Source organism: Lissotriton vulgaris, chromosome 7 (genome assembly GCF_964263255.1).
Source record: "Lissotriton vulgaris chromosome 7, aLisVul1.2, whole genome shotgun sequence".
Taxonomy (NCBI): Eukaryota; Metazoa; Chordata; class Amphibia; order Caudata; family Salamandridae; genus Lissotriton; species Lissotriton vulgaris.
Genome location: NC_141695.1, coordinates 777697257 through 777841435, shown reverse-complemented (window position 1 = coordinate 777841435; position 144179 = coordinate 777697257). Strand labels below are relative to the sequence as shown.

At 43.7% G+C, this 144179-nt stretch overlaps 1 protein-coding gene across 1 annotated transcript; it reads right to left on the bottom strand.

Annotated features, from left to right (window-relative positions):
* Positions 1 to 42052: 42052 nt before the first annotated feature.
* Positions 42053 to 44225, bottom strand: LOC147702399 (uncharacterized). The gene is made up of 3 exons (XM_086929415.1): positions 44091 to 44225; positions 43456 to 43671; positions 42053 to 42337 (listed from the first exon to the last, which is right to left on the bottom strand). The coding sequence occupies exons 1-3, from the start codon at positions 44223 to 44225 to the stop codon at positions 42053 to 42055; spliced, it is 636 nt and encodes a 211-aa protein (XP_086785541.1).
* Positions 44226 to 144179: the final 99954 nt, after the last annotated feature.

Below are 144179 nucleotides of genomic sequence, written 5' to 3'. Positions count from 1 at the left end.
GAAAGATTGCTCGAGAGCGAAGTACAGAAGTGGTGGAAAGCCACTTCCCTTCAGAATTATGTGGAGATCAATCGGGTTCGCAGGGGGCTCTGCATTTATACCATCCCCGCATATGAGAACCCTGATCCCCACCTATTAGAAGAGTGGGCAGAATACAGCAGGCTCATGTAAAGGGATGTTGTTGATTTTGTTCAAATTCTCGTGGAGTGATCACGAGTAAGCACTGACGGCAATTGACAAATTGGAGAATGAAATCGCCAAAGATGGTGACAAGAAAAGGCAAGATGAGCTCAATACCCAAATAGGGAAAAGATTGAACGCCTATGAAGGAAAAATAAGACAGCGTAAGCAGGAAAAATTCGAACACAATGAACGCGATTACGCAATGGGAAGGGTGCTCACTTTTGGGAAAAGGTATGAAGCATCAAGGCCGGCTTTGTGGAATAAAGAAGGACTGACAACCATAAGTGATCAAGGGGATACAACATAGTTGGAAATGTCAGAAACGGAACAGTCCATAAGTGTCAAGGAAGGTGCATCGGGAGTGACATCAATGACAAAGCTCCCTTTTCACGAAGACTTCCGAAAAATCAGACAGTCATGGCAAAAGGGAGCAAGAGGCAAGCCCCCAAAGGCCAGCGAGGAGACCAACGCGGAGGGGAGGGGAGTGGCGCAAAAAGAAATTTCTCGCCGCCCGTAACAAGAAGTAAACAATACAACAGGAGACGATGACTCCCGTATTAGAAAATAATCTGACAATCATAAACTTGACCCCCAAAATTCTATCCAAAAATGAGGAATCAGTTCTAAAACTAGGACTATCGTTCTGTCCCCAAAGCAACTTGGAGTATACAAAGACTATAATCGATTTATTCAAGTTTTCCCTTAAATTGAAATTGCACAAATTTCACAAATTGAGACCAAAGAAACAAATGGGCAAAAGCAGGTCTACTGCGAGTACAGATGTTCTGATGGGACGAGATCTACCAGCATTGCAAGCATTGAAAGAACTGAGTATGGAAGGTGATAGTACACAAGATAGTGGGGACATCACAGCATTAACAGGAATTATGCAAATGAGCTGTGAAAGTCCTTTTAAGCCTATTTCGTCCTTCCTACCATAGAGGCCCAACAACACCATAGATGCATTTGTGGACACAGTTTCTAATGAATTAATTAAGCTGAGAACGAGACCCGCAAAGGGGAAATGGAATCTGACACAAGAACAACGACTGGCTCTTGGGAACATTAAAGGAGACATGAATATTTTTGTGAAACCTTTGGACAAGGAGGGGAATGTAGTGCTTCAGACATACGAGGCCTACAATGCAGAGGCATTGAGACAGCTGTCTGAACCCCTGTACTATTAGAAAACTGAAAAAAAGGTCTACCTGAATAGCATCAACAACTGTCATCAGCTATTGAAGAGATGGTTTGAGAAAGTGATGCAGGCTGATGAATACCTATACCTTAGGTGCTTGAATCCAATGACACCTAGCTTTTATCACCTGCCTAAGGTGCATAAGGACAGCATGCAGCCACCAGGTAGACAGATTGTCAGTTCTCAAGGGAGCCTGTTGGAACATATGTCTGTATATGTTGACTATTTTTTATCTGACTTTGTGAGATCTTTACATAGTTATATTAGAGATACTAAAGATTTCTTGGGACACATTGTACAAATTGATTGGCAGGATGGTGACTGTATGGTTGTATTGGATATAGCTAGCCTTTACACCAATACAACACATAATGATGGAATATGAGCTGTAAAATTGTTTTTGGACACACGGCCTGTGACATTTGTGGACCATAATCTTATGGTGTTGGAATTTGTAATGTTTTGTCTGCAGAATAACACCTCTCTGTACCAGGATCAGCATTACAAACAGCTAACGGGCACAACCACGAGCACCTGCTTCGTCCCCCAACTACGCGTATCTTTTTGTGGGCTGGTGGGAGGAGCAGGTGGCCTGGTCGTCTGCCACTGTAGAGTGGACAGAGAGAATACTGGCCTGGTACAGATACGTAGATGATCTCTTCCTGATATGGAGGGGATCAGTGGAAACGGCATCTATGTTTGTGCAGATCTTGAATGTAAAAGATAACTTACAGTTTACAGCATATATAAGTACGAAAAGTGTGAATTTTCTGGATTTGGAGATGTTTATTGAGAAGGGTAAAGTTTGCACTCAATTGTACCGTGAACCCAAGGCTGGGAATTCCATCTTGCATTCGGATAGCAACCCCCCCAATTGATCTTAAGTATCCCCTATGGGGAATTACTTAAGACCAAGAGAAATTGTACAAACGATGAAGATTTTCAGAAAAATGCAGAAGCGAGTATAAAGAGATTTAAAGCTAGAGGGTATGGTGAATAGTCACTTTCTAGAGTACAAGGGAAATCTAGACAGGACTTACTGAAACAGAAAAGTGCCCTGGTGAAAAAAGAACAGTTCAGAATGATTACGACCTTCTCTAGTGGGGTGGGGGATGTGAGAACCATACTGAGGAAAAACTGTTATCTATTAAGATCGGATCCAGTTATTGGTAAGGATATCCCTGCATGTCCAATACTTACCTTTAAAAGAGCAAGGGCATTGAGAGACTCGTTTACGAGGAATCACTTTGTACGAACAGTGCCCAAACCGTTTGGCGAGGCCCCACATGGGTTTTACCCCTGTGGGAGATGCAAAGCCTGCAGTAATAGTAAGAAGGTGCTATCATATAAAGCTAATGGAATTGAGAAACCACAGTGGATTAGGAAGTTTTTAACATGCAGTACCCCCTACACCGTGTATTGCTTGACATGCCCCTGCTTATTAAGATATATCGGCAGCACAATTCACCAAATAAAGGTGAGGATCTTAGAACACACACAGGCAATAAAAATTCGGGATATAACATATCCTGTAGCGAGGCATTACCAAGCACATCATAGCAGAAAAAGGGATCTACTCACCTTCTTTGCATTAGATCATGTCCCAGTGAACCCGCGAGGAGAGGACAGAGTAGCGAAGTTAAGGAGGTTAGAGTCAAGGTATATTATAGATCTAGGCACGAAGGTGCCTGGGGGACTGAACAGCAATGAGGAGCTTGTGGTACACTTAGGATAGAGGGCTCTCTTCCTAGGTATTGTTTTAATTTATGCTGCTGTTTGACCATTATGCGGGGTTTGCAATCTGAAAATTAAATTACCTGGCTTGATTCGAATTTTGAATTAAATTGGATGAATTAACTGATTAGAGTGATATGTGCTTGATATGCAATTCTGAGGAAGTAAATTAACTGCTTTGTTTGTGTAGGTTAAACTTATTATTTCCTTTTTCTTTTGTCACTATTTTGTGCCTTTGGGTAAATTTAGTAATATCACTGGGTGGGGGTTGTGGAATTGGCAAGGGGAGGGATCATGAAGGATTTTATAATGAATGAATTAATGATTTTTTTTTCTCCTGCAATCTAATGGAACCTGCCCATTCAGGGCTAGATGGTGTAGGTATTTGGCACATGGGTCTGCTCCATCAATTGTGACGGGGATATGTGAGCATATTGGACCATTCAGGGTGGGATTTTTGTGCATTTGCTCGAGACTGTTTATTATTTATCTTTTATATATGTATACAATTTAATGAACCTAGAGCAAGTTATTAGGAGATGGCTGTTATCCATATCATTTGAACATATTGTTGGTATGTAAATATGGCGCTTACAATGTGGGGAAAAGTTGGTCCCTCTTTTATGTTAATACATTGACACAGGAAGAGTGGGTTGTAAACAATGTATAATAAATGGCCGTTTCTGGTGCGCCCTCATACCATTGATTAAGGCGACTGCTGAAACGCGTCTGGTGCTTTGAAGAGTCTTAATAAAATCAAGGGACTCTCTCCGATGATTGCTGCGTCTTTTCTGGGAGTGAGAGGAGATGAGGAGCGATATTATTGGCGGATGCACCCTCCACCGGAGCAGCACCCGTTTGGAAGTGCATGAGCATGGTGCAGGAGGAGAGGTAATATATATATATTTATAGTAGCTTACCCGTCGCGCGTTGCTGCAATCTCAGAAGAAAGGAAATTCAAGGAAACTCGTTATGATAACATTCAATTTACATTGTGTCATTTTTATTGAAACGTATTCATTTTAATATGGAAAACATTTGAAAGTATGGCTTGAGCAGTGCGTACTCGATCGGCTAACAATCTTGATTCTCGTTGCTCTCCTGTTTCATGCGAGTGGGCTTGAGCAGTGCGTAATTGATCGGTTTCAAATCTTGATTCTCGTTGCTCTCCTGTTTCATTTGAGCGGGCTTGAGCAGTGCGTAATCGATCTGTTTCCAATCTTGATTTCTAGTTGCTCGTTCATTTGAGAAGAACGGGCTTGAGCAGTGCGTACTCGATCGGCTTCCAATCTTGTTTGTCATTGTTCGTTCGTTTGAGAAGAACGTGCTTGAGCAGTTTGTGTTCGAACAGCTTCTAATCTTGCTTCCCGTTGCTTAAATTTTTCTTTTTTTTTGCCAGAAACCTTCGCGGGAGTATACTCAACAACTTAACAAAAAAATGTTTTGCCAGAAACCTTCGCGGGAGTGTACTCAACAACTTCCCAAAGTTTCATGCTGATCGGATAAATGGTGTAATAATGCATAAAGGACAAACAGACATACTTTTCTTTTTATATATATAAATATAAATATCCAATGTTTGTTACGTGTAGAGGACTTGCAGCCAGACTGCCAGGGGTGCTCGTCGGATGCCCACGCCCGGACGTCTAAATGTACAAAACTGCTTCTGTAACAAATTAATTACAGAACAACTATTTAATCCGCATGGCAGAAAAACTTGTTAGAGCTTCAGATGAGTTTCGGCTACAAGAGCCTTTTTCACAACACCTGCACACGTTAGAGCTTCCTATTTATAAGAAAATTCAACACTGAAAACAGACCAACAGCTTAAGCAGGAATGGTGGCCATATTAGAATTTGCAAATACTGGTATGCATCTGTATCATTTAAACATTTACTGTGGCGGTTGTTCCTAGTTTGGCATAATTTCAAAACATTCCATAAACAAATATTCAAATGTCAATCGAGTATGACATAAATGTCAACTGAGCTCATAATGCTTTTTTATGCACTCCAACCCCATTGGGCAAGCCAATATGTGGCAAGTGCTTAATAAAGTTATGCTAAAACGATGAGCCCGCTCAATAATAAAAAAATTCATTCTTTTTCTCCATGTCAAAAGTCAAGCGCTGTAGGACTCAATAAGCAATTTATCATCAGCAATTAATCTAAGATTGAAATGCCTTCCGAGCTCACAACAAAATTATTGGACTTTACAGCCCAATTGGGCAGATTCATTGGCAAGTGCCGGAGTGAGTTGCACTTAAATGGTGAGCTCACTCACTAACCCAAGGCAAATGTATTCTCTATCATCATTACATAAATCAGGCCCCATAGGGTATATTCAAATTTGAATAAAACAAAACAAAATTCAAGATCTTACCTCTTCTGCATTCCTTACAGCTTCCCAACCGTTCAGTGTACATTTTTTCAAATTCGAACCTACAAAAGGAAAAAATATAATACAAAACAACAATTAGTGTCAATTGCTTTCAACGTGCGCAATTAAAGATTTTTAAAACGTTTCAGTAAAAACATGTAGGCTAAGATTGTATAGTTACACATTTAAAAACATGTACATTTCTTCATCAATGTTCAATCAAAGGGGTTCTTTAGTTCTATCCTCAAGATGTACCTGCTTTCTAATTGCCTCAGTTTGGCTTCTCTGTCACGTCCCCTCATGTACTGTGGTACTTGATCTAGTACACTGTAAGTCAGAAGATCAGAGTTGCCTCCGTGATGGACTCTGAAGTGCCTAGCAACTGATGTTTTGTGCTGCCTAATTAACGTTTTGGACAAGGGCACCCCAGTATGTATATGGCATATTCTGACTTACAATTGAATGCCTTTTGAATTGGTATTCTCCCACCAATTTCTGTTTTGTATTCCATTAAATTGATACCATGAGAACAGGCCTTGCATTTGCTGCTTTTTTTAGAACCCTTTTTGGGTTTCAGCCAGTTACTTTGGGTACTCAATGTATTTACTTCGTTTCTCACTAGAATGTCTTTAATGGAGTTAGATTTTTGATACGTGATGGGTGGTTTGAGGCTAATCTCCTGTCCAATCAATGGCTCCTGCCTTCGAATATGCCAGTGTCCTAGCAAAGATTGACACACTGAATTATGTGGTGTGTTGTACGAGGTACTAAAGCTACGTTCAGTTTCATTTTTAGAATCCCTCGATGGATTTTTGAATAGCAACTCAAATCTTGACTGTGTATTGACCCGGGTTCTTGCAATGTCTAAGATGTCTTTACTATAGCCTCTTTCCTTCAGTCTGTGGGACATGCTAGACTCAGTTTCATTAAGACTTGCTATTGAAGTGTTTGCTGTATAAATGATGTTGTATTGACGCTATTTTGCACGTCACTAGCAGAATGGAAACAGGCAATGCCGTGCACCTCCTCCTCCCTCACTTATACCCACCTACTAAATGTAAGTAAATACTTTTTTTGTTGTTACAGTTTTATATAGCTCAAACTCAACACAAAGTTATTGGAGTGCTTTACATGAGCACCAATTACACTACACAAGGACAAATTCATATTTTGTTGTTGATTTTTTTAGGCATGGGGAGATTAAATAATTTGCCCAGAATCACAGGATGTTGAGCCAAAGCGGAGACTCAATTCTGGGTTCCCAATGCCAAAGTCTGGCCATTACACCACATCCCCTTGATGTTGATCCAATTGCTTTGATCTTGACTCTATTGATCTGTTCGCAGTATAGTGATCGTGATAACTGGAGTACTGCTATTTTGTAAACATAACCACCATTGTCAAAGACTTGATATGAAGAAAGTCTGCTGAGTCCCCTTCTTGTCTGCTTGAGGAAGCAGTGATTCCATCAAGTAGCCATGGTCCCACACTGCACTTAATAATACAGAGAAACGTGTCAAATGTCTCCTTAGGAGAACAACCACCAAGTAAATGTAAATGTAAATGTAAATGTGGGATACTTGTATAGCGCACAGTTACTCTACCCGAGTGTCCCGGCGCTGTAGACCGCTGGGGAACCCGTCCTGGTTTTCCCTGTGAGATGGTCCCTTTTCTGGGTATCTCCAGGGTGAAACCAGGCATCCCTGGCGTCTGTGGGGGGCCGTTGTAGAGATGAGGCAAGCTAATGCCCAGAGTTGCCGAGTGTGCTCCCCGGTCGGAGTGGGCACCGATGCGAGAATTATCAGTCCGCTGATCCTGGTCCAAGACCCTGCCGCGTCGGGAATCGAACCCTGGTCCCGGGCCGTTCTCTGCACTCGGGTCTGCCGCCTCTAACCAGTGAGCCACACCTCCCTACAAGGGTAATAGGCTTAGCAATCTTGTAGCTCTTGATTGATGATGAAGATTAACACATAAGTTAATAACATGGCACCATGTCCCTGTGACATGAGAGAAAAGGAAAAAGACAAGCACCAATACCCAGAAGTAGATCCATTGGATGTTCCAACTGCAAGAAGCAAATATTTTGGAGAAAAAAAGTTGAGAGGCAGCAAAGGACGTGATGAACTGCATTGCAACGTTTCAATCACCTGCCAATGCCTCCTCATAAATGATTCTGACATCAAAGGAAAAGACTCTGCTTCCTCTTGGATTGGGAACATCAGATAGAATTCTCAGGAAAAATCACCATCTTAAAAAGATGGGTTTAAAATGGTTGTCAACATCCATTTCTTGGAACTCAAGGCACATGCAGAAGCCCCAGTTTCACATCTATTGCCCAGCACTAACTTCTGAATCTCTCTGAACAACCCTCCCAAGGCCATGAGCGCTAAAATGCCAGCGTGGTCTGGGTGGTGAGGAGGCTTAACCGCAAGCTAAGCGAAGTGTCCAGCAATATGTTCCCTGACAACACGAGGAGGACACCGTCATCACACACCATCTTTACCTGAATGCTTGCTATCTCTGCTAAGCTCTTGCCACAGACTGAACAATACAGCACAGAAGTAGATGAATACAGCACATACCTACATTTAGAAGGCAATAAATAGATATAGTTGGTGTGACACTGTATATAAAACACAAGACGTTAGAAAACGCCCACTATCTCACACACCATCTGTCTATCTATCTATCTATCTATCTATCTATCTATCTATCTATCTATCTATCTATCTATCTATCTATCTATCTATCTATCTATCTATCTATCTATCTATCTAAGTGTCGTGTCTTCCTCGTAATAATGACAGACTACTTCTTTATGTATCTAGGAGCTTTATTCAACATGTGCTCTCAGGTCCCGTCCCTACTCTAACAGACTAGCCCATCCCCTGGATCCTCCTCTTCCCTAGCCCACTATCTCCGCCCACCCAGCTACAAGAATGTTTACAATACCACATCTCCCCCTTTCTTGACAAAACGGAATAACGAGTTAATTCACAGTTCCTCAATTAGTCGTTTAGGCCGATGAACAGCTTTTCGGGGCAGTTGGGAGCCTCCTCCACCGGCAATCTCACTCTCAGACTGGGTGTTCGTATGAATAGGGTTAATGTTCAGAACAGAACTCTCACTGCATTCACCATTGGATGGCTCAACTGTTGTAGCGAGGGCGTCTCTCAGGACTGGGGCACACTTGAGTGCATGCAACATGCTGTTGGGGATTCTCTGACCGGCAGGTGCTGTGGTCACTAGGGTGCCCTTCTGACATGTGGTAGTCAAAGGATCGTCCCAGAATCGACAGTCTGCCTCCGCTGAATGTTCTTGCTTTATCACCACAGGGTAATCTGTTTCTGGTTGTTGCTCTTGCTTTATCACCACAGTTTCCCCTGCGGACCGGGAGGAGTGTCTCATCTTCCGGCGGTGATCGATATGCAATTTCATTTCTTCAGTCTTGGCCTTCTGAGCAGTGCTAACTTCGGAAACACAACCAGTCGTTGACACATGTCTCAGTGCGCCTTCCCTTGTGGGCATTCTTGTCGGGAGGGGTTGACTCAATATTAATGTTGCTGGGCACTTGCCCGTGGTGACATGGGGAGTTTTTCGGTAGACTCTCACTACTTCATCAAGGGTCACCTGAAAGTCCTTCCGGTTAAGAGCGGTTTGTTGAAACGTTTTCCGAAGGATAGCCATGAACTGATCACTAGTGCCATTACCTGGTGGCCACAGCGAGGTGATCTTTTGATGGTGAATGTTGAGCTGCTTTGTAAAATCCTCGAACTCTGGACTAGTGAATGGGGAACCATTTTCTGTTTTCAGCCCTTTGGGAGCACCCCATGCATCAAAGACTTCGTCAAGCATCGCTATAATGTTGAACACACTCGGGGAGGAGACAAACTGAGCAACTGGGAATCTGGAAAGTTCTTCCATCACCACGAGGACATACTGGCCCGAAGGTAGCGGGCCATGAAAGTCTATGACTAGTTCTTGCCACACCTCTTGAGGTAGTCCAGTCTTTGGCAGAGGCTGGTGTGGACCTCCAGCATTGACTACTTTACATTGATCGCAATCCTGCAGCGCTAATTCAACCATGTGATTGAGTGAGGGAAACCAGACCCATTCTCTCACAGTTCTCTTGGTGGCCCCCACACCACGATGACTGGTGTGCGCTAAATTGATGATTCTCTGATGTAATTTTCTGGGAATGATAATCCTTTGGTTCCTTAACAGAAGCCCGTCAGGGGTGACAGACAATTCCCTCCGAATGTTTTGGAACACTTGCAGTTCCTGCCGAAGTTGTGGATCATTCTCCCCTTCTTTGTTAATGTCTCTCTACCGGTTGTTTCGTAGACAGTATAAGATGTTTTTGAAAACAGCATCATCTCTGGTGGCTTGCCGAACATCCTCCAGGGGAACTGCCGGTGACTTGACTTGATCTGCCACACGATGATAGCATTCTACCGCTGCTGCTAAATCAGTGGCAGGAGATGAAAACAGAGCGTGGCACATGATCACCATTGCCGGCTGACTCCCGGGGATGAAGGGTAGTTGCATAAAAGTAATCGGCCATAACCACCTTGTCACTGGCCCCCTTTGTTGTAGCCTCCGACAGAATGTGCCCAGAGAACTTGAGGGTGGAACAATGAAACTCGCATTTCTCTTTGTTTAGCGTTAAGTTAGCTTCCACCAGAGCGAGGCATACTCTATCTAGTGCCTAGTCATGTTCTTGTGTGCTGGACCCATATACTAGTATGCTATCTTTGTGGTTCAGAGTATTGGGTATATGCTGAATGACTTTGCCAATCGCTTCCTGCAGTATCTTTGCTGCTGCAGGGATGTCTTCACTCAATCGTTTGTAACGGAATAGTCCCATGTGTGTGCCAAAAGTCGTGATGTATCGCGACTTGTCGTGTAGTGTTAGCTGGGAATACCGAAGGTTGAGGTCAAGTCTGGAAAACACTTTAGCATTATTTAGTGTCCATCTCATGTCACTCAGATGGGGCCCTACAGGGGGCTCCTCGCCAAGGGCCATGCCGGGCGCTCTCATATCCACACACAGGTGTACTCTTGTGGGCGTCCCTTTCCTGGGGACGATAAGAACTGGTGACACCCAGGGGACAGGACCACGTGCTCGCTCAATAATGTAATCTTTCAATAGTTCTTGTATCTCCTTTTCGACAGCTTGTTGGAGATGCCTTTCGGGGTTGTTGAGCCACAGGGCAGATTTGTTCATCTATGCGAAGTTTAATCTGAAACTGGTTTCATCTTCCCCAGATCCGAGAATAGCTTTGGAAATTGGTGCACTATGCCTGGGTCATCACCACCTCTATACAGAATTTCTACCAGCGGAAGGCGCTCGGCAGTAGGCAGGCTGAGGAGACAGTCCGCCTCTGGACCCTCGATAACATGGTATTGACATTGCTTTGTATTGAAGTGTCGTGGAAAACTTTCCAAGACAGGTAAACGGCTCTTTGGCCATCCACGTGTACACCCGGACGTAAGCGGGGCTTAACTGCAGTGATGCTTTAATTTTTTTGTATTCATTCACTGATATATAGTTTAATGACGCTCCACTATCTAACACAAATTTGGCGTCGTGACTCCCTACCCAGATGTAAAGGCGGGGATACTTCTTTAACTGATCTCGGTCGGTCACCATGCTCACGTATTCATCCGTGTATTCAGGTTCTCTGGATCCTGACCGGTACTCTCGTGACGACGATCTGTGGGTCCACTGAGATTGTCTCGACTCCCTGCTGGAGTTTGATGATCCGGACAAGGATTTGGTGCGATCTTGCACTGCTCGCGCATGCTAACGCCGAGCGCCCGGCAGGGGCGCTCGTGCAGCGTCACCTTCCTGTTCACGTCGGTGATCTCCACACATCACTTCAAAATGATTCTGGCGCCCACACTTCCGACACTGCTGGCCCATCGCCGGGCAGGCGTCTGTATGTTGAAAGTCATAGCCACATCTATAGCATTTCTTGGCACGATCCACCCTTTGGTTGTGCCAACTGATTTCATGACGCCAGCGTCTGGCTGGTTGGCGCCGCGAGGATGGCCTGGTTCTTCTGGGCCTTTCGCTGGAACGCCGGCGGGATCGGACATTCTGAACCCGGTTAGCCTGTTCTCTTTTTCCTACACGCCTTGACTCCATTTTCATGGCGTGCTCCTCTGCCTGATCGTGCATTCTTGTCATCACTTCGATTTCGTCAAGATTGTGACTTTTCTTTAGCAGCTTCTGTCTAAGTGCTTCAGACTGACACCCGTCAATGATTCGAAGCCGTATGGCATCTTCAGTAGAAAATGTGTCAAAGTCGCAGTATCGGGATAACCGACGAAGTCGTGTTATGTACGTGCTCATCAGCTCTTCTGGGTCCTGACGAGCCTGGTGAAACATATATCTCACGTAATCAACATTACGCTTGTGCAGGAAAATTTGTTTAGGGTCTCACGAACCTTGGCATATGTCCCGGTTTCAGCCGGGGGCAGTTCTTTTATCACTTTGCTAATGTCTTTTCCAACTAAATTATGCAATGCAATCAACTGATCTTCATCCACCGTCACCTTGGACCCTTTGATGTAGTCCTCGAAGTCTTCAACCCACTCCTGCCACCGTGGACCCATGCTTCCACCAGCTATCAGAGTCAATGGCTCTGGGGGCCTCAGGTGGGTCATGCCCACCAGGATTGGCTTGGCTTCTCTTTGTGGTGAGTTGTGCGTTGACATGATGAATGATTTATCTAATGTTCCTGTTTCCTGTGACACTCTATATCTCTTGACCACGTGTGGTCATTTGGATTGTTTGTGCTTGTTCAAGAACTCTGTCGCTGCCTCTGGGCAGTCGCGTAATTCACTGTTCACAGTTTCAAGTGATGCCCTTATTCACGCTGAGCAATCATCTCATGTTATTCATGTTTTCATCAGTTCATTACCGTGTGGCTTGGAATGTCTCGGGCTTGTCTTCATGCAACAGGGTCACCTCCTTCATGTGACTCGTCGTTACACTGTACTCGTGACACTTTATGTCTGCAATTCTGCGCAACACTACAAACACTCGTGTCCTTCTTTGTCTTGCCTCTCGGGGCGATGCGCTCTTGGTACAGTCCGTTATTCGATCATTACTGTGCTCCGATTTCTTTAACTGAATGGCGCGCAATGATGCCTGACTCCAAGATGGCCGCTTCACTATTGACCAGTGAGGTCCTTCCCGTCTTGCCTGACTTCAAAATGGCCGCTTGACTGACGGCTTTCACTCTGCGATGTCAGACGACATGCACTCTTCACTCGCACGATGCGTTGCAACTGGGATTCACCGGTCGCCACCACACTGCTGGCACAACGATCTCTCCAATCGTCTGCTTGTCTCTCGCCGGCCACTCCGCTTCACCAGGTACGCTTGGGCCGCAATTCAAACTTCGGCTTTTCGCGCGCATGCCACTTCGCACGCTTTTGGGGTGAGGGTCTCTCGTGGCGGGCTATCTCATCTGTTCAGTACTTTTCCACTCATTCATCATGATCTCACACTTCTTACGATTTCGTAGCACGGTGGTACTAGGTGACTTCAGAGCTTGCCAGTAGGCCTCATACCACGGCGGGCCTCTTAGCTTCTCACCGCTTCAGGCGCGTACCGGTGCCAAATTCAAAACTTCACCAATGCTCGACTGCGCTTCTTCGCTGGGGCTCTACGCGATCTCCCGATCACGGAACAGATACGAACTGCTGGCCTCTCTTCTCTGGGCGGCAATTCTTCTTGGGGCACCTGCGTCGCAACAGCGACTTCCTTCCCAATTTCTAGGAACGGGACCGAATGTCATTTGCGGGTTCAGGGACAGCAAGCTGTGCATCCCACCCTTGTCGCCAGTCGTCGTGTCTTCCTCGTAATAACGACAGACTACTTCTTTATGTATCTAGGAGCTTTATTCAACATGTGCTTTCAGGTCCCGTCCCTACTCTAACTGACTAGCCCATCCCCTGGATCCTCCTCTTCCCCCAGCCCACTAACTCCACCCACCCAGCTACTACAACGTTTACAATACCACACTAAGCGTCTATATTCACTGAAAAAATCAAAGGTTAAAGAGACATATGTTGAAATGAGATTAAAAAAGTAATGTTTAGAAAATGAAAGACCATGGACATTTACCAGTTATAGTTTAGAACGTACTCCCCCATCATGCACAGCTTATGACCTCACAAATTAGATCACTCATGACATGTTATATGAAATAATTAATTGATGAGAACACTGATGACATCTTATTGATGGCCCAAAGCACAAAAGGTATGGTGGCTATGTAGTCCTTTTTACGTCAATGTTATATGTACAAATCACTAATACTTAAATTACCAAGATTCTGGTGTGTAGGGGGTAAACACAAGAGAAGAAAGACCAATATTTTTGGAAGAGGAAACCTCACTCACATAATGTGCCACCGCAGCTGGGTGAGGATGGATGATAGGTATTTTGGCACGACTACATAGGACATAGTCCCTCTCCAAACTGGGTGGCGGATATCCTATTAGCCCACCCCAGGCTGAAATATAAAACAATGAGGTTGGGAGCCAGGTGGTCCCCTTACCTGAGCTTGGAGAGGTCCCAGGGTTCTCCTCCCCGGGGCCAAAATGTAAGAAAATGGGGAGGAGGGCTGTGCGCCCCCCAGCCCAAGTCTGAAAAGGCCCTGGGGAGCCCACCCCTGAGGCCGATTCCTATAAGGTGAGGGTGGACCACACAGCCCCTTTCACAGAGCCATTAATGGCCCCCGGGACCCCATTCCTCTGCACTGGCTCACAAGCTATGTCCCGTGGAGCCCACCCCAGGACATATCGGTTTCCCTGTCCACAGCGGCCACAGGGATGGGGTCCCTGTGCCGAAAGTGGCCTGGGGGGCCACATGCTTCCTGCACAAACATGCATGCTGGGCCCAAAATTGGCCTGGGCAGTGCTGCAAGCCATACACCACACAAAAAAAACCTTGGGGTCTTGAAGAGACGATATTAGGGAACGTCTTACTACTAGTACTGATGCCTAAACTAGTGCACGTGAGATTCTAACAATGGGCCACCTGTGATTGTAGATGAAACTCATTAAGGATTCCCATCAAAGTCTTGCAATGATCAATATTATCACTTGGTCATCCTTTAAGGGTCGTGTGTCTCTAGATCATTGAGACGTTGATCGTACCATCTGTTGGAATAGGGTTCCGACCCACAATCACTCTAAGACCATATGAGTCTGATCTGATGGGATCAAGTACAGTGCAAAGAATAAACAAGTGGTGGATTTAAAATAGGATAGAGGACCAGAGAGGACATTTTTTTATTATTAGAAATGGACCTCTTCCTGTTAAAAACAAGAACAGTGCAAAAAATATGTATAGAGCTTGCAGTTTAAACAAATAACTGCATGGGGCCAACATGTTTCAGCCGTATGGGAAAGGGACCCTAGGCTTTATTCAGGGCCTCTGTTCTAGGCTTTAATGCTACTGCATGTGATTCTAATACAAAATGTGCAAAATAATTAAAATAAAGTGAATATTTATAAGGTAATCACAAAAGGATATAGTTTTCCGACATCCATTCCTATTCCTCCGTGTCAGTTGGTGTATCAAAACATCCTGTATGACCCGGGACCAGACCTCACCTCTCCTGGACCTGGCTCAGGAACTATGAGACTCCGCTCTGTCCCTAGTTGCCTCTGGCCGGTACTGAGCAAGTCCCCTCCCCCTGCTAATAAAGCCAGGCCTGGGGGGTGGGATCTCCGCCACTGAAACCGGCCTGAGGAGGGGACCGCAAAACCCTCTCCCCTGTAATTTGTGCTGAGCCTTGGTGGAGGGGGTCCCGGGCCCAAAATCAACCAAGAGTAGGGGCACGTGCCACCCTCCTCAGAAAAATCATGCTGGGACCCAGTGGGATGGGATACCTGAGACCAAAATCGGTACAGGGAGGAGCCAAGCGTGCCCTCTCCCTTTTACTTAAAAGAGTCACCCTGATCAATAACTCAGCCCTTAATGAATGCTTCGGGTAGGAGGTCGGCTGGTTTTCACTAACAGAGCCACACCATGAATTTAACGACTGGCTGTGCTTAGTAATTAGCTTTTACTCCTTGGGTTGCATCGATCAAGCATCACTGAATGGCATCTGGAATGCATTTCCGTTTGAATACTTCTTCATTAAGGGCTGAGTTATTGATCAGTTGTCCATATTGGAACATTGGAGCACATCATTAATTAGTGGCCAACCTCATTGCTGGAGCGCTGTCTTACTACAATCTAGGTTCCCACCCTCTGTCCGTCCTGAGGAAGACCCGCAGCTGAGGTGTTGACCCTCCCTCCACAGCGCAAGGGTCGAAACGTCGACGATCTCCCCCATTTGTGAATTCTTTACCCCTGCTCCCCCCTCAAAACGGCAAGCGAATCATATGACTAAATATGTGGGTCAGGCTCGTACTAAGGGAATAGAACCTTAGCTCCTGTTGAAATTATTGGATCTTCTTTTATTCATTTTTTCTCTCCTTCACTTGAGTACGTACTTTTGCACTTTCTACTGCACATGGCAGCATCCCCCTGATCTTTCTGTTTTTAGGTCTCGCGACCTATCAATGCGCGCAAGCGCATTGAGCGGAGCGAGAATTCATGTCCTCAAAATCCTCGTCAAACCAAGGGCTTCTTGCACTGCGGTTTTCTTTAAGTTCACGTGAATCACGTTACCAAACAAGCACGCGCATCAGCCTCCCTCACTCCTAATTGGATTTTTTTTAACGGCCGCACAGCACATCAAAGGGCTTCGCCCAGCGTGCACTCTGCGGCTTCTCCTCTCCTAATTATTCATGGCTCAGTTTCCCGGTGCACGCATTTGTTCACATTTCCTTCTCTCCCCCCTCTTTCCTTTCAGTCTACCCTAATTTCTCTTTCGTCATGTGCCTATCTTTCCTATTCCTCGGCCTTGACCCTCTCTCCATCCTGTCTCACTTCCTCTGCCTCTTTCTTAGTCACTCTCCGACGCCTCCGTTTCCCCCCTTCGAATTCTGCAGAGATGCCACATAACACATCCAAACCAGACTCTGCATAACAACACACCCACTCCAATGTCACATATCATTTGCCACCCAGACCCCAGATAACACATCGAAGCCAGACTCTGCATAATAACACACCCACTCCAATGCCGCATAACACAACCCACCCAGACTCCAGATAGAAGATCCAAACTGTACACTGCATAATAACACACCCACTTCGATGCCAAATAGTAACGCATCCCACCCAAATTACATATCCTGCTCACACTCCCAGTCACCCTCAACCTAATACCACATCTAAACTACACTTCACATGTTTGTACAACCCACCCAGAGTCCACATAAGACATCCAAACCAGACTGGATAATAGCACACCTCACTCAGATGCCACATTATTACACGTCCCGCCCAGGCTCCATATAGTAATGAATCCCACCTAGACACCAGTTACCACATCCTGACCCCACTCCCACCCACACTCAGCCTAATACCATGTTTCACCCCATTGCACATAAACAGAACATGCAACGCAGACTCCACACGCCCCACCAACTCTCAAAGTAATAACATATCTCACTCAGACCACATGTACTAAGGCTTCCCAAACTCCACATACCATCACGTCCCAATCACACTCCACGTAATGCCACATCCCACCCAGCCTCTACATAACACACCTCACCCAGACTCGAGGTAGTAACACGTCCCACAGCACTAGCTGGACCCACCCTCGCCCTTCGTACTGGCACTTACAGCCAGATTCACATAAGATGTCCCACGCAGAACACTCCCGGATGTCACAATACACCTCCGACCCCCTCTCTGTGTAACATCAGACCTCACTCAGACACATGTAATCACGTCTTACTCCACGCGCCAAGCCCCATCAAAACCCCAACAGACTCCATATGATAACACAAGCCACCCACACTATATGTAATAACATATCTGACCCCCCTCCTGTGCACTGGTGCTTATCCCACGGACGAGTGCCTCCGAGGCGGCGTGCACTAACATGCCCCAGACAGGCACGTGACACTGGGCACTAAAGTGCCCCACGGTGATTCCACGTGCTGGCGTGCCCCACTCGCAGCCTCTGCGCCAGCCCTGCCAGTGAAATATGTTCTTTTACACAAATTATTCCCTTCTATTTTTTTTAATTCTAATTGTTTTCAACCACGTTTTTAAAGTTACTTTTTAAAGCAAATTCTTTCATCATCTTGTTCAGCTTTAGAATTCACAAAGGTGACAGTTTTGTAATGGGTTGTGGCAATTTCGCTTCCTAAAACTTCAGAGAAACGCACTTTTGTTTTCCAGCTAAAAGTATTGTATTTCTAACCAATCTCCATGGGGAGGGGTGTGTATACTCGAGGGGGGAGGGAGTGACGTCAGCCTGCACAATTTGACACAGCGGACGGTGTGGCAGGTCGCAACCTAACTTTAAGAAGGAAAAAACCTCTAATGTAGTGGTAGATTGGCTTAAATTGAAAAACTTTTAAAGATAACAAGCACTGGCGTTGCCATTAGGTCTCGCAGTCGGAAAGTTGGAGCTATTGGTTTTGTAAATGACAAAGCCCTTTATGTTTTTAAAATGAAAAGAAAAATAAAAGGCATTGTTATTTGCAATTTTAATAGCTCCAACTTTCCTACTGCGAGACCTATTGGCAACGCCAGTGCTTGTTAATATATGTATATATAAATGTGAAATAAATTGAAACCCTATATTGCTTTACATAACTTTGTGCTCTAAATTATTTTGGATATCAATGACAAGACTCTAAACGCATTTGGCTTTCTGTATGTTTTTTCTTCCTTCTTTTATTTTTCAGGATTAAGTCCCGTGAAGTAATTCAGATTTAAAATATTTGTTTCATTTAAGTGTTTTTGACTAAAAGTATGTCCAGGGCCACGTTTTGCTGTATTATCTGATACCCAGGTCCTTTCACTTCTGCTGGGTTATACCCCATTTTCTTAATGGTATAAAAAAAGAATGGCATGTTTGTTTGCCATTGTTAAATGAAGTGTAGAGACAAGTTCTAATTTACAGTTTGGATATAAGTTGGTTTGCACAGCTTTTTTATATTAATCTGTTAAATGGAATCGATTTGCAATCAGGCATCATTGTCCATGATATTGTTGACTTGTGCTGGATTAGAGCGAAGTAGAGCATAATTTAGTGCCTCCAATTGTAATGATGTTGTTCTGACAAAGTATAATGTCCTCACAAGGTTTCTTACTGTTGAATGGTGAGTGGAGAGCATTTTGATATGTTGGAATGTGGTGTTACTCGTGATTTTTTTATACAACCTCAAGACTGTCCTTAGATGGTCAGAATGATCCAAAAATGGGCAGACATTTAAGTTTTGGAGCAGTTGATGACATTTTACATGTCATTAGAAATACCCTTAGCTTTAGAATTGACATGTCGCTGATATTACAAATAGAAGTGCATTTGTTTTGTTGCCCAACTACATTTCCATGTAAGACTTCATAAAATGGAACTTAATGTGTGCTGAAAGCACATAATTATGTGTGGATGGTAACTCTCTTCATGAAAGAATGGTTCAGTGCTTGAGGAATGTGTCCAGTTTCCCTAAAAAATGTTACAGAAGTTTAGTCTTGTTAGTTGATTCTTCCGTTTTTCATGTATTTTGTAGTTGGATATTAAAAGGTAAAGGGTTTTGACCTGATTTATTATGAATATTAAGAGTTTTCTTTTGACATGAAATGCTTTTTCTGCAACATGTTGTACATATTATTTCTTTATGAGTTTCTCCGTCTTTTCCTTATGAAAGGAAGTGTTTGAAGCAGAATTTTCAGGATATGTGTTTTATAATGCTTTGCAGTTATACTCCTAATGTTGCCTCCTCTTGTGAATGTGAATATTTTTTAAATAGCCAGCACTTCCTTTGCTGGAATAGCTTACTCTTAAAGGTGCTATTTTTCTCCATTGCTTGTTGTTAACCTTTTTATTTATAACATTAGGGTGTGTAGAAACATTAGAAAAGATTTTGGTAGTCCAACAATTACTGGTGTTTTTCTTTGGGAGTCCTACTTTTCTCTGCTCAATATTTTTTCTCCTCTCTCTCTCTAGTATAATTTTCTTTTTTGCTTCTAAAGATATTGGTTTTAAGGCATTGTGTTCAATTGAAATAGAGCACAATTACTTACCAACACTCCGCAACGTCTCAATGGTTGTTGATGGTATCAGCAGAGTAGCTGTGGTTGTTGGTGGTATTTAGTAGCACTGGGCTGTTCTTACAAACCACGTGGTGTTATTAACCAATCACATAATGCTGTGGTTTAAAAACCATCTATATTATTATGTCTATTTGTTTTTTTGTCATATATATATATTTTATTTTCATAAGTGCTGTGGTACTTTCTAGTTATGTTTGTGAGAATACTGCGGTACTCCGTAATTAAACAAAATATATATATTAATCAATAAACCTATTTTCCCCTACCTCTTGAGAGTTTTCTAATCTGACTCTTTTCCTCTTCTATGCTAAAACAGCAGTTATTAACTATATTTAACATTAAACCAGGCAAAGTGTGGTCTAAAGAAAATATGGCCGCCTTTTCAACAAGCATGATATTTCATTAACCAATCATAATGTTTTTGTCATCGCCATGTACCTCGGTATACAGAAAAGGTAGTGGTATAAGGTGGCCTAATGTATCACTAAGTTCTTGTCCCTCATTTCTTAAAAACTACGGAATCAACTTAGATATACTAACAAAAAAGGACCCTTTCCACACCATAATCTCTAATACTGCCAAATCTCATCAAAAGCACTTTTGCAGCTACATCTGTTTAGAAAGTCTCTGGACAATGCATTGGTGGAAAACTTGTTTTGGGACCCCCCCTTTTTTCTTTGCACCCCCTTAACCAATCAAGTTATAGTTACCTTAGGGTACAAGTTATAGTTTCTTGAGATAAGTATAACTATTACTGCTCAATTTCAATGGTTTTGTGTGTGTAAAATCTGAACCTAACTATAATATCTGTGTAACTTTTGTTTTGTTTTCTGTGAATCTCTAAGGCGTTTTTAATTCTATTGCCTAACTATAACGTTCCTGTAACCTTTGTTTTTTCTGGTGAATTTATTTATTTTTTAACATACAGTAATATTTAATTACCATACATTATTCCAAGGACTGCGGTCATGTCCTAAGGCCATAGGGCCTGGCCCGTGGTCAGCCCTCCCGCATGCAGCCAACCCTATGCTGCATGCAGTGGGGGGACTGGTCAAAAGCCCTGGCCTGTGGACTGGCCCTGTCACCAACACCCCAAACACAACCAACTCACGGAACCCCACCGGGCCACATGTGTGTGTGGGTGGGTCTGTAAGCAGCTCGGTGGGTCTGTGGGTCATGTCACTGCTTGTGTGGGTGTGTAAGTGGATGTGTGGGTCTGTGAGTGGTTGTGAGTGTGTGAATGGATGTGTGAGTGGCTGTGTGGGTCTGTGAGAGGGGCTGTGAGTGTGTGAATGGGTGAGTGAGGGAAGAATGAGTGGGTGGGTGTGTGGCTGTATGGTTCTGTGAGTGAGTATGTGAGTGGTTTTGTGGGTATGTGAGTGGCTGTATGGGTCTGAGTGAGTGTGTGAGGTGTTGTATTGGTCTATTAGTGGGTGTGCGAATGGTTTGTGGGTCTGGGAGTAGGTGTATGAGTGGTATATAGGTGTGTGAGTCAATGTGTGAGTGGCTGTATGGTTCTCTGAGTGGGTGTGTGAATGGTTTTGTGGGTGTGTGAGTGGCTACATGAGTCTATGAGTGGTTGTGTGAGCAATAATACGGAGGTGTGAGAGAGTGTGTGTGTGGGTCTAGGAGTGGGTGTATGTTTTCTCATCGACCTCTGAATCCGCAGATCTGTTATGAATTCACACAAAGGGCTGCGCTGAGTGCTGGAATAGATCCACACATCCTCACAAGTGGTAAAAAACGGATTAGGGGCAATTTCTTGGCCATCAGGGGTCACTCACAGATCCCTATGTTGTCAGGGTACCTCTACCCTGCCCCCTTCTATCAGTTTTCACTTTTATTTTCATACCCAGAAACGTGTTCCAATATAGAAAATGGCGGCCCTGGATATCTATAAATATTTTTCCTCAATAACTCCCAAAATACTAAACGGATTTACACCAAATTACAAAAAGAGACCTTTCTGGACCAAGATTCAGCTTTCTGCCAAATTTGGTGTAATTTCATTCAGCGGTTTGGGCTGTAGTCATGTTAAAAAAATGAAAAATCACACAGTGACGTCCCTGGGTCCAAAAAGCATTTCTTTCTGCAGTATCCAAGGATCCTGCCAATGTTTTTTTTAAACGAAGCACGGGCACCTGTGCTTTGATTCTAATCAGCCCCTGGGTAGGCCAGGTCCTGGGGGCATTGTAATAAAGGAGCGGGGCACCCCCCCACCTAGGGCTCTCTGCTGCCCCACCGACCATGAACTCCCATATGCCTCCCACGCAGCCCGGGGCCAGCCACCTCTCCAGGGCTTTAAGTTTCAAGAATGCAGGGGGCCGCGCAGACCCCCCACTGCCTCGGGACCGCTACTTCCCTGGGGCTTTAAGTTTCAAGAATGCAGGGGGTCACATGGACCCCTTCCCACAGCCCTGGGGACCGCCAACACTCCCTGGCAAATAATTTAAAGAAATGCGGAGGGCCCAAGTGGCCCACCCAGCAGACTAAGGGGCCAACACCTCCCAGGGGCAAATATCACAAAATAATAAAGGGGTCCATAGCAGACCCCGGGGACCACTACCTCCCTGTGGCTAGAGTAGGCATTGGAGTGGGGATTTATGGCACCCTTCCTGGAGCCATAAATGGCCCAGGAAACTGCCACCGCTGAGGGCCATGCCTGCAATGTTCTGAGGTGCCTACCCCTGGACATTCCAGTTTACTGTGGCCACAGGAAGCACTCCGCTCTCAGCAAACTAAAGCTCACAAATGCTCTCGCTTGCTGAAAGCTGAACATTGTTTTCCTGCCCACTCTCAAGTGAGCAGGGAAACAGACAAATTGCTAAACATGCAGCTCCCTGAATCTCAAAGCAATGCAGATTCCCGCAGTACTCATGGAGCTGGCAGGGACAGCAGGGGCCTTGTGGCTCTCCCGCGGTTCCCAATGGAGAGGCCAGGCCTGGGGGATGGATAAGATCCCCCCTCCCTTTTTTTTCAAAAAATGTAAATAAAGGCAGGGACCTGGGGGATGGGGTCACAGGGATGAAACCGGCCTGGGAGTGGGGTCACTCGGACCCAATCCTTTAAGATAAATCTTTTTTTTTTTAAAGGCCAAGGCCCTGGGGATACGGCCCTGGGGCCCAGTCAGCCCATAGAAGACCGATAACTTGTCGTGGCCCTGCCACCTTTCTCCACCACTCTGCAAACGTGCCTGCTGGTACACTGCTTGTTGGAGGATGAAGTCCCCTTGGCTCCAGAAGATACTTGGGGGACAACATGCCCTCTGTCACGTGGCTGATGGGGACATTGTTGTCTTCACTAAGTTTGCATCAGCTTTGCAGCCGTTATGCAACTTTGCGTACGTTACTAAGTGGCTTTATTTTTGCAAAGACTTAAAGGGGTCGATTAGGATGGCGGACGGAAGGACGACCGCTAGCCTGGAGTAGGCGGAAAATGCCTTTTTTCAGACCGCCAGCCGAGGCCAGTCCGTCCACCATATTCAGATGGGAAGCACTGTCAAATTTACGTACGCCGCGGAAGAACAAGCACCGCAGCGTAAATACACCCGACCCCGCGGCGGATGTAACCAACCAGAGACCCGCCGTACGGAATGACGTCTCCGACCGTCCACGTAATCACGATGGCGGATAAGACACAGCAAATCGCAGCGGAAAAACCACCAGCCTGAACACAGCGTATTCATCACAGCGGAGAGGCAAAATATTGCAGAGAGATACCCCTCACAGGCATTTCGCCGTCATGGACCCAGCTCTGCACGCATTTCCGATCCTCTTCGTGCTCCACCACCAGCAAGTCATGGACCATCGCCGACGACGATGCAGGTACGCAAACACACCAATCGCTGTCGGAAGGGGAGTACCTGCTGGGGCTGTGATGTGGGGAGGTGGAGTTGCACGTAGGGGAAACAGCATTTACGATAGCACCACTATATCAACAATGCAAGGAGACAACCAGGAATGACACTGAGAAACCACTACACACGAATAACTTGCTTTATTGCACATATTAGTAAATGACTCCTAGAGTGGGCAGGAGCATGGGCACTGGATACAACAGAAAAGGTACATCTGAGGTAGCACATGAGAGGGCACAATGCAGTATCATAACAGCAACAGGGCAGTGTTCCCAAACAGAGCAGGTACATCAGAGGCAGCACATGAGAGGGCACAATGCAGCATCCTAACAGCAACAGGGCAGTGTTCATAACAGAACAGGCTAAGTGCATCAACAGTCCATGGCAAGGCACAGAGCAGTGTAATGCTAAGCTTTGTATGCTATTCTCTCCATACTTTGTTCTCTTTAGAATATAGAACTTATAGAACTTACTCCCTGTGATGTTCTGTTGCTAGGTATGTCCTGCCGGGATTCCTGGCAGTTGAGCCTGTGCTTTCTGTGGATGAGGTTTAATAAATCATACCTCGTTAAACTTTAATATTTGTCTTAACTTATTTGAGTGGTAAACACCACATTTATTTGGCGACGATCAGAAGAGAACCCTTCCTACCTCAACACGAAGCCTGCTCAAGTATCGCCTCTTCACTCCTCCAGCGGCTGTATATTTAAACGGAAGTGTAGTCTTCCCAGTGGCAGTCGTTTGACTCTTTATTGTGAAGTATTACGGTGAGGAGTGTGGTGGGAGGCCTTAAAATGGGTTTAATTGGATTTTAACAAAAAATCGGGAGAAGCCGTTCCGAACACTGTTCAAACGCCTTGCGTTTCCGTGACGCTGCTTTCACTCGCGTCTGCGTTCCATTGAGAGCAAAGTGCGCTTCATTGGGAGCATTATTCAGCGTCTGCGTGTCGTGTCAATGACACATCACGTAAACAGCTTTCCCTCTACCAGCAGAAGCATTGTGACGTACGAAACTTGACTCTAGCAAAAAAGAAAAGAAATAATAAAAGACAACGTTCTGTTACCAACAATTGCCTGTTCTGTCTAAAGAAAGGAAATAAAATCAGCGCTCTTTTGCTTTGAGTTATCTTTACACTGTCTTCGTTTAAATGGTATATCCTAATGATAAACAGCTCAATGGTGATATTTTTTTCTCTCTCTACACGCATTCTGACTGGATTATAAGGATCTTCAAGAAATATAGAGACATAATTTAAAAAAGTAAAACAAAAAAAATATATAATTATTTAAATTAAAGGAGAGGTATTTAAAAGAAAAGAGGATAACATTTTGGCATAAATAAAAAAAAAAAGAAAATGCAAAATGTAACTCAGCCAGCATTTTTCTTAACTAGTCCAGGAGAACCTAACGTAAAATGGCAGAAATGGAAGAAAATATTTGCTAACTATGCGAGAGTGTGCGGAACTAATTTAAATGCAGAAAGGAAACATTCATTATTACTCCATTGCCTGGGAGGCGAAGATCAGGATGTATTAGAACATTTACCGGAACTAAGTGCATCTGAACAAAGGAACTTAAATGAATATGAAATAGCAATTGAACAATTGGATAGACATTATCTTCCCAGATTGAGTACCATTATGGAAAGATATCATTTTGGTTTGAGAGGTCAAAAAAAAGAATATTGTGGTATCTCCCTCTTTCTAAGCCCCCCCGGCGACCAGCATGTGATGGAGCTGCTCGCGGTGACATCACTTAGAATGTCACCGCGACCAGCATTCCAAGGCGAGCGCCGGGGACAGTGCGCGAAGAGGCTGTCCAACGTCAGGCTGTGGCTGAGGTCGCTGAGTTACATCTTGTGAATAAAGACACTTGGTTCATCTAACAGTGGTATTACTTGTCATTTCCACACTGGCGACGAGGGAAAGAACTATCAGCGACCTCAACACGCGCAAAAGAAGAATAAAATCTGGCTGGAAGTAGCAGAAGAGCAACTGAGCAGCAGACTGCTGACGAAAAACGCACGGAAAGGCAGAGGCGGACCGCGTTCACTAAGGAACCTCCTGTTATAGAAGCTACAGCGAGGTCATTCCTGAAGCGGAAAAACATGGAGGAAAAGGCGACTGCGAGAACGTGAGTGTTGCCAGACTGTGGTGTGAGAGAAAATCCACGGCTGACAGCGGGAGAGCAGAAACGGCTGTTGTGGTGGTGAATCGGTGAGGAAGGAGATTTGCCTCGCAGTTCGCGTGAGCAGTGTGAACGATCGCCTGAACAAGCCTTGGGACTGTGTGTGTCATGTGGTAAAGCACAGAAGGAAGTAGGCAAGGAAGTTTCCTCATGTGCCATGTTGGGCACAGGCGGTGTCCATCGGCTATTGTGCAGCGTTGTGGAGAAGAGGGACTAAGGTCTGAGGCGGCGCATAGGCACCCGGTGAGCAGCGAGGCAAAGGGGCGGCAGGTAGAGCTGGGCGGACACTCACCAGGTCGGGCACAGCGCTATCGTCACCAAACAGCCTTCGTGTGCCAGGTGTCTGGTCTCCAGTCAGGAGGGCCGCCATATGTGGGGACAGCTGCGGAAGGTTAGCGCGAACTGCAGCGGGTCCCTTCCGGTGGCGCTTAGTTTCCCCAACCCCTTCCTTCACATCGTTGGCTCCAGGGTGGTGTCGGCATATGAGAGTGGCAGGCTTTTGGCAGAACCTCACAGAGGACGACGTGAAGAAGAAGGTTGCAGAACTTTCTCCATCTCTGCTAATCCTAGCGACAATCCTTGCATTGATAGCGCCGCCCTGACAGAAGCCTCTCCCTCGAGGTCTTCCCGACCGGAAGTCCCCGCCAGCAGAGGAAGGGAAGCTCATCCCGATTGGTTCCCCTAACCAGGAACAGTAGCCATAGAAAGGGGACTATAAACAGTTTAATAGAACTGGGTGTAACGCAGACACTACCACTAGGCAATGTGAGCAGGGTCAGTAGGTGAAAGGAAAAAAGATATTTCTATCACAATTCCCCATTGACTGTGTGTTTTTCCCTAACGCGTCCTGGGGCAATTAAAGGGGGACTGCAGAGTCTTTCCTGGTAGGTGCTGGAAGTGTAATAAAGGATTGGTGTGCTGGGTGGGGAACTGGCAAAATAAGAATGTATGCTTCCTGAGGCTTGCGCTTATAGACCTGTTTTGCTAGTGCTACTGTGGTTCTGAGGGTCTGTGCATTCTTCTGGGGACAAGTACGGACTTTTAGCGTCCAACCATGCAAAGCGTGACCCCTCCACCTTTTTTCTTAACCACCCCAGGCGATCCCACAATTCAGTGGAAAAAGTGGAAGAAAGTGTTTTTAAATTACGCCACTGTGTGTGGGCCAAACCTTGGTCTAGAGAGGAAAGTTGCGTTGTTGGCCTATGATCTAGGTGCAGAAGGTGAGGAAGTCCTAGATCACCTCCCAGATTTAGGGGCGCAGGAAGCTAGGGGGCTGAACGAGTTCGAGATAAGTCTAAAGAAACTAGATGTACACTACCTCCCCAAGACTAGCACGATCATGGAGAGGTACAATTTTGGGAGAAGAACACAGAAGGAAGGGGAGTCTATAGAAGATTTCGTGTCTGATTTGAGGAAATTAGCTGCCACATGCAAGTTTGGTGGCGCAAGTGAGGAAAGAATTAGGGACCAGTTTGTTTTGGCTTGTAGGATGGAGCGAGTGCGTGAAGAGTTATGGCTCAAGGACGACCCACCGTTGAGAGAGGTTCTCATAATAGCTAAACAGGTAGAGCATATGCTGCAGTGCGTCAAGGAGTTAAAGCAGGACGCAGGGGAAAAGAAAAGCGAAGAAAAGACCAATGTCAGCGAAGTGGTGACGGAATGTGAGGCAGTGTCTGTGGTAAAAGGCCAGAAGTTAGTGGGAAGAGAACAGAAAGAGAGCAGAGTAGGGGGATCATTCAAGGGTGCCTGCTATAGGTGTGGCAAGTAAGGACACTTAGCTAACGACAAGGAGTGCCCCGCGCTCAGATTCACGTGTAATAAGTGTGGGAAGAAGGGGCATTTCAAGCAATACTGCAAGAGCGGGCAAGGAGTCAGTAGACAGGGTAGAGACAGGACGAATGTTGTGTGCGATGAGATAGTGGTGCAAGTGCAAGAGTTACAAGTCCATAGTCCCAGCGACTCTACGTGTGAGGAAATAGTGGTGCAGGTTGAGGGCGGTCAGGTCAGTAGCCCCAAGGACACCATTAGAGTAGGAGAAGTTGACCTAGAAGCATTGTTCGACTCCTGTTCTAGAATTACCATTATCAACGCAAAGGAGTTCTCACGAGTGTCTAATGGAAAGATAACGTTGAGGAGAATGGACTTGAGGCCTGGAGGGTATGCTGGTCGCCCCATCTCCATGAAAGGGTATTTTCTAGGGAGAATTGGATACAGCAACCGAGCAACGGTCTCCAAAGTGTATGTGTCCACTGTGGGAGACAACATTTTAGGTTGGCAGGCACAGAAAGAACTAGGGGTCTATTTGAATCCAAACAGTAATCCCCAGATCTTGATACAAGAGATACAAGAACGCAAGGCTGACGTTGTAACAGAGTTCAAGGAAGTGTTCAGAGAAGAACTAGGATGCCTAAAAAACTATTGCCACAAAATAAGATTGAAGTAGAACGCCAAGCCAGTGGTGGCTAAAGTTAGGAAACTCCCAATTGCCATCCAGGAGGAGGTGAAGTCCGAACTGGAGAAACTATGCAAAGCCGGAATCATTGAACCGGTGGAGGCGACAGAATGGCTGGCACCCATCGTGGCAGCAAAGAAAAAGGATGGGACAGTCCGGCTCTGCATCGACTTAAGGGCATTGAACAAAGAGGTCGTGGTCGACCGATACCCCTTACCGAACATCACCCAAATGATGAGCAGGCTAGAGGGGGCTAAGGTATTTTCCACTCTTGACCTCACCTCGGCCTATTTCCAAATAAGACTACACGAGGAGTCTCAGGAACTCACAGCATTTGTGACACCAATGGGCGCGTACAAGTTTAGAAGGATGCCCTTCGGGCTAGTCTCGGCGGCCGCCGTATTTCAGAGAATCATGGGCAACATCTTGAAAGGCATCCCAGGCGTCATGTGCTACCAGGATGATGTGCTCGTATTCGCAAAGAACCATGAGGAGCACGATGAAAGACTAAGATGCGTGCTTGGGAGGTTTCAGTCACAAGGCCTCACCGTCAAACAAGCACTGGCGTTGCCAATAGGTCTAGCAGTAGGAAAGTTGGAGCTATTGGTTTTGTAAATGACAAAGCCCTTTATTTTTTAAAAATGATAAAAAAATAAAAGGCATTGTTATTTGCAATTGTAATGGCTCCAACTTTCCTACTGCGATACCTATTGGCAACGTGAGTGGTGTTGCGTGTGTGAGTGGCGTTGCGTGTGTGAGTGGCGTTGCGTGTGTGAGTGGCGTTGCGTGTGTGAGTGGCATTGCCAGTGTGAGTGGCGTTGCGTGTGTGAGTGGTGTTGCATGTGTAAGTGGCGTTGCATGTGTGAGTGGCGTTGCATGTGTGAGTGGCGTTGCATTTTTTATTGGTGTTGCATGTGTGAGTTCCGTGTCATGTGTGAGTGGCGTTGCATGTGTGTGTTGCGTGCGTGTGCGAGTAGTGTTGGGTGGATGAGTGTTGTTGCGTGGATGAGTGGTGTTGCGTGGATGAGTGGCGTTTCGTGTGTGAGTGGGGTTGCGTGAGTGAGTTGCGTTGCTTTGAGTGAGTTGCGTTGCATGTGTGAGTGGCGTTGCATGTGTCAGTGGCGTATCATGTGTGAGTGGCGTTGCATGTGTGAGTGGTGTTGCATGTGTGAGTGGTGTTGCGTGGGTGCGTTGTGTTGCATGTGTGAGTGGCGTTGCATGTGTGAGTGGCGTTGCCTGTGTGAGTGGCGTTGCCTGTGTGAGTGGCGTTGCGTGTGTGAGTGGCGTTGCGTGTGTGAGTTGCGTTGTGTGTGTGCATGGCGTTGCGTGTGTGAGTGTAGTTGCGTGTGTGAGTGGCGTTTCTTGTGTGAGTGGTGTTGCTTGTGTGAGTGGTGTTGCGTGTGTGAGTGGCGTTGCGTGTGTGCATGGCGTTGCGTGTGTGAGTGGAGTTGCGTGTGTGAGTGGGCTTGCGTGTGTGAGTGGTGTTGCGTGTGTGAGTGGCGTTGCGTGTGTGAGTGGCGTTGTGTGTGTGAGTGGCGTAGCGTGTGTGAGTGGCGTTGCGTGTGTGACTTACGTAGTGTGTGTGAGTGGCGTAGCGTGTGTGACTTGCGTTGCGTGTGTGACTTACGTTGTGTGTGTGCGTGGCTTTGCGTGTGTGAGTGTCGTTGCGTGTGTGAGTGGCGTTGCGTGTGTGCATGGCATTGCGTGTGTGCGTGGCGTTGCGTGTGTGACTGGCGTTGCGTGTGTGAGTGGCGTTGCATGTGTGAGTGGTGTTGCATGTGTGAGTGTCGTTGCATGTGTGAGTGGCGTTGCATGTGTGAGTTGCGTTGCATGTGTGTGTGGCGTTGCATGTGTGTGTGGCGTTGCATGTAATGCAGGATTATTTGTGAGTGGTGCTGTCCTGTTGCAGAGATGTTGATGTGTTGGTGCTGAGTGTTGTTTGTGTTTTGCATAGTTGAGTAGTTGTGTTTTTGTGATGGTGTGTATTAATAGTTTTGTATATTTGTTTGTTATGTAGTGTATTATATGTTGTTGCGTTATGCTTTGTGTTTGTTGTTTTATAGCAATTGTAAGATGTGATGTGTGAGTGTTATTGTGTTGCATGTATGTATTTTATTCTAACATGTCTTTGTATGTATTTATTTTTAAGTAGGTGTTATGTGTTGTAATGTATTTTTTGTTAACGTTGTGTATGAAGTGTTATTGAAATAAAAATGGCGGGCGCTATGTGTTTCCTTTACGTGAATTACGTTAAGTGTTTAGCGTTCTAGTCTTTTTTGTGTATTCTGAATGTGTTTGATGTATGACGTAATCCTTAGCCAATCGCAGGGCTACGTTTGGTGACGTAGCGTTGCGTTTGACGTGCGTTAATTGGGAAATCCCCAGATGTTCGGGAACTTTCGTGGGGGAAAGGCGTGTTGTTGTTCCTGTCTTCTTCCTGCGTCGTTTGACAGGTAGGTTTTTTTTACAACTATTTAATGTATGATGTGAATGTATTATAGACTATGTAGAGATGTATTAGATTAATTTTATACAGTTTATTATTAATGTTATACTTTTGTGTATCGCAACATTGTTTACGTTATCGTATGTATATTATTAAATATGTATTGAACTTTCTAAATTGTGAATGTGAAATGTTGTAATGTAATTTTATGTAATGTATAGGAATGTATTGATTTTAAGGTATAGTCAAAGTGTGTATTTTATGCATTTATTGATTTTGTGTACTTTTTTGTTTTTGCAAGTAGTATTTCCCTTTTTTTCCGAGTTGTTAATTATTAATAATGTAATGTATTAAAGTATTGTCATGCTTCGATAGAATCGGTATATATTAAGTAGGTGTTGGGTTATTATTTCAGGTATCGTATGTACAGTATTGGTATTTTATTGTTAATAACATGAGTGTATTACTTTTGTCCCTTTTTCCAAGTGCATATTTTGGGTGTAAATTGATTTTGTTTATTGGCGTATCTACAGGAATGGTATTTTAATTGTAATTTACAAGAGTTTTTTTACGTGTTAGCAAGATCTTATTGTGTAGGTGTTTTTTTTGCCGTCTTATTTAGTCCATTATTCCATGAATACATTGTATTGTTTATTATTTATTGAAATGTGGTGTAATGCTATTATTGTATAGATGTTGTTGTTAATTAGTGATTTATATAGATAGTTAGATAGGTATATTGAGGGCGAGAGCTAACAACACATGCAGCATCACTTTCCAGCAGCCTAGCAACACTTACCAACACAGCCGCATTAATTTTTAAACATTAGTATCATTGTGGTGTTGTTGTTTTGTCCATGTGGTGATGGAGAGTGGTGTTGTGATGGTGCTGAGTACTGTTGTATTTTTTGGAGTGTTGGTGTGGTGCTGTGTAGTGTTAATGTGGTGTTTGGGAGTGATGATGTGGTCCTTGAGAGTGGTGTTGTGGTGTTATTTGGTGTTGTTCTGGTGTTGCTGAGCGATGTTGTAGTGTTGCAGTGTGACAATGTTAATGTGCTGAGTGTTGTTGTGTTGGTGCATTGTGGTAATGTGTTGTTGCGGAGTGATAATGTTGTGTTGAATCGTGGTGTTGGGGTGGTGGTTAGTAGTGTTGTTGTGTTGTTGAGTTGTGCTCTTTTGATGCTGTTTGATGCTGTTTTGGTGTAGGTTGTTCCTGTTGTTGTGCACTTAGCACCTCTAAAACACTTCGTGCAACAGCAGCATGAGTTAGAGCAACACCAGAGTTGCGTGCTTTTGTGATTGGGCACTTTGGTTGCGTTTTTGATTGTTGCTTGCAATGTTTAATGGTTTATTTTCCCTTAGTTTAGTAAGTGCTTTATGTTGTGAATTTGTTTCCTTTAGCTCGCTTTGTCCACTTTTAAATTGTTGTATTATTTTGTGTATTTATGCTCTTTGTGAAAGAAAAGTTTTATTTTACAATCCCTTTATTCATTTTTGTGTATTAATTGCTGCACTGTCCTTGCGTTGCATTAAGTTTACATTTTTGAATAGCTACAAGTGTGTAATCTGATTAGTACGTATTAAAATAAATGTTGCCTAACGTTATTTATGTGTGGAGTTTGAGGGTGGAGTTGTAGTTGGAGGGTAAAGTTGTAGGGTGGTATAGTAGTTATAGGGTGTAGTTGGAGGGTGGACTTGGACGGTGTGAGTGTGAGGGTGAGTGGATGTGAGTGTTTGGGTGTTTGAGGGTGTGTGACAGTGTGTGAGAGTGATTGAGCGTGACTGTTTTAGTATGAGTGAGGGTGTGAGTGTTGTGAGTGTGTGTGTGAGGATGAGGGGGTGAGGGTAAATGTTGCCTAACGCTATTTATGTGTTTTACGGTGTAGTTGGAGGGTGGACTTGGATGGTGTGAGTGTGAGTGTGAGTGGATGTGAGTGTCTGGGCGTTTGATGTTGTGAGTGAGGCTGAGCGTGTGTTGGTGAGTGATGGTGTGTGAGGGTATGAGTGTTATTGAGGGTGTGAGGTTGTGAGAGTGTGAGGGTGTGATGTAGGGTGAGGATGAGTGAGGGTGTGTTCGGCTGAGGGTGAGGGTGGGTGAGGGTGTGAGTCATTGTGATGATGCCTATAAGTGATCATTTTTTCTCCGTGAATATTGTACACTTCAAATGTATTCATGTTGTGAAGCGTTTTTTGAGAAAGCTAATCCTGCCCTATGTAATGTTGATTGATGCTGTTGTTAACGCTGAATCAAAAATGAAACACATCAGTAAAGTTTTTATATAATGCATGTTAAAAGTTAATTTTTTTTTGTAAGGTACACATCAATTTGCAGTGCAAAAGCTTGGCTTGCATTAACATAGATGCGCATTGATTTTGTCTGTGTTTGCTTATTCGAGACAATGTTTACCTCCTTATAAATTTCCGACTACAGATGTGCATTAATTGTGGCAAAGTATAAGTATGAAGCCACCTTTAAAAATTGTATTGTTGTTGTTGTTTAGTTTGAGTGAAATACTTTCTTGTACTTATTAGTGAATTGCAAGTAGGATGTGAGATTTAGTGCTCTTGTGATTACGCACTTTCTTTGTTTTGTGGATTCTTTCCACTATTGTTTAATGGTTTATTTATTTCCCCTTACTTTAGTGACTGCTTTATGTTGTGAATTTGTGTCCTTTACAGGTTTTTGTCCCCTTTTAAATTGGTGTATTACTCGCTGTGTATTCAGATGTTTCCCTTTTTTCTTTGGATTTATTTTTTTCTGTAAAAAATGTTATATTTAACAATCCTTTCCTGCGTTTGTATGTATTAATTTGTGCACTGTCCTTGCGATGCATTAAGTTTTCATTTTTGAATACCTACAAGTGTGTAATCTGATGTTTTGTTATTGAATTAAATGTTGCCTAATGCTATTTACTTTTGGAGTTGGAGGGTGGATTAGTAGTTGGAGGGTGCATTAGTAGTTGGAGGGTGGATTAGTAGTTGTAGGGTGGAGTTGTAGGGTGGTGTTGTAGGGTGGAGTCGGAGGGTGGACTTGTACGGTGTGAGTGTGAGGGTGAGTGGATGTGAGGGTCAGGGGGTGTGAGGGTGTGTGATGGTGTGTAAGGGCGAGTGAGGGTGACTGTGTGAGTATGAGTGAGTGTGTGAGGGTTGTGAGGGTGAGGGGGGTGAGGGTGTCTGAAGGTGAGGGGGTGAGGGTGTCTGAAGATGAGGGGGTGAGGGTAATGGGGTGTGAGTGTGTGTGATGCTAGGTGTGGGTGAGTGAGGGCGAGTGTTGTGAGGGTGTGAGTGTGTGAAGGTGAGTGAGGGTGTGCAAGTTTTAAGGTTGAGTGTGTGACTGTGGTTGAGGGTGGTTGAGGGTGTGTGAGGGGGTGTGAGGGTGAGGGGGTGATGTAGAGTGATGGTGTGTGAGGGTGAGTGGGGGAGGGTGAGTGAGGGTGTGTGAGGGTGAGGTTGTTGAGGGTGAGGGTGTGTTGTTGAGTGATGGTGTTTGACGTTGTGAGGGAGTTTGAGGATGAGTGATGGTGTGTGAGGCTGTGTGTGAGGGTGTGAGTGGGTGTGAGTGAGAGTTGTTGTGATGATGGCTATAAGTGTTTATATTTTCGCCTTGAATATTGTACACTTCAAATGTATTAATGTTGTTATGCGTTGTTTCTGAAGCTAAGAGACCTATGTAATGTTTATTGATGCTGTTGTTAGCGCTGAATCCAAACGCAAAGACATTAGTAATTTTTTTTATATTATACATGTAAAATTTTTGTTTTTTTTTGTTTGGTAAGGTACACATTAAGCCGCACTGCAAAAGCTTTGCTTGCATTAACATAGATGCGCAGTCATTTTGGAGGGTGGAGTTGTAGGGTGGTGTTGTAGGGTGGATTAGGAGGGTGGCCTTGGACGGTGTGAGTGTGAGTGTTATTGGATGTGAGGTTCAGGGGGTGTGAGGGTGTGTGATGGTGTGTGAGTGTGCGTGAGGGTGACTGTGTGAGCATGAGTGAGCGTTGTGAGGGTAGACTTGGAAGGTGTGAGGGTGATTGGATGTGATGTTCAGGGGTGTGAGGGTGTGTGATGGTGTGTGAGGGTGAGTGAGGGTGACGGTGTGAGTATGAGTGTGGGTGACGGGATGAGGGTGTGTGAAGATGAGGGGGTGAGGGTAATGGGATGTGAGAGTGTGTGATGATAGGTGTGGGAGAGTGAAGGTGAGAGTTTGAGGGTGAGTGAGGGTGAGTGTTGTGAGGGTGTGAAGGTGAGTGAGGGTGTGCGAGTTTGAATGTTGAGTGTGTGACTGTGGGTGAGGGTGTGTGAGGGTGAGTGTGTGTGAGGGTGAGGGTGAGTGAGGTGGTTTGTGGCTGAGAGTGTGTGATGTATAGTGAGTGTGAGAGTGTTGTGATGGGTGTGAGTAGATCGTGGGTGTGTGAGTGTAAGTTGTTTGAGGGTGAGGGGGTGTGTGAGTGGAGTTGTATGCATGAGTGGCGTTGCATGGCTGAGTGGCGTTGCATGTGTGTTTGGCGTTGCATGTGTGATTGGCGTTGCATGTGTGATTGGCGTTGCATGTGTGATTGGCGTTGCATGTGTGAGTGGAGTTGCATTTGTTATTGGCATCTGTGAGTGTCTTGCATGTGTTAATTTATATTTTTAATGTAATGTGTGTGTGTATTGGTGTATTTATATTGTGATTATAAGTGTTGAGTGATTTTTTTTAAACTGTGTTTTATTTTTAGTATGTAAAAATGACGTACGCTATGTTTTCCCTTTACGTTTGTTACGTAAGGGATTTTATCGTCCTAGTCTTTTTTTTATTTTGCTGTCATGTTTAGTGTGACGTAATTTCTAGCTAATTGCAGCGCTACGTTTTGTGACGTAGCGTTGCGTTTGACGTGCGTCAACGTGGAATGTTCTAGATTGGTGTGAACGTTTGTGCGGGAAAGGCGTGTTCTTCTTCCGTTCTTGTTGCTGCGTCGTTTGACAGGTAAGATTAAATTTTTATAACTTTTAGTACATGAAGCTGAATGTATTATTACTTGTGTTTATATATTTACTAAAGTAATTAATTAATATGATGTATTATTGATATTTTTGTATTGCGACTTGTGTATTTTCTACCGTCTGTACTTAGAATAGAGTGTTGTAGTGTTGTAAACAATAGATGTTATTTTAATTCTAATGTTTAAAAATGTTATATATAGCAATGTATATTTTTGTATGTGTTCTGTTTTTTAAATTTAGAACGTTGTTATATTTTTTGTATGTACTTGCTTATTATGTTTTGAAATACTAGAATTTCTTGAATGCCAAAGTTTTGATTATGTATTTTTGTAGAATATGGTTATGTTATGTCCTTTTATTCTGAATTTTTGTGATGTATTGTTATTCCTCCCTTAGCGTATGTGCGAGTTGGTGCAATATACTGTTATGATTTTCAAAAAAGCATTTTTTTAAAGATGTTCAATGTATTGTGTTTTACTTGGTATTTTCCTTTATATTAGTTATTTTAATTATTATAAATGTTGCATGAATGTTGATTTTATTTATTACTAAAAAGTGCTTATCCCAATAATTTTATTCGAATATTTGAATGTAATACGTTGTTTTTGTGGGACGTTTTTGACGTTAACGTCAGTTACGTATATCTTCCGTGTTTGTTGTGCAGGTAAGACCAATGATGTGTTTTGGACGTAATGTGTTACTTTATATTGTTCTATATATATATATATATATATATATATATATGTATTTATTTATTGTATCGAAAGTGTTGTTCCGCGTTTACTATGTAGCCAATAGCAGCGCTAAGTTTGGTGACGTAGCGTTGTGTTTTCCGTGCGTTCAATGAAATTTCCCGATCGGTGTGAATGTTTGTGCGTGAAAGGCGTTTGCTATTCCGTTTTAGTTGTTGCGTAGTGTGACAGGTAAGATAACATTTTTGTAACATTTAGTCCATGAAGCTGAATGTATTATTGCTTGTGTTTCTATTGTTATTAAATGTATAAATTATTAGGATGTATTATTGATGTTTTTGTATTGCGTTTTTGTTTTTTTCCGAGCGTATGTACTTTGAATCTTTTTTTCTACTGTTCTAAACTATAGATGTCGTAATACTTGTAATCGTTAGAAATGTAATATATAGCAATGTATACTTAAGTGATAGTTTGTTGTTGCTGAATGATGCTGTTGTGGTGGTGTAGAGTGATGCTGGTGTGTTGCCGAGTGATGTTAGTGTGGGGCTGAGTAATGCAGTTGTGATGATGAATGGTGCTGCGCTGTTGATGAGTGGTGCTGTGTTGGTGTTAACTTATTACCACCACAGCATAACTCAGCACCACAACAGTAGCACTTCTGACAACAACTGCATCAGTGAGCACCACCAATGCAACACGCAGCAACACCACATTATCACTCTGCACCCCCACGGTAGCATTGAGCAACAACACAGCATCACTGTGCACCACCACAGTTGTATTTAGCACACCAACAGTTTCATTCATACATACAGCAGTAGTGAACAGCAAAATAGCAGGCTTTTATACCTGTAATTGTGTCTGCTATGTTAGAATCTGTGTTGAAAGTGTGCACTTACGGCCGGTGCTGTGTATGCCTGTTGAAAGCGTGGACTGCTGTCTGTGTGTGTGTGTGTGTATGCCTGTTGAAAGCATGCAGTGATGACTGTTGGTGTGTGTGTACGCCTGATGAAAGCGTCCATTGATAGCTGTTGGTGTGGGTGCCTGTTGAAAGCGTGCATGTTCTGTTTGTGTGACGTTGTTTGCTCAGTAATGCTGTAGTGGTGATGAGTGGTGCTGTGGTGGTGATAGTGCTGCTGTGTCGTTGTAGTGTGATAGGGTGTTGTTGGTGAATGATGCTGTTGTGGTGTTGTAGAGTGATGCTGGTGTGTTGGTGAGTGTTGTTATTGTGGTGCTTAGTAATGCTGTTGTTGTGATGAGTGTTGCTGTGCTGGTGATGAGTGGTGCTGTGTTGGTGTTTAATGATTACCACCACAGCATAACTCTGCACCACAACAGTAGCACATCTGACAACAACTGCATCACTGAGCACCACCAATGCAACACGCAGCAACACCACATTATCACTCAGCACCCCCATGGTAGCATTGAGCAACAACACAGCATCACTCTGCACCACCACAGTTGTATTTAGCACACCAACAGTTTCATTCATACATACAGCAGTAGTGAACAGCAAAATAGCAGGCTTTTATACCTGTAATTGTGTCTGCTATGTTAGAATCTGTGTTGAAAGCGTGCACTTACGGCCGGTGGTGTGTATGCCTGTTGAAAGCGTGGACTGCTGTCTGTGTGTGTGTGTGTTTGCCTGTTGAAAGCATGCACTGATGACTGTTGGTGTGTGTGTACGCCTGGTGAAAGCGTCCATTGATAGCTGTTGGTGTGCGTGCCAGTTGAAAGCGTGCATGTTCTGTTTGTGTGACGTTTGTCTGCTGAGTAATGCTGTAGTGGTGATGAGTGGTGCTGTGGTGGTGATAGTGCTGCTCTGTGGTTGTAGTGTGATAGTGTGTTGTTGTTGAATGATGCTGTTGTGGTGGTGTTGAGTGATGCTGGTGTGTTGGTGAGTGTTGTTATTGTGGTGCTTAGTAATGCTGTTGTTGTGATGAGTTTTGCTGTGCTGGTGATGAGTGGTGCTGTGTTGGTGTTCAATGATTACCACCACAGCATAACTCTGCACCACAACAGTAGCACTTCTGACAACAACTGCATCACTGAGCACCACCAATGCAACACGCAGCAACACCACATTATCACTCAGCACCCCCATGGTAGCATTGAGCAACAACACAGCATCACTCTGCACCACCACAGTTGTATTTAGCACACCAACAGTTTCATTCATACATACAGCAGTAGTGAACATCAAAATAGCAGGCTTTTATACCTGTAATTGTGTCTGCTATGTTAGAATCTGTGTTGAAAGCGTGCACTTACGGCCGGTGGTGTGTATGCCTGTTGAAAGCGTGGACTGCTGTCTGTGTGTGTGTGTGTTTGCCTGTTGAAAGCATGCACTGATGACTGTTGGTGTGTGTGTACGCCTGGTGAAAGTGTCCATTGATAGCTGTTGGTGTGGGTGCCTGTTGAAAGCGTGCATGTTCTGTTTGTGTGACTTTTGTCTGCTGAGTGATGCTGTAGTGGTGATGAGTGGTGCTGTGGTGGTGATAGTGCTGCTGTGTCGTTGTAGTGTGATAGTGTGTTGTTGGTGAATGATGCTGTTGTGGTGGTGTAGAGTGATGCTGGTGTGTTGTTGAGTGTTGTTATTGTGGTGCTTAGTAATGCTGTTGTTGTGATGAGTGTTGCTGTGCTGGTGATGAGTGGTGCTGTGTTGGTGTTCAATGATTACCACCACAGCATAACTCTGCACCACAACAGTAGCACTTCTGACAACAACTGCATCACTGAGCACCACCAATGCAACACGCAGCAACACCACATTATCACTCAGCACCCCCATGGTAGCATTGAGCAACAACACAGCATCACTCTGCACCACCACAGTTGTATATAGCACACCAACAGTTTCATTCATACATACAGCAGTAGTGAACAGCAAAATAGCAGGCTTTTATACCTGTAATTGTGTCTGCTATGTTAGAATTTGTGTTGAAAGCGTGCACTTACGGCTGGTGGTGTGTATGCCTGTTGAAAGCGTGGACTGCTGTCTGTGTGTGTGTGTGTTTGCCTGTTGAAAGCATGCACTGATGACTGTTGGTGTGTGTGTACGCCTGGTGAAAGTGTCCATTGATAGCTGTTGGTGTGTGTGCCTGTTGAAAGCGTGCATGTTCTGTTTGTGTGACGTTTGTCTGCTGAGTAATGCTGTAGTGGTGATCAGTGGTGCTGTGGTGGTGATAGTGCTGCTGTATCGTTGTAGTGTGATAGTGTGTTGTTGGTGAATGATGCTGTTGTGGTGGTGTAGAGTGATGCTGGTGTGTTGGTGAGTGTTGTTATTGTGGTGCTTAGTAATGCTGTTGTTGTGATGAGTGTTGCTGTGCTGGTGATGAGTGGTGCTGTGTTGGTGTTCAATGATTACCACCACAGCATAACTCTGCACCACAACAGTAGCACTTCTGACAACAACTGCATCACTGAGCACAACCAATGCAACATGCAGCAACACCACATTATCACTCAGCACCCCCATGGTAGCATTGAGCAACAACACAGCATCACTCTGCACCACCACAGTTTTATTTAGCAGACCAACAGTTTCATTCATACATACAGCAGTAGTGAACAGCAAAATAGCAGGCTTTTATACCTGTAATTGTGTCTGCTATGTTAGAATGTGTGTTGAAAGCGTGCACTTACGGCCGGTGGTGTGTATGGCTGTTGAAAGCGTGGACTGCTGTCTGTGTGTGTGTGTGTTTGCCTGTTGAAAGCATGCACTGATGACTGTTGGTGTGTGTGTACGCCTGGTGAAAGCGTCCATTGATAGCTGTTGGTGTGGGTGCCAGTTGAAAGCGTGCATGTTCTGTTTGTGTGACGTTTGTCTGCTGAGTAATGCTGTAGTGGTGATGAGTGGTGCTGTGGTGGTGATAGTGCTGCTGTGTCGTTGTAGTGTGATAGTGTGTTGTTGGTAAATGATGCTGTTGTGGTGGTGTAGAGTGATGCTGGTGTGTTGGTGAGTGTTGTTATTGTGGTGCTTAGTAATGCTGTTGTTGTGATGAGTGTTGCTGTGCTGGTGATGAGGGGTGCTGTGTTGGTGTTCAATGATTACCACCACAGCATAACTCTGCACCACAACAGTAGCACTTCTGACAACAACTGCATCACTGAGCACCACCAATGCAACATGCAGCAACACCACATTATCACTCAGCACCCCCATGGTAGCATTGAGCAACAACACAGCATCACTCTGCACCACCACAGTTGTATTTAGCACACCAACAGTTTTATTCATACATACAGCAGCAGTGAACAGCAAAATAGCAGGCTTTTATACCTGTAATTGTGTCTGCTATGTTAGAATCTGTGTTGAAAGCGTGCACTTACGGCCGGTGGTGTGTATGCCTGTTGAAAGCGTGGACTGCTGTCTGTGTGTGTGTGTGTTTGCCTGTTGAAAGCATGCACTGATGACTGTTGGTGTGTGTGTACGCCTGGTGAAAGCGTCCATTGATAGCTGTTGGTGTGGGTGCCTGTTAAAAGCGTGCATGTTCTGTTTGTGTGTCGTTTGTCTGCTGAGTAATGCTATAGTGGTGATGAGTGGTGCTGTGGTGGTGATAGTGTTGCTGTGTCGTTGTAGTGTGATAGTGTGTTGTTGGTGAATGATGCTGTTGTGGTGGTGTAGAGTGATGCTGGTGTGTTGCTGAGTGTTGTTATTGTGGTGCTTAGTAATGCTGTTGTTGTGATGAGTGTTGCTGTGCTGGTGATGAGTGGTGCTGTGTTGGTGTTCAATGATTACCACCACAGCATAACTCAGCACCACAACAGTAGCACTTCTGACAACAACTGCATCACTGAGCACCACCAATGCAACACGCAGCAATACCACATTATCATTGTGCCCCCCCACAGTACCATTGAGCAACAACACAACATCACTCTGCACCACCACAGCCGTATTTTCCACACCAACAGTGTCATTCATACATAGTACTGCAGTACTCTACAGCACCAAAGCATTGTTTGATAGCTGTAATTGTGTGTGGTCCGTTAAAAAATGTGTAGAAAGCGTGCACTTACGGGCGGTGGTGTGTGTGACTGTTGAATGCGTGGACGTATGGCTGTTAGTGTGGGTGTATGCCTATTGAAAGCGTGCATTGATAGCTGTTGGTGTGTGTGCCTGGTGAAAGCGTACATGTTCTGTTTGTGTGACGTTTGTCTGCTGAATAATGGTGTTGTGGTTATGAGTGGTGCTGTGTTGTTGTAGAGTGATAGTTTGTTGTTGCTGAATGATGCTGTTGTGGTGGTGTAGAGTGATGCTGGTGTGTTGCTGAGTGATGTTAGTGTGGTGCTGAGTAATGCATTTGTGATGATGAGTGGTGCTGCGCTGTTGATGAGTGGTGCTGTGTTGGTGTTAACTTATTACCACCACAGCATAACTCAGCACCACAACAGTAGCACTTCTGACAACAACTGCATCACTGAGCACCACCAATGCAACACGCAGCAACACCACATTATCACTCTGCACCCCCACAGTACTATTGAGCAACCACACAGCATCACTCTTGTATAGTTATTGTCGTTTTTAAAAAGTAGCAGCAACAGCTATTGTTCTGTATGTTGTATTGGCACATTTAACATTGTTTGAAAAAAATATACCCACCCAGAACGAAAATGACCATGCTACTGGATATGTTCAAATTAGTATATTTATTTTCAGTAAACACAAAACATTAATTATTTATTGGACTTTGTACAAATTGTTATTGTGAGGATTGTTACTTAATCACTTAAATCTTCCTCCGACTTTTCTTTAACAATTTTAGTAATTTTGCCATTGCAAAATATAACCTCACATGTTTGAGGCAAATAATGAATTAGTGCTTCACCAATGTCATCCACCTCTTCGTCCAACATAAACCATTGTATAAGTGTTTGATTTTGTACATCCATCGATTGGTAAATATCTGTGTTGGTTATTTTTGTTGTTAAGGTGCTCCAATCTCCGTTTGTGCTTTCCACGCCATATATTTCGACGTCAATATTATCTTGTGGTGGTGTTGTTACCTGTTGTAGTAAATAAAAACATAGTTATTTTTTTTTCCACAAAAATGTTACAGTGTGTCTCAGAGAGAGTGTTGTACAGAGGCAGTTGTAGAGAGAGGCTGTTGTAGAGAGAGGCTGCTGTAGAGAGAGGCTGCTGTAGAGAGGCAGTTGTAGAGAGAGTCAGCTGTAGAGAGAGGCAGTTGTAGAGAGAGGCTGTTGTAGAGAGAGGCAGTTGTAGAGAGAGGCAGTTGTAGAGAGAGGCAGTTGTAGAGAGAGGCAGTTGTAGAGAGAGGCAGTTGTAGAGAGAGGCAGAGGCAGATGTAGAGAGAGGCAGATGTAGAGAGAGGCTGTTGTAGAGAGAGGCTGCTGTAGAGAGAAGCTGCTGTAGAGAGAGGCTGCTGTAGAGAGAGGCTGCTGTAGAGAGAGGCTGCTGTAGAGAGAGGCAGTTGTGGAGAGAGGCAGTTGTAGAGAGAGGCAGTTGTAGAGAGAGGCAGTTGTAGAGAGAGGCAGTTGTAGAGAGAGGCAGTTGTAGAGAGAGGCAGTTGTAGAGAGAGGGTGTTGTAGAGAGAGGGTGTTGTAGAGAGAGCGTGTTGTAGAGAGAGCGTGTTGTAGAGAGAGCGTGTTGTAGAGAGAGGGTGTTGTAGAGAGAGGGTGTTGTAGAGAGAGGGTGTTGTAGAGAGAGGGTGTTGTAGAGAGAGGGTGTTGTAGAGAGAGCGTGTTGTAGAGAGAGCGTGTTGTAGAGGGAGGGTGTTGTAGAGAGAGGGTGTTGTAGAGATAGGCTGTTTTTAGAGAGAGGCTGTTTTAGAGAGAGGCGGGAGAGGCTGTTTTAGAGAGAGAGTGGAGAGAGTGTTGTAGAGAGAGCGTGTTGTAGAGAGGCTGTAGAGAGAGCGTGTTGTAGAGAGGCTGTAGAGAGAGCGTGTTGTAGAGAGAGGCTGTAGAGAGAGCGTGTTGTAGAGAGAGGCTGTAGTAGAGAGAGGCTGTAGAGAGAGTGTGTTGTACATAGAGAGTCTTATATATAGATAGTGTGTGGTATAGAGATAGTGTGTTGGATCGTTAAAGAGTGTCTTTTTAAAGAGAGTGTGTGTGTGTGTGTTGAAGTGATAGAGTAAGGGGTGCGTGAGAGAGCGTGTGTTCCTTACTTTTAATTTGCTGTGCCTTGTCGTGTTCAATATTTTCTGTCCATTAAATTCATGTACTGTGACATGAGTTAACATCACATATTCCCCAATGTTTATTGAGAATAGAGTAGCCTCTCTCCATAATGTGACTTTTATGTCATCAGTGGCATCTTTTAACGTAATAGATTTTATTGCCGTATTTTGTCCATTGATGAGTACAAGTTTACTTTCCTCTTCCTAAAAAAAAATTATGTGTGTTAAAAATGTAAAAGCACTGAAGTAATAAGTAATAATTGTCCAAGCATTGAAGACATAATTATTAAGGGCTATCAACTTTACTTTTATAAATGCAGTGTAGCTTTAGCCCACCTATTTACACATTGTTAATTGTTCTTATTTGGCTGCTGTACAGATCATTTATGATGGATAGAACCCCTCATAAACATAACACCATATCTAATGTGTTACAGAGACCACACACAGAACTGCACCCACTCTAAATTAAAGAACATCTAAGCATCAAATAGTACACACACACACAAAGACACACACTCTGATAAAGGGAAAATAAATATTGTCAATGGCATAGCCAACACCACACACACAAATGGACAACTCAAGCAGCGAGACCAACAGTATAAATCACCACAACTTACTTCTGAAATGGTCCCACACACTGTCATAAGACTTCTCAAAGATGCCCGCTTTATTTCTTTTATTGGAGAAGCAGATGGTGCAGGAGGCTGCAAAATGTTTTCAGCTTCTTGAATTAGCGCTTGAGTTATAGTCATTGCTGGAAATTTGGTTACTTTTGTTTGCTTAGTAATCAGAATTGTGTTGTTTTTAATTATAAAATTGCGTATAAGTAGTCCACATGTTTTTTGTGTCTGCTGATATAAACTTTCCTGGTAGCACGTAGCTTTAATTGTTCCAGTTTTGTCTGCCAGAGCCAAATGAAAAAGAACTTTATTTTCTTGTTTTGCGTTTTTGTAATTTGTTTTACTTGAGCACTTGATCACATTAACTCTTATGGGTTTTTCATACGGTTTGTTGTCATTGGTGGTAATGTTAGCGATTTCTTCAATAGTCAACATCTGAAATAGAAATATAGGTTACAACAAATGTTAAATACAAATCCATAGTGTTTTATGATCACTGTAATAGCATTCTAATATACCATAACTTTGAAGTATGTAATTGGTATATATATGATCTAAGATTGATTGGTAGTCTGTTGTGTAAGTGTCTATAAGTTGTGTACATTGCAACTTACTCTCAAAGAACCCAATGAGTTTGTTAGTTTGTGAATTGCTTTGAGAGACATCCACATTGAAATCTCCCATAATGATGAATTTGTGTCCTGGGTAAAAATTAGTGATACTGGTAATAATTTCTAAAAGATCTGTAATAAGTTTATGTGGTGGTTTGTAGACTATAATAATAAGGTAATCTGTGGAATGAATCTGTAATGTAAAATGTAAAATGTCTATCCCTTGGTGTGTTTCATAAATAGGTAATATCCTAAGCGCTTTCTTGTAGTAGAGTATCATCCCATGGTTAGTGTTGTATGTATGAAATTTATCAAATATCATGTGATCATATTGTTCTACATTAAAATCATTTCCAGTTGAGTTCCTTGTTGTGTTGATCTCAGTTAAGCAAATAATGTCTGCTTGCATTATGTTACTATCAGCTATCATTGATGTGAAATGCTTCTGAAGTGATCGTATATTGTGTGTTATAATATTGAAATGTGTTTTGTATGTATCTAATTGTGGGATAGTGATTTCAAGTTGCATTTCGGTCCTTAATCTTTCCATTTCCTCATTAACTTTTGGGTGTATTAGAATTTTAGTTTCATCAAAATTCTGCACGTATATGTTCTGTATACATTTAGCTCTGCTTATAGCAACATAATGTAAATGATGAATTTTGCTGTTATTAAAGTGTATATAAAGTGGTTCTATAGTGTCCCCTTGTGTGCGATGTATAGTAAGTGCTGATGCTTGTCGTAAAGGAAATTGTTTGCGTATAACAGTAATAAATTTCTTAGTGTATTGAAAATGTCTAGCTATAGCATGTATTGGTGTCCATGACTTTTCTATTTGTGAATGATATAAATGCTTATATTCTCGCCTTGCTTTTTGCCCAACACTAATATTGTCAAATGATACCCAGACTAGAAATGGAGTATTGTTAATAATGTCAACAAATTGGACTATACCAGTTGCGCCATTTGTTAAACCATCATTTACATCCACATTGCAAGTTAAATCATAACGGAGCTGTAAAGCAATGTGTAATGTATGTGCAAGTCCCATAGTTTTCGTTGGATCCTTAGGCAATTGCTTTAGTATAGTTTTTTTGACATTTTCTGAAACATCTGAACTCACAGCATCGTTAGCTACTGTTATATACACTGGATAATCCTTGCTATGTTTATCCAAAACAATTCTGTTAATTTCATTAACTTCAACATTTGTAGACATAATGTATGGGATTGTTTCTAAGAGACTCTCATCAGGTGGCATTTGTCTTTGCTTAATTATTAGAATATCTTCTTTAGTATGCTTCCCTTCTCTTAATCTGTTTAGTAGTTCTGCAAATTGTAGATCTTCTTTTTGATGCATAATCTTCGTTAATTCAAATAGTTTAAAATGTTCTTTCCATAAGTTAATACTTAAAGGGCCATACAAATTATTAGAATCCTGAAAAATGTATCTGTCACAAACAGGTTTCAATTGGTAGAAGTCACCAATAGCTATAATTGAAATTCCTCCAAATGGTTCATTTGACGACTTTATTTCTTGTAGTCTGTTATGTATAAAATTAAACATTTTTTGACCCACCATCGAAATTTCATCTATAATCAGAACTTTAACATGCATCATTTGCATTTGAAGTGAAGTTCTATTTTCATGACTTAGTGGTTTATAATCAAAACTTTGTGAGACTGGAATTTTGAAAGTACTATGCAATGTTTGCCCTTGAATATTATGTGCTGCTTTGCCTGTTGGAGCAGTAAGTAAGACATGTATATTATCAGGATTTTCACCTGCCTTTGTATTATAGTAGCGTAGTAATGTTTGATGTAGTGCAGTTATTAGAAAGCTGTTACCAACACCAGCCCCTCCAGTGCAGAAAGTATAGCATGGAGTACTTTTCGTTTTTAACAAATTCAAGTGATGGTAAACAAAATTGAGTTGTTGAGCAGTTAAGTTGTGCATTATCTGTTGGTATTTATCATCAGGTAGAATGGAGTTAGTTAAGCTTGGTTCTTCAGTTATTGTTCTAATTCCTAAATCTAATGACAAATCATATAGATGTTGATTTTCTTTATTATTCCCTTCATCACATACATTTTCTGTTGGTATTAATTGAGGTGATAGAGGAGGGGATATAATATTTTCATTCCACTCTTCATTCGTAATGTTTCTAACTTCACCGTGATTATGGTTATATATTTTAACTTGTGAATCAACAACCTTTTTAACTTGTAGATACCTTTCAAAGTAAGTGTCCTTGTTAACGATAATTTTATGTTCTTCTCTCCATGGATAGTGCAACATTAATAGTTCTCTATAATATTCTTCTGGCTCTTTGTCTTTGTTAAATCTGCAAAAGCGTATAATTTTTCTCCGTTTGCGCTTACTTAAAGCATACTTGCTATTTATATTCTGCATACCTACATCCTCCTCAGTACATTCTATTTCAATTTCTTCCTCATCTGAGCTGTAAAAGTTTCTTTCAGCAAGTAAATCTTCCGAGTCATTTATTTCTCTGGTATATTTTTTTTTGCTGGAGGAATTAAAATTTGAAGCATAATCAGCTAAAGTACACATTTCTAATGTTTTGGGTCTCTTGCAGTACTTAGCAATAATATTTTCACATTGAATGTCAGTTGAATTTTCTGGCAATGAATTAATAGTTTCCATATCGCGCATTAAATACGTTCTTTTTTCTGGAGGGCTAGTATTAATAAATACAAATGCCCGTGAACTTTTCCGTAATGGTATCTGAAGAATGAGATATGCTGCTTCTTGAGCACTAATTTCTGTGCAGTTGAGGAATTTGTTCCCTATGTGTTTAAGTTGTTCTTTGACATTACTATTGTTTTTCACTTCTTTAGCAGCTTGTGCAATAAGTTTGCTAATTCCTCTTTGCGATTTGCTGATATATGAAATAATATAGACTGCACAAGCATAAGCATCTAGTACAAACTGCAAGTCTATGTTTGCTCGCCAAGCTTTTAAAATCGTACTATTGTAGTTATTAATGAAGCATTCATCTGGTGTTCTTTTTAAAAAAATTGTCGGCTTTTCTAAACTAGTTTGTATCGAAGTGATATATTCTTTATTATCCATCTTAATAACACCTTAAAAATCATCAAAAGAAAGTGTGCTAAAAGTTGCATTATTCATAGCTTCATGGATACGTTTTAGATTATCTTTCCATTGCCTATCTGTGCCTTCAAGTGTCAATGGCTCTAATATGAGAGTTTTTGACATAGGATATTTTGGGTATTGATATTTACATGTTCTTTTTAGTTTCCGGCGGCAATTTTTAGTGTGGCCATGCCTTTGTAAATTTATTAAAGGCTGTAAAACAGTGTCATGTGACTTATTACATTGAATATATTGCTCAATAAAAACATTGACATCTTCTAATGGCGACACACCATAGAGGGGTGCATTTTTTACCCATAGTAATGCATGTATATGTGGAGAACCTCTCTGTTGGAATTCGACTCTGTAAAAGTAGTCAACTATTTCCCCAATTGGATTTGTCCCGTTCATCAAAACACAATTAAACAATTTCCTCACTTGATAGTCAAACTGTCTAGCACATGTAATAGGATCTTCTTGTATTAATCGACATTTTGTTTCCCAAGACATGTTATTGAATTCCTCTTCTGTGCATTCATTTAAGTTTTTAACTCTCAATAATATATTTATTAAATGGTGCCATTTTGTTTCAGCAGCAGATAAAGTCAAGAAAAAAGTTGGTATTCCAAGTTGTCTTATCATAGCAAAAAGATCTCTTTTACAACTTTCCCAATAAGGAGGTGAACTGCGTATGGTTTTCAAAACTTTATAACCTTCATTAAACTGGAACAAATTTTCAATATTATATTTTATGTCTTTAGCAGTAATATTCTTACCATCTGTATATTTTTTCCGTATAGAAATATTAATTTTCCCTTGAATTTGCTTAATATGTAATTTTTTAAGTTTAAAGAAAACATTAGTCATACTTTTAGCTACTCTTCTATCATGACTTCTTAATTCCCATTGGCAAATAGTACTATAATGTACTGGTATATGTCTTTCCTTATTGTTTGGCCTTCGTTCCCCACAATAAATTGTAGGGAAAGCCAAAAATTCTGAATCTTTATCCTCATATAAACCTCTTGGTGTATTATATTCTGCTGGAGCTAAACTTAAAACATTTACCCTATTAGAGGTAATTGTTTCATTTGTTAACATAGTATCTAAATTCCCAGCTTCCATGTTGTCAGATGTATCTGAAGAATAGCTTGTGTCCGAATTATCATTTACATTGTTGATTTCTGGAGGTATATACTGCCATTCGGGGTTAATTGTCACACCATATTCATTAAACATGACACTATTGGTTGCTAGCCATGTAGCTGCCTTTTTAACTGTGTTTGGGCGAATATTTTCATAATGCGTGTGCGATTTATACATTAGTTTCCTTTTTAATTTTACAGGGATGGTCATGGCATCATTCATTTGCCTTGGTAAAATTGTAACTGTTGTCATTAATGTACATTAACAACAGCACCTGATAATGATTTTTGAAATCCGCGTGGTAAACTACGAATTTGTAAAAAAGGTATCCTAAACTAATCTTTCTTCTAAATCGTATAATTCTAATTCAATTGGTACATTTGGAAATGCCATGCCATTTAGAACTGAACATGGTGGAATTTTATCTTTTCTGATGTAAGCATAGCAAGTCATACAAATCAAATTTGTTTTCTTGCTACTAATGTTACACCTTTGAAACATTTCTGTTTCACAAACAGTGCGAGTATTTTTAATTGTTTGTTTATGCCACAACTGGTTGCAAATAGTACAAACATACTCTGGTCCATGCAATATTTCACGATGGAATTTATTAATAATTAAATGGATTTGTTTATTTGCTTTGCGTTTTTCTACCACCGTTAACATTACATTTGGTGTGTTTTCTTCAACACCTTTATTTCCAAGATTGTCAATGGCTCCTTGTGCAACAATTTTCTTTTTTCTTTTTTTCAGACTATGTTCTGAAAGGCTAAAGTAATCTAAGTTGATTTGAGAGTGTTTATTTGTCTCCAGAATAGAAGTACTTGTTCCTGGCAAATGAGTTTCCTTACTAGTATTGCTATTAGTCACCTTACTTTGAGTTGCTAAAGCGTCCATAGAAAGTAAACTCACTTTATTTGCTTTTCTTTTTCGTCCCAGAGGTAAACTTACAGTTGGTCTGTTTTCTTCAAGTACTTTATTTCCAACATTGTCAAGGGTTCCTAGTGCAACAGTAGTATTTTCACTTTTTTTTGCACTATGTTCAGAAAGTCTCAAGTTAGCTTTGTTTATTAGAGGCTGTTTGTTTGTCCCCATAATAGAAATACTTGTTCCTGCCAAATGAATTTTCTTACTCGTATTTCTAATACTGCAATTACTTAGAGTACCTAAAGCATCCGAATAAAGCAAACTCCCTTCAAAAATCGAATTGTCAATCACTTCAGTAGTATGTACAAAGATTTTAGTAACTGGAGTTAAATGACTATTTTTCTTGTGCACTCGAAGTGCTCTTTGGAATGTTTGCTTCAAAATTTCTTTTACATCTATTGGTGTTAATTCAAATGGTATGCAATCCTGCGAAGTATTTCTAAATTTTTTGGCTAGATTCATTACATATTCCAAAAGTGCTTCAAAATTTTTAATTTCTAGAGTTACACAAGTTCCATTTGAATGAGGCATGCCTTCATTGTCCCTGCTATGTGAATCAAATACATAGTATGTTTGCCTATTTCTAAAAATAGAAATGACATATACACTCATACAAAGTAGTACCCCGCAGTACTTAGAAATCCCTAAATGCAATGCACTGGTAATATCTGGATAGTTTTCATCAAAACGTTTAAGGACATTACCATAGAAAGGGTTGCGTAGGCTAAATGAATAAAACCTATTATTGTGCTCTATATATTTTGGCAAATCATCAGGATGCATAAGTGTTTCTTTGTTAAAAGAATGCATTTGTAGATATAAAGCATCTCCAAGGTCCATGATATAATGTAGATCGTTGGAGTTCCATGTATTAACTGGTTTGCATACATTGTGCAAAATAGCAAAAGTACTATTTGGTAAGCATTGCTTCCCTTTAGATGTACTATTAAATCTTGTATTACCTTGATGGTAACTGGCTTTTAAACATCTATGCATGTTTTTTTTTACTCCCTTTACTTTATTCCTCTAAAGTCCATTCACTTAAGTAAGTCAAATTACTTATGTAATAACTATTTATAGTTGTTTCCAACCAAGAATATTATTTACCTTGATTTGTGGGTGATTGTACCTCAATGGATGAATCTGAAATGAGAGTAATATGAATTGTCAGAATATTATTTACATGAAATGACACGTCAAATCCCAAACGAAAACAGGAAATGCAATAGTAGTTTGGAAATTTTGTATAATTTTGTGTCAGAGTGTGACAGAGGGCATGATAATAGATTGTGTGTGTGTGTGCCTGCTTTTAGTTTTATGAGCAACTTTGTAGTGTGACAGTGTGTGATGTGTAGAGTGTATGCTTGTTGCCCTGCATACTGAGTACAGTTTGTGAAGTAGAGAAAGAATGAATGAAGTGAAATCCACATTTTTATTTTTGGTATGAAATGAGTGTTGATAGAAAATTCTGAGAAGTAGGAAGCAAAAGATTTGAAGCATGAAAGTGAGTGAGCCAGTTAAAGTAATTGGTATTTTTTTTGTAATGTATTATTATAAACACATCATTCTGACAAAGGAAAGTTGTGAGATAGGATAGTAAGCGGCAAAGTGTGTGCACTTTGGCATGCGAGAGAAATGATGAATGTGAAAGTAAAATTGCTAACTCAGTTTCCCTATAAAATTGTCACTATGAGCATCCTCCACCCCCCAAAAGTAAAGAGTGACAGTATTTAACGTTGTTAGTCAGAATCCCTGAGTAGCATAATGCATGCTAAAAGTGGGAGTCAACTGTTGTAAGAAAGTAGAGCAAAGCATCTGGTATTTTAAATACCAATTAGCATGAGGCTTGTTATAGTTGGAAAATAGCACGAAAAAAACAGTAATGTTAATTTCATAAACGTTCCTGATAAGTAGCAAAGTGTTGTAAGCTTTGTGTGCCAAAGGATGGAGCAGTGGAGTAGCAACGAAATGTTGTGCAGGGAGGGGACAATTGTGTGTAAATTGCATTTGCAATATGTATAATTAGTGTGAGCTATGTATGCAGAGGGAGGAGCTGACTTTGATTGAGATTCTGTGCATTTATGGGACCTGTGCTGTGTTTGAGTAACATATGGTTCAAATGAGTGTCCCCTGTGTGTTACCATAAGGAGGGCTCATCAGAGTTGGAACGGTAGGCTGTGCAGGCATGGCCTTATTCTTTGTACAAAGCATTGGCACTTTAGTATTGAATTAGCAGGTCAAATAGTTCAAGAGATGTGGCAAAGTGGTGTAAGATGCCCGAACAAAATGCGTGAGCAGCAGAGTCGGATCACGAGTGTGCATGCATGTGACTGTGTGTTGATATGTAGTGTAAATTTGTAGTGATGTGTGGCAAATTTGTGTATGTAGTGTTTTTGTTAGTAATGTTCATGCAACTGTGCTTTATAGATGTGGCGAAGTAGTTCGATCTGTGTGTGCCTTAGGAGGGACCAGCGGAATAGGCTCAAGATGTTGTGAAAAAATTGTTGGAACGAAGGGTGTGCTAGATAATAATACGTATAGCTGTAGGAATTATAGTATGAAAAGGCATGTGTTCTAAAGAATTTTTTTAGCTGTAAAAATTCGTTATTTAAATGTTGTGAATTGGTGCAAACTGTATTTTTGACATAAAAAAAGGAGGGAATAGCGTAGTATGAAAGATGGGCTGGGCATGTAATGTACAAATGTGCTTTAAATCCCCGTTTGCCATGTTTGTTGTGTAAATTAGCACGACCCAACGTCAGAATGTCCAAATACCAATTGACATGCATATAATCGATTGCCTAAAAAAAGTGTATTTTTCCAAGAGAGTCTGTGGGCTGCTTGTGCGTGTTGACGTGCGTAAGTAAAAGTCGAAGGTGTGTTTGAAGAACGTGCCGATGAATGAGAGAAAAGCTATGGTGTGCGTGTTTCCGTGCGAGAGACTGTGAGTGTGGGGGGTGGGGGTGGGTTTGGGAGAGAGAATTTGTGTGTTGCTTGTGTTTTTGTGTTTTTTTACGCTAGTGAAACACATAAAAATGCAGATAAGTGAATGAGACAGAAGGTAAGGCAGGGTGGGTGGCTATGCTTGCAAGATGCACGTCTAAATGTTGTCAACGTGTGCGTGTTTCCGTGCGTGTATGGAAAAGAGAGAGAGTCTGTAAGCTGTTTGTGCATGTTACCGGGCGTGCGTGGAATAAGATAAGGAAGAGGCACTCACGTGTGCGTGTTGGCGTGCGTGTGAATTTGGGGGGGGGGGGTGTTGGGAGAGAGAATTTGTGGGTTTGTTGTGTTTTTGGGCGTATTTACGCAAGTGAAACGCAGAAACATGTGGATGAGTGAATGAGACAGAAGGTAAGGCAGGGTGGTTGGGTATGCTTGCAAGATGCACGTGTAAAAGTTGTGAAAGTGTGCGTGTTTCCGTGGATGAATGGAAAAGAGATAGAGTCTGAGGGCTGTGTGTTACTGTCGTGCGTGTGGACGTGCCTGATTGGGATAGGATAAGCAAGAGCCACGACCAGAAAGATGATTTTGGTGGACTGTTTGTGCATGTTGCCTTGCGTGCTGAATGGAACAGAGAGATGATTAGGTGTAATAGTTTCAGCAATTGAAAGACAGGGTGTTATGCTTAAAAGTATGAAAAAAGTGCACGTCTGAATATGAAAGGCAGAAAAGTGGAGATGAATGAATGACACACAAGGCAGGGGGTGTTTGCTTGGAAGAAGCACGTCTAAATGTGTTCAACGTGTGCGTGTTCCTGTGCCTGAATGCAAAAGAGAAAGTCTGTGGTCTGTTTGTGAGTGTTGGCGGTCGTGATTGGGATAGGATAACAAAGAGACACGAACAGAGATGTTTTTTTCGTGTATGTGTCCCAGCTAGTGAAAGACTGGAAATTTATTTGATTGTATGCATTCCTGATGCCGGTGTGAGTGCACCTGCTGCACGAACGGAAATCGTGTCTCTGAAAGAGTGTGTGCAAGGGAGAGGGGAGAGGCATGGTGAGCTGTGCTTGGTGTTTACTGAGAAGGACCCTGTAGGGCGTTGTAGGTGACAGCCCAAGTCACCACAATAAATATATTGAAAAGAAATGTGCGTCCGCCATTATTTACTGTTAAAACAAAGACAAACATGTGTCTGAAACGTGCTGGAGGGAGAGGTGGGGGTAGGAAGCGACAGTAGCAGGGGGGGTTTGCTTGCAAGATGCACGTCTAAATGTGGTCAACGTGTGCGTGTTTCCGTGCGTGAATGGAAAAGAGAGAAAGTCTGTGGGCTGTTTGTGCGTGTTGGCGTGCGTGATTGGGATATGATAACGAACAGACACAAAGATGGTCCAAATGTTGGAAAAATGCCAGTTAATATTAACCCCAAATTGTCATGCAAAACACCTTTAGAAGATATTGCGAAGTGGTGTGAGATAAGTGTCCTAAATGAGTGACCATCAGAGTAGTAAAAAAAGTGTGTGCAAGCGTGTGACGCGTAGGTGTTATGTCATGTTGAGCACACAGACAGCTATAGGGAGTCTATAGTGCCATTGTTAAATACCATTTGTTCACAAAGCGTTTACGGAAGACAGTTAATTCTATGACAACATTAACATCCACATGTACTTACCTAAATGAATATGTTTGTTCAAGATCACAAGTGGTACAGAATGAATTGAAAACAGTCTGTGTTGTATCTGTAAAAGAAAAAGTATAATTTACTAACATGTATTACCTCCGTCTTTGATGCTCAGTAGAGTACGATTGATCGATTTTGGGTGAAGTCAATAAAATAAATTTGTTGATTAACATTATTGTGGATCTGGCAATGTAGTTATAGGAACAATAAAAAGGAGGGTAACATAGAATACTATAGTATTCATGAGCTCGAGTGACAGAAGGAAGTCTGAAAATTAATGTTGAGTGTGCTGTTAAAGGGACCGAAAAGAGTGAACGATGACAAAAGATATGTTTAGAAAGTGGAGAGAGCTAAAAGGAACACTGAGACACAGCTTGCTTTTAATGAAATGGCGGGAAGAGAAGCAGCGCTGAGGCAGACTACGATCGTGGAGTCTTTCTTACCTGTGGCAGCAGCGGTAGCAAGTACTCAGCCAATAGCGCAGTTGACACTTTCAGTTCCAACATTAGCAGCACTGTGCAGGGCAAAACAGAACCCCCTGCACATGGAGAGCATTGAAGACAACGGAGCTGTGGGGAGCACAGGTAACACGGTGGAGCTCCCAGGTAAGAATGACGTTACAGAGCCCGGGGGAGAGACCGCCTCTTCTACAGTCCCTGCGGGGGGCGGAGCTAAGAGTTTAAAGGGCCAGGAGTCGGCTGAAGTTTTAAATGGCCACAATGAGAAAGACAAACATAAAGATGGGGAAAAAACGGTAGAGGTGTCTGTAGAAACATCTTTAGAGCCACATAAGAGTCCTGGTATTGTGACTAAGCTGAATAATGTCCACAATGAAAATAATGAAAATAATGCCAGTAAGAGTACAGACGAGCAGACACTTATAAAGGTGATGGACAAGGAGATAGCAACTACCTCGTCGCAGCAGTTGATAAATACCTCTACTCTTGAGAATAGAAAGGACATGAATCTAATGATTGTACAAAATATTCCTGAATCGATATTGGCATCACCAGGCGAGGAGATTTTCTTTACTGGAAATGACGAGGTGGATGATGAGGAGGATGACGGAAGTGAATTCACCAGCTCTGTCCGAGATTCCATATCGGATACAGAATCAGATCTGGGTAGTTCAGCGGACTCTGCAGCAGGCTCAGGCACAGAGACTAATATATCGAAATCAGATAGTGTCTCTGTAACCTCTGATAGCGACACAGAACCCATAGAGCAAGAGACAGCCCTGAAGGTTATAAAAACAAAATCAAAAAATGTCATAAAGGAAATGAGGGAAACTGTGACGGATAATATTCCTATGTATAAGGTTAAGTCTAAGAATAACAATCTCAGACGAAAGACTCAAGCCAGAGTTCCCCGCAGGAAACATGTGAGAACAGTTGCTAAACAACTTGTCTGGGACAATACAGTCGAAAGTGGAATACTTCAGTCTGGAGAGCCGGTCGGAGCAGAAGCAGAATTGTATGAGGCCAGCCCACGGGGGGCTGAGGGAGGTGCTGAAGGTGGTGCTGCGAACTTCGAAATACTACTTTCTACCCTAAAACAAATCCAGAATGAAGCTCGTGTGGAGAGTCAGAGAGCCAGTAGGAGGGCTAGACATGCAAATAAAAAAATACAATCTTCTCTTCACAAGGTGAACAGAATGTACGAAGAGATGGTCGAGAGAGTTTCTGAGGTAGAGGTCAGAACAGGAAGACTGGAAGATGATTTTGTCAAAATGCAAGATGCTAACAAGGATCACGATAAGACAACAGCGGATATGCTCTGGAAGCTGGAGGAATTTGAAAACAGACAAAGGCGGAACAATGTTAGATTAATTGGAATACAAGAGGGAAAAGAGGATGGGGACGTGCGTGGTTTCGTCATCAATTTGTTGAAAGGTGCATTCCCAGAGCTGACCTCGTGGGACTGGGATCATGAGGTTCAAAGAGCGCACCGTTTCCCGATGTTTCGAAAAGAATCACAGGGAAAGCCCCGTGCAATATTGTTATATATCGGGAATTTCCTCTTACGTGAAGAGATAATCAATAAGGCAAAACCACAGTCTAAACGTTCCTATAAGGAAATTGAATTCTTTGCCCGCCCAGATTTCTGCCATACCACAGTGGAAAGAAGGTGGCGGATGAGGCAACTTATCACCCCGTTCCAAAATATAGGGTGTGAGGCTTATTTAATGTTCCCTGCACGTCTAAAAGTTGGAGTAGACGGCAAATATAGAGTCTTCCACTCAGAAATTATGGCGCAAGAATATCTTGCTTTTTTGAGAGAAAATAGAGGTCATCAAAAGTCCCATAACAAGATTCTAGAGGTCCAAGAGTCACAAGATTTACAAGCTGGGGTTGTCAGAAATATACCTCGTAAAAAGTAAAGAGTAGAGGACAGAGTAATAATGCTATGGTATAACAGATTTTCAACTCATTAGTTAGAGATAGGTACTTTATAGGGTATATAAGGATAGATTACCTTTTTGTGCATGTGCATGTCAAATTTTTTTTTTTTTTTTTCTCGTATATTCACTCTGAAGATTTTGGGCAAGATGAATTTGTTTGAAATTATTGATGGGTTGTTATATTGCTGTTTAATCAGGTAGGAGGGGATTGGTCTGGTTAGATAGAGTTTAAAATGTTTTCTTTTACTTCTTAGTAGGTGAGCACTTCAAATGATATATAAGAATTATGGAAGTCAGGAGGGGGAGGAGGGTGAGACATCCTGGAGGCATGCGTCGGTCAAATATAGGTCTTACGGACCTATTTGCCCGTAGGGGGGGAGGGTTCCTGAGGGAGGGGTTCCTGAGGGAGGGGTTTCTGGGGGAGGGGAGGGAGAGCACAAGGGCAGGGCACAATGGTATTGAAATATATGGGTATCACGAAGGATGTATTCTGAATCAGGCGCATGAGCAGTATGGCGGTAAGGAAGAAGTGAGGATGGAAGAGATGGAAGAGAGTATCAAATCTCTGAATTATCCTTTTTTGGTATTAGCTGTAGCAGAGATCAAACCCATTAAAAAAAGAAATACAAGTGAACAAGCAGTCAATGGTCCCAGTAAACTTAAATATGACACTTAGATTTCTAACATGGAATGTTTGTGGCCTAAATGATGTCCAAAAAAGGCAAAAGGTTGGTATTCGTTTACGACAGCTGAATGTAGATTTCATATTTCTGCAAGAAACACATATAATGAATACGCAAGAGTACTGCCTCAATCAGCTGGGCTTCCACTTAATAGCAAGTTCTAAACAAGGTGCAAAAAATAGAGGGGTCGCTATCTTGTCAAGGAGTAAAAATTTGACAATTGGGAGAAAATTAGAGGATAAATGGGGAAGGTGGGCGATAGCGGAGATAATGATGGAAGGTGTGTGGACAACGTTGGTCGCAGTGTATGGATCTACGCAGGATGACCCGGAGGTATTACAGTTTTTAGACTCTGAACTGGCCATTTGGCCACCCCAGGTCATTATAGGGGGAGATCTGAACATTAATGGGGCAGAAGGTCTGGGAATAGGTCAGACTAGTTGTTATAAAGGACGGAAGCAAAGAGTCCATAAGGCCCTGGTCGATCTTTTGATCAATAATAATTTGATTGATGTCTGGGGTACAATCAGATCAGCACAAAAAGGATATACATAGTATTCTGCACCACATCAAGTTTGTGTTAGATTGGATTATTTTATGATGTCTAATAACTTAATGTCACGGGTTAAAATAGATAGGCTCCCAAGAATCCTCAGTGACCACAACCCAGTTTTGCTGACACTGAAGCTAGAAGGAGGGTTAAGAACTAATCGGGTATGGACATTCGAAAGAAGGCTCCTTTTAGAGGATGACTATATATCACATATGTCAAAATGGATCACAGAGTTTTTCGAAAACAACAGAGGAAGTGCCTCGGTTGGTGTTATTTGGGATGCTTTTAAGGCGGGCGTCCGTGGCGAAACATGTAGTTATAGTAGTTATAAACGTAAATTAGACGGGATTCGGCAAGGTGAATTAGAGAAAGCTGTGTTAAAGGCAGAAGAACAACTCAATAACTGTGTTAATAGAGGGGAACCAGTAGAGCAATCTATTTTAGATCTTATAAAAGTTAAAAGTGAAGCTGAAGATGACTTGGCGAAAAAAGCGGCAGCATATTATACAATTAGAAGGGAGAGGTGTTATGAATATAATGAAAAAGTCGGGCATGTACTCGCCATGCGCACTAGGCAGATAGCGGCAGAAGGAACAGTTAGAGAAATTAGGGATGAAAATGGTAATCTGCAAAAAGATCCGGAAGAAATCAGGGAAGTTTTTAGGAAATTCTGTCAGAATTTATATGATCATCAACACCCATGCGGGAGTGATGAGATTAGGGACTATCTTGAGTTTATCCCAGTGGAGAGGGTTCTGGACGAAGATGCAGATAGATTGGAAAAACAGTTAGATGCTGAAGAGATTAAAGATGCTATGTGTAACCTCCCTTCAGGAAAAGCTGCTGGCCCAGACCAGATACCTTTAGAATTTTACAAAACTTTCTGGGGAATGCTCGCCCAAGAGCTAACCAAAACGATTCAAGCAGCAGAGTCGGGCAAGTCTATTCCAAAGTCTTGGGGGGGTGCAGACATTGTGTTAATTTTAAAAAAAGGAAAACCGCCGACTGAACCTGGGTCATATCGCCCCATCACATTAATGAATAATGACACCAAAATATATTCAAAAGCTCTGGCAAGGAGATTTGCTGGGGTAATAAGCGGTCTAGTAAGTTATAGCCAGCACGGATTTATTCCTGGTAGAGGAACAACTCATCACACAAGGAAAGTTATAACGCTGTTCGATGCCGCTGAGGTCACAGGAGATCCGATGGCAGTAATGTTGCTAGATGCTGAGAAAGCATTCGATCGAGTCTCCTGGGACTATCTGTGGCACACTTTAGTTAGAGCTGGATTCAGGGGTGGTTTCATAAAAGCCTTACAGACCTTGTACAAAGAACCGATCGCTGCCCTTAGAGTTAATGGGGGAGTTACGGGTCAATTTATGATTAAAAGAGGAACACGGCAGGGATGTCCATGTTCCCCCTTACTGTTCGCCATGTATATGGATCCATTGATTCGTAAGCTAGATCTTTGCCCAGAGATAACACCATTACCAACATTAGTGGGACCATGTAAGATATTGGCCTATGCCGATGATGTAGCAGTGATAACACCAAATCCTACGGAGGCAACAGTCTTTATAGAAGAAGAGGCTCATAGATTTGGTCAGATTTCGGGATACGCTCTAAATGCCTCGAAGACACAGATCATTAAAAATTCAGCGACTGTGTGTGAAGATAATCGAGTTGTCCAGGCAGGGACTTATTTAGGAATAAATATCTCAGCCGACTTAAATAATTTAGTGGAAAATAACATTGTTCCAATAATAAATAAAACAAAGAAAGATCTGGATCGGTATGAAAATCTACACCTATCGTTAGTAGGCCGAGTGAATATCATCAAAATGATGGTGCTGCCAAAATTTTTGTATATCTTTAGGGCAGTTCCACTTCTATCTGACAATAAATGGTTCAAAATCTGCGAGCAGATGATTAACCGGTTTATATGGGCCAGAGGAAAGACACGCAGGGCCTTGAGATATATGTCACTCCCACGGGAGCGCGGGGGTTGGTCTTTACCAGATCTAAAATTGTATTACTGGGCTGCTGCACTCCAAAATATGTTGGGATTGGTTGGGGGGGCAGAGATGGACGGATGGGACAATATTGCTTCACTTGTTATTTTTGGTTTGGTTTTGGGTAAAAATGCGGAAAATATTTTTTTACGATTCACTGAGGAAAGTTATTATAAAAGAACACGGTTTAAGACCATTATGGCTGCTTATAATATATGGAAGGGAATATCGAAAAAGATAGGAATTGGAAAATATAATGCTTACACCAGATTCAAAAATAACCCCTCCCTGCCTCGCATGGTTTTTTCAGGTGCTGTATTCCAAGATTGGGAGAGGCGGGGGATAAGAAAGATTGGAGATATCCAGGGATCTCATGGTATACTACAATTTGTAGAATTACAGAATAGATATACTTTAGATTCAAAGCACTTTTTTAAATACCTCCAAATAAGAAGTTGCTTAATAAATAGAAGAGGAGGTCCTCTGGGCTTTGAAACAAATGTATTGATGGATCTTATAGAGGCAGGTACTGATTGTACCATTAAAAGATTTTACTTGGAGATGACATCTTTAAAGAATGATGATATGGATAAATGGGTTAATAAGTGGTCTGAAGATCTGGATACAACCAGTGACATTTTTTCGGAGTCGCTAGAGATGGGAATTAAATTGTTGTGTTCATCATCTCTACAAGCTCAACATTATAAGACTCTATATCATCTGTACTACACACCAGCGAAAATTGCCCAATGGGGGGCTCTTTCGGGAACCACCTGTTTTAGGTGTGGCAGCGCAGAAGCGGATACAATGCATATTTTTTCACTCTGTCCACAACTAGATAGTATAAAACAGGACATTGGAAATTTCTTCCAGAATGTATTGTCAACCACAATAGAATTAAACCCAGCTGTAATGCTACTAGGGGTCAACCCGGAGAGTCATGTGAATAATGAGAACTTTGTATTTGTTGTAATGGCCATTTTTAGACTTCTAGTGGCTTCGGCTTGGTTGGACCCTAATCCTCCCACGTATCATCAATGGTTGGGTAAGGTGTTATCAACTCAAAAATTAGAATCCGCCATATACGCTAGGAAGGGGAAAAAAGGTAAGAAACTTGGTTTACAAATATGGGAACCCCTAATACGATGGAAGCAAGGCCCTGATTCTTGATTATTGATTGTCGGGAGGGGGGGGGGGGGGAGTGAGATTTTGGTGTATAGCATTCTGTTTGTCTATTGTGTATATGGTCTATCTTGGTATAACCCTGTATGTTTTGGTATTGTATATGTATATTTTTATATTCCCATTGTATATATGAATGCGCGCTGTACCATTCTGAATTCAATTGTGCCCTGCTCATGTTTTTAAAAAAAATATATAAATAAAAGAAAGTGGAGAGATAGAGGGGAGAATGTGTAGAGGTAGCAAGCTTGAAGCCCGCAGACGTTTTGCTCTGGCCCCCACCCCACCTTACAGAGGTGAAAATAAAGAAGAAAATAAAAGTTGTCGTGCATGGATGTGAAAGAGTGTAGAGTGTTTGTTCTTTTACTGCGTATTTGCGCGAGTAAAAGCCTGAAAGGTGCAGATGAATGAATGAGACAGAAGTGAAGACAGGGGGCGATAAGGTAAGGCAGGGTGGGTATGCTTGCAAGATGCACGTCTAAATGTTGTCAACGTGTGCGTTTTTCCGTGGATGAATGGAAAAGAGATGTAGTCTGAGGGCTGTTAGTGACTGTCGTGCGTGTGGACGTGATTGATTGGCATAGGATAAGCAAGAGACACGAACATGGTCCAAATGATTTCAAAATAGCAGTTAATATGAACCATTAATTTTAATGCTAAACAGATTTTTAAGATATTGCGAAGTGGTGTGAGATACGTGTCCTAAATGAGTGACCAGCGGAGTAGTAAAAAAAGTGTGTGCAATCGTGTGACGCTTAGGTGGTATGTCATGTTGAGCATACAGACAGCTAGAGGGAGTCTATAGTGGCCTTGAAAAATACCATTAGTTCACGAAGCGTTTCCGGAAGACAGATAATTCTATGACAACAGTAACATGCACATGTACTCACCTAAATTATTGTTTGTTGAAGATCACAAGTGGTACAGAATGATTTTAAAACAGTCTGTGTTGTTTCTGTAAAATAAAAACTATAATTTAGTCACATGTATTACCTCCGTCTTTAATGCTCATTAGAGTACTATTGATCGATTTTGGGTGAGGTCAATGAAACAAATTTGTTGGTTAATATTATTGTGGATCTGGCAATGTAGTTATAGGAACCATAAGAAGGAGGGTAAGATCGAATAATAAAGTATTCATGAGCTGAAGTGAGCGAAGTAAAGCATAAAATTAATGTTAAGAGTGTGCTGTTAAAGGGACCGAAAAGAGTGAACGATGAAAAAATATATGTTTAGAAAGTGGAGAGATACAGGGGAGAATGTGTAGAGGTAGCAAGCTTGAAGATGAGAGGAGAAAGAGATAACGAAATGTAGAGACGAACAAGTAATTGAAAGATGTAAGGAAAAGTCAAGTGTAGTACGAAAAAAACTACAAATGCACTTACATTCCAAAGTTGTCGCGTAGTGTCTTTCAATCTGTAGTCTTCGTAGCAAATACAGCGTCGTTCCGTCGGTCACTGTTGTCTTTCTGGACACAAAAAAGGCTATGGCTCACAATGAGCCTTTCGTGATCTTAAATAGGCCGAAGTGGAGAAGTTTGCCGGTAAGGTGTTTGGAAGTGGACAAAGGATGAAAGGTACATCCCCTTCCCTTGGCCCCAGGAGATGTCTCCAGAGATAATGTGTGTAATTCCCAAGTGTGAAAATTTGAATGTGTATGTAGATGTAGGTTCGATTGTGGCGCCACTAGCGACTTTCGTGTCTCCTTGACGCAACACTTGTTAATGTACGTGTCTTCCCGCACGCAGCAAGGAAGAAGCCTTCTGAAATAAAGTAAATCCGACTAAAGCTTATATTTATCCATATCTTTTTAAAAAAAAACAATGTATAAAGCAATGAAGGGTGTAAAAAGTACGTGGGGATAAAGATAATGTAAAAATATCGCGCTGTTGGAGTCCTAAATGTGACGTTAAGAATTCGAGATCATTATTTCACAATAAATGCTAGTGAAGTAAAAGAGCCCTTGCAACACTAAGATGTGAAAGATATTGTAACTGTCTAATCTATCCATCAGTTGTGTGTGATACAAAAGGATGTATAGTGTTTGTGTGTCTGCATGTGCTAAGCATATACTGAGGGCTAGTGTTCTGTGTAGATTGTTAGTAACTGCACAAAAAGTTGCAGACTGAGGCCTGTGTGCACTGACAGTGAGGGCTGTGTGGACTGAATGATGGTTGTGTGCACTGTGAGTTATGTCTGTGTGCAGATAGTGTCTGCAGTACGAACGGATAGCGTACTGTATGCAGTGTATTTGAAGGATGTGTGCATTGTTAGTGAGGCCTGTGTGCAGTGTGAGTGACGCCTGTGTGCAGGTGGATTTATAGTCGAAAAAAGTAGCAGACTGAGGCCTGTGTGCACTGACAGTGAGGTCTGTGTGGACTGAGTGATGGTTGTGTGCACTGTACGTTATGTCTGTGTGCAGATAGTGTTTGCAGTACGCACTGATAGCATACTGTATGCAGTGTGTTTGAAGGATGTGTGCATTGTTAGTGAGGCCTGTCTGGAGTGTGAGTGACGCTTGTGTGCAGGTTGATTTACAGTTGTGTGCACTGAGTGAGTGCTGGGTGCACTGTAAGTTCTGTCTGTGTGCAGTAAGTGTGTGCAGTACGCACTGATAGCGTACTGTATGCAGTGTGTTTGAAGTCTGTGTAAAGTCTTAGTGAGGGCTGTGTGCAGTTTGAGTGAGGCCTGTGTGCAGTGTGAGTAAGTGCTGTGAGCAGTGACTGAGAGGTGCTTGCACTGAGTAACGCACTTGCTTACAGTTTTCTTTTGATGGAAATGCGTTAATGATATGTTTAGAATTAGTGTGCCCTGTGTGTTTGCAAAAGGAGTGAGCTGCGGAGTCCGAAAGCTAGTGTGTGCAGGCATGGCCTTATTATATGTACAAAGAATAGGCACTTTCATTTCGTATTTGCAGGTCAAATCCTTCAAGAGATGTGGCAAAGTGGTATGAGCTCCCTGTGCCTAATGAGTGAGTAGCCGAATAGGATCACGATTGTGTACATGCATGTCACTAATGTGTGTTGATAAGTAGTGTAAATTTAGTGTGATGTGTGGCCAAGTTGTGTATTGTTTGTCAAACATTGTCAATTCCGATGACACAGACTTTGATATATGTGTCGCAGTGTTGTGATCTGTGCGTGCATTAGGAGGGAGCAGCAGAATTGGCTCAATATACTGTGTGGATAAAAGGTAGTGACGAAGGGTGTGCTATTTAAGAACACGTACAGCTGTAGTTAGTATATAGTATTGAAGATGCATGTTATAAATAATTTGTTTGTCGTCAAATGCGTCACTTATTTAAAGTGTTGTGAGTTCTATGTAAAAATAAATGATGGAAGAGCGTAATAGGAAGGATGGCCTATGGAGTCATGGGACAAATGTGTCTAAAATCCCGTGTAATATTTTCTGTTAATTTTCACTCAAAATAATTTTCAAGATGTGGTGAAGTGGTGTGATCTGCCTGTGCAAACTGAGTGAGCAGCAGTGTTGGTTTTCGAGGGTGTGCATTTATGTGACGAATGTGTGTTGTGAATGAGACTGAAGTTAAGACAGGGTGGGATAAGGTAAGGAAGGGTGTGTATGCTTGCAAGATGCACGTGTAAATGTTGTGAACGTGTGCGTGTTTCCGTGGATGAATGGCAAAGAGATAGAGTCTGAGGGCTGTGTGTTACTGTCGTGCGTGTGGACGGGCCTGATTGGGATAGAATAAGCAAGAGCCACGACCAGAAAGCTGATTTTGGTGGACTGTTTGTGCATGTTGCCTTGCGTGCTGAATGGAAGTGAGAGATGATTTGGTGTAATTGTTTCAGCAATTGAAAGACAGGGTGTTATGCTTTAAAGGCCCAAAATAACTGCACGCCTGAATAGGAAATGGAGAAACGTGTAGATGAATGAATGAGACAGAAGGCAGGGGGGTTTGCTTGCAAGATGCACGTTTAAATGTGGTCAACGTGTACGTATTTCCGTGCGTCAATGGAAAAGAGAGAAAGTCTGTGAGCTGGTTGTTGTGCATGTTTGCGGGCGTGATTGGGATAGGATAACAAAGAGAGACGAACCGAGATGTTTTTCGTGTATGTGTTCCAGCAATTGAAAGACAGGCAAATTATTTGATTTTCTGGATTTATGAGGCCGGTTCCAATGCACCTGCTGCACGAAAGGAAAGCGTGTCTGTGATAGAGTGTGTGCAAGGGAGAGTGGAGACACATGGTGAGCAGTGCTTAGTGCGTTGTCGGTGACAGCACAAGTCACCACCAAAAACAGAAGTGTTTTTTGTAATCCTACAAAATTTTTGTAGGCTCATACTGAATGTTTTACTTTGTCCGCACACGTAAAATGTCGTCTCATGATCGTCGTTTTGTTGTGGGTGAATGGCCTAAGCAGGCCCTTAGGGATGTTGCTAAGCATGTTTTGCGTGTAACTTTGCACTATGAAACGTAACTATAAATGAACAACAATAAGACCATTGTACGTGCATGTAATCGAATGTGTAAAAGAACGTGCCGCTTGACACATTGTTTCTAAAGTTGCTTCCCTTGCTTTATGGTTTGCCGGAAAAAAAAAGGCGCCTTTCGGTCTCTTTACTTAATGTAACTTTGCACTATGAAACGTAACTATAAATGAACAACAATAAGACCATTGTACGTGCATGTAATCGAATGTGTAAAAGAACGTGCCGCTTGACACATTGTTTCTAAAGTTGCTTCCCTTGCTTTATGGTTTGGCGGAAAAAAAAGGCGCCTTTCGGTCTCTTTACTTAACATTTGCATTTCCCCGCGGATGGCCGACAACAGATTACAATCTTTACGACTGTGATGAAAGCAATTCAGTGTCCTGGGGTGGTTAGGCCCCAGACGTTTGACTCTGGCCCCCTCCCCACCTTACAGAGGAGAAAAGATAGAAGAAAAAAAAGTTGTCGTGCATGAAAGTGAAAGAGTCTAGACTGTTTGTTCTTTTAGTGCGTATTTGCGCGAGTAAAAGGCCGAAAGGTGCAGATGAATGAATAAGACTGAAGTTAAGACAGGGGGGGATAAGCTAAGGCAGGGTGGGTATGCTTGCAAGATGCACGTGTAAATGTTGTGAACGTGTGCATGTTTCCGTGGATGAATGGAAAAGAGATAGAGTGTGAGGGCTGTGTGTTACTGTCGTGCGTGTGGACGGGCCTGATTGGGATAGAATAAGCAAGAGCCACGACCAGAAAGCTGATTTTGGTGGACTGTTTGTGCATGTTGCCTTGCGTGCTGAATGGAACAGAGAGATGTTTTGGTGTAATTGTTTCAGCAATTGAAAGACAGGGTGTTATGCTTAAAATGAAAAAAAAAAGTGCACGTCTGAATAGGAAAGGCAGAAACGTGTAGATGAATGAATGAGACACAAGGAAGGGGGTGTTTGTTTGCAAGATGCACGTGTAAATGTGGTCAACGTGTACGTGTTTCTGTGCGTGAATGGAAAAGAGAAAGTCAGTTGTCTGTTTGTGCGTGTTGGCGGCCGTGATTGGGATAGGATAACAAAGAGACACGAACAGAGATGTTTTTTTCGTGTATGTGTCCCAGCCATTGAAATAGTGGAAAATTATTTGATAGTATGGATTGCTGAGGCCGGTGTCACTGCACCTGCTGCACGAACGGAAAGCGTGTCTCTGAAAGAGTGTGTGCAAGGGAGAAGGGAGAGGCATGGTGAGCTGTGCTTGGTGTTTAATCAGAAGGACCCTGTAGGGCGTTGTAGGTGACAGGCCAAGTCACCACCAGATATATATTGAAAAGAAATGCGCGTCCGCCATTATTTACTGTTAAAATAAAGACAAAGATGTGTCAGAAACGTGCTGGAGGTAGAGGTGGGGTTAGGAAGAGACAGTAGCAGGGGGATTTTGGTTACAAGATGCACGTGTAAATGTCGATGCTACAGAATTTTATATATGTGTCGGCGTGTTGTGATCTGTGCGTGCATTAGGAGGGAGCTGCAGAATTGGATCAATATACTGTGTAGATAAAAGGTAGTGACGAATGTTGTGCTATTTAAGAACACATACAGCTGTAGTTAGTATATAGTATTGAAGACGTGTGTCGGCGTGTTGTGATCTGTGCGTGCATTAGGAGGGAGCTGCAGAATTGGCTCAATATACTGTGTGGATAAAAGGTAGTGACGAAGGGTGTGCTATTTAAGAACACGTACAGCTGTAGTTAGTATATAGTATTGAAGATGCATGTTATAAATAATTTCTTTGTCATCAAATGCGTCACTTACATTTTTTAAAGTGTTGTGAGTTCTATGTAAAAAGAAAGAATGGAAGAGCGTAGTAGGAAGGATGGCCTATGGAGTCATGGGACAAATGTGTCTAAAATCCCGTGTAATATTTTCTGTTAATTTTCAATGAAAATAATTTTCAAGATGTGGCGAAGTGGTGTGATCTGCCTGTGCAAAGTGAGTGAGCAGCAGTGTTGGTTTTCGAGGGTGTGCATTTCTGTGACGAATGTGTGTTGTGAATGAGACTGAAGTTAAGACAGGGTGGGATAAGGTAAGGAAGGGTGGGTATGCTTGCAAGATGCACGTGTAAATGTTGTGAACGTGTGCGTGTTTCCGTGGATGAATGGCAAAGAGATAGAGTCTGAGGGCTGTGTGTTACTGTCGTGCGTGTGGACGTGCCTGATTGGGATAGAATAAGCAAGAGCCACGACCAGGAAGCTGATTTTGGTGGACTGTTTGTGCATGTTGGCTTGCGTGCTGAATGGAAGTGAGAGATGATTTGGTGTAATTGTTTCAGCAATTGAAAGACAGGGTGTTATGCTTAAAAGGACCAAAATAACTGCACGCCTGAATAGGAAATGGAGAAACGTGTAGATGAATGAATGAGACAGAAGGCAAGGGGGGTTTGCTTGCAAGATGCACGTTTAAATGTGGTCAACGTGTACGTATTTCCGTGTGTCAATGGAAAAGAGAGAAAGTCTGTGAGCTGGTTGTTGTGCATGTTTGCGAGCGTGATTGGGATAGGATAAGAAAGAGAGACGAACCGAGACGTTTTTCGTGTATGTGTTCCAGCAATTGAAAGACAGGCAAATTATTTGATTTTATGGATTTATGAGGCCGGTTCCAATGCACCTGCTGCACGAAAGTAAAGCGTGTCTGTGATAGAGTGTGTGCAAGGGAGAGTGGAGACACATGGTGAGCTGTGCTTAGTGCGTTGTCGGTGACAGCACAAGTCACCACCAAAAATGGAAGTGTTTTGTGTAATCCAACAAAATTTTTGTAGGCTCATAGTGAATGTTTTACTTTGTCCGCACACGTAAAATGTCGTCTCATGATCGTCGTTTTGTTGTGGGTGAATGGCCTAAGCAGGCCCTTAGGGATGTTGCTATGCATGTTTTGTGTGTAACTTTGCACTATGAAACGTCACTATAAATGAACAACAATAAGACCATTGTACGTGCATGTAATCGAATGTGTAAAAGAACGTGCCGCTTGACACATTGTTTCTAAAGTTGCTTCCCTTGCTTTATGGTTTGCCGGAAAAAAAAAGGCGCCTTTCGGTCTCTTTACTTAACATTTGCATTTCCCCGCGGATGGCCGACAACAGATTACAATCTTTACGACTGTGATGAAAGCAATTCAGTCTCCTGGGGTGGTTCGGCCCCAGACGTTTGACTCTGGCCCCCTCCCCACCTTACAGAGGGGAAACCAACGAAGAAAAAAAAGTTGTCGTGCATGAAAGTGAAAGAGTCTAGAGTGTTTGTTCTTTTAGTGCGTATTTGCGCGAGTAAAAGGCCAAAAGATGCAGATGAATGAATAAGACTGAAGTGAAGACAGGGGGGGATAAGCTAAGGCAGGGTGGGTATGCTTGCAAGATGCACGTGTAAATGTTGTGAACGTGTGCATGTTTCCGTGGATGAATGGAAAAGAGATAGAGTGTGAGGGCTGTGTGTTACTGTCGTGCGTGTGGACGGGCCTGATTGGGATAGAATAAGCAAGAGCCACGACCAGAAAGCTGATTTTGGTGGACTGTTTGTGCATGTTGCCTTGTGTGCTGAATGGAACAGAGAGATGTTTTGGTGTAATTGTTTCAGCAATTGAAAGACAGGGTGTTATGCTTTAAATGAAAAAAGAAATGCACGTCTGAATAGGAAGGCAGAAACGTGTAGATGAATGAATGAGACACAAGGAAGGGGGTGTTTGTTTGCAAGATGCACGTGTAAATGTGGTCAACGTGTACGTGTTTCGGTGCATGTCTGTTGTCTATTTGTGCGTATTGGCGGCCGTGATTGGGATAGGATAACAAAGAGACACGAACAGAGATGTTTTTTTCGTGTATGTGTCCCAGCCATTGAAATAGTGGGAAATTATTTGATAGTATGGATTGCTGAGGCCGGTGTCACTGCACCTGCTGCACGAACGGAAAGCGTGTCTCTGAAAGAGTGTGTGCAAGGGAGAGGGGAGAGGCATGGTGAGCTGTGCTTGGTGTTTACTCAGAAGGACCCTGTAGGGCGTTGTAGGTGACAGGCCAAGTCACCACAAGATATATATTCAAAAGAAATGCGCGTCCGCCATTATTTAATGTTAAAATAAAGACAAAGATGTGTCAGAAACGTGCTGGAGGTAGAGGTGGGGTTAGGAAGAGACAGTAGCAGGGGGATTTTGGTTACAAGATGCACGTGTAAATGTCGATGCTACAGACTTTTATATATTTGTCGGCGTGTTGTGATCTGTGCGTGCATTAGGAGGTAGCTGCAGAATTGGATCAATATACTGTGTAGATAAAAGCTAGTGACGAAGGGTGTGCTATTTAAGAACACATACAGCTGTAGTTAGTATATAGTATTGAAGACGCATGTTAGAAATATTTATTTATTGTCGGAAAATGCGTCACTTAAAAATTTGAAAGTGTTGTGAGTTCTATGTAAAAAGAAAGGATGGAAGAGCGTAGTAGGAAGGATAGGCTATGGAGTCTTTGGACAAATGTGTCTACAATCCCCTGTAATAATTTCTGTTAATTCCCACAATAAACAATTTTCAAGATGTGTCGAAGTGGTGTGATCTGCCTGTAGAAATTGAGTGAGCAGCAGTGTTGGTTTTCGAGTGTGTGCATTTATGTGTCGAATGTTGCACGTCCAAATGTGGTCAACGTGTGCGTATTTCCGTGCGTCAATGGAAAAGAGAGAAAGTGTGTGAGCTGGTTGTTGTGCATGTTTGCGGGCATGATTGGGATAGGATAACCAAGAGACACGAACAGAGACGTTTTTTTCGTGTATGTGTCCCAGCAATTGAAAGACAGGGAAATTATTCGATTTTATGTATTTCTGCGGACGGTTGTATGTGTCCCAGCAATTGAAAGACAGGGAAATTATTTGATTTTATGTATTTCTGCGGCCGGTTCCACTGCACGTGCTGCACGAACGGAAAGCGTGTCTCTGAAAGAGTGTGTGCAAGGGAGATTGGAGACGCATGGGGAGAGGGTACACCGAGCAGGAGGAAGGGAAGGCAAAGAAAGCAAGCTTGGTAAAGAAAGGGGGAGAAAAGAGCGCTGGGACGTGGAAAGGCAAGGAGTGGGGTATGGCAGAGATGTAAACAAACAAGATGCGCGGTCGCCATTATTTTTTTACTGGGAGGTGCTGGTGTGGCAGGAGTGCTGATACGGCAAGGCTGTGTTGGCGGGGAGAAAGAGGGGAGGTGCTGGTGTGGGAGAGGGCAGTCGCGGAGAGAGAGGGGAGGTGCTGTTGTGGGAGGGGGGAGTTGCCGGTGTGGGAGGAGTGCTGCTAGGGCAAGGCTGTGTTTGCGGGGAGAGAGAGGGGAGTTGCTGGTGTGGGAGGGGGGAGTTGCTGGTGTGGGAGGAGTGCTACTAGGGCAAGGCTGTGTTTGCGGGGAGAGAGAGGGGAGGTGCTGGTGTGGGCGGGGGGAGTTGCTGGTGTGGGAGGAGTGCTGCTAGGGGAGGAGAAGCCCTGGACGTGAATGCTCGTGCATGTTTGATCACGTGATTCACGTGAACTGCAAGAAAACCGCGGCTGAAAGCCCTTTGGTTTGAAGAGAAAATAGCCGACTTGAATTCTCCCCATTTCCCATTCCTGCGGAATGGTAAAGGCGAGACCTAAAAAGACAAGTGTGTGTTTGGCTGTGCGGAGTTGGACTTCCTGGGGCACAAGGTGACGACAGAAGGCATATGTCCCAAGGCTGAACTACAAAACACAATTGTGAATCTGACACCCCCCAAGGGCAAGGACGAGATCAAGTCGTTCATGGGGATGTTGGAGTTCTACGGGAAGTTCATAAGAAACCTGGCGGGAAGGACATATGCCATCAGACTACTGTTGATGAAGGAGAACGAATTCAAATGGAGTCAGGAGTGCCAGAGAGAGTTCGAGGATGTAAGAAGGGCACTTGCAGAGGCCCCAAGTTTGAAGTCATATATACCCAACCGGGCAACGGTAGTCACCACCGATGCAAGCGCCAAAGGGCTGGGAGCTGTCCTCACCCAAGTAGGAGAAGAAGGAGAGGAAACCATAGCTTTTGCCTCAAGGTCACTCCAGAAGTCTGAGAACAACTACTCGGTGATCGAAAAAGAGGCGTTGGCAGTGTCTTGGGCAGTAGGGAAGTTCAGGGACTTCCTGTGGGGGACCCAGTTCACCCTCCGAACCGACCACAAGCCGTTGGTGGAAGTATTCAGTAAGAAGGGTCTGGATGCCATCTCCAGCAGGATAAGGCGGTGGGTGGTCAGCCTTCAAGAATACACCTTCAATATCGAGTATGTCCCAGGAACACAGAACCTTGCGGCTGACTGTCTATCCAGACTCGTCAGTGATGAAGAAACGAGAGAGAGGCAAGAGAAGACGGATGAGGAAGAGGAGGGCCTACAGATGGAGGATGTCTGCACCATCCAGAAGGCGCTGGGAGAAGAAACATGGAGAAAGGCGTTGGGAGAGGACAAGATACTGGAAGAGATTTGCACAAGAGTAAAAGGCGGATGGAAGCATGGTGACAAACGTGATGAAAATCTGTGGCCGTTCCTGGCCATCAAGGATGAATTGTCCATAGTAGACGGATGCCTGTTCAGGGGAACGAGGCTTGTACCTCCTGCGACAGTGAGAGACAACCTGGTCGAGATAGCCCACGAAGGGCATTTGGGTATCACCAAAACCAAGCAAAGACTCAGAGAGAGCTATTGGTGGCCGAGCATGGACCTGGTCACCGAAAGGAGAATCAGAGAGTGCATTCCGTGCAGCAACAGTGACAAGGTCCTGAGACAACAGACACCTCCCATGGTGTGCAGGCCGCCCCCGTCAGGACCGTGGAAAGAGTTGGCATTAGACATCGTGGGCCCCATGTCTGGAGAACTGCGGACGCCTTACATTCTAGTGCTCGTGGATCTGTACTCCCGGTGGCCGGAGATAAAGTTCGTCAATGAGGTCACGACCAAAACAGTCATCGGATTCCTAGAGGAGGTGTTCATCCGGGAAGGTCTGCCCAGCAACATCCTCACTGATAATGGGGTACAACTATGCTCGAAGGAAATGGAAGACTTCCTTGAAGAAAGAGGCATCAGACACAAGCGTTGCGCTTTATACCACCCCGAAACCAATGGCATGGTCGAGCGTTTTAACAAGACCCTCAAGGAGAGCATCCAGTTGGCCAAGGCCAGTGGCATAAGCTGGAAAGAAGAGGCGTGGAAGCGGTTAGAAGCATACAGGTTCACGCCACATCAGACCACGGGCGTCACCCCGTTCGAGCTGCTCCGCGCCAGGATACCCAACACCAAGCTGACCCCAGGGTGGTGGAGTGGCACAAGGGGTGGTCAGACCGGACCAAGGAACCGGAGAGCGTGAAGAAGCAAGAGGAAGCCATGAGAAAGAGGAAAGAAGGATACGACCGGCGTAAGGCCACACGGGAGGTCGAATTCAAAGTAGGGGATAGTATCAAAATCAGGTCCCCCACAGGAAGGGCTAGTTGGTCAGGGTATAGCAGTCCCACTAAAATCACCAAACTATTCAAGAATGCAGTCAAGACACAGGAGGGGAAGATTTGGAACCTAGGGAGAGTTGTAAGATATCACTCGCCAGAGAAAGACACTGAGAGTGAAAGGGATGGCGAGAGTGACTCTATGCAGGGTCATGGTTCCACCACCAAGAGGCAGATGGCAGGCCCTCACCCAGGCAGTAGGCCCGACAGGAGAGTGACCAGACCCCCCAGGCACTTTGATCAATATGTTATGATGTAGCCTATGCCTGTCTACCCACCGTGTGTCGCCACCCGACCAGGTCTGGGTCAATGCTGTCATACCACCCTTTCTTGTTTCTTTTTCGCTTTCCTGTTTGCATTTCATTGTTCATATTTAATTCATTATTTTCCTTCCGCAGGGGAGGGGGATGCGTGGTATCTCCCTCTTTCTAAGCCCCCCCGGCGCCCAGCATGTGATGGAGCTGCTCGCGGTGACATCACTTAGAATGTCACCGCGACCAGCATTCCAAGGCGAGCGCCGGGGACAGTGCGTGAAGAGGCTGTCCAACGTCAGGCTGTGGCTGAGGTCGCTGAGTTACATCTTGTGAATAAAGACACTTGGTTCATCTAACAGTGGTATTACTTGTCATTTCCACAAATATGTTTCTGCGTTAAGGAAGTTGGCCTCCTCATGTAAATTTGGTCAAACATTGGAAGAAAGAATAAGAGACCAGTTTGTTTTAAAATGTGCACATGACAGTATCCGGAAAGAACTCTGGTTAAAGGATGAACCTCCTTTGGAAGAAGTTTTGGTAATTGCGAAACAAGTTGAACACATGACAAAATGTGTAGATGAATTGAAAGGAGAAAAAGAAAGGGCATCAGACACAGAGAAAAAAAGTGAATTAAAAGTTGAGGAATTAATTTTTCAAGTAAAAAAAGAAGACAAAGTAACTATAGACAAAAGTGATTCTCCGTTGATTAGCACTAATCCTAATGTCACGAATGTTAATAACAAGTTTTCCTGTTTTAGATGTGGAAATATAGGTAATTTGGCGAACTCTCCTATATGTCCTGCTTTGAAATCTATATGCAATACTTGTGGAAAGAGGGGGCATTTTTCAAAATGTTGTAGAACTAAAATGAACAAAAGAGAGAATATTAATAGAAGATGGTCTCAAACTCAGGTAAAGACTGTGACTTTTCAAATTAATGGAGGACATTTAGAACACCCTTCTCATTTGGTAAAAGTTGATGATGCATTAATTGAGTTCAAATTTGATTCTTGTTCGCAGATTACAATGATTGATGAGACATTATTACACAAAGGTTTTGGGAAAAATGTTAAACTCTTCAGAAGTGACATTTTACCATTGGGATATGGGAACAAACCTATCAAATTGTTGGGTTATTTTATGGCTACTATTGAATTGGGAAGTCGCATTATTCCTGGAAAGGTTTATGTAGCTAAACATGGAGATGCTCTGATTAGTTGGAGACATCAACGTGATCTAGGTGTTAAGCTTAATCCAAATGCTTCACCTCAAGTGCAGATACAAGAGGTGGAGGATTTGTCTTCAATGTTTGCAGAAAAATTTCCATGTGTATTCAATGAGAAATTAGGATGTTTAAAAGGTTACAAACATTGTATAAAATTAAAGAAAGATGCAATTCCTGTTGTAGCAAAAGTAAGGAGAATTCCTTTATGAGAACAAGAAAAGGTACAGAAAGAAATTGATAAACGTATTGAGAATCAAATTATTGAGCCCATGGAGGCCACAGAATGGTTGGCACCCATTGTTATAGCTAAGAAACCTACTGGCGAAATTCGCTTATGTATAGATTTACGGGCCTTGAACAAAGAAGTTATCGTTGACAGATTTCCGTTACCAAATATTGATGAAATCGTAGGAACATTGGAAGGTGCAAGGTACTTTACCACCTTAGATTTAGCTTCTGCCCATCACCAGGTAGAGTTAGATGTGTCATGTCAAGACTTGACTGCATTTATTACTCCTATGGGCACATTTAAATTTAAAAGGATGCCCTTTGGGATGATTACAGCTGCCTCAGTTTTTCAACGCATAATGGCACGTATTCTTAAAGGTCTGCGTGGCGTAAAGTGTTATCAAGATGATTTGTTGATTTATGGAGCTGACATGTCTGAGCACAATGATCGTGTGTGTGCAGTATTAGACAGATTGAGTAAAGCTGGGTTGTCACTTAAGAGAGAAAAGTGTAAGTTTGGATTGGAAGAGGTGAATTATCTTGCACATTGTATAAAGAGAGAAGGTGTTTTTCCTAAATCTGAGTTGGTTGGATCCATTGACGACATGGCTGAACCTGTAAATAAGGAGGAGCTACTTTCCTTTCTTGGTATTGTGGAATTTTATGGGAAATTCATTATACATTTTGCTGATAAAACTAAGAACATGAGAAGGCTTACTGCGAAGAGTGTGGTTTTTGAATGGTCAGTTGAATGTAAGAAAGAATTTGTTGAGATAAAAGAGGAATTAAAGAAAGCTCCTTGTCTTCATGCTTTTGTTCCAGGATTTCCAACCTATTTATTCACTGATGCTAGTGATAAAGGCCTTGGTGCGGTTTTAGTTCAAAGTAAAGAGGGTAATGATTCTCTAATTGCTTGTGCTTCAAGGTGTCTTAGAGGGCCTGAGTTAAATTACTCTGTTATAGAGAAAGAGTCTTTAGCGATTTTCTGGGCTTTGAGAAAGTTTAAAAATTTAATTTGGGGTACTAAGGTCTTTGTCATGTCTGATCACAAGCCTTTAAAAGAGTTTTTTTGTAAAACGGGTTTAGATTCTATCTCGTCTAGGATTAAGAGATGGATTATTTCTTTGCAAGAGTTTGACTTTGAGGTACCGTACATACCTGGTGTTTCTAATAAATCTGCAGATTGCTTCTCTAGATTGGTGAAAAGAGATAATGTGTTTGCTGAGAATGTGTTTGAGGAAGATGATGATGTTATCAATGTATGTGAAATTACAGAAGGTGTTGTTGAGGAAAATGAGTGGAAGAATGAACTGGGAAAGGATGAGGATCTAGTTAAGGTTATCAGTATGCTGAAAGAGAAAAAACGTTTAGAGACCCTTGGTCTCTTGTTTCTGATGAATTGTCTATTAATGATGGCATGTTGACACGTGGTGTGAGACTTATATCTCCTTCTGTCTTGCGAAAAAAGTTGTTGTTGCATGCACACTGTGGTCACTTGGGTATTGTGAAGACTAAGGAGATGTTACGAACACAGTTTTGGTGGCCGGGAATGGATTTGGAGATAGAGAGAATGGTTAGAGAATGTGTTGAGTGTTGCGCAAGTGATAAAATTCTTAAGACTAAGCAAATGCCCATGGTTTGTAGGAATTTACCCAATCATCCGTGGGCCATTGATATCCTAGGGCCGCTCTCTGGTGTGTCGGACACACCTTATTTGATCGTTGTAATTGATTTGTATTCTAGATGGATTGAGGTGTGTGCAGGTAATGATATTACGTCTCATTCTGTTATTAAGTTTCTCTAGGAAATCTTCAAAAGGGAAAGTTTTCCTGATAGTATATTGTCCGGCAGTGGTCCCCAATTTTGTTCTTCTGTTTTTAGCGATTACTTGAATCTTCGTGGTGTTATCCATAAGAAATCTTCATTGTGAAGTAAAATGTTCTCTAAAGTTGGTCAGTATAATTTCCCAACTGGGAACCATTGCGTGGCTGGTACCAGCCGGGGGCCATCCGGTCATAAGCTTGTCTACCTCCTTTTCAATTGCATCCTGGTTACTTTCTGACCATCGGAGTTTCCATATATTCTGCAGACTTGATGCTGACCCTATCGGATTTGTGTTTGGACGGTGTAGTGGGCGAAGCGCAATACTACATGTTAAAATAGCATGATCGCTATCAGGAGACGGTGTTACCTCAAAATGGCATACCAGATGGAAAGCCATAAGCGATATCCATATGTAGTCTAGAGTGGTCATTCGAGAAGGGGATACATGAGAATATGTGGCCGGTTGATCTGTGACGATCCTTCCATTAAGGATGCGCAAACCAAGATGATTCAACTTTGTTGCTAGTTTCATTCCGTTGACATCCTTTCGGTGGTACTGGGATTTTATCTCCGGGATTGTCCACATTACGTTAAGTGATGTTATTTGAGAGGATTGCGTGAGATCGGTTTCCATCAGATTTGCATTGAAGTTGCCCATTATCAACCACAGATCATTTGGCTATAGGACTTCAAGATTATTCATTAGTTGTAATATGTTACTCAAAGTAGACTCTCGTCTCATTTTTGTTGGGTGTAGATAGATACATCCAAGGATCAATTTTTGCTTTGAGTTCCCATTTACTTGGCTCTCGATCTCAGTTCTGATGAAAATATAATCGCCAGCTCCGCTGTGGAGAGTTTCTATCTTCGCAGTCAGTGAGTTATTTACGACGATCAGCAGACCCCCAGATGCATGACCGCCTGCTTTAGATGGGGTAGCGGTATATTCTATTACGGTGAAATCCTCCCAGATGGTATTTTCCAAGGCCCAAGTCTCTTGGAAAGCGAAGATGTCATGGGTCTTTTGCAAGCCTAAGGTTAGGCGTTCTATTTTCTCCTTTGTTTGACCCCGGATGTTCCAACAGCATATGTTTAAATGGTGAACCTTCTCATCGTGAGTCTTCTGCAGGCCCGAAGTTAAGCGTTTTATTTTCTCCTTAGTTGGGCCCCGGGTGTTCCCGGAGCGTATGTTTAAGTGATGAACTTTCTCGTGAGAGGGGTTGTCATCATAGGTAGAAGGCGGCACACTACCCTAACGCCTGGGAAAACCAAGACCAATCTTGAGATTTGTGCGGTTTTAATATGCATTTGCGTGAACCTCCTGATGTAGAGGCAGTTACTTGAAGTGGATTCCCAATCCATAAAGCTATTTTTGGCTCCTGTCATAGGCCCCGCAACATCGGGGTGGCTGAGTTAAGTGCTTTTCTTGTTTTAAATCTTGGCTGATTTTAGTGGTCATTGTAATGTCAGGTGAGATTTTTTAAAAAGACGGGTAATTGGTAACAATATAGGGGCTAGCTTGAATGCCCCATTCATTCAGTTGTTTTGTGTTCTTCATCAGTGTTTCCCCCCATTCTGGATTGAAGAAGGTTACCAATCTAGACTCGTTTCTTTGTCCCAGAGCGGGGTCTATATAGGCCACTGTCTCAATGTCCATAGAGTTCACGCTTTCTAAGCCTGGCAGGTTCGAGCATAACTTTAGGATATTACCCCTATTTAAAATGTCCCATTGTCCCTGGGATTCATACTCCAGATACAGCAGTATTTTTCTGTGCTGTTGTTGTCCGGGGCAGGGGACTTGTTGCGATGGAGCCTGATTAATACTGGGTACCGCAGGGTCGTTGCCCGGAAGCTCCAGGTTGTTTTGTGTGCTTGATTTTGTAATTCACGGGCAGGCCCATCTTAATGGATCTCTTCCCTTTAGAGGTTCTTGGGGGGAGGACGTCTTATTACCAATGCTAACCGCGCCCATGCTTGCTGTATGGTGATTCTCTTCCTCTTCTGATCGTGGCAATGAGATGTCCTCGATGGTTATTCTTGCTTTTAAATTTGACTCGTGGGGAGCGAGATTGTGTGTTTCAATAACTGTGAGAAGAGAACTTTTATCAGAGGGTTTAATGGAATTTTCAGATTGCTTCAAGCGATTGCCAGGAGACTTGTAGTCTGCTAATTGCTGTGCATAAGTTGATGGGGTTTCCTGGTTTTCAGTTTTGTCTTTTTGGGGTGCAGCTGGTTTTTCGGCCTGCATAGTCAGATCAGTGGATGATTCGCTCGTTTTGGTTCCGAACCATTGTGTTAGTGCATTACCCTTTTTCTTTGCTTGTTTAGTTTTTTCAGTTTCTTCTTGTTCTTTCTGGACAGGAAAATTCCTGCCTGTGGATCTTGATTGGTCTTGCTTATAGGAATGCGATGGCTTGGTGAAGTAGATGGACATACTTTAATATTGGGTTGCGTAGTTGTTTTTGCAACGTTCAATGTTTGTGGAGGGGGATTGGTAACAGAGTCCGGAGGTACTTGGGAGGGCTGTTCAAGATGATTATTAAATGCAGCTTTAAGCGGAAGCTGTTCCAATTTTGAACCGATGCTATTGTTATTGAGACAGTTTTGGTCATTGGAGTTAGGTTCTGGTGGTGTAGGGGTATCCGGACAACGGAGTTGAATGGAGGGAGTACTAAGACTCTGTGATCTGGGTTGGGTCTTTAGCCTCAGGTCTTCTATTAGTGTGGACATAATTTCGGGTAATGTTTCAAGTTTTTTTAATAGAGGCTCGCATATGCAGCTACTTTGAACATGATTTAAGTGAGCAGTTGCACTTGCAGTTGGTTCCATGCTCGGATTCGCGTCAAGGGCATGATTGTGGGCCACGTTTTTTTGCGCTCTTCGTATTAGCGAGTTTAGTTGATCTCATTTTGAATCTATTCCCATTATAGAGTCAGCGACTAATTGTAAAATGGATATCTGGGTATCGAGTTTATCGGCGTGCATGTGAGCAACACTGTTAATTACGCTCAGGGCTCTATTGGTAGCTGCCAGAAGTCCTTCAATTTTGAGCATTCCTAGATTGGATTGGGAGACCATTGCGTGTAGATTTTTTCCAATGGGATAATTAGGGTCCAGGGGTGAGTTGATGAATGTGTTAGTTTGTTCCTTTGAATTGTTTTTGTTAGGGCCTAAGGGGAAACTACAGTCTTTGGTGGCGGCGTTGCGGCTGCTGCTAGTTACTGATGGCACATTTAGTGAGCTCATTGTCTGGACCCCCTCGGACAGAACATTGTTTCTTAGAAAGGCAAAGTCTGGTACCCCACTAAGAAACGGAGTAGATGTTTGTGACGAGAGATCGAAACTGCGTGTTTGTGGAGAGGCGTTCAAAAGGCCCTTCAGTGGGCTTGTTGCGTCTTCATGCTCTAGTCCGAGTTTCAATGGTGAAATACTTAAGGCCCTGGTTATAGGGTTAGTTGATGAGACCCAGATTATAGAGTCATCAATACCACGTGCCACGCTTTGGTCATTATGTTTACAGTTTCCATTTTCTAGTTCTGGAGTTGGACGTTCTTTCTCAGGCTCTGAGATGCTGGCTTGGCTCTTAGTGGGCGGCAAAGAGAGCTGGAGCTGCCAAGGGGCGAAGATTTTCGGGTGATTTGAGGGTGCTTAGCTGGGGGGTTGGAACTCTGAGGGGGGCCGAGATAATGTTGGATCAGGGTCAGAGCGTCTTAATGTTGATTTTTCCAGCTCAGAAGCGGTGGGAATGATTGGGGTCTTGCATTGAATAATTATTTCGGGATAGAGGGAGATCAGATTAGGGATGGCTGATGAGGTTGTTGATTGTTGGGGGGATGCTGCATTTGTGTCACGTAGGAAGTGAGGAACATATTGATTTAGTTTGCTAATCTGAAAAAAGTGCTCTCTAATATCGACAGAGCTATTATTTTTTATTTATATTTTGGGGAGATTTTGAGAACAAGCAGGTTGCGTATGAGTAATTGGCATTTTATCACCCTTCAGAGGCCCTGGTGAGGGCTTTGAGGGGCTCTCATCCACCTCTTCTGTTTGCTCAAGGTGCAATTAGCGGGAAGGAGATTAAAGGCCCCGTCCTGCCTCTTGTGGATATAGCAGCTTAGACTTCTGGGGCTTGGCGGACTTATGGGGACGGTGAGTATTTTGTAGTTGAAGGCTGCTCCTAGTGCGCATCGTTACTGAGAAAAGAGGGAGCGGGTGTCACTTCTAGTTATTAAAGGTGTAGAATAGGTGATTAATGAGTTTGAAATCTTGTTGCTGCCCGCAGTTATTGAAATTTCCGGTGATTTTTGGTGGTTGCTAGTGATTTTCTGTGGTTTTCTGTTACTCTGGTGCTCAGGGGCTTTAAAAAGAAGCTCTTGTAAAGAAGCTTTTGTGAGAGACCAGGCCCTTCCAGGCGAAATCAAGTGCGGGTGAGCGGAGCGCAAAAGGGCAGGTCTCGAGCAGAGTCTGACCTAGTCAGCCCTGTCTGACTCACCGCCCTCCGGCTCTTACTTGGCAGCCGCCTCTAACGGCAGCCGCGCTCGCGGTCCCAAGACCCAGGACTCACCTTTCCTTATGGCTCTGTGCTCTGGCTTAGTACAGCTCCGGGACACCAGGACACCGAGGAGGCTCCAGTGAATCTTTCAGCAGCCTCAGCGGACTCTCGGCGGCTTGGCAGCTTAGCACCTTGGTAACTTGAAAACTTACAGCCGCAGGATCGTGGAGATCGTGGAAGCAGGTAATGTTTATCGATAGTCCCCAGCTGTGCAGAGCTTGCAGAGCTTGCGAGGCATGCAGGGGTTATAGGGGCGTGCAAAGGCTTACGTGGCTCGGCGATATAGTGAAACCCCAGGCAGTGAGGCGGTAATGTGAGTGCCCAGAGCCTGGACCAACACTGGTGCAGCTCACAGCCGCTGCTGCTTTGCTGTTTTGCCACCACTGCTCACTCGCTCTTCCTCCTACACAACGTCTCAGCGTCGCGGCGGATCGGCAGATCGAAAGTCCGTCTGTTTTTTTTTCTCTCTCCACTTTGTCAGTATACTGTTGTGGCTTCCAGGCTTTCTACCGCACTTAACCGCATTCTTTTCCGCGACTGCCGCGTCTACCGCGGCTCCCGGTACTCCCGGGACTGCTAACAAGCTGCTAACGAGCTGCTTTGATCAGTTAAGTTTAAGTTTAAGTTTAAGTTTATTGCTTGAATATTTAAAATCATTACAAAAACCCCCCTAGCAAAAGAATAAATAAAATACATGCAGCTGCGATTGTTATTATATGAGCAAAAAAGAAGAAATTATACCATACAGTTTTAAAATCCAGTTACATAAGAGAAATAACGAGTACGTACCCCCAATTAAAGGTGTGAGGAGGTATTTCACGAGATTATATTTAGTCCGTGACTGCTTGCAATAGGTAACTATTGACAAGTTTCATATATTAGACTCCTCTGCAGGCCATGATGCATGATGAACCCTCCAGCCAGCTTATCACTGCTTGTCTACTAGATCGAATGTTCAATTTGATGAAAATTGCCTTTAGGTACTGTCTCCTTTTGCTTAGCATGGCTGGACAAGCACATAACAAATTGATCAGGGTTTCTTTTTTGAATCCACATAATCGACAAGCTTCTTTTCTGAAAGCTGGCATCCATGAGGGAGATAAGTCCTTGGAGTCGTGCACACCCATCCTGAACTTTAAAATACACATATTTAAATAAGTACTGAAACGGGCAGACAAGTAGGCTTGTGGCTTTGATGTCCTATATGTTTTTACGACTGTCCATCCGTGCCGCCTCTTTGTAAGTGCCATTTTATCTTCCAGTAAAGATTTCTTTTAGGTAGCGACGTTCACTGTTTTGTTAAAAGAAACTCTGTTCATCGTATTGTCCCATGCTGGTTGAAGTTCCAAAATGGCCAGGGAGGTACTCATGAAGCTCCCCCAAGAGTTTGGCATATCTTGCTCCTTCTGTGACCTAACTTCGTCCCAGCAGAGTCTGCACAATGTGCCGTCTTCGGATGATCGGAGAGTGTGGCAGAATTTAATAAAGTTGATCATTCCCCTGTATTTTTGATCCTGGAGCCCAAATACCAATCTTACATGGGCAGGCGAGGCGCATTTTGGCAAATCAAAAACCAATTTGTAGATTTTTTACTGTAACTCGTTCTGTAAATTTGAGTCTTTGCCACACCAGGAAACCAGGTCATAGGACAAACTGGACTGGATTTGAGCAGCCATTACTTTTAACAGGTGAGAATGATTTGGGTAGTCCAGTTTTCTCCGCATCAATCTATAAGCAAAGATCAGAGACTGAGTCTTTGCTCTAAGAGCCAGTTTGTGTTCTTTGTGGCTTGTACCCTGCCCAATTGTTACCCCCAAATATTTGTATGAGCTTTTTTCTTCTACATGAGCCCCCTTGACCATCCATTTAAAGTTTAGTTTTCTACTGTCAAATAGGCGGACAACTTTTGTTTTGTCTTTATTTATCTCCCGCTGTTCTGTGTCCAAGTAGGCTGCCAGTTTATTTATTGATCTCTGTAACCCCACTGGGGTTTGGCTCAGCAGGACTATGTCGTCTGCGTATTGGAGGATTGCGAGTGGCTCCTTGGCCAATTTTGGGGGATGGCAATTTGGGGTTTCAAAATGTGTGGCAATATCTGATATATACAGGTTAAAAGGGCTGGGGGCCAAAACGTAGCCTTGTTTCAGCCTGCCTTGAGTGTAGATGCTTGCGGTGGTGCTCAGCCCGTTTCCCAGTTTGACTCTTGTCCAAGTATCAGAGTACAAGGTTATGATAGCAGAGAAGAGTGCGTTTGGAAGGCCCCATCTTTTGAGTTTGTTTCATAAATGACTCAGGCTCACTCTATCAAATGCAGATTTGATGTCCACGAAACAGGCAAAGAGGCAGACTTTCCTTCTTTGCGCCTGTTCCGTCAGGAGGGCTAAAGTTGCGAGGTTCGATTGAGTGCCCATGCCTTGCCTGAATCCTGTTTGGAATTTGGGAATTATGTTTTTTTCCTCCATCCAGGCGTTTAAGTGGATCAATAGGCAAGAGGCATATAGTTTTGCCTCCACGTCAATCAAAGAGATTAGTCTGCAGTTCCCTGGCTTGTCATGATCTCCCTTTTTGTATATGGGGTGGATGATAGTCCCCCTCCAGGAAACTGGGATGTTAGAAAATTTGTAAATCTCATTGAAGACTGGGGTAAGGAATTCTGACCACATCTCTGGATTGTTCCTGAAGATTGCATTTCGTATTCCATTTGGCCCAGCCGCTCCCTCAGACTTCATTTTATTTATAAGTCTGCTTAGTTCTTTCACATTAGTCAGGGGGCTTTGTTCATTGAAAAACGAGTTCAGATGGAGTGAAATATCTTTTGGTGTAGCGTAACTGGATGCGTCTTGAACATCCATTTGGTCATGGTGTGGCCCCTGATGTAATTGTTCTGGACTCCTCGTGGGATTGTTAAGCAGGGTGTTTACGTGATCTATCCAAATTTCTGCGCCGATTCCTGCCTCTTGCTGGAGTGTTGGACCAGCTGTTAATGAGTTAATGATCCCCCAGAAATCGCTGCTATTGGGTTTTTTACTGGCTATTAATTGTTAGAGAGTAAAGCTCATTATGTAGTTTGTGTAGTTCCTGTTTTGTTGTATGCCATTTGGATTAGCTTCTGCAGCTGCTGTTTTCCAGAGGCTTATGATAGAACTATTTAGAAATGTGTGTTATGTTATCCGTTTTCAATGTGTAGTACTGGTGACGGCAATAGATAAACCCGCAAAAAACTGAATTCTTACTGATTACACCTCAGAAAAGTAAATTCAAGTCAAAGTGGTCCAACTTTATCACAGCTCTAAAATGCACCCCGAAGATTGTCGACTCCACCAAATCTTTGGGAATTACTCTTGACAAAAATCTGAACATGACTGCACACATTAACGCAATGGCAAATAACTCCCGTTTCCACCTAAGCTACCTGCGGAAACTAAAACCATTCCTAAATAAAACAGATCTGAAAACAGCAGTCCAGTCACTGGTCATTTCAAGGATAGAATATGGGTGCACTATTCTGGCAGGGCTTCCTAAGGTCACAACAGCCCCTTTGAAAGCATGTCTTAATGCAGCCGCAAGACTGATATCAGGATCAAAAAAATACGACCACATCTCCCCCATCTGAAAGCACTCAACTGGCTACCCTTCGAGGCAAGAAGAATTCACTCAAAGCTAGCATGCATCACCCACAATGCATTGCACCACAAAACTCCAGTTTACCTTGCACAGAAAATCACGCTGTCAGGAGGGAACCGAGGCACCAGGAGCAAAGAAAATCTTCTTCTGAAACCAGCTCGTTTTTGTAAGAAAAAAACTTATGACCGAGCGTTCTCTGGGGCAGCACCACAAATTTGGAATGCTCTCCCCCCTAGCATTAGAAGAATTCCATCCACCGCAGCATTCAAAAAAGAAGCAAAATTGTTCTATATGGAAACATTTCTACAATGAGTCCTGGCCGCAGTACCTATGGATATAATCTCTCCATGTTTTTTTCCAGTCATACGCCAGCATCTCACTTCACTCACATGAGAGGGTACATCTGTAACACATATGGTGGTGTGATTTAATGCGCTTCTGATATAGTTGTTATACGTTTCCCCCAAGTGTACTGTTTGTAAAGAGTTTGTATTCTGCAACTTATGGTTCTTAATGGTTCTACTGTCGAAACACCTCTGTAAAGCGCTTTGATACCCCTCACAGGGTCATGTTCACGCTATAAAAAACACGAAATAAATAAAAAAATAATAATAATAAGACAGAAGAAAAACAAGGGTTCCTTGTAGTGTTTTGAGCAAACATCACTGTGAAATTAGCAAATGTGAGTTTGCTTATCATGAGGTTATGCATTTCATAAGTCATCAAGCCTAAACAGAAATTAGGAGAATCAGTTAACAGTGCTCTTGCACTAAAGAATAACGATTATCTAAGGTATTTTCTGGGGTTGGTTGGAGTTTATTCAAAGTTTAACTTGAGGTTCTCTGACAAAACCTATCACATGAGACCGGATACGAAGAACAAAGTTACGTTTCAGTGTTCATAAGAGTGCCAAAGGGCTTTAATTTTGTGTCAAACTAGAAATCTATAAAGCTCAATTGCTAAAGGGTTCACATCCCAAAGTCCATACTATTGTCCCTACTGATGCCATTAGTAAAGGTGTAGGAGCAATCCTTACCTAAGTGGGAAGTACCGGTAAAGACGTTGTCAGAAATTTTGACTCCGGTGTAGATTTATTGTGGAAGCTTGCTGCTGAAAGAACTGGCAGTGATGGTTGAACTGGAGGGTCCTTATGGACAGACTGAATGCTAGAATGTAATTGTGACATCCTCAATCCTTGGTAGACTCCGGCACCTCAAGATATCTGACCTCTGCATTTCGCTCATAAACTTACCCAGTTCTTCCTTTTCTGTGTCTGCCGCAACTGTCTCTTAAGTTGCCGACCTCTCCCATTAGATACAGGAGAGTCCATGCCCAACATTTGTTCCTCTATAGAAATGTGCAAAACACAGTGGTTTCGTGGATAACTCTGTGGCAGATCCAACCATCCCTCTTCCTTGGTGCTCCTTGTGAGCCTAAGCTGTATGAGTTCTTCCTAAACGTACGTCTAGGTCAACCTCCATCCTGCTTAGTGCAAGGATATCTTTCCAAAGTAGACCCTCCACAGGAATACCCACTCAGAACTCTGTGCCTTATTGCAGAGCTGCCAGTGCACCCAGACCAGTCGATGGCGAAAAGGTTTACCTTCTATGGGTTTGGTCAGGCCGTTGTGCCATCTGTGGTACCCCTACAGGTTATGATTCAGTGACCAACCAAAATCCCACTGGCTGGACTATCCAAGAATCCAGTGCATCCGTGCCATTTAGAAACACAGTTTTCAGAATAAAAAAGGTCTTGAATTGGATCTGGGGAGCGACTCCCTGTTCTGCAACCACATTTTCAGAGCCACCAGCTCCAGCTTCATAGGGGTGACCTCCTCTTCCACACTGAACAGGACATTGATTATCTGGATTATTGACAGGGACTCGGCTCCAATCTGTATTTTTGTGTTCTGACAGCGCACAGCTGACGCCGATGCACGGTGATTTGTTTTAGACATCCATGCAATGTTGGGTTTCTTTCTCTGGTGAAAGGACCTATTCCCTTGGGCTTCTGTTCTGGCAGAGAAACCTGGGAACCGCCTTTCTGATTGTTTTCAGGCTTTTGGCTGGACTGTTCTCCTCATCTATCTTGTCCAACTGTTGACCCTGACTCTAATATCGTTTTCTATTTGTCCTCCGCTTGCCACTAGTTGCGGCATGCTGCTTTAGAACAGCAGTCTGAGTACCAGTGAGGTGCTGTCTCACCTCCAATGAACCATCATCCTGAAGCATTTTATCAACAAAAGACTGTACAGTGACTCATATGATGCTGCCTCCCTTTGATTATAATTCCGTTTCTTTCCATTCAGCCAAGTCTCCCGAGACATTCTCTGGCGCTTTGGTGCATTTTTAGAATTCTTGTGGTATTCAGCCGGACTGAGCGCAACCTGCCTCATCAATGACTCCTTAATACATTCACACTTGGCGCTAGACATCATAGTTTTGTTTAATGTTTACACTTATGTCGATATCATTCTAATAGCGATTCTTGCATACTTTTGGGCTTCTCTAGCCTTACTAACGTTTTTTTTTTACTTTAGCTAATGAATGACGCACAGGAGTGAGACAAAATAATACTATTCATTCAACATATATTATGATATGCATGCGCCTTCGCTCTAGTGCCTTTGCTGCTTCGGGTGCATGTTTGGGACCTCTTTGTACTGGACAATTGTGGCTCCATTAATAGGAAAATTGTCTCAAAAATCCAGACAGTCCAAAACGCCACTACTCAAACTGGGACTGGGGTCTGACCCAAGTCAGACGCTGAGAGCACAGTACGATTGGCAAATGCACACAGTTTTGTATTCCAAAGGATGGATCTGGCAGCTAGGAGGTACAGTACACTAGCAGAGTCACTGGGACAGCGACTGGTTAGGGCCTCATGGTCTCAAGGTTCTCCTCAAAGGGAATAGGTGATAATGACTGTGCCCATAACAATGTCCCTAGTGGCACCAAATATCATGGGTATATACCTCAAGGTTAGAAATGATAAATTTGGGTGTGTACCCAAGGATCCTTCGGCAGCCATTAAACACCACAGGCTCAGCGGGTACAGTCTAGGACCTGGGGGATTCGGGGTTAAGGTTCAGTCACAACATTAAAATCTTATATTAACAGAAATGTCAGGGCTAGAAAAATAGCCCTACATATTACAGATCCAGAGCATCTAGCTGTAGCCAATGGCAACAGACCTAATGCTTCTGGGGTGAAGAGGAAAGTCATCTGTGTCGCTTTAGGGGTCGACGGAGTCAGATACTACCCTGATGGCATTGAACAGGTCAGGACGGTGCATCCTCACTAAAGTTGAAGTTCTGGAAAACTCCTTCACCTTGGCCATTTTTGCTGCTTTCAAACAGCTCTGGCCTGCGGAGCAGCTAAAGATCTTTGCGTCTATTGGCTGTTGACTCCCTGTCAAGATCTCCATAGAGGCCCTTAGCCAAATAGGCCTTGATTCAGAGAAACGTGAGAAACGAGAACCAAGGTGTACGCTTTCTTTGCGATTCAAAGTCTTAGGACATGCAGCGTTGACCTTTGCCCGTTTCCCCTTTCGTTTTTAGTGGCACACAGATTTCAGACTCGCAAGAACTCGTCATGTTGTTATGTTGCCCCCAGCCACAAGAACCGAATTGCTAGAGGAAGGCATGCACAGCGCAGGGAAATGGGAAAAGAGAAGACAGCGCCTTCCACCCAGCGTTGCCTGCACTGGTGTGATGGGTAGGAAGGAGGATGTCTTCTTTCATGGTAAGAACAGAAGCAGGGCTGTGTTCTGCACAGGGCTCCTACATACTAATCATGTTTCTCAGGAGGACAGTGAGAAAATCACGAGTAGTTTTTTTCAGTAAAAGAAAAATCAGGCTTTCAGGGACAAGAGCGAGGACTTGGAGATATTGGTAGAATGGAAGAATTGTATTTACTCCTCCAAAAACGCCAGCCCTTATGAGGCAGCGGGAGGATTGAAAGGGCAAGCTACGTAATGATTTCCTCGCTTTGTAAAATAAACGCTGGTGGCTGGAGAATGGGGGCTGATGTGTCAGAGTTAAAGGATAATTTTGCACCTTGGAAATTAAAGTCCACGGAAAGGAATAAGAGCAGGGTGGTGTGCTGAAGAACTGAACTGATTTCCAAACTGTATCAGCACCTGTGAACCGTATGTGTGCAGAAACCGTACTCGACTGCGGTCATTATTTGTACTTTTCTTTGACAATTATATACAGAGACCAACTCATTGGTTCCTTAGGCCTGGGGCAGCAGAGGACCAACCAATCTATTAGTTGAGCAGTTGAGGCCTGTGAATTGACACTGAAGGAAAGTTGTGAGTGCTCCCAACAGAGACTCCGCTCTCCTTCGCCCAGAGAATCCTGCATCCCCATTCTACATCAGCAGAGGTGTTCTTCGATGCAACAGTGAGAAAGCAATCACTTTAAAAGCCAGGCCACGAGCTTGAGTGCTTTTAAACATTTTCTTTTTTCTAGGTGTTCCTTTTCCACTAGATGTACCCAGGACAATTTTATTACCGCTAAGGGTGTTTTATTCTAGAACGGCCACGTCATCTGGCCAACGTGCAGTTGGTTTGCATCCCGATTCTGTGGAGACTTGCAGAGTAAAGTGTAAAAAAGAGCCTTCTTGCCACATTCTCTTCCTTTGTTCTCTTTCTCATCCTGTCAACACAAAAATGAAATACATCCTAGTTTATTAACATGACTTATGAGTTCCCATGTGATGATAAAGCTTTATGGCTTCATGAGTAATAGGTATTGTGTAACTCTGGGACTTTCCCCAGCAGAATGCAAATATTGTACCCGCATCTTCAAGACTTCTGAAGAGACAAGCCATGGGAGACTTTTCATCCTAGTAAACATTGGCTTATTTCTGGGGCAGTGTATACGGAAGTGTAACTTGTTTTTCTTTCTTTTGTCATTTTTCCTCGCTGCTGCTTAACCTTTTATCTCTTTGTGTCTTTTCGCGTTCCTCTCAATTACTCTTTATGTCTCTTTTTCTTTCCACATTTATTTCCTTTACTGGCACTACATATCGGGTCAGGCATAAAAAGAGACAGGCTGCAAAAAGAGACCGCAAATTGCGCGCATGCTTTTTACAACCAGGCTCTGACTTTACCGTGTGAGGTATTTACTAATAGGTCATGTCGCAAAATCTCCATTTTAGAAAGTAGCAGGTTTGCGCTAGGTATTTATTGACCAACTACTATTCCGTATGCAGAGAGTACCACCAACATCACAACCTCTTCTGCCTTTCTTCATTGGCCCACCTGGAGACAAATCACATCTCACCCGTGCAGCACTCATCTTCAGGTTCCATTTCACGTTCTCGCGCTGAGCACACCACCACACTCCAGTCACGTGGATGGCAAAACGATATGCCTAATCAATATTCATTAAGTAGGTTTCTGTCTGGGACTAAAAACACAGGGGTGGAGCCCTTCAGGGAGCCACAGACCACCATTCCGTTTTTCCATTCCCTAACGCGAAACTTTCCTTTTTTTAAGGAGCCCATGTTCCTTAAAGTAACTGATGCTGTTTAAAACAGTGTTTGTGTTTAGGAGCACAGTGGGAGAGGAGCAGGGCCATTGCTTGCTCCCCCGAGATGGCCCAGTACAATTTCTGAAGTGGAAGCTGTCCAACAAGGCAGCTCCCCCACTGCAAATCTTTTACCAACTCCTTTGAGGTGCAGGCAACTTATCACTGGTTTCTGACCACGATTACAATCATAAACCATCAATACATAACATTCCATATTGCAGTTAGGAGGGCACACCCATTTCATGCCCCCAATTATGTCGCAAAACCCATTTTGCAAGTGAGAAATTATTTTTCTGACTCGCAATATGGGTTTAGTACAGAGTACAAAAACGAATTTGCAGGTGCAGACCCTGTGATTAAGCATGGGCGAATTTTGCGAATCTCGCGTTCGCGAATTTTGCGGATTTGCGAACTCGCAATCCGCAAAATCCGTGAATTCTCGCGAATTTTGCGGATTTGCGAACTCGCAACCCGCAAAATCCGCGAATTCTTGCGAATTTGCGGATTTTTTTTTTGTGTTCGCGCGGGTTTCTGCCAGGTCGCGAGGGTTTTTGTACAATTTCGCAAACGCGAACTTACCTGTCGGGTCGCAAGTTTTGCGAACTTGTTGTTTCTACGTGTCCAGCCTGTTTGGGACACTCTTCTTCATCACTGCCACCCTCTGTCACCACATGACACCCTCTGGCTCACCCATGCCACCCTCTGTTTCATCACAGCACCCTCTGGTTGTCCAGTGTACATTATTGTGGCAAAGCAAAGCACACCTTCCCTGCCTCAAGTGACCTGAATTAATTTGGGGCTGATTAATGTGTCACAGAATATTTTTTTAGCTGGCACCTGCTTCCTTAGTGCTTCCTGATTAGTGATCTTTTGCACTTGCTAAGTGCTTTCATTGTTGCAAAATTAGTTACAACACCTGCCCTGCCCCAACTGACAATAATGAATTAGGGGCTGATTAATGTGTCACTGGATTTGAACTTCCAGCCTGGCTCCTGCTTGTCTCCCTTAGCTGTATTTCAGGACCTTTGTGGCATATGTGTAACTATTCTGAGGGTCAGAGCAGGGTCACATAATAGTTGCAAGTAGGCAACTGAACTCTGGAGGGGCCCCACAGGAAGCACTACAGGAAATGGCTACTAATGATGAGCTTGAACTTTTGAACCTGGTAAGTAGTTTCAGTTTTGCTAAGATCGTATTTCTGCAATTTAGCGCTTATTCGCGGGGCGCGAAGTTGAACTGGGAAGCCGCGAACTCACGCGAACAGTGCGAGCAAGCCATAAAATCCGCTGCTCGCGGATTTTGCGGGAAATTCGCGAACCTCGCGGATTGCGAATTTACCGAAAATCCGCAAAATCCGCGAGCGGAACGGATTTTCCGCCCATACTTACCTGTGATGTTTGTACATTTGGCCCTTCATTCTCTACCTCGGCGCTACTCTCTCATGCCGTTCCTTCTTTATCTGTTTTGTCCTCCTGTTTTTCTCTGACTTGGTCATTCTCTCTCCTACTGTTGCAACCCACCCAGCTTTTTCACAAGATCTCAATCTCTCCCTTTCATTCCTTCTCTTGTTTCTGTTTCAGTGCTCCCACATAGTATGCACTGTCAGAACTTTGGGCCTCATTGCGATGGCCAAAGGACCTCCACCGACAGGCTGTAGGTGGCGGTCTTTCAACCATCTTACCAGGAATCTCCGTCTGCCATGTAACAATGGCATTTTGACAGGTGGTGGTCGGAAACACCAACCGCCATGGTCCCGACCGGCGGTTTGTATCCGAACACCTGTAGGACCTTCCTGTAATCCCAGAATTGCGACGGTACCTGTCAGGCACCACTGTAGGGATTACAATATCCCTTTCTGCATGTCGTTCTGCGGCGCTCAAACCGCAGCAAAACGGCAGGCGTAAACAGATTTGGGGGCCTCCACCCCCAATGAGCCAAGTACATAGGACCTGGGGGGCACCAATAGTGCCCCCTACATATTCCTACACCATGTGCTAGGCACTGCATGGTGCCTGCCACGTAGTGCAGGGATATGTGTGGGTTGTCTATTTTGGCTTGCGGCAGGTGCTGCAGAGTTCAGCACCCACCTCAATGCAAACCATTGGCAATGCCACCCCACGGTGGCGGTCGCATCCTAATTTGACCTGTGGGACCGCCGCCTCGTAGACAGGAGGTCCAAAATACGATTGGATGGCGATGGACGAAAGTCCGTCTGCCATCCTAATGACCCCCTAAATGCTCAAAAACCCCAACTTGTAAATGACAGAGAAAAGATTGACCTTTTCATTTGAAAGGAAATCATCCCCCATGTTTAATCCTGCCAAGATTAGGGGTTTTGAAGTATAAGAATGAACTTTATAAATGAGTTCAAATACCTGAAACATAGAATCAAAATAGGTAATTTAAAATCCTGTCACTGGCATGAATTAAAACGTGCAAAGAGGTTCTTCCGAAGGCCAAAATAATTAAATAGCAGGAACAAAAGAGGCCCCTTTTTAGATCTCGCCTGAGCCAGCGCATGTGCTGCTCTACGAGACATTTAGTAGGGGCTTTAAAAAGTGCTACCACAAGCTGCTTTGGTTGGCCTAGCGCTTGCGTTCACGCGCGCAACCGCCAGCTTCCAGCGTCCGATCAGGCGCCATCTGTCTTTCCTCTCACTTGATTTCTTTCTCAACGCTCCTTCGCCCCTCCCCTCCCAGCCGCGGCGCGCTGCTTTCACTTTCACGCTCGGCCAATGCTTGTTTCGTTTGTTCCTGCGTGCACCCTGCCATGCTTTAAGGTCGCGCTGGTCCACTGACTGCCTTCTCCTATGGCTTCTGCCACATGCTCTCTCCGCTCTCCTCTCTCAAAGCCTCCGCGGTGACAGAGACCGGTGCCGCTCCCTGAGTGTAGTGTGCTTCATGCGCTTTCCATGTGCGTCGCTACTCGCTCACCGCTTAGCTTTCTACGGACTATTTCTGCTTCTGCAGCGGCTGCTCATGCACTCTCAGTGTGTAACCTGCCTATTGGCCTGCCAAATTCTCCTTGTTGCCTCTCCTCACCTCACGTATGGTCCCGTGGATGATGTTTCGCCACCAGACGCCGCTCCTGCTCAATCGGTTAGCTCGGCCCGCCATCACGCTGCTTGTTCCTCCGCCTTGTCTCCAATGTAGCGGGGCACTACAGGGGCACATAGGGTGTATTTACTGCACAAAGTAACTATTTTGCTAAGAAGGACTTCTGTAGTCACATGTCTTTATCCATGCACATAAATTTGTGCGGAAGAAAGAATGGTTCTGTGTTTGCCTAGCGTAGTAAGAGTCTCTGACTCCTCGTTTGATTCAAATGGAAGGGGACTTTGCACACCTTGTAAATGGGGTTGATCCGATTAGTTAATAGGTGGTTGGTGCTAATTGGTAAATCCTCCTGAGTATGAGGACAAGTTCAATATTTGGTTTGCGTTGCGCTCTGGACGGGAGGACGTCTCCAATTGCACTCCTTAGAATATTCCAAAAATGTAATCACTCTTAAAAATGTTGACTCACGTAGTTTTTATTCATTATTCCTTATCCATATCATATCATTTTCTTCAATGATATAACTTCAATGGTTCATATTTTAGTTTCCCCTGCCCAATGCATTTCGGGTTATGCCCTTCATCAGGGGCATGCTTTCTGAAAACATTGAGGACATTTGTGGTATAGTAACAGGTGTACATGATCACATATGTATTGTTAGGTGACATTACGCTTATGGTGCTTGTTCCATGTGTACCCATAGCGTGAATCATGGTGATCATCAAGTCTCATGGGAGTAGATTGTGTCATAACATGAATGAGTCCCCACTGCTGGAGTGAACAAGTGAATGAAAATACCGACCGGTAAACGGATGCTGTGTTGGTGCACATGTGACGGATAATGCGGAACAGGAAGGTGTGCCCTGATTTGATGGAGATGCATGTGTGTGCATGCTTTACGAGTATGGGAGTGAATCGACGTTCAAACGTGCTCAATTACGCATTTGAAGACATGCTGTACCCTAATTTAACAAAGGTGCATAAGGAAGCATGCATTAGAGGTTTGGGGGTAAACCGACCTTCAAAAACACTCGAATGAGTCATACTTCGTCTTGCGATGCGCAATAGAATCTCTGTGGGTTTAAGATAAAATGCGTCATTATTTTACTTTTCAAAACGATGGTGCTAACATTATAGTTCTCCGCGGGGTTGATGGCTCACCTGGGTTTTAAGTCGTTCTGGGCCCGATGTAGGTCACCAAATACCGGTCGGTAACGGCCGAATTAGGCCGTTACCGTCCGGTATTTGGTGATTGAGATGTAGGGGGCTATATTTTACAGAATCGGTAAATTTACCGATTAGGTAAATTTACTGATTCTGTAAAATACCGAATCGGTAATTTTACCGATTCGGAATATTCCTGATGTAGGTAGCACTATTTCCAGTGCTACAGGCCTTTCAGATTCGGTATTTTACCACCCAATCCAATTGGGTGGTACAATACCGAATCCAGGTGTGCATGCACATATGTGCCTGCACACCTATGCCATGTGACAGACAGACATGCCCTTAGGGCATGTCTGTGTGCCACATGGCACACATGCCTGTATTTGGGGTGCTAGAGGGTGTCAAAGTGACACCCCCTGCACTCTTGCTGGAATCGGTATTTACCGAATCGGTAAATACCGATTCGGTAATGCCCATTGATTCCTATGGGCTTCAATGCCCATTGGAATCAATGGGCATTACCGAATCGGTATTTACAGAATCGGTAAATACCGAATCTTAATGATTCGGTATTTACCGATTCTGTATTACCTACATCCCCCCTCCTCTATTTTACTACTTCTTAAATACCGATTTGGTATCATTCAGTATTTAAGAAGTGGTAAAATAAAATTACCTACATCGGGCCCTCTGAGTCGTAAAGAAGAATATTTTCTTACTCTTCGAGCCCGAGTATGTTTCAGGTGAGATGGGGTTTTGGGGACTGGAACTTTATGAAAGTGACCCGCAAGCGTGTTGTCAGTCACGGTGAAGTGGTGATTGGAATAGACGAAGGACTGATAGAATGCCTTCTGGCAAAGATAGACAAAGGTCTTTTGAAGTGCGCTTCGGTAGTCATGGAAATATTGAAATATTTACCAATTAGCACCAACCCCCTATTAACTAATTGGATCAACCCCATTTACAAGGTGTGCAAAGTCCCCTTCCATTTGGATCAGACATATATTCATTTTCTTAGCACCCAGGACAACACACCCAAATAATAAAAATGTCCAACTTTGAAGAAATAATGAATCTAACGGAACAGAGAGTAGAAACTTTCTGCTTCAATGAAGATGAAACGCAACACATTTATTGTCTCATAGAGGATGTGGAGAGTAGTGGTACCAACACTGGATCTAAAGAAACCAACATAAAGCAACTGATATATATGTCAAAAAGAATCATTAACCAACGATTACATGCCAGCACTCTAATAAAGTATCATAAAGTGCAGCGCATTCCACATGGTTTAAGAATTTCTCTCAAATCTAGACTTTGCAAAAACAACCCCCAATTCACAGACAAATGGTATGCCATTTTGAATAAATGTTCGCTTGACTTAATATTATTATTCACAGAAGAATTGTCTAAACTTATAGAAAAACTGAACAAAGAGGCTAGCCAATTAAAATCTGAACTCACCAAGATTATGTCAGAAGAATATTGGGATGAAGTTCTGAAAGACATCAACACGCAATTGGATTCATACACAAAAGAAATGAGTGAAAGAAAAATCCGCAAGTTTAAAAGAGACACCATTGATTATAAACTTGGCGAAGTATACAATTGGGCGGAAATTTACGCACGCCGAAGACAACAAAAACCAAATAACAACAAAGGTTCAGATTACGATACTTCATCATCCGATGAATCACAACAAAAGAGAACACAATTTAATTCAAGAGGAAACCAGGAATCAGCCATGAAAAAGCCTTCAACTTCCAAAACACCAGTTCCTCAAACCAGACAGCCTTTTTCAGAGAGCGGCTAAAAATCATCCGACGGAATTGGAAGTCAACCAGAAATCACAACCAAACCAATAGCAAAGAACACAAGGAGTAACAGAATCTAGTGATTAACATTTCCAAAGCACAGATTACGGAATTCCAATTAAAAATATTACAAAAAGGAACATCTTACGTTCCCACATATCATTCTAATTTATTAGAAACACAAATCAGCATATACAAATTCATGAGAGTGCTCAGACTAAGACTTTTTTTGAAAATGTGGTGGATAAGCCAGAAGAACCCAAGAAAGACACTTTATGCGGATTACGCAACAAAAGCAAATACATGGCACCAGTCAGCCACAAAATACTAGACGCTTTTGAAAAAATTATTCTAAAAGATTCTCAAAACATTTTCAAACGACAGAGGTCAAAATCCTCTAACATCACACAAAACGAAAGAGAAGCTATTGAAAAATTGGCTAAAAACAACAACACAACCATTCACCAAGCAGATAAAGGTGGAGCTTTAGTAATTCTGGACACTAAGTTCTATTTAGAAATTGTCAATGACCATGTCAACGATACAAACACATACCTTCAAAATTACAATGGACCCAACAAGTCAATTCCTGAAAATATTAAGTGAAATAATCAATAAAGCGGTAGACAATGGCACAATCAGTACCAAAGAGAAAGAATACCTCATCAAATTAAATCCGGGAATACAATCCATATACATGATTCCCAAAATACACAAACATCTCACAAAACCACCATTTCGATCGATCATCTCTACAATCAATTCAATTCATGAACCTGTAGGAAAATATTTAGATAAACATCTACGACCCATTGTGCAATACACGTCAACTTATATCAAGGACACCACCCATTTTTGAACATCTTAAATGAAGCACAATCCAATTTCACGGAGGATATGATTCTTTGTACCATCGATGTAAAATCCCTTTATACTTCCATTCCCCAGAATCTGGGCATCGAAGCAGTTGAATCATTTTTGATGACAACAGACAAGGAGGATGACTTGAAAGTATTTCTCATGGAATTACTCCACTTCACTCTATGATAGCTACTTCCAGTGGAATAATTATTTTTTTATTCAATCTTCCGACCCTTCCATGGGAAATTGCGTAGCACCTACATACACAAATATCTTTATGTATCGTTTTGAACTAGATCACATACTCAACAACCAAAAATGGACTCCTAATTTAGTCCTATACAAATGATATATCGATGATATATTTATCATATGGAGAAGTTCGGAAAGGAAACTCATTGAAGTAATCACAGAACTAGATAATGTGAATGACAGGATCAGCTTCACTTTCAACACATTCAAAAAAACTGAAATCACATTCTTGGATGTACTAATTCAAAACAAACAAGGTCAACTCATTACAAACGTGCATATCAAGATTATAGACAGAAACAATTTCCTACATTATGGAAGTTTTCATCAACCAACACTTAAAAGTCACTTGCCATTCTCACAATTGTTACGAGTAAAGAGAATTTCTTCAACAGAAGAAGGATACACCTTAAGCAAGACCACCACAATAAAAAAATTCAAGGACAGAGGTTACCCAGAAAACATTTTAAAAGAAGCTATAAACAAAGTGGACAATGTTGAAAGGGAGCACTTACTTGCAAGCAAACCAAACAAGACGGAAGCTCAAAGAATGGTATTCATATCCAAATTTTCCACTAGGATCATGAGCATACAGAAATCCATAATTAAACATTGGTCCATTTTAAGTTTGGAAGAAGATTTCAAAGGCATATTCAACCAACCACCCAGGTTTGCGTATTTAAGAACTCATAACTTCAAAGAAATATTAAACCAAAAATTGAAAAATCAAACGTCACGAACAAAGGCACGCTCCCGTGCATGACCTATGGTAATTGTAACATCATTATCAAAGGAACATATATACTACATCCTACAAAGGGATCACAAATCAAATTAAGAGTTACTGCAACATGTGATAGCATGAACGTAGTATATATGTTGAAGTGCCCATGTGGTTTCGCATACATTGGAAAAACTGAACGGAAAATCAAAACCCACATTACTGAACATAAAAGTAACATCCGAACAAGAAACCCCAAATCTACGGTTGCAACACACTTCAACACCATGAATCATAATGTAAGCCAACTAAGATTCACTGTACTGGAGCAGGTACTAACATTATGAGGAAGAGACAATACTCAATATCTCCTACAAAGGGGAATCATTTGGATAAATCATCTCAACACCGTGAACCCTAACGGGTTAAATGAGAGATTGGAGTTCAATTGTTTAATTTGAATATAGATTTATGATTTATATCCAGAATCTATGTGTACATTGTTTAACAGATTGTTGTTTAGGACGAGTACTCCACAATACATATTATTTCATTTAGGTCTGGCCAGACACCTCACACACCAACCTAGATCTCATTCACATCGTGTGTATCCTCAGATGTTATGTTATGTTATTTCATGTTAATTTGCTCTTGTATAGAGTGTGTACACCAACAGGTCTGTTAGCGCTTGGAAAGAGGAGAAACACAGTCAAAGGCGGGAAGGTCTCCAAGTACTGAAGAGGTCTTTAAGCACTATCTAATGCTTCTCTGAGGAGGAAAGTTTTTAGTTGTTTCCAGAAGGGGAGAAGTCTGGATTCTTTCTGGAGATTAACAGGCAACTGATTCCAAAGATGAGACAGAAGAACTGAAAATGCTCTCCCTCCTTTGGATGTGGTTTTAAAACGTGGGCAGGTCAGCCGCCCGGCTTCCGTTGAGCGCAGCACGCGCCCTGGCACATCTTTAAGTAGGCATTCTTTTATGTACCCTGGGGCGTGTCTGTATAGAGCTTTGTGGGTAATGCACAACCCCTTAAACTTCGCTCTTTGCTGAATGGGCAGCCAGTGCAGCTTGCTCAGCAAGGGAGTGGCAAGAGCTCTTCTGGGCAGCCTAAAGATGAGCCTCTGCATCTTATATTTTCTTATTCTTTGTATTCACATTCTTTATTTAACCTCGTCACCGTCGTGATTACAATGTCACAATTTTCCATGACCACCGAAGAGCATTTAAAAAGTTTTTTGTTTATCCTTGCTAGAATGCATTCAATCAGTTCTTTGTTTATTTCCATCACCACTTCTCTAGATTCCATTAATGCACCGCAAAATGATGGATGACTTATTCGAATGTTTCCGTAGGTCGGTTTATTCCCGAACTTGTAATGCATGCTCCCTCCTGCACCTTCGTTAAAACAGGGTATAGCATGAATTCTCAGGCCTCCCTCTGCATCTTTCCTCTGTAATTATCGGACTAATTTGAACTTCGTCACCGCCGTGATTACAGCGTCACAGATTTCTATGACTACTGAAGCGCACTTCAAAAGTTCTTTGTTTATCTTTGCCAGAGGGCATTCTATCAGTACTTCGTCTATTCCAATCACCACTTCACAGTGACTGACGACACGCTTCAGGGTTACTTTCATAAAGTTCCGGTTCCCAAAACGCCATCTCACCTGAAACATACTCCGGCTCGAAGAGTAAGAAAATATTCTTCTTCATGACTCAGAAGGACTTAAACCCAGGTGAGCCATCAACCCAGCGGGAACTATAACATTAGCACCATCGTTTTAAAAAGTAAAATAATGACGTATTTTATCCTAAACCCACAGAGATTCTATTAGCGCACTACAAGACAATGGATGACTCATTCGAGTGTTTTTGAAGGTCAGTTTACCCCCGAACTTGTAATGTATGCTTTCTTATGCACCTTTGTTAAATTAGGGTACAGCATGTCTTCAATCGCGTAATTGAGCGCTTTTGAACGTCGATTCACTCCCATACTCGTAATGCATGCACACACATGCATCTCCATCAAATCAGGGCACAACCTCCTGTTCAGCGTTATCCGTCACATGTGCACCAACCCAGCATCCGTTTACCGGTCGGTATTTTCATTCACCTGTTCACTCCAGCAGAGGAGACTCATTCATGTTATGCCACACTCTACTCTCATGAGACTTGATGATCACCATGGTTCACGCTATGGGTACACAGGGAACAAGCACCATAAGCGTAATGTCACCTAACAATACATATGTGATCATGTACACCTGTTACTATACCACAAATTTCCTCTATGTTTTCAGAAAACAGGCCCCTGATGAAGGGCATGGCCCGAAATGCAGTGGCAGGAGAAAATAAAATATGCACCATTGAAGGTATATCATTGAAGAAAGTGATATGTGTCGGAGTTGTCAGCAGCTCCAAGTAAGAGGTTGCCACTAACCTGTCTAGATCAGCCAGCGGGAACAATGCCGTGAAGAATGGCCTCCCTCCTACCCTGAACACTACCACCTCCACAAAGTATAAAGTCAATGTCAGAAATGGAAGTACCCAAGGGAAAAGGGAAGGGGATAAAATAACAAAAGAGATCCTGTTACTTCACAGGTCTGGTCTGGGGCGTCTGTTTCTGTCTGGGGTACTGTATGTAGGAGGCAAGAAAGAAGACAGTAAGGACACAGAGAGCATACACCCTGATACTCAGATTCAGAAAAGATTACACACACGTACAGTGGCTGGCTCCAGATTATCATATGTATACACCCCAATGTCCTGATCCAATATAGCACGGGTCATTGTTTGAATCCACAAGTAGGAAACAGTATTGTTAGAAGTTTCAGGTATAAGGCAGGGAAAGTGTATAACCTATTTCTTGCATAGGCGTTATTCCTTACCCAGGAACCCTGCTCCCGGTTCCAATTGAACAAAAGTACAAAAGCGTCCTTTCCCACCAATACGACCTGAAAAAGCTGTGACGTCTTGGTGGAAAGGAATCGCTGATAGTACACAAATAGAAGCCGCTGCTTATCTTGCAGCTGAGGTGCTCCGGGAAGGGAGCGGTAAAGAACAATGTACAGAGAGCCCCCTCGACTCCGGAAGTGATATAAATCAAAAGCTGCCAATCCTGGTAGTGCAGGTTTACAAGCGCCTGCGGAGCACTCAAACACAAGCGGAGCACTCTGCACGGTAGCTCAGTCACAACCGCGTTTCAAGAGGAGAGCTGCTCCGGGAGCAGTCTTCCACTCTTGACAATGCGCCACGGGAAATACCTGAATGCTGTGGATGGAGGTTCAGCAGGATCTGTTCGTAGCACACAGGTCAGGGCGAAGAAAGACTCGATGAAAGGCTTCCTCCAGCGGGGAAGCACCATCCGCTACGGCCTTCGGAAAGTTTGTCAAGCGCCGAGGCTCTCAGGAGGCGGGGCTATTTTGTGAGTGTTCCGAATGGTTCCGGGTCTATGGCCCAAGGCCTTCTGAGAGCTGTAGTCCTGGTTAGCGCTGTGGTGTGAAATAAAGGGCGCATTCAACAACAGAGAAAGGTGTGGCATGTATCTTCCCTGTTCTAACCGTATACCCTTTCTGTGAGCTCGTGATCGCGACAGTGGTGTGCAAAGCATGGGAGTGGCTGGAATCATTTCTTGCAGATCGTAGCTTCCAAATGGCACAGGGTCCCTTACGATCGAACAAAATTGATCTAAAACAGGGAGTACCCCAGGGATCCAGTCTCAGCCCGACTCTCTTCAATCTGTATGTAGCTCCGGTTGCAGACATCACTGACAGATTTGGGATAGAAGTAGTATCTTATGCGGATGACACACAATTGGTGGTGACACTGACACAAACTAAGGAGCAATGTGCCACCAATTTTAATGCGTGCATGCAGGAACTCGCCACGTGGATGGCTGAGAACTGCCTTAAATTGAACGGAAACAAAACGGAGGTGCTGATTGTGGGCAGGGCCCCCTCAGTATGGACCTCGGCATGGTGGCCTTCCATGCTGGGCAATCTACCCATTCCCAGCAATCCAATAAAAAATCCTGGTATCTGGCTGGACAATAATATCTAATTCGAGCACCAGACCAAACAAGTGGCAGGCACTTGTTTTGGAATGCTGAGGATTCTCAGAAAAACCCTGAACCTCCTACCACAGTCAGCTAGACAGACTCTAATCCACGCCGTAATCACATCTAGACTGCATTATGGAAATGTCTCGTACTTGGGAGCCAGCGCCAAGTGCTTACAGAGATTGCAGCACGTTCAAAACGCGGCGGCCCGCTTGATTCTGATGCTCCCTAAGAGAGCGTCAGCTAAGAAAGCACTTACTACCTTGCACTGGCTACCAATCAAGGAACGGGTGGTTTTTAAAGCACTTTGTGTAGGACACCGGATCATACAGAGGAAGGGCCCTAAGTACCTTCACAATATGCTTGAACCCTATCTTCCGACGCGCCAACTTAGATCTAGTGGAACTGGACGAGTCCAGGTCCCAAAGTTCACCAGAGCTAGAATGGGGGGAAGATCCTTCAGAGTCATGACTGCTACCCATTGGAACAAACTCCCACAGAGATGGCGACTTGAAACATCTGTAGCGGTTTTCCGCAAAGAGCTCAAAACCAGCTTGTTTCCTACTAGCTAACGTACGCGCCAAAGGCCTCCCAGATCTCTGCTCTCCAGTCCATCACTCAGTTTGTCTTCTTAGCGCGGGGACACACTAGCTAGTGTAACCATGCGCTTTTTAAGCTTCATATAAATAAATAAATAAATAAATAAATATGATATAGATAAGGAATAATGAATAATGAATAAAAACTACGTGAATCAACATTTTTAAGAGTGATTACATTTTTGGAATATTGTAAGGAGTGCAATTGGAGATGTCCTCCCGTCCAGGGAGCAACGCAAACCGAAAATAACTTCATCCCCAGAAAGAATCCAACTTACTTATGGTGAAGCAGCAACACATAGAACACAACCTCGGCACAGCAAAACACAACATCTGGCAATGTTGAAAACCTGTAAATTGAAACCGTACGTTAGGGTCATGTTTGCGCTCCTTTCATTTATCTACAACCACAAGTAAATGTGTTTGTTTCACTAAAAAAGTTTCTGCTTGTTTTGGTCCGACCCACGTCCCCTGTTGCTACTGAGATTGTCACACGGGGGCCTTTAGTCGCGAAATATCACTGGTAATTTCCATGGCTACACACATTATAAACGTTTTGTAACTCATTACAAATACACTTCCAAAACAATGCAGCAGTAATGAAGTGCACATGGAAGTGAATACTGCCTGTGTATCACTCAAAAAGATTGTGATTGGCCACATTAGCAATGTTGCTGAAATTGCAGGGTGCCTTGAGTCTAGAGCTTCGACCTTGTGAGCTTTAAAATGTAAATGCCACAAGTCACACACATCATCAGGTGTGAAACCCTGACCACTCGGACAGTTTATAGGCACAATTTGTAAAGTAAGAGGAGGCAGGCATGCCGTTTTACAAGTCCTTCTTTATACTGGAAGAAATCCTACGTCTTGTTGCTGCACCAATTACCAGATTGCAATGTGGCATTTTTATGGTAAAATATTTTCTCATTGCGTCCTCTCCTTTCTTTAGGTTTTTGAGGTTGTTTTGCATCAATTACTGATAAAAAAGCATTGGCATAGCCAATAGGTCTCGCTTTTGGGACCTTATAAGTTGATGTTGTTGCACCAAGGATATTGTGCTGCATAATTAAATACTTATAAGGTCCCAAAAGCGAGACCTATTGGCTATGCCAATGCTTGTTTATAAAGTTCTCGTGTTATAGTTGCCAAGTGTGGTACCACTCTGTCGAGGTTAGATTTGGCATTAGCTTTGCAGCTGTGTTGCATCTTATTTCTGTGGTTGGAAATTTTGATTACATTGAGCTACTAAACTTTACAACAGACAGTTGCAACCCGTCTCTGCGTGCAGGTGGGGGAAAGGGGTATTGCTCTGATTCAGGAATTCAGGAATATTCATTTTATAAAGACCTACTTTGCTAAACAATGTGCGTTTTTTGCAAACTCTGTGGGACAGAACTACAAGCCCCTTGCGCCTCCTTGCACCGCCATTGCATCACTTTTTTTGATGCAATGGTGGCGCAAACAATGCGGCCAATTTACAACATGACGCATCTAGGGAGATGCATAACCTTGTAAAGCTCTGCATCACATTATACCTGCATCAGGTATATTGTATGCAGGGTGGGCGTTCCCAAGCAGGAAAGCCTAGTAAAAGTGATGCAATGAAATCTAGAAGATTTCACTGCACCACTTCTAGGACACTTCTTCATCAAAACCTTATGCCTGCTTAAAGCAGGTGTAAGGTGAGACGCAGTACAATAAGTAGATGCCTCAACATGCTTTGCTGGAGTTGCGTCATGCTTGAGACCCGACTCCAGCAATGAGTGACTTTTGGATCAACAGATTTCTGATGCATCTGTCAATCCTTGCACCATGGTGGGCCGCATTGTAAATTTGGTGCATCCATTGTGGTGCAAGGGTATCACAGGCTGGTGCAGGGAAACTGACGCATCTCTACAGAAGCGTGAGTTTCTTGTAATCTGCCCCAGTGAATTTATGGCGAGCCTCACGCCCATTTGCACATTGTCTTCAACCATTAACTTGTCTTGACCAGAGAACTCTTTAATTAAACAGTCCCTTTACTTTCACCAAGCAGTATTGAAGGAAATATATCTTTTGACCAGTCCGGCGATTAACCCAAATATGCATGAGCAATAACATAACATAACATAACATGTGTATTTGTAAAGCGCACTCTCACCCCTGACGGGGCATCTTGGCGCTGAATAACAGATGTTTATTTTTACCCAACTCAATGGTACTCATTTTATCGACCTCAGATGGATGAAAGGCTGAGTGGACCCACCGGGATTTGAACCTGTGACCAGGAAGTCGAACACAGGCCCCTGCAATGGATGCATTAGTCCACTGAGCCACCAGACCCAGCAAGAGCAATGTCATCCCAGATCTCACCTGCTCTCGCAAACTCAAAAATTTTCAAAACCAGTCCCCAATACAAGAATTTTCAAATCTCCCCGCCACAAGATTCATCAAATAAAGCACAAATGCACCATGACCCTACTACAGAAGGCCTCTTAGCTGAGATATCAATGGCAGTACATCTAGCCAGCTGGCATTCTTCCCTGGCAGGCTTGGGCATGCCTCAGCTTTACCTGGGCCACGCATTCTTTATGTTAAACCACTTACATCACCAATGCCAGTTATTTGCACCCTGATATGCGCAAATGCTGACTACTTGCCTTATTTTGTCATGTCACTGCACCTGTTCATGTTCAGCTCCAGGTGTAACACGAGGTAGCTCATTCTGATGCAGGGTAATGTATGTTATTGCTCATTGTTAGAAATGTGGTCTCTTCTTGGCTGAGGTATGCACCCTGTCCAAGTAGGAACCACAATCCCAGTCAGGGTACATCAGATGTACATACTAAATTAATTTATGCCCCAGAGCTAATGCACACACTAAATGAATCAGTGTCACCCCCCCCCCCCCCCCCCCCCCCCCCCACTGCTGGCATCTCGGCACAGAGCAGGCAGGCCTAATTTAAGAGGCAATGTGTAAGGTATTTGTCCAAGACTTAAAATAGTAACATAGTGAAAACACCGCAAAAGGCTTCACGCTGGTTTAGAAAAATAGAGAATATTTTTAGGAGTAAAAGAAGACCATAACAATAAAATTCCAAGAGAACTTAAACAACTAGAGTTATTATTGTTTAAAGAATATCTGCAAATATAGTGCTTAAAAGCATGAAGCACCAACTGGGGGCATTTGGTTGCGCTTGACAAGGGTAAATCCAAAGGTTCAGGCCGACCGCAATGGAGTGTGGGGCAGGAAAAGGAACCAACCTCCTCCCTCTGAAAAAGTACCTTTTGATGGAGGATGAGTTGACATCGAAGGCCTGATGTGAGGAGCAAAGGAGGCAATGAGTCGTCGGTGATCCGGCTGGATGTAGTTGATGCGTCGATTCCGATCTGCGCAGTCTGAAATGCGTCGTCAGAAAAACCCTTTATGATGAAGGTCAAGCCCTGCAGCCAGCAATTCGATATCTTTCTCCTCAGCGGCAGCAGCAATGCATTGGCATTGAGGGGAGAGGCGTCGGTTCCGACTTGCACAACAACAGCAATGCATGGTTTTTGCAGCAAACATTCAATAACACATAAAGAGAAAGAGGGGGATGGTAAGGCCCCCGTACGTCCCTCCAGAGAATCGATAAAATAACAAAACAGGTATGGCAGCACCAGAAAAATAAGAGAAACATAGAAGATATGTTGTTTCCTAACATTCAAGGAATGTTAAATAATCCAGAGTTTAGACATCACAGGACTTCTGCCACATGTCTGAGGAAAGTCATCCTTAGTAAAAGAGGAAACTTCACAAACCTAATAGTGTCATGCTTCATCACCGGTATCCTCTCCCCACCTTGGTAGGTCACTACAACCAGGGCAGACTCAACCTTGTCGAAGACTTTAACGGAAGGAGGGAGTTCTTAGATAAAAACCTCTAGACAAGGTGGTATTCAGACTCGCAAAAAATTCCTTGGTGTTCCTCGGTTATCAACTTAATTAATGAGGACACTGGGCATATCTAAAAACAATCACAAGCGGGTATATTGAGGACAATGGCTCAAACTAGTCTCTCTTCTGCCAACATGTTTCTGCCCAATGATGGTAGCCTAAAAGGTCTGGAGCATTCTTCAGGGCTTTGAGAATCCCTACAAATAGGTAATGTGACTCCAATAGTCACTTACTAGAAACCCTCTCTCTCCCTCCCTCCCTCCCTCCCTCCCTCCGTCCTCCTCCCTCTCTCTCCCTCCGTCTGTCTCCCTCCCTCTCTGTCTCCCTCTCTGTCTCCCTCTCTCTGTCTCCCCCCTCTGTCTTCCCCTCTGTCTCCCCCTCTGTCTCCCTCCCTCTGCCTCCCTCCCTCTGTCTCTCTCCCTCTGTCTCTCTCACTTTGTCTCCCTCCCTCTGTCTCCCTCCTTCCTCTGTCGCCCTCTTCCCTCTATCACCCTCTTCCCTCTGTCATCCTCCTCCCCCTGTCTTCCTCTCTCTGTCCCCCTCTCTCTGTCTCCCGTCCTCCTCTGTCACCCTCCCTCCTCTGTCGCCCTCCTCCCTATGTCGCCCTCCTCCCTCTGTCTGTCTCCCTCTGTCGCCCTCCTCCCTTTGTCTCCCTCTCTGTCTCCCTCTGTCTCTGTCCCCCTCTGTCTCCGTCCCCCTCTGTCTCCCTCCCTCTGTCTCCCTCCCCCTGTCTCCCTCCCTCCCTCTGTCTCCCTCCCTCTCTGCCTCCTTCTCTCTGTCTCTCTCGGTCTCCCTTCCTCTCCCTCCCTCTGTCTCCCTCCCTCCCTCTGTCACCCTTCCTCTGTTACCCTCCCCCCCTTTCCCTCCCACTGCCTCTCTCCCTCCCTCTGTCTCTCTCCCTCCCTATGTCTCCCTCCCTATCCCTCCATCCCTCTCCCTTTCCCTCTGTCTCCCTCCCTGTCTCCCTCCCTCCCTCTGTCTCCCTCCCTTTCTCCCTCTCCCTCTGTCTCCCTCTCTCTCTGTCTCTCTCTGTCTCTCTCTGTCTCCCTTCCTCTCCCTCCCTCACCCTCCATGGCTGCAAAGGTTTCAGATTGATATGTGTGACATTTTCATAGTTTCAGTGTAATTATGGGTGACATTTCCACAAATATGAGTGACACTTCCTCGCAAACATAATCAAGTACTGAAGATGAGGGAAACGTATAAATATCAGACATTACACCCATTTGAACGAGAGAAACGTCAAGAAGGTCTTAAAAGTACTGCATAGCACCAAAAATGGAAGAGCACCGTGGGACCCAAATGTAATAAACAGGATGTGAGAGGCCATTCTTCCTGCAATTGAGCCTCATGTTCCATTATGCTCTGCCCACCCCACTCCAGGGTATGCCATATCTGAATGCGTGTGGGATTTCTCTGTATTATAAATACACAGGAACAAGTGTTTTTTTTTAAAGAAGACGCAAGCTTGGAGTTAATGTAAATTATTCCTGCTGCATGGATAATGACGAATGCAGCGCAGGAGTGCAATCCTCTGAAGCTAGGAGAAAGGATTCCCCGACTGTCACCACTGCGTGGGAACGATTTGTTCTATGCGTTTAGCCTGGCACCATGAATTCGTCTCCCTGTTCCCTAGAGGGAGACCCTCGTCTGCAGAAAGGACGGAGGGAAAGTAATATCTGCCAAGCCAAGCAGGACGAGATTCCAGTACAAAGACAGTGGTGCGTGTAATATGGCGCTACAAGTGTGCAGATAGCAAGTTGGCACGTTAACTGAAAGGGGGGACACCCGATATCTTTTGAGTTGCTGGTGAATAGATGCGTGTGACAACCAAATCCAATCTTAAGAATTCCTCCTTCTGCAATCCAAGTTTTTTTCCCTATACCCTAACGTGCTATTTAAGCTGAGCCCTGCAAAGGAGGGTTCAAGTTGGCGGAACATTATGCCATTGCAGGGGAGGCAATGAATGCAATGCGAGGAACCCACGAAGGAAGCAAGAGATCTGTGAAGGTGTACCTCTGTCACCCCGCCCTTTGTGTGTGGCAGCCCAGGCTGAGCCAGCTTCCTCAGCGCACACACACAGCTGCACCCCAGTACTTCACAGGTCTGTAAAAGGCCATTTACATGTTAATGAGGCTTTGTTGTACTTCACCTCTTAGCGTCCCTGCAGCTCCCCTCTGACAATCACTGAAATCCCCCTCTCCGTCCCCCACAGAGCAGAGTCTCTTGAGTCCGCGCTGCTGCGGCGGTATTTGCTAACACAATTTAATTTTTTTTTAACACAGGTGCCTACATGGTCCGCGGGCCGCCCAGGAAGGTTTGCCGGGACGCTGGCGGCGCGCGGGCCGTACTATGAGTACCCCTGCCCTAGACTTTAAGGGATACTGACTTTCTAGTCACAGAATGGATGATGATGTCCTTTGTAGTCACACATTTCTGAAAAGGTACACCACTCAGGGTTACCCACATCTGCACCACTCTGGACCGCTGGTACATGAACATGACTACAAAGGACAGGATTTTAGGCTACCATCATTGGGCAGACACATGTTGGCAGAAGAGAGATGGGTTTGAGCCATTGTCCTCAATATACCCACTTGTGATTGTTTTTAGTTATGCCCGGTGTCCTCATTAATAAAGGTGGCAACCAAGGCACACCAAAGTATTTTTAGTGTGTAAGGATCCCGCTTTGTTCAGTAGTTTTTATCTAAGAACTCCCTCCTTCCTTTAAAGCCTTTGAGGAGGTTGAGACAGACCAGGTGGTAGTGACCTACCAAGGGAGAGGGAGAGGATCCTGATGATGAAGTATGACACTATTAGGTGTGTGAGGTTTCCTCTTCCACTAAGGATGACTTTCCTCACACCCGTGAAAGAAGTCCTGTGTCATCCAAAATCTGGATTCCCTATCATTTCTTGAATGTTAGGAAACAAAATATCTTCTATGTTTCTCTTTTTTAGCAAACAGCCAGAAAACCCACGTTCAAGGCCCAGGACTGGATTGGCAGCACTTGGCAGGGCAGGGCTCACAGTTGGCAGAGTCCAGAGGCTGTAGAATTGCTGTTGGAAGTCTTTGATATCCTTGACACTTCAGAACAGGACACAAGCCAGCAAGTCCTTGGCGCCACTTTGGTTCTGGGGATGTAGAGATGCAGGTCTAGTCCTTCTCAATCCCAGGCAAGGACGGCAGCAGGCTGTAGAGCAAGCACAGCAAAGCAGGAGTTCAGCAAAGTCCAGCAGAGTGACAGTCCTTTCAGTAGCACAGCAGTCCTTCCTGGCAGAATGTACTCAGGTCCAGTAGTGTACTGAAGTGTTGGTGTCTGAGGTCCAGTACTTATACCCAGTTGTGCCTTTGAAGTGGATGAGACTTCAAAGAGAGGCCTTGGAGGTGCACAAAGTCCCTTCCCTTCCTGTCCTGGCTCCAGACTCAATACAGGGGGGTTTGCAGCTACTTGTGTGGAGCTAGGCACAGCCCATTCAGGTGCAACTATTAGCTCCTCCCTCTTATCCTGCCCAGGATGACCCATCAGGATGTTAATGACCCATCAGGATGTGGATGGACCATCAGGCACGCCTAAGCCCCCTTTGCGTGTGGCTGTCTAGAGGGGATACACAAAGCGCAGTTGTCCAGCACCCCAGACGTGTATTGAGGGACAGAATATTTAAAGTAAGAAAATGTCAACTTTCTAAAAGTGGCAATTTCTGTCTTGTAACTTAAAATCCAACTTTACCATAAGTTGTGATTTTAGTGTGTGAGTTTAGAGACACTAAATTTGGAATATTGTTTTTTTCCCAATTGAGAACTACTCGTATAAAATGTAATAAGGTAATCACATTGTTAACCTACTGGAGATATAGGCCTTGCAGTAGTGAAAAAATAATGTAATGGTTTTTCACTACCAGGACATGTAAAACTTAAAAGTACATGTCATACTTTTTAAGTACACTGCACCCTGCCCTAAGGGCTGTCTAGCGCCTACCTTAGGGGTGACTTATATGTATTAAAAAGAAAGTTTGACCCTGGCAAGAGAGTTAACTTGCCAGGTTCACATGGCAATTTAAAAATACACACAGGCTCTGCAATGGCAGGCCTGAGACATGTTTAAAGGGCTACTGAAGCGGGTGGTAGAAATGAGTGCTGCAGGCCCACTAATAGCACTTAATTTACTGGCACTGACCACCTGTGGTGCATTTTGCTAGGGATGTATAACTAATTAATTGTACTAATTGTAGCCATATTTTAGGGAAAGAGCACATGCACTTTAGCACTGGTCTGCAGTGGTAAATTCCCCATAGATCTAAAGCTAGCAAAAATGAAGTCAGCAAAACAGGAGGTCAGAAGGCAAAAATTCTGAGGAAATGGGGCCAAGGATGCCAGATCTAACACCTAGTTGACGTAAATAATTAATTTACTCTCTTAATTTCTATGCAGGTAAGTACTTAATCAATAATAACTCAATTGGAATGAAAAAAGACAGAGTCCGTGGTGTTAGAGTTTCTAAGGGTTTTATTCCTCATAAAGGAATGGTCTTGATCAGGATATCATGTTCTGACCACCACAGGGGTGTCAGAAGGGATAGAGCGCTATATTTTATTGACAGTACATAGCTTATATACTTAATTCATGTCATAAAGAATAATGCAAGAGGCGTAACAACTGAGAGAAGACAAGATAACAGTATACACGTGATACTAAAACGTAATCAAGAGGCGTGAACTAGGCGTGAACTAGGCGTGAACCAGAGGTGTGTGCTAGAAACGTCACTGATAGGTGACGCAAGTGGGTGGCACCAAGGGGTGGTGCTAACAGAATTGTTGCAATGTCAGCAGAAATCGGAAGCTTGGATGCGCGCGCAGCTGCATGACGTGTGATTGACGGGGTGCAGGGGACTTGACATTTACACTGACGGAAAGAGACAGAAGTCTGGCATGTCAGATCAACTTGTACTTCTATCATATCTGATATCTGATGTTTAGGAACCATACTATCTGGGCGAAAAGGTCTCTAGGGCAGAAGCTATTCTATGCTAACTGTGGATGCATGTATAAGCGCCTAAGTGTCTGCATGTGAAGCGTGGGGGCACGGGGCCTTCCATGGAAGCATGGTAACAGAGGCTATGAATTACTTGCATTGAGACAGGTCGGCCCTTTGGCTCTGCAGCTGGGGAGGATGTTTACAGGATCTAGTAGGCAGGAATGTATTCTCGGGGAGCGGAACAGATAACTCGAAGGTTATAGTCAGTCTTGGCAGAAAGCAGGCTGAGCTGAGCGCGAGGGGCCGCGCTGAAAGTAAGTCAGAGTTCACGGGTACAGAGGTAGCCTGGGCAGAGGCTGCCAGAGTCAGGAGCCACAAAAGAGGTTCGATGGCAGAAATTCAGGGCCTACTCTGCTAGAGCAGGAAAACATGTAAAGTGTACTACAAAAAGACGGTGGCATAGCATATTTAAGAACGGACTATATAATCCATTCAGGGTGGATCTGAAAGAGGACAAGTTAACGTTGGACGCAAATGTATTTGCGTCTTCATAGCTGGCACAGGAGGGAAGTTACATGCACTTTAAGCTGGTACATGGAGTCGGTGGGGTACGCGCTAGGGAACATAACATGACCAAAAATTTAATTTTCCTCATTCCCTCCTTGTTCCCTACGGACCCTTCATGATATATCGATTCTCATGAATCGATCAGTTTGTTCATGTAGCATCATTTGTTCTTCTTTCTTTCGATTACGTTTTGAGAGAAAACTGGAGTGTTCAATACATGACGTGGCACACAGTCCACAAATCGCTGGCCCACACTGCAGGCACAGGCAGCAACTGAATACTAGGACTAGGCCAATGCCTAGGAAGGATAGGATCTTCCATCCCCAAGCTGTTAATGTTGTCCAGAACCAACCGGACCAAGTCCAGGTGCCTGGATTCTGATGTATCTGATTTGCAATTTTATGAAGACGGGTGATAGCTTGGTATACAGATGGTGCGTTTTGTGGTATGAAAACACAGCAACTTGACCCGATGACCTTACAGGCTCCACCTCTATCCGCCAAGATGACGTCAATTACAAGACGATTCTGAAGGACAACAACCCGCATGGCGGACTGCTCTTCTGTTAGGTTACCTAAGGCGGAGGCAGTTTCATTCACTACTGCTTCAAGTGTTCTAGTTAATCTGCGTATTAATTTACTATTCTGGACAGGGCCTAAAAAGAAAAAGAATCCTTTATTAAAATCGGTGTACTGTTCCCATGCCGTTTCTGTGTAGTCGACAAGTGGGATGTCTCTTCTGGGTCTATTCTTTACTAGATTGGTATTTCTATGGTAATCAGGAGGAGCTAGAAAAACTGGTGGCAGAAGGAATGCAATGTAACAGGTACCATCCCAATCTGGAGGTAGATGAATGTATGCGGTATGACCACAAACAAAGTAAGAGTGACTGATAGCTTTAAAAGACGATTTTCCATGATCACTGAATTCGACCACAGTAGTGCATTTACTATGACCTAAGTGTACTGAACCTTTCTTCTTGATACATAATTCACCAGTGACTGGCAGTACTGACATAATGGGTAGGACTGGTGTGGCTTCGGATTCGACAGTGAGAATCATAAGGCTAATTGTATAATTACCTAATCCATATACTTCATTTTCTAGATCAGTTCCTATTCTAGTGGGGAGTCCCTCCTTATCTGGGTAACAGGCGTCTAGTAGGACTAAGTTCAGATTTCCCCAAACCCAGCCCCCATCGAAAACAGCAATGTCGGGATCTAAACAATTAATTATTTTAAACCATGCTCCGCAGGAGCCATTGTGAGTGAACGGGTACGGAAAGAGAGGCAGAGCTCCCTTGTAATTCTGATAGGGAGGGAGTCGGCCACATATCCAGCAATTTGTAGCATTGTTAGTTTGATGAGAATGATGTAACATACTAATGAATGTGTTGTTGCGCAGCGCAAGTCTGTAGGAAAGCTCGTGAGGTGGTAATTCACTAAAAGTGTGTTCAGCAGATACATTGTAAGCAGATTGTTCACGCTTGAAAATAGGGTAATAGATAGGCAATAGGATGCTAGTAACAATAATTAAAACACTGAGAATAAACATGATTATTAGTGTCACTATGCAGTGACTACGAAGTGATTTGCAGTATGTATGTTTCTTTGCTTCTCTCTCTCTCTCTCTATCTCGATCTAGGGGATACATGTCAGAAACTATTTAACCGATTCACCTAGGGGAGGACTTAAACAATTAAACTGTCTGACTTGCTAGATCGTAATTTCATGCGATAATTTTCTTGAGGAGTTTTTTCTCGTTCAGATTCTGTAAAGTCTTTTTGTTCGACACAGTCTTTGGTGGGGGTGGACGAGTCTCGGTCAGGTTTCAGTCCAGAAAATTTTTTTATATGACTCGTGTGGACCCACCCCTTTCTTCCTTCGATTTTCACGGCCGTCCTTGTTGTAAGCAGTACGGTCTTCGGAGACTTCCAGCGGGGCTCCAGCGGACTTTTTCTGTCGAAATTTCGGACGAGTACCGTATCACCAGGACGGACGTCGTGTGGCTTTACATCAGTGTTGTCAGGGAAGGCTGCGGCAACCTGTGAACGACATGATTGGAGTGCAGACATCAAGGAGGCAAGGTAATCTGTCAACATGTTAGAATCAACATCAGTAATCTTTTTTGGAATGGGCGTCCCCCACATATTCGGTGGTCTTCCAAAGACCACCTCGTACGGGGATAGCCCTGATCTCGAATGGGCAACCATTCTCATGTAGAATAGTGCCACTGGCAGGGCGACTATCCAGTCGACCCCTTTCTCCTGACATATTTTGGCAAGGCGGATCTTTAGTGTCTGGTTATGCCTCTCAACAAGGCCTGCGGCTTCTGGATGTCGGACACAATGGAACTTCCACTGGTATCCCAGTAATAAAGAAACTTCTTTCATTAAGGCAGATGAGAATGGCTGACCGTTATCTGAGTACACGACACGAGGCAGGCCGTATCGTGGGAAGAATTCACGAACCAACTGCTTGGCAGTGGTCGGAGCAGTGTAATCTGAGACTGGGTATGCTTCGGTCCAGCGGGACAGAGCACAGACAACTACGAGAACATATTTAAATCCTCGACAACGGTCCATCTGGATATAATCCATCTGGAGGACTTCAAAAGGGTGATCGGGAGGATGAAATCCACCTTGCTCTACAGGGACGCTTTTACCTGGATTGAACTGACAACAGATCATGCAAGTACGCACTTTCTGTTTTGCGGCTGCTCGTAAGTGTTTATTGTTCCAGAGATTTTGCAAACTGTCTAACATTGCTTTCTCTCCTAAATGTGCAGGACTATGTGCTGTATTTATCATGACTTGAACCATAGAGTCAGGGAGAAACCATGTAGATTTTCCCTTCGTCATCCAACCTTGATCTGTCTGGATCCCTCCTAGTTCGATCCATTTCTTTATTTCTTCTGGAGTAGCATGTGTCTGAATGTCAATAACATCTAGTGTGGGATCCCTGACTGTCATACAGTTTGTCGGATCTGTTGTCATTGTCGTATCAGTTATCTGAGTGTCGGTCAGTGCTGTATGTTTCGCTGTCTGGTCTGCCAGGTCGTTACCCTGGGAAACAGAATCTGTGACTTTAGTATGTGCTTTACACTTCATGACGGATATGGCTGAAGGCAGATGTATTGCTTCTAACAGTGCTTGAATGAGAGGACCGTGTTGTATCTTGGCACCATGAGAGGTCAAAAAACCTCGTTCTTGCCACAGCATGCCGAAGTCGTGTACGACTCCGAACGCATAACGGGAATCTGTGTATATGTTGACATTTCTGTTCTTGGCTAGAATACAGGCTCGGGTCAGAGCGATGAGCTCTGCCGCTTGAGCAGACAGTGTATCAATACGATGTGTTTCTTTAACTTCAGTTTCAGTGGTCACTGCATATGCGGCCACTAATTCTCCTGTACTTGTTCTCATGCATGAACCATCTACATAAAGTGTCAGGTCTGGGTTTGTCAATGGAATATCTGTTAAATCTCGTCGGGGCTTTGTTACTGCATTAATGATCTCTATGCAATCATGCGGAGCTGGATCTGTCATAACTGTAGGTAACAGTGTTGCTGGGTTCAGGATACTGCAACGTCTGATTTCTATGTGTGGCTGGAATAGTGTTAATTCATAACCTGTCAGTCGTGCTATAGTCAAGTGTTGAGTTTGGGTTCTGTTTAACAGAACCTCTACAGAGTGTGGGACTTGAACTGTTAACTGATGTCCTAAAACAATTGAATCACTTTGTCTTATTGCTAACGCTGTTGCAGCTACTGACTTTAAACACGCAGGGAGTGCCTGGGCTACTGAATCCAATGTGCTTGAAAAATAAGCGCAAGGCTTATGTGAACCTGCTTGATCTTGAGTGAGGACAGACAATGCTGTACCGTCACGTTCTGTAACAAAAAGTGTAAACGGTTTGCTGTAACATGGTGTCGCTAAAACTGGTGCTTGGCATAATGCTTTCTTTAATTCCTCAAAGGCTTGTGTGTGTTCCTGAGTCCAAGGGAGGGCAATGGAAGTTGCTACCTCCTGCGTCGTTAACTGGATGAGTGGTTTAGCTAGAAATGCATATTGAGGAATCCATTGTCTGCAGTACGAGGTGAGGCCTATGAAGGCCCGCACTTCCTTTTGTGTCTGGGGTCGTGGCATATTTACAATTAACTGAATGCGATCGGGAGTGAGCTGTCTCCCCACTTTGGACAGCAAGTGACCCAAGTACACAACTTGCTGAACACAGAATTGTAGCTTCGAAGGAGACACCTTGTGTCCCTTGTCGGCCAGGAAATGCAAAACTGTTAACGATGCTTGTTCACATTCGGGCTCACTTCGTGCGGTGATCAGCAGATCATCGACGTATTGCAGTAAAGCGGTATTAACTGGCATTTGAATACAATCTAGTTGTCTTTTCAGTGCTTGACTATAGATGCTGGGGCTTTCTGTAAATCCTTGAGGTGCGCGGGAAAATTTGAAACTTCGTCCATTTAAACTGAATCCGAAGAGATATTGGCTCTCCGGATCAATAGGTACACTGAAGAAAGCGTTCTTGAGGTCTATTACAGTAAAGAACGTTGCTTCTGAATCAATAGCAGTCAACAGGGAGGAGATATCGGGGACCACAGGATACTGTGGTACAATGCATTTGTTCAGCTCTCGAAGATCAATCACCAGCCGATATACTGGCGGTGCATTGGGGTCTGTACGTTTAAGAATTGGAATGATGGGTGAATTACAGATATTGGAGTCGGTCTCTACGACCACCCCCTGGGCAATAAGCTCTTCAATGATTTTCAGTAAAGCCACTACAGCATCGGGTGGTAACTTGTATTGTCTGATTCTGGGTAGGACAACTCCTGCCTTGAGTGTAACACGGTATGGAGTGATATGCATACAACCTACATCAGCTGGGCCTTTTGCCCATAAGTGATCTGGTACATTTTTCAATCTGACATCGAAATCACGTAAAACATAATGACCCTTGAAATCCCGTAGAAAGAGTCTGACTCCCTCCGGGGAACAGCATATTATAGCTCCTAGAGCCTTCAGTGTTTTAATTCCTAACAGATTTTCTGGACATGATTTCGTAAGTAACAAATCTGTAACTCGGGATAATGGACCCACAGCTAATGGTACTGGTTCCGATACTTCATTCACAATAGGCTGTCCTGAAAAACCAAGGGAAACATTCTGTGAGCCTGAGAGGGGTGCCCCTGGGACTTCATTGTGACTGATTGTAGTGCGACTTGCCCCTGTGTCAATTAAAAACTTTCTGTCTTTTCCCAATACGTGACTGTGTACATAAGGACCTTCTTGATCTACAGGAATTTCAATAAGAGGCAAACCACCTTCCCTCTCTAGGCTGTTTCATGTGTATCGGGGGTAATCTGGATATGCAGATTGGGCATACTGGTACATCTGTTGTGAGACTTGCTGAGTCGCGGCAATGGGCTGTGGCTGCGGTACTGCTACTGTCTGTGCTGGGTGGGGTGGAGCATGCATAGGCTGTATATTCTGCATTGGCTGTTCGTTCTGTGAGGTCTGTTGATGACCATGTTCATGTCTAGGCGGATGCGGTCTTTCTTTAGTTTTACCTGTCGCGATGTTGTGTTTCAGGACTGGACATTCATGTACGTAATGACCTGGCTGCTTGCAGTAATTACATGTCCCTTTAACGGAAGCTGCAGAATGATTAGTCTGGGCCCCACCTTTTCTTTGACCGTCGGCTGGGACTGTCTGAGCTACTAGCATTTTCATTTTCGTGTCTTTCATACGTTTCTGTTCCTGATCTTGTTCTTCCCTAATTCTGTTCTGGTGATATTGTAACATTTGTAACATCTGGGATGGCGTATTTGCCTGCCAAGTACTTTCAACCTTATACACTCTATTTTTAACTAATGGTAGGGAATTCTCGACTAACTTTGATACGAAAAGGTGTGGATATGACTCGCTGCTGGGTTGTAGGCCACTATTTATAATGAAACATTTCTCGAATCTGGAATAGAAGTCACTAGTATCTTCATCTTGTTTCTGTTTACAGGACGAGATTGCGTCCCAATCCTCCTTTCTAGTTGTCAATAATCTTGGCAAAACCTGTACTATCAGACCTGGTAATGCTTTAGTCCTATCCCCAAGGCCTAACCCTGGGATTCGTTTACTTTCTTCGTCTTCTATTTCTGCCCATGCTATCTTAGACTCTCCCACCTCCCAATCCTTTTCCTTTAATTTCTCGTAAATGCCCGTGGGCAACAGTACTTTTAACATTTTCATAATATCATCATACGTGTAATCTCCCATCAGTAACATGTCTTTGAGCTCTCTGTGAAAACCTGCAGGGTCTTTATCATGACACGGGACTAATTTCTTCATTTCTAACAGTTCTAACTTAGTCAGTGGTGTGTGAACATACACACGCTTCAGGACGTGATCCGTACCCATAACCGGGTGTACTTCTCGTAAGGGGTTCTGACTTTCAATGCCACTACCGCATTGCATGTGATACGTTTTCCTTTCTGGAGGCGGCGGGGGAACATATTCAGAGCTTATGAAGGTGTTATACTTACGTCGTTGTTCTAGAATTATTTGTATTAATTTGGTACTGAAACCTCTCCATCTATCCATGAGTAGTGCTTCTAATGTTTCGTGTAAGGGCCCTGGATCGGAATGATGGTTTCTGAACTTGATGAGGAGGTGCTGAATCATGTATACACCTGCTATTTTCTGCTCTTCTGGGGAAAGGTTCAAGAATGTCTGCACTAACGTATCATCATTATATATGTCTGGGTTTTCGGCCCATAACACGGCTGACCGGGCTAATTCCTGTTCATCCATAGAATTGAGTACATGGTACCCCATTCGGTCTCGAAGCCTTTTATCAGTTTCCTGGAACTGATGTTCAGAAGAATTCGGGTTTGTTAGAGCAGAGAGAAAAACTCTCTTGTTTTCCGGACGGATGCCTTTCCTAAGGTAGTTTCCCTTACCTACATACGCTATAGTATCTGTAGACCTTCCTTTTTCTGTAAGTTCTTCTTCCTCCTCGGAGGAGGCTTTATCATTCTCTTCCCGATGTGCAGTTAATACTGCCTTTCTAATTTTCTGGGACATACTGGCTATGCAAGCCCCCCTATCATGTTTTCCTTCGGCTATATTTTGACCCCACTTGTTTAGTCCGTCTAATTCACTTTGATCTGTCTCGGGCCTGTCTCGTTCTCTTATTAGACAATTTATGAAAAATCGTAATATCTGGGCTTGAATGTCAACTTTCTGTTTATGCATGGCATCTTTGACACTGTCAGGGTCTTTCCCTGTCTGTATAAACTCATATAGTCTGTCGAGACGTTCCTTCATTCCTACATAGCATAGCAAGCTATCGGTGGCAGATCTTAATCGTAGTGATGCTAATATCATTAGATCGTTTTTTCCGGGGACTGGATCATATCTGCAAACTGACATGTTTTCTTTTAATGCGTCAAGACGCGTCGAGTGGGGAGACTGGAAAGGATTCTGCGTGTCCCTTAAATTGAATCTGTGTGTCAATGGCGGGGTCTGAGGACCCGCAGTCGCACCTCCTGAGGCGGATGCTTGGGCATTATCTCTCTGCGGAGTCTGTATCTGAACTTGAATTTGTCGTTTAGTAAGATCAGGTAGGACTTGTTTCGGTGGGTCAATCTTGAGTGCGGGAAGCGGCGGAGCTGGCGGAACAGGGGAGGTCTGTCGTGGTACCGGCGGAACATGATCTGGGGGCGTAATGCCACCCCCATCCCTGTCAGTAGGCGGGGCACGAACAGGCAGATTGGTGTAAGCTGGTGCTACATCCTCTAAATATGAATTTAAGAATACGTCTTTAGTAGTTTTATGCATTACTTTAGTTGGAACTAATGGTGTCGGTAAGTTTTTCGGTATTTCTGATAGGGCTTCAGATGTGCCATCTGCTGCAAGATACATACCGTTTACAAGATTATTTCGGGCACGGTCTATTTGTTCTGTTTTTACTCGGATCCCTTCAGTAACTAATTCGTTTTCTTGGTCTTTCTCTGATTCTTTAAGTCTGTCTTCTCTACGGAGTGCTTTGTCAGCACGCTTACGTGATTCCTTACGCCAAAATTCTATGGCGTCTTTCTGAGATTGTCTAGCTTTCTTTTTCCATAATGCTTCTTCTACCCTCATGATGCACTCGGCATCCCATGTTCCGGTGACAGGCCATCTGTGTCTTTCGTCTAGGTGTTTGGTGTAATCGGCCCATAAATCTAGATATAATATGGCATCTATGCCATGCTTGTTGTACATAAAATTGCCGGGAGTGTCCCTAGGGGGAATAGGAATTTCTTCCTCCAGTATCCCTTTCCTAGTTCCTATCTGCTTTAACTTGTTGAAAAACGGCATTTTGCTTACTTATTACTGAATGTTCAATCCTTATTCCTTAATACTCTTGACAGCTAAGTTATACGAGAAACACAATAATACACGTTTAAACAGTCACATTCATACCACAACATTAATCACATAAGGACATTGAAGACATAGATGACTACCCCCCTATACCGGATGTACTGCTCAACAGTACAGATACACTGGTGTAACAGTGCAGAAATTCGGAATACTAGATATACTGCTAAACAGTACAGATACACTGCCTAAAAACAGTGCAGACCGGACTTGCGTACCCAAACCCGTCTAGATACGACCCAGCAATGGTACTCACCGGGAAGCACGGAAACAGAAGGCCTCGGAAAACTCGACTGGACTCGACTCGGTACTTCGGAAAACTTCGGAAAACTTCGGAAAACTTCGGAAAACTTCGGAAACCTGGTGGGCCTCTTAACACCTCGGACCTTGCTTCTTTCGGCTAGGCTCTGGTCGGGATCCTCCGCACTCCTCACCGCCTCGTCTGGGCACTGATCGCAGTCTTCGTCACCTCCATGGGTCAGAGGGAGATGCAGGAAATCCTGCCAGTACGCGTATGTTCCATCTAACTGATGGCAGGGGACATAGCTTGCAACGCACCAACCGGCGCGTGAGGTGGGGGAGGGGTCCCTATTCGGGCGCCAAAATGACGTAAATAATTAATTTACTCTCTTAATTTCTATGCAGGTAAGTACTTAATCAATAATAACTCAATTGGAATGAAAAAAGACAGAGTCCGTGGTGTTAGAGTTTCTAAGGGTTTTATTCCTCATAAAGGAATGGTCTTGATCAGGATATCATGTTCTGACCACCACAGGGGTGTCAGAAGGGATAGAGCGCTATATTTTATTGACAGTACATAGCTTATATACTTAATTCATGTCATAAAGAATAATGCAAGAGGCGTAACAACTGAGAGAAGACAAGATAACAGTATACACGTGATACTAAAACGTAATCAAGAGGCGTGAACTAGGCGTGAACTAGGCGTGAACCAGAGGTGTGTGCTAGAAACGTCACTGATAGGTGACGCAAGTGGGTGGCACCAAGGGGTGGTGCTAACAGAATTGTTGCAATGTCAGCAGAAATCGGAAGCTTGGATGCGCGCGCAGCTGCATGACGTGTGATTGACGGGGTGCAGGGGACTTGACATTTACACTGACGGAAAGAGACAGAAGTCTGGCATGTCAGATCAACTTGTACTTCTATCATATCTGATATCTGATGTTTAGGAACCATACTATCTGGGCGAAAAGGTCTCTAGGGCAGAAGCTATTCTATGCTAACTGTGGATGCATGTATAAGCGCCTAAGTGTCTGCATGTGAAGCGTGGGGGCACGGGGCCTTCCATGGAAGCATGGTAACAGAGGCTATGAATTACTTGCATTGAGACAGGTCGGCCCTTTGGCTCTGCAGCTGGGGAGGATGTTTACAGGATCTAGTAGGCAGGAATGTATTCTCGGGGAGCGGAACAGATAACTCGAAGGTTATAGTCAGTCTTGGCAGAAAGCAGGCTGAGCTGAGCGCGAGGGGCCGCGCTGAAAGTAAGTCAGAGTTCACGGGTACAGAGGTAGCCTGGGCAGAGGCTGCCAGAGTCAGGAGCCACAAAAGAGGTTCGATGGCAGAAATTCAGGGCCTACTCTGCTAGAGCAGGAAAACATGTAAAGTGTACTACAAAAAGACGGTGGCATAGCATATTTAAGAACGGACTATATAATCCATTCAGGGTGGATCTGAAAGAGGACAAGTTAACGTTGGACGCAAATGTATTTGCGTCTTCATAGCTGGCACAGGAGGGAAGTTACATGCACTTTAAGCTGGTACATGGAGTCGGTGGGGTACGCGCTAGGGAACATAACATGACCAAAAATTTAATTTTCCTCATAGTGGTACTCACTTTATGAAGAGAGAACATAGAAAGGAGGAGCTGATTGAGCATAGAAGGAAAACTTTAAGAACCCAGATAACTTGTACACCTGAGCGGACCCACTGGTGAAGAACAAGTATACTCACTCATGCTCAAATCTGCTGCAGATGCATGAGTATGGTGTGTACCCTCCTCTTGAGGTAGTTTCATGAATTCCCTTAAAGGAGAACTATCACATCCTATTAAGGCACACCTTCATGCCCGGACTACCAATCACACCTACCTCACCTTCAGACATGCCATCACCAACCATAACCTCTGCTTGCTTCTGGGAACCAGTCACCAGCTTGCAACTAACATTCTCTTTGTCAGGTTTCACACACATCAATATGTTCCTTCATCCATTCATTTTCCATAGAAGTAAAATGTATGCATTTACAAGTGACAACAGCCTTGGGTGCACCCCCTGTAGCAAAGATCTGATCCAGAAACTTAAAGACACATTTTATGCTTGCAACTGTAACAAACCAATAGTATACCCACTTAGAGTGATACTCCACAACCACAATCAGGTACTGCTTCTATATATCAAGTAAGTTAAATGGCATATAAAGTCTAAATCCAGTTTTTTTTCAAGGACCACCCAGCCAGGGAGCTGGATGGTAGAATTTTTCAACATGTTTCAAATGTTTCTCATGTAAGAAACACATTTTGCATTCATCGCAAACACCAACAGCTAAGTTTTTGCACAATTCATGGATGCAAGTCACATCTCCATGCACTCCACACGATGGGCCCCAGATCCTCAAGTTTAACTCATCTCCATGTGTTGAAGGCTCAAGCAACAACTAAAGGCAGGAAATTTAGATGCAGTGGAAGTTCAGTTAAAACGTTTGTTGAAGCCGGGGTGCCCACGACTGCCCCCAAGAAGCCTTGAAAATTCACGGGTGCCACAACCATCAAGAATTAAAATGGTCAGGGCACTCTGGGATGTCACAAGTTTCAAACGCAGCATGGAAGAGAGCACAATGCATACATAACATATGCAATAAAAGCATATGGCAAGTGTTTTATAGTACCAAGCACAGCATGGTAGTAGCTTTCAGAAATATTTCGCTGTGTTCTGCCCCTGTATCCTGGAAGTCCAGGGAACTACCTTGCATGTTCAAATCATGCACATGGTGTAAGAGCAAAGGCAGATCTGGGGCCTAAGTAGAATATCTTTATTGTTACAGGTGACAGTTGAGTAAACAAGGTAGATAGTCCAGGTGCTCCTTATCTGCAGTTCTTATCTATGTATAATAACAAGTAATATATGAAAAACTTACACTTCAACATCTCCTGCACAGTCATATCAAATTGAATTTACAAGGTGTTTGGTACTGGATGGCTAGACTATTGTAATTTGATCTCCACAAGCTTAACAAATAACCTGACTGATAGACACCAGAGACTCCACAATCAAGCGGTGAAGACATGCCTGATTTTATGTAAATTTGACCACATCAGAAAGGTCCTAAAAGCTCTCCCTTGGCTCCTACATGAAGCTAGAATCAGATTGACATCACTTTGCATAACCCACAAGCTCCACAGGAGTTAAGGCTCCTTGTATTTATGAAAGCTAGATCGCCACTACATTCTCTCAGGAAGCATTTGGTCATCATTGGGGTCCCTGATCCACCACACCCTTTGGACCTTAGAGGGTAAACCCTTAATTGGTGGACCGACAGAATTGGAAACCATAGCATTTGACCCCCCAGAACCTGATTTCAGAGCTGGACTCAACCACATCTGATTCAGAAAATTGTTAAAACTGGACTTTTAAAGAAAATATTTGCCCAAAACGTTTGTAGTGTAGTTCCTATTTTCCCTATAGGCCTTGCGCATTGGAATAACATAAACAGCAGTTTAGACGTAGGACTTAGGTCTTCTAGGTCTCTACTGACTATGTTAGACTTAATTTAGGTTTGCGCCAGCTAGCTCAGAGGTCACTGGAAACTTTCTTGACTGAATAGGAAGTGATCAGCTTCCCTGGCTCAGACAAGAAGGGATTCAGCTTCCGACAACCGCATAAACATGACAACTTTGCTCCCTCAGAATAAGAGTCAATCTCTAGAGTCGTGTGAAACAATAGACAGCTATTTCACTCAGTCAGTTGTGCATATTTAATTTCACCAGGGTGCAGAGAATAGAGAGATGGGCGTTTTCAATAAAAGGTATTATTTATTGAGCAGTCTTCCTTCTCATGCAAGAGAAATGAATTGCCACAATTGCAATACTTATTGTGAAGGAAAGTACGTACAGTAAAAGGAGTATTATGAAATAATACTGTAAAAGCATTGATATGGTTTCTTAGCCATAAGACACTTTAAAATGGATAAAACATATATACATATATACATAGGCTAACGTGCTCAACTGGTGCTTCTAAAATACACCTACCCCGGTGTATCTGCCCTAAGCCTAATACGTGGGAAGAAGTAAGTAAGTAGCAGTTTAAGTTAAGTAGGTTTGTTGCCAAGGATCTGTTCAAGAATTCTCTCTAAGGGTTTAGTCAGCACTGTACCTTGGGAATAGAATGTAGGAGGTCTGGTATCTCCCTCTCAGGACCCGATATCCCAGTCACCCGCAAGGGTAGGCTGGAAACGCCGGAGCTGGATTTTCTCGGCAGGAGAAAAGACAGCGTCTTTCTCAGCGCGTCAAAGAGGAGGGGCAGCGTCCGTGGGCTTCTAGCTTCTGCTGGGCTTTCGGAAAGTAGATTAGCTGCTCTGCTCCAGGATCACCACCGTGTGTTTGCTTAAGGCAACGTTGGTATATTTATACCTGAAAGGTGCCGAGTTTGACGTAAGGTTTGGACATAAGACGTCAATAAAGATGTCACTAAGAACTGGCTGTTCTTACAGTGCTCGCAGGAGTTCTTATTACAAATCAAAACAAAGCAAGCTGGTTGCTGGGGGTTTGGTGTGTCGAAAAAACTTGTGTGCTCTCTAAGAATCCAAGGAAGTAGCTTTTGCCGAGCCTTGGACTGCAAGGGCGATTTACTGAAATATGGATCTGATTATTATGCCATTATAGGGATATTATTGATTATAGCCGTATAGGGGCATAAAGTCACAATATTGAATCGGGTTCCTAGATAAAACACATCACGTTTTCCAGAACCAGTGATTGACGAATGCACCAACTCAGGGCTATAACAGAAGGATGAGACCTAACAAAGCCAAAACTGCTCCGGAGTTGCATGTTTCACATCTGGAGGGGTCATCGCCTGCATGTTTGGGATGGATTGTTCTCATTAGGAACATTGTCAGTTCTGAGTTACATAAATTGACCCTTTACTTTAGAGTGGCACAGTGGGTGAAAACAATGGGTATGATTCCTGCCGAAAGTGATTGCCAGTAGGTTAGACTATTTGCAAGCATTCTTTTCTTCACCTTTTGGGTGCTTGAAGCACAGACTCACTTGACAGGGGGCTCTAATAGCCTGTTTTTTGTGCCTATAACATGTTATTCTATGTTATGCTTTGTTATGTTACTTGTTTCATATGGAACCTCATGGTATCTTATCTTCCAGAACCCTAAAGTCATCAGAAGAAGACAACCATTACTTTCTAAAACGCCTAATTAAATGTTAACTGCTGAACACAGCACGCATATCTATTTCCCTTTGGTATCAGAACTATCTGATCAAAATATAACAATCCGACTGTAGTTATGTTGTGTTGTACCACCCACAGTCCACACAGAAGGTACTCCAATCAAAACTCTTCTCAATACCATAAAAAGTATGTACAATGTATTCTATTTCCCAATAACACTCTAGTCACCAGTGCATTATAGAAGCGCTTCCCAGAACTCCCCACCGCGTTACCTTCCTCCTCAATCATTCCAGCTCCTGATCAGAATCTCCCCAACTGATGTGTCCTCACATTAAGGCAAAAACAAATAAGCACACCTCCGATGAAAAATAACCAGCACACATCCTTTCTAAGAACTGCAACCTTTGTATCTGCGCAGAAGAGAGCTTTTATAATACTACTGATGTTCTTCCATTATACAGAATAAGGTACTTCAAACAAGAATAGTTCAAGGATATTTCGAATCACACAATACCCGAAAAGATAGTTTTGGAAGTACATTGTACTTTATATATTTTCTGTGAGCATAAATATCTCTCTCTCTTCAGGAAGCCTCTTGCAGTTGTGCAGAGCTAGATCTGGTCCCTTCCTTCTGACCATGGGACCCTCGCTCTTCACCGCATGGTGCTTGCCAGCGCTGCTGCTCTGCTTCCTCATCTGCACTGTGGTTGGTTGAGATGGTCTGGTGATCTAGCATTTAAAGCTGTTTTTCTCTGTCCATCCTTGTTCAAGCAAAGGCCCAAATGGGTGGAAGACAAGAGGACTGGATGACTCCTGCGGGACCTGAATACCCAGTTGTGGCCAAAGACCTGAATACCAATTGCTTACCAGTCCCACCATCTGTCCTCAAAAGCAGATTAATGCTTTCTTGTAAGAAGAGCATTAATGCTCACACTGCCCAACTCCATCAGAACCAATCCAAAGAGTCCACCCAGAAACTATGGTGCTTACATATACAGAGTCCTGAGTGGCCTCTATGAGTGCAGGGACATTGAGCACCACTGCCCAGAAGGTAAGTAATGCTCAAATGATAAAATGTAACCTAAAATCCAATTTACTAGCATTGCTTGCTAGCAAGTAGGTTAACCTCAAGGAATGTCAACAACACTGTCAGACTCACGTACTTCATTATGCAAACACAGCCCACAAATTGAACTAGGAGAATTAGAGACACTGAGGAGGGCCACACAAAACACACCAGAAACATAAACTTTGGCTCAGGTGCCACACCAGCTCCAGAACAGGGACCATCATAACACCAGAGCAGGAGAGAGGGGACTCATACACAAGCTGGAACTGGGAAGATATACACTGGAAGTCATGGACATCTATTCCAGCAAGGGTACGGGTAACCTACCCTGGGACAGGAAGACACAGACACAATACAGTTATCAATTCCTCACGCCCTGTTCCTTTTCAACACTAGCAACTCATCTCTAAAACTTTATGATGACAAGCTATCTTTAAGAGGCTCACAACATGCCAAGCACCAAGGCTACTGGGACAACACCAAAGAATGGACACTCACTAGGATCCTCCCTCCGCTCACTCAGGAACCTGTAGACAATGCCAAGAATATGGTCCATCCTTGGAACCAGAGAACAACAGTGCTGACAAGACTATTACATCGACCCGGCTTGGATGAGGCCACCCCCCACACCCTCTATTTACTCCCCACCCTAAGGCGACTAGAAGTGTGGTAAGTACCCCTGTTACAAAGATTTCGGTGCACCTTGCAGCTCACAGGGTAACAGTAACACCAGGCAGTTACAGTGCCTACAACCTTTGGTGATTTAGGCCAATATTTTAAACAATCACTCAATAAAGGTCATGCTCCAATTCCTGGGATCCAATGGCATAGATTGCCTGGAAGGATGAGGTTGACAAAGAGTGGGATCCTGTCCTCCCTCTCCAACATTACAGCATGTCGTAGAGGAGAAGTGAGAACTATTAGAAGACCTTGTGGTGGGGAAATCCTCCCTACTTCACAGGATCTTGCCGTTGTGGTGGAGCCCTCTCAGACGCAGAGATACCCTGTTGGCAAAGGCCATTCTCCCTCTAGTTTAGAAGTGTCTTCACTTTTCCACCTTCAGCTTGTAAAAAATCACTGTGAATGCACTCTACCATTGTATCCTAAATTGTTTTGAGGGGAGAGCCTCCCAAAGTCCCCTTTGTAGTGGTCAGGCTCACTCACTGCAATTGGTGTGCACTGTATGGGGCCTGGTCTGAAAACATTTGCCAGGGCTGCTTTGGGTTTCCACTCTGACCCTGGCAGTAGCAGGAGCCTTGTACTGCGAAATAAAACTAACCATTTAAAAGTTAATACCGGAGATGCAGCACCAACCTTCCCATAAAATGTTTCCGTTGTTTACAAACTCTTTAATATAAAATACTAAAATCCTTAGTAATTTGAATGTTTGTTTTGTGTGCACATGTGTGTTTATTTTTTTTAATTACTCTTTAATGTTTGAAATTTAAATCATGCAAATTGCTGGGGGTCCCCGGCTTCCAGTCGTGAGTCAATGGGGGTCCTCAGGAGTCAAACGTTTGGGAACCACTGGGCTAGGATACACCTGTGTGTATGTGGCCCCTTTGAACGTATATGACTACACCACTATACTTGAGGCTGCAGTGAACATATAGGGCTGAACCTATACGCATTGGGCTAAACTTCAGCATATGATCTGTATTATCACATTATGAGTCTGCACTAAACATAGGGCTTAAATATCCATAAAAATGAATATACCTATGCTTAAAGGATTAAATCTAAGTATATATCTAAGTTGCACTCAATAAACAGGCCTTAAACTGGGCATACTTGGATATATCTGAGAAAAGGAGATCGCTCAGAACCTTTGAAGCTCTATCTTCAACCGGGAAGCCACCAGCTCCTGAAATCCATAGCAAAGCTACTACAGTCACAACTTTCTATTGAATATGACATTGCTTTTCCAAGCAAAGTTAAAGACCTGAGTCTCATTTGGGATGAGGACGGCAATATGATGCTTTAAACTGAATTAGTGCCCTTGAGGGACAGGCCTAGAATGTACTAGTATCCATTCCACATCAACAGCTCAAGGTGATCGTGGGATTCTTGGTAAACTTAAAGTTTTGTTATGCAAATATGTCAAAATAATTAACTCCATGCCTACCTCGATGACAGCATGAAAGGTTTGCAGAAAACTGTAGAATGTTTGGGCCAAGGTCTCATACAATATGATTCCATCTGCTGTGCTTTGCTAGATTAGCACTGCTGGCCAGTTAGAAAAACTGTGGGGGATATTCTCAAGAACGTGTGATAAGTACCGCAAATTGAGCTTGACGCAACTCTTCATATAGCAGTCTATCTTGGTAAAATAACACTGTGTTAACTAAGTGTTCACAACACGGAGGCACCATGTGATAGGTCCCCGACAACGCATCAAATGTCCGCGAAAAAGCCAACACAAAGCCTCAAAAATGCGATACAAAAACGCAAAAAAAGTTGCGATGAGGCCAATCGCGATACAAAAAGCAGTGAAAAGCAGCAGCAGGCCTGCAAATTCCACGCGTCTGGTGGGAAAATACACTATAAAAGAAACCAAAAAAACACACCAAAACAATTCAAAGTGCGTAGCAACATGGATGCACCCTGACCGAGTGCAGAGGTGAACGCAAACCCCACAAGCCCACAGACCACCAGCAAGGAACAACGGGGTCGGGGGAGGCCAAGGATAAGAGGGAGAGGAAGACGGGGTGCAATCCGCAGGCAAAACAGATCAGCTTTGCGGAGGTGACAGAACACTACTATCAACTGACCCACAAGTGGACTACCGTGAATGCAGTAGAGTGTCGAGGAGGTCAATGGAGGAGGGCAAGAGGCGCTGACATGATGTGAAAACCAAACCAAGGACAAACCCGCTGCCAACAGGAAGGCAGCAACGGTGACAGGGGGTGGGAGTCCTGGGCCACAGGAGGAGCTGGAGGAAACAGAGGCCACAGTCATCAGTGTGGAGACAGTGCACGGAGCTGGGAGTTCCGGCACAGCTTAAGAGGACCTGACACAACATCAACAGGGCGAGTAACGACCAGGGACTGGGGGGCCGGGGGAGATGGGCACAATGGCACACATGCACAACGATGTGTAGCACACTGCACACCCACAATGACCCTGGATCTTGTCTCTGATCCCCGTGGCACACTGCAGCACGCACACATATCAATCACAGCACATCCACATTGATAACAATGTGGTACAATGTGCAACCCGACACTGCAGAACAGAGGGCCCAACTGGCTCCGTACATGTGCAGAAACAGGCCAACTACATCTAACAGAGCAGGAAACTGTTAGATGGGAATGTACGTGTACAACCTCACATCTGTCATGTATTCCAAATGTCCACTGTCCACCATCAAAATCTAGCTCTTCAGTCACAATGTACATTGCCATACAGTCTGCATGTAAACAAGAACAATGCGCCAACATACATGTCAACACAATGTCAACGTGCACCCCCCCTTCAAATTGCAGAGGTACGAACAACACCTCCAGCAGAGCAGACCAGACCAGACAACTCAATAGTGATGCAGGAGTGGACCACAATACCTTCAACACCAATGCCCTACAACAGCTCATGGACATCCCAGGCAACCCACCACCAGGGCAGCCAAGCTACATGGAGGAGTACCCAGCCCCTGCACAGACCACACAGCAGGAAGCACCCACAAGCACGGCTGGCTCACAACACTTCACTGAGCCACACATGCCATTCCAATGCCAGGTGTCAGAATGACGAAAGGAGGTGGCCGAACGGGTGTGGGTGGGGTCCAAGCCCATGGAAGATGACCTAGATCACATATGTGGTGTCTAATACCCTTCAGGGACCACCTACACCCCACAAAGGAGACCCACACTGCTACAGAGACACATGCATATGCACATTTCCAGTACAGAACCACGCCCAGAGGCACGCAATTATCATTCACACACCCACGTTGGCTCTGCGTACGATGGCCCAGTCCACTCCTCTTACGTATTGAGTGGGAGACGACAATGCTACATGTCGAAGCTCTAACCCGCTGCCTGCAGTGACATGCCTGCGTCCGCTGTACACAGCACAATGTAATGTTGTAGGGCCCAGGGCCCTCACGCATACAACATGACCACAGGGACACACTCAAATAGCATGTGGAACTGGCTACGGGCACGTGCGCCCAGCCCCTTTCTTGGTAGGGCCATATATACAGTGACGCCTGTGCTGGATGTGTGTGGGGTGAGTGTAAGCCAGCCGGCACGGAGTGGTTGGTGCTGGCCAGAACTTGAAAAGTGAACACCATCAAAACGTAAAATGAAAACACCAGCATATCAGAGACAACTGCTGAGCAACATGGAGGTAGCCGGAGCAAGTACAGAGGTAACCCAATCTGCAAACAGAAGTGTCTGTGAGTTGCAGTGCACTGAGGTTGGGGCACTAGAGCTGAACCTGCTCATGTTTACAAATTGTCTAGGATTGTGTCCCTTCGGGATATACCTGATGCAGCTGCAGTGGGGTGTGTTACACTGGTATCATCTTCTTCATCATCATACCAGGTCTCCCACACTGCCTGAGGCGACATGAATCAGTAACGGTCCATGGGTTGAGGTGCACTGAGTCAGTGGCACCTGGAGTGCTGAGCAGGATATCAGGCAGATAATGGCATCCACGACTGGTGTGAGCAACACCGTTAGTCTGCCAGTACGACTGTTTCGTCTCTGGCAGATGGCAGTTGGAGGTGGTCCTGGCGATGGTGGTGTGTGCCTCCTGCTGTGATGCAACGTCAGGGCCGGTCAGGACTTGATTTGATGTGTGAGCCCTGGTGGACGGCAGTTGAGGCCGGAGGCAGCGGGCAAGGCAGGGCCACAGACACATGGCGTTGATGACCCCAAGGCCATCATCTCAGAGGCCATCCAATATTCAATCACACAGGGTCCCTGTCTTGAGCTGCACAGAGTTAGTGGCACGATGCACAGCGGCCGGCACAAGCAAACCGCCACGGGACGGTGACTTTCGGTCCACTGAGGTAGGGCCACGTGAACTATGCGGGTCCTCCACGATGTCCAAGGGAAATGTGGCAGAGGGTTGCGGGGGACGGTGGAAGCTGTCCACCAGGGCATGATGCAGAGGGTAGTAGCCCTCCAGAAGCAGCAAATGGAGGAGTGGAATGCTACAGCCTCATTTACACCTCCAATTCAGTATCAGCTACAAGAGGATCAAGACTCAGACGCCACCAAAGTTCAACCAGAGAGTGTCCATGAATGCCGGGGAACAGAATTAGTGGCACCAGGGCTGAGAGAGGATGCAGTCTGTGATGATGCCAGTACAATGATATAGACTCTGCCATTGCTAAATCAAGACTCAGTCCCAAATGTGTGACCTACTCAACCGCAGTGTAGGTAGGAGGCAGCGGTCAGCAGTGGCCCACAGCCACACATCGCTGGCTCGCGATGCAGAGTGTTAGTGACACCAGGGCAGTTGTAGGTAGTGTTCGATCACCTCTGTAACGATGATCCTTTTTTCCTCCTGACTGCAATGCGTCATCCTCTTACACCCCTCCTTGCATGCAATGAAATGTACTGTGCCATTGAAAAATCGATGCTCAGTTCCAATTGTGTGATCTACTCGAGCGCAGCGTAGGCAGCGGGCAGTAGCCCGCGTGGGCCCACAGACATGTGTAGTTGTAATGCTATACACAGACTTGTTGGCAACACATCGAAGGGAGTATAGTGATATAAACTCTGCCATAATTAATGTTCTCTGCCATGGTGTAATCAAGACTCGGTTCTAAATGTGTGACCTACTAGTCAGCTGTGTAGGCCGGTAGTACGTCAACGAGAAAGTAGTACTTTGGGCCTGTGTTCGCATAGGCCATGATGGTCTGAGGAGGATGCCAGGGTCACAGGCCTCAGGCTTGGCGCTTGCACCAGCACATTCTGGTTTCAGCAGGTGAGCATTGAGACCTGGGTGCGCAGGGGCAGGCACGACTGGTTCAGGGACCAGCGTCCCCGGGTGCAGCAGGTGCACCCCCTCATGGTGTCGGCCTCATGGCGGGGTGAGAGGTGCAGCTATGGCAGACACGGGCATTCCAGAACAGGACCACGCCCAGAGTTACGTGCCTTTTATTCACACCCCTACGCTGGCCTGGTGTATGCCGGGCCAGCCCACTCCGCTCACTCTTACAGGGGGGAAGTAACAAGCTACATTTCCGCGATCTTCCCCACTGGCTGGGGTGACATGGTTGCGTCCACTACACTCCAAACACCAGCGGTGTGTGTCGACATGGATGTGTGTGGTCTGCATACTGCAGTCTGGCCAGCACATCCACGTCACACTTGGCATTGTGTACATTCTTATTCATGGGTCAGTTGCCTCCTTCGCTCATGCCTGGTCCCCACCTCTTCCCACATTCTGCTATTGTGTGGCTGAGGTGCCATGCCGTTGATGGTTTACGTGCATGGCTGGCCCAGGTTCCCACAGTAAGTTGTGCTGTCGTGTCGGGTGGGTGTGCATGTTGTTTGGCATGTTGTATGTGAGCTTGTGACATGTGCATTCCCAGTATTGTGAGTTGCTTGATTGTGGAGTCGAGGTGTGTGGTGTGTTCATTTGGTATTTGCCAACGAGCAGTGCATTTCCGTGGGTGCCGTCCTGGTAGCGCTGGTTGATGATGGACTGTCGGAAGATGTAGGGATCATGCACACTGCCTGGGTGGTTGGCGTTGACGTTGGTGGGGATTCCCTGGTGGTCTGCTATTGCCTGGACATTGATGGAATACGTGCGCTTTCTGTTGCGGTTATTGTGTGCAGTAAAGCCAGGGGATACAAGCAGGACATGTGTGCAGTCAATTGCCCCATAACACATGTGCATAGCCAGCTGTGGCGTAGAGCACTTGCTTGGTCTCCGGCTGTTCCTACACAGTGTGGGGATAGTATAGATACTGGGGTACCAAGCTGATGGTGTTATCCATGATGGCTGTGAGGGACATGGATTGGGCTGGCTGTGTGACTCCCCCGACTCAGGCGGTTGTTGGTTGGAGGATACCAGAGGCCAATAGGTGCAGCACAGTCAGCAGCTTTGCCTAAGGTGGGATGTTGGTTGTCCACTGTGTTGGTACCGTCAGCCTGTGGACAAAGGTGGTCAGGATGAGGAGGATGGTTGTCCCTTTGAGCCTGTGGTGGGCAATGACATTCTCTGGTGTTGGGTCTACGAGTTTGGTGCATTTTCTGAGGTTCGATGTCTTTGTCTGTGCTGCCTTAGTGTTGATCCGGGAGGTGGGGGTTGTCCCTGGGGGTGTGGCGGTGGCCCTCTTGGGTGTCCGGCCTGCATGATCAGTGGCTCCATGGCATCTGTTGTTCTTCAGGTGTGGCTCTGACCTTGCCTCCCTTTTCTGGTGCAGGCTGTCGTCCGACTTTACACGAGGTCAGAGCAGGTGTTAATTTCCTGCTGCTATCGCGCCTTATCTCCTGTTTTGGGTTCTCATCGCCGATCTGGCTGGTTGTTGAGAATGTTGAGGAGTGGCGTTGTCGCTGCTTTTTGCACGGGAATGCCTACTCTGCATTTCATTAGCGATAGTTGCAGGGGTCATCTGTGGCGATGTTTTTTGCGGAAGCAATCGCAGATAAACTGGTGATATGGGCTGTTAACATCAGCTTGTGAATGAGGGGATAAAATTATCGCGACAAAGTGCTGGTAACTCGGCGATATATTATTTAAACAATACAAGGGAACCCAGGGCACAATAAGCTAGGGACCTTGGGTAGATACTTATTATCAGAGACAGTGGTCCCTAGACAAGAAAGGAAATGTACAAAGAATAAATATTGACTAAATAGAACTATATTTCTTTTTTGAAAATGTCCAGCCGGACAGTTTAATATCTTGATAAGGATAATACAAAAGGAGTTTGTCACAAAGTGTGATGTACGTGGGACACCAGCCGATGTCTGACTAACACACTAGGGGGACACAAACAGAAAAGGGGAATAATAGGCAAGGTAGGGTCATCTGAATATCATAAGTCATAAGCAGACAATCCACAATATACACATATGCATGCACAATTTTTGTCAACTATGCATTTAGTGCATTTTAGGTCGACGACGTTTCGAACCATACATGATATTGGTTCATCCTCAGGACAGTAATAATTGCCTAGAGAGAAAACAATGTCGCTATAACCCACTGAGTGGGAATCAATATGCCAAACAATACCAATGGGAAGTAAACGGGGAGGGTAAAGAGGGGGAGACATAAAGAAAGATAAATCATGTCAGTTACACGGTCCCATATATCAACTGCATACGATGTACACAACTCACACCATGCCAAAGTGTAAACGGCGGCAAAGTGTGGTGCAAGGCTGTTACACATTCATTGAACAAGGTATCGTTCCCTCTGGTAAGCCCTCCTAGCACTGCGTTCGGCTGTTCACTCGGAACTTGCTTCCGGTTGCCCTATCGTAATCACCTGTTTTTCCCCATAGAACTTTCCGTTTTTCACGCCGGACCCGTTCCCGTGGTAAGTTATTTCTCCCACGCGGTTGGTCTGCTGCCGATGAAATCCTTACTTCTATGTAACCATCAACCCTTTTTTTCATAGAAACCCACCTAATCAATCGCCAATCCCACGCTGATTGATTCACAGCTTACCCCACCGGTAAGCCTTCATCCGAGGTCCCGTTTATCGTGACAAGTTTCACAGATCCTCGCCCTTGCACCTGTTCACATCCCATCACTCACTGACTCTCGTGCGGTGTTTTCTTGAGACATCGGCAACCTCAATGTATTCTTACTACGTGCCTGAGTGATGTTCACCTTATCCCATTTTATTCCTTCACCATAGTGACACCCTTCACTTTATTGTCATCACTGCCAGTCCCTGTCGCACTTTGGATGATGCGCCACCTAACGTACCCACATTTCTTGAACCACCCCAAGCGCACTGCATGTAACAGCTTTGCACCACACTTTGCCGCCGTTTACACTTTGGCATGGTGTGAGTTGTGTACATCGTATGCAGTTGATATATGGGACCATGTAACTGACATGATTTATCTTTCTTTATGTCTCCCCCTCTTTCCTCTTTACCCTCCCCGTTTACTTCCCATTGGTATTGTTTGGCATATTGATTCCCACTCAGTGGGTTATAGTGACATTGTTTTCTCTCTAGGCAATTATTACTGTCCTGAGGATGAACCAATATCATGTATGGTTCGAAACGTCGTCGACCTAAAATGCACTAAATGCATAGTTGACAAAAATTGTGCAGGCATATGTGTATATTGTGGATTGTCTGCTTATGACTTATGATATTCAGATGACCCTACCTTGCCTATTATTCCCCTTTTCTGTTTGTGTCCCCCTAGTGTGTTAGTCAGACATCGGCTGGTGTCCCACGTACATCACACTTTGTGACAAACTCCTTTTGTATTATCCTTATCAAGATATTAAACTGTCCGGCTGGACATTTTCAAAAAAGAAATATAGTTCTATTTAGTCTATATTTATTCTTTGTACATTTCCTTTCTTGTCTAGGGACCACTGTCTCTGATAATAGGTAACTCGGTGATAGCTTCTTGAGAATATGCCCCTGTGAGTTTAAAATCCAAACTGAAACCATTTGATGTCTTCTGATACTTGAAGCAAAAGGGTCATTGTTATTTTGAGGGCAGCTCATATGAATCAGGAGCCTTAGTACGGCATGAACCAACCAGATAGGAGCAAGGATAAAGTGCCCTGTAGGTGCAATTAATGAATCTAATGAAATAAGGATACCTCTTAGTGAATCAGGATACCCATCCGTTACTGTCCGATACCGCCCTAGTCATCATTTGGGCTTCCTTACACCACTCACACCATGGAACATAATGGGCCGTATGAGGGGACTAGATGTATATGTCCAACAACCCAATTATGAAACCCGGGAAACGTGAGGTGGTGTGGGGACAAGGTATCAAAGTGACGAGTGAAAAATAAATTGCAGTGCGTATGTGGAATTTTTGGATGTATGACGGTACAACGCATACCGTTACAACGCATACCTTTACGATGCAGTTTTAACAACGCAAGTCGTTACAACGACTTGCGTTGGGGGGGCGCTGATAGTGAATAGTTTAATTTACTATTCCAACACCAGTCCCCGTGGATAGTAGGGAAGGTGTTGGATAGTAAATTAAACTATCCCCTATCCTAGAGCGCCCTCTAGCGAAAGTCATTGTAACGTATTTCGTTGTTAAAGCTGCGTCGTAACGGTACCGCGTTGTACCAGTTACATTGTAAAGGATGTTTCCCGAATTATCAGTGCATTAAAATTGGGTAAATGAGAGAGACAAGAGTTTATTATTATCCCTCAGTTGCCCAAAGTTAAGAAACAGTGCAAAAAGTGGTAGTTTCACCAAATATCTGCCAATAGAATATATGCAGTCAACCTGTTTCCGGAGATAAAAACGGACACACTTGTCCTCTGCCTTCATCAGGGCCTTAGAAAATGATTGCTACTGCAATAGGTGAAGAAGTTTTAGAAAGAATAAAAGAACCATTTCACCAGGAATCCTAGGTTTTCTGGTTACACCTCCTGTCAGTGGATTTTGCAACCACTGCTGTTGGATGATGTTGGTTTCATGTAAAAAAAAAAGGAATACAAAGAACATAAGAGATTAGTGTCTGAAACGTTTGGAATCAAAATATGGCACAGTCACCATTCAGCCAGTGTCATCACATCATGAGCACCCAACAATCCAATACACTGGAATATATATCTACTCCTGCTTACCTAATTAGCAGGAGGGTTCGGCCTCACCTCACCTGGCTGCAGCTCAGGGGAATGAAGCACCGCTCTATATAAAAACAAAAGGGAGGCATGGACATAACCAATGTCACAAAACCTACTTTCTGTGGTAAGTATGTGCATACTGATAATCACAACATCCCTATCTGGAATGGTAAATTCACAAATTAAATTGTGAAGAGCCTTATTCAGTCCGACAGATCATATAAAGACTGAATTGTAGTTCAGTGAACCCCTGCCTGTGTATTTCTTAGAGCCAAAACCCTTATATAACCTTTCTCTTCGGCCAGTCATAGTTTCTAGAATACCAAGCATCTAGAAACAATACTCCATATGAGTCGACAGTGTGGCGTGCTTGCAATAGCTGTTAATATCCATTTACTCAAGGGGTAGTTAAACAAAGCTAACCAGCTTATCCTTAGCTCTCCGGTAACCTATTCTTACTGAACACAGATGTTATCCCCGATCTTATCCATCGCTCGAGTATGAAAGGGGTCGGATGGAGGCTTGTTATTACAATTACGCCGGAGTTAGGACAAAGCGGCACCAAACAGCATTGACCAAATTGCAACGCATACATTCACACGCACTCTTAATAAAACGCACTGCCGACTCACCTCTCCGTCGTTACTCCTGACGGTCTGCTAAGCCGTCTTGGGGAGGTGATCAGCAGTGTGAAGACGCCATCTTTATCGTTGGAGCCAGAAAAGCGACAGGCATGTATTGCGTGCCGTTTATGTGCTCGGAATCATGGGAAATAGAGTTTCTCCTCCCGATATACTTATTTAGTGGCTACTCGAATATGAAACAATCGTATCAATGTGGCAAATCTCTATTTTATTTTTCATCTATTGTGAAAAGGAATTTCCAAACTCTTAATGTCATCATTATGTCCCTAGCACAACTTTGTGTTCTCTTTTGCGTACAAGTGTATATCCCATTCAAAACAACAAAACTTTATTGAGTCATGATAATTAACATTATTATAAAGTGTTGCTACAAAACGATATACCAATATTCCAAAGTAATTAAAATGATTGGGCAGCCCACAGTAGGCATGAGTTAGTTTGTATGTAGTGCCCAGGCGTCGCAAACCCATGTGGAATATCGATTCGATCTTGTCAGAGATGGCCAAATATGCCACAATAGTAGCAAGGAAGTAACAACACGGCGTCAGCATATGCTGTCTACTGGGGAAATACCGCTAAACAAGAAGTGAAACATTTGGAGTGATATCAGATATGCATAGTGTGATTCTTTATCAAAAAGATACATCAAAAAGAGCCACAGAGTAAGTACCATCAAGCAATAAAATAACTCATGTTGGGGCTTACAGTGACATCCTGGGGCTTTCATCATTTAGACCCTCTTTGTCTGTTCCTAATCTGAACACCCATTTCTGTTCCTTTAGTAGCATGTATTTGTGAATGTCTGTCACATGGTCAGGGATGAACGGCTGTTCCAAGACAGTCCACACAAATTCTGTCGGTCCATGTTTAGCTTCTAAAAAATGGCTTGTTAGCCTTTTCGCTTGTTTCTTACAGAGTATTGTACTTTTGTGCTCTGAAATATGCAATTTGATTTTGCGTGATATCATCCCTATATATCTTTGCTGGCATGGGCAAGCAATCATGTATAGTAGTTTCTCACTATTACAATTAGTGAACTTTCTTTGTTGTCATTGATGACTAGTACCAATATCAATGGTGACTGATCTCTGTGTCTCAGGGCAAGCTGTGCACGTCGCACATGGGTGGTGTCCCTCAACAACTGCCCGTTGTGTTTTGATTTTGGGTCGGGTATGTACCAGTTGGTCTTTGAAGTTAGGCCCACATTTAAAAGCAAAAAGAGGAGGCTGCAAGGACTCTGTGCCCTGTGATGAGGATCAACCAATGCTTTCTAACAATTTTCTGGATGTCGTTCGACCTCGTACTATAGGTGTTTACAAAGGTCAGTATTTGGGTATTTTCTTTCGGTGTTGCTGGTTCCAATAGTGCTTCCCTGTTATTGTTGGCAGCACGTTTAAGTGATTGGCACACTAATTTCTTCGGATATTTCCTTGATTTGAGCTGTTCGGCCAAGGCTGACGAATGTTCTTGAAAAGCCTCTTTGGTAGAACAGTTTCTTGGAATTCATAAAAACTGTCCGTATGGAAGGTTATTCCTTAGTGACCTCAGATGAGAACTGTCATAGCAATGAGTTACGTGCCATAGGTTTTCTATACAGCTCAGACACAAGGCCCGAAGGAGTAGCTGATTTGTTATGGTCCACTGTAAAACGCAAGAGTTTGTTTCTGCTATTGAGCCATTGAAGAAACAGATAGAGACCCTCGTTGTTTCCACGCCATATGACAAAATTATTATCAATATAGCATTTCCACATTCGTATCGAGTCACGAAATGGATTGGTGGATGTCAGAATATGTTCCTGCTCGAAGCTGTGGACATAAAGATTCGCTAGACTTGGAGCAAAAACGCTTCCCATGCTGGTTCCCGAAGTCTGCAAGAAGATCGTATCCTTGAAACGAAAAAAGTTTTCTTTCGTGGCAAGACCAGCGCATGCAATGATGAACTGGACAGGAGTTATAGAATCAAGATTCCTCTCTGTCAGTAAAGTGGCTACCACCTCCAAGGTGTCATCCTGAGGAATAGACGTATATAATGATTCTACGTCAAATGACACCAGATGATCATTGCCACATTGGCCGAGAGACCTTTCTCCAGCTCCCCGAACTCTCATTATCCCTCCTTAACAATTCCCTTGCCACATGCATTGTCCCCAACTGTTTCAAGACTGCAGAAGTTAGACCCATCCTGAAAAAAGTAGCTGCTGACCCCATGGTACCCAGCAACATCCGACCTATCTCGCTTTTACCCTTTTTGTGTAAAATTCTGGAGGCTCATGTTGCAAGTTGCCTTAGTGCATTTGTGGAACACTCACATTATGTAGATCCGCACCAAGCGGGATTTAGACCCGAACACTCCATCGAGTCCATCATGTTGGCAGTTCATGATGAACTAAGAAAGGGGGCGGACCAAAACATCTTGCAGGCCCTAGTGTTCCTGGATTTGTCGGCGGCCTTCGACACCGTCGACCACAACCTACTGGTTGAACGGGTCGAGGGCGGCGGCATCCAGGGCATCTCTCTAAAATGGATTTCCTCCTTCCTTAGCAACCGCCATCAAGCTGTCCGCCTCTCTGACTCGGAGAAAAAGAGACTCACTTGTGGGGTTCCCCAGGGCTCTTCTCTCTCCCCGCTCCTAGTCAATCTGTACATCCTGCCGCTGATCTCAGATCTACGGAGGAGGGACATAGCCATTTTTAACTACGCTGATGACATCCAGCTCGTTTTCACCATCGATTCATCTCCCCACGCAATAGAGACCTTCCGTTCCACCATGACATTCATCAGAAACTAGATGAACCTAAGCCAGTTAAAATTAAACCCAGACAAGACGGAGCTTGTCCTCACTAGGACCTCCGTCAACCCTTGGAACCCGAATTTTTGGCCACCGACTATGGGTCTTCTACCCTCCCCAGTCAGTGCGGTCAAAAGCCTTCGTGTTACAATTAGCAGCGATCTTACTCTAAAGACTCAGATCAGCTCAGTAGTCTCTTCTTGCTTCTTCCACTTACGCAGGATCCAGAAAATCAGTAGATTTCTTTCCTTTGAAGCCCTTATTCAAGTCACCTTGGTCCTAGTCATGTCTCGCATTGATTATGCTAATTCACTATACGCCGAAATCCCCGCCTATCAGCTACAGCGGCTTCAACTGGTGCAGAACCAAGCTGCCAGACTTGTATTCAGGCAACCCAGATCGCATCATGTAAAACCTCTGCTTAAGAGCCTTCATTGACTCCCAGTTGCCCAGCGCTGTCTCTTCAAACTGGGCTGTTTGATCCTCAGAGCTACGTCATGATTTGATTTGATTTGACATTTTATAGAGCGCAGCGTATGCCCATGGGCGTAATGGCGCTAAAACAGCCTGGAGACTAGAATGCCAACTATTTTTATTTTGTATGGCTTATTGGTTTTTGAACAGCCAGGTTTTCAGCCGACTTCTGAACAACACCAAGGAGGTGCTATTTTTAATCTCTAAGGGAAGGGAGTTCCATACCTTGGCCGTGCCAACGATAAAACATCTCCCCCCCAGCATAGCTGCTTGTACCTTGGAACTACCAATAAGTGTAACTGTGCTGATCTACGATTAGTTATTAGTTCATGTTTAGGGATATCTAAGGTTAATCTTGCCGCTGCATTCTGCATCCGTTGGAGTCTGAGCAGGAGCTGTGCCTGAAGTCCTACATACAAAGCGTTTCCATAGTCCAGCCGCGATATGGCCAATGCTGTGACCACCGTTTTTAGAGTATCCATAGGGATAAACAGACGGATCTTCCTAATAATTTTTAGGATGCCCCAAAAGGTGGAGGTAAGTTTGTTAATTTGACCTTCGAAGGTCAATCTTTGGTCAAATATGACCCCAGGTTTCTAACCTTTGAAACTGGTGCTGGGCAATCGCCCAAATCAGCCGGCCACCACTTTGGGGACCAAAATGAGGTATTAGGGCCTAGTAGCAAAACCTCTGTCTTATCGCCGTTCAGTTTGAGGCAATTCTTCTGCATCCATGTGTTAATCTGTAGCATACAGATATTGAAACGATCAGCCGTCTCCTCAATATTGTTTGATACTGAGATCACCACCTGTGTATCATTGGCATATGATATGACAGAGAAGCCACATTGTCGAATGATTGCTGCCAGCGGGGCCACATAAAAATTAAAATGTTTGGGCTCAGAGATGAGCCCTGAGGCACCCCGCATGGCAGCTCAAATGGTTTGGAGACCCTACCATCCATTCCTATCGAAAATGTTCTATTTGTTAAAAATGATGTCAGTAACTTTTTGGCACTGTCTTGAAAACCCAGTTCATCAAGTCTACCGATCAAGATTTTGTGGTTGACCGTGTCGAAGGCTGCCGATAGATCTAGTAAGATCAAGGCGGCCTTCTTTCCCTCATCCAGAGTTTTTCTTAATTCGTCTACTGCCATCACCAAGGCGGTCTCGGTTCCATGGCCTTCTCTAAAACCATACTCAGAATGATCTAATAGTTCTCCTTCTGCGATGAAGGACATGATCTGCCTGTTAATCAGCTTTTCCAACACTTTGGCGTAGAAGGGAATCCTAGATATTGGCCTGTAGCTTTTAGGTTCTGTCGGATCCATATTGGCTTTCTTTAACAATGGCCGAACCGAAGTCATTTTCCATGAATCTGTAAAGATGCCTGACTGAATTATTTCTAGGAAAACTGATCTGAGTTGTTCACTGATTAGCTCTGGACATAAATGAAAAATGTTTGGAGGGCAGGGATCTGACGGAGCTCCTGCCTTTGTTGTCTTTAATACTTGGACGATCTGTTCCTCCGTTGGTGGGTGAAAAGAAAAGGTTGAATCATTGGCTGAAAAGTGAATCCCTGGTGTTTTTATCTCCATCGGTCTATTTATGCTGTCTCTGAAAATTTTGTACACTTCCTCCACTTTGTTAGTAAGAAAATCTCCAAGTATATTTCAGAATTCAGGGTTTTCTATCTTTTGTAGATTCTCAGGAAGTTTAGCCAATTTTTCCACTGTATTGCTTGCTGGAGTTTTTAGATTCTAAGATTTCTTGAGCAAAATAATTACTTTTCTCCTTGACAATCATTTTTTTGTAGTAAGATAAGCTAGTTGCATATTCTCTTTTCCTTGCCTCCGCGTAATCAGTTCTCCAAAGTCTTTCAAATCTTCTACATACTTTTTTCTGTTCTCTGAATTTATCCGTGAACCAAGGCTCAGATGGCCTTTTCCTTTTCGACCGTAGCCTCTTTTTCGGGACAGTTAGGTCTACCGCTTCTTTGATCCAGGAATTTACTTTATTGACCATATTGTTAACACCTAATTCTAGATTTGGTTTTGTTGTTATTAGCTGGGTCTGAAAGTTTGT

Bases quoted from the DNA above. Each gene is read 5' to 3' on its own strand.
- LOC147702399 (XM_086929415.1), bottom strand. From the start codon at position 44,225: ATGACTATAACTCAAGCGCTAATTCAAGAAGCTGAAAACATTTTGCAG. The intron at 43,672-44,090 runs GTAAGTTGTGGT...ATTTTTTTTTAG, and splicing joins TGTGTGGGACCATTTCAGAA to GAAGAGGAAAGTAAACTTGT. The intron at 42,338-43,455 runs GTAAGGAACACA...TTACTACAACAG, and splicing joins CAAGGCACAGCAAATTAAAA to GTAACAACACCACCACAAGA.